This window comes from Bos mutus, chromosome 24 (assembly GCF_027580195.1).
Source record: "Bos mutus isolate GX-2022 chromosome 24, NWIPB_WYAK_1.1, whole genome shotgun sequence".
Classification (NCBI taxonomy): domain Eukaryota; kingdom Metazoa; phylum Chordata; class Mammalia; order Artiodactyla; family Bovidae; genus Bos; species Bos mutus.
In genome coordinates this window covers 49,271,761-49,390,513 of record NC_091640.1, presented here as the reverse complement: position 1 = coordinate 49,390,513, position 118,753 = coordinate 49,271,761, and the positions used below count along the sequence as shown (strand labels likewise).

Below are 118,753 nucleotides of genomic sequence, written 5' to 3'. Positions count from 1 at the left end.
TGATTAAAATGGTGTTTTCCAGGGACTTCCCTGGTGATCCAGTGGTTAAGAATATGCCTTGCAATGTAGGGAATGCTGATTTAATCCCTGATCAGGGAGCTAGGATCCCATATGTTGCAGAACACCTAAGCCCACATACTGCAACTAAGAAAAAATGTGGCTAAATTAATTAAGTAAAAAAAAAAAGATGGCATTTGCTAGATATCCCCACGGTGGGAGGCAACTAGTTCCTCTCTCTATATCTGTCCTCTGGAAGGAAGTCTCTAAGCCTGGCCCACACATGGGGTAGGAGCAGAAGTAGATTAAGTTCCCCGCTCCTGGAGGTGGGAATATTAACCTATATTGTTTAACCTTCTATAAGGAAGATTTGTCTCTTCTGCATTTATTCATTTATTTGATCATTTATTTATATCACTACGGACTCTTGTGTCAATGCCACCTTTAACATTCAGCGTTACTGCTTCTCCATAAAATTCTTGTGCAACTCTGGATATGCTGGCCTGAGTCCCAGCCTCCCTTTCCCACACAGGCCTGTTCATCCTCCTCCGCACTTTGGCTTTTGCAGCATTTGCTAAGTCCAGAGTGTCTCGCACATGCTTTTCCTCCACCCAAGTCCTAACTGTTTTCCAGTGACCAGCTCAAGACTCATCTCTCCCATGAAGCACCACTCAGGTCTATATTCCTCTTTCTCCCCCTCTCTCTTTCTTTTAATGACTTCTATAACAGCAACCTGGCTCCCCAGGGGGCTCAGTTGTAAAGAATCTGCCTGCCAATGCAAAAGCCTCAGGAGACGCATGTTCGAGCCTTGGGTCAGGAAGATCCTGTGGAGGAGGAAATGGCAACCCACCCCAGTATTCTTGCCTGGAGAATCCCATGGACAGAGGAGCCTGGTGGGCTACAGTCCATGGGGTCGCAAATAGTCAGACACGACTGAGTGAGCACGCATAACACGTTGCTGTTGTCCAGTCTCTGAGTCATGTCCGACTCTTTGTGACCGCATGCACTGTAGAATGCCAGGCTTCCCTGTTCTTCACCGTCTCCTGGAGTTTGCAAAACTCATGTATTGAATTGGTGATGCCATCCAACTAACTCATCCTCTGTGGTCCACTACTTCTTATAATTCTATCAGCTCCTTAAAGAAGGAGAGCAGATTGTCTTTTCTTTTTTTTTTCCTTTCCAAATAACAGCTATCCAACAATTCAATTGATGGAATTGAACAGAATCAAAAGCTCAAATTCAAACAGAACAGAACCCATCCAGGTAGATCTGGATCAATTCTTTAAACCATGCTATTTCCTAAGAGCAAATAAGCAATTTTATTTCATGTATATCATTTTCCTGTAATCAAGGCACTAACCTGAAGGCCTGTGTCCTTCTCTGGACCAGATGCTAACTCTGTTCTTTTTCATGACCGAAAATACCTGAACCCCTTCTTTTGTTCAGCAGATCTCAGGAGTCAATTTGTCTGATCAATGCTCATAATCAAGGAATTAGTGGACTAATTGTAAATTGTGTTAATATTTACAAAGCAAGCATGGGGCCTTTGGCCTGGCTGTGTTTAGTGGGCAGACACCTTTCTCGGGCCCTCCACGTGAAAAAGCAGCCTTCAGAGGGTAGCACTCCAAGATGGTGAACGCTGGTTTAAAGAGGATAACAATGGCAGGTGGGCATGAGGGGTATGCAGTACATCTTCTGATTTCCAGAGCATGTTGTAACCACCATCTCCTGGTCCCCGAGTCACCCTGTCATTCTTGAAATATAACCCTGCCCCATGAATGCCTGATCAAATGGGACTGTCCATCAATACAGGGGGCAGGTCTGCCCTCCACACCAGCCTTAAAGGAGGGCTTCCCAGTAGCCAGACCAAGCCTCTTGGGTAGGCTTTGATGGAAGTGTTGGTGGGAGAGAGGTTGATGGGTCTCTCACTGCCCGGTGAATTTCAGGCTGAAAGACCCAGCTTAGAGCCAACTCTGTGGTCACTGAAATGACCATTTGGTGAAACCATCAGCTTGATGCTGTTCTCCTAGCCATATGACTGGCTCTTGACGTGATCGGATGTTAACTACATCAGTATCTCTCACATGCAGCTTTTACCCTTCACAGGAAACTTTTTGATTGGCCAGGAACCTGCCCCCTATGAAACTGTCTATGTTGCTCCCCAGGGCCCTCAGGCAACACTGCAGAGTTATTCCAAGCTTGGTTTCAGGAGTTATAAGGTCATGAGAACCCCCCAGAGCAGTTCCACCCTCAGCCGTGTGAGTAGAATTGCTAAGACTGTTCCACTACGTCTGCCCCAAAGAAGGGCTCATTTTCCCAAGCCTGGGAGCTGAACACTGGGCAGTAAGAGTGCCAGGGCTTCTATTCATGAATCCACAACACTGACCACATTGTTCACAGTTGGAGTGGACATAAGCATAAAATTATTGTTCAGTGGTGGCCGTGTGTTATATTGGCAGAGAAATCAGTTCCAAATACCTCGTTAGCACTGTGCCTTCAAGCTCAAGAAAGAGATGGAAGCTTTATGGACAACTTACTGAGTAAACTCAGGTTTCTGTTACCATCCTAAATCAAGAGGAAAGAACATGAACTGGGACATTTAAAACACACATGAAGGAAATGTGCTCCTATCTCCTACCCAGTGAAAGGCTAAACACAAGGGCACCTGGAGGTCATCAGAGACTACTCTCATGTTCCCAAGCCTTTCACAGCCAAGAGAGTCCTTCCGCAGACCAGTAACCTCAGCCATGCACTTTCAGTTTGCAATGATTAATTTTTTGTGCCAACTTGGCTGGGGCACAATACCCTGATAGTCTGTCAAACTTTACTCTGGATGTCTCTGTGCAGGTGTGTTTTTAAAATGAGATTAACATTTGAATTGGTGGGACTTCCCTGGTAGTCCACTGATTAAGAATCCACCTGCCAAGGCAGGGGACATGGGTTTGATCCCTGGTCCAGAAAGATGCCACATCCCCCAGGGCAACTACTTAGCCTGTGCTCTAGAGCCTATGCTCTGCAACAAGAGAAGCCACCACAATGAGAAGCCCTCTCACTGCAACTAGAGAAAGCACATGTGCAGCAACGAAGACCCAGGATAGCCCATAAAAAGTAATTAAATAAAAGCATTTAAATTGGTGGAGTTTGAGCAAAGTAGATCACTCTCCATTATGTGAGTGGGTCTCACCTAATCAGTTGAAGGCCTTGCTTACTAGAACGAGGACTCATCTACTCGAGCAAGAAATTCTGCCAACAGATGGTCTTTGGGCTGCAGCTCTTCCCTGGTTATCTAGCCTGCTGGCCTGCCCTGCAGATTTTGGATTCACCAGATGCCACAATTTCATGAGCCAATTCCTTAAAATAAATCTTTCAATAAAAGTAAATAAGCTTCCTAGGTGGCACTAGTGGTAAAGAAGCCACAAGACATGAGAGACGCAGGTTTGATCCCTGGGTCTGGAAGATCCCCTGGAGGAGCATATGGCAACCCACTCCAGTATCCTTGCCTGCAGAACTCCATGGACAGGGAGCCTGGAAGACTAGAGTCCGTGGGGTCTCAAAGGGTCGGACAAACTGGAGCAGCTTAGCATGCATGCACCTAGCATCCATGCACTCTACAACAAAGGGAACTATAGTCAATATTCTATAACAGGAAAGAATCTGAAAAATAATATCTATATACACACACATATGTATGTATATGTACACATTATGTATACATAGGGCTTCCCTGGTGGTTCAGATGATAAAGAATTTGCCTGCAGTGCAGGAGACCTGGGTTCGATCCCTGGGTTGGGAAGATCCCCTGGGAAAGGGAATGGCTACACACTCCAGTATTCTTACCTGGAGAATCCCATGGGCAGAGGAGCCTGATGGGCTACAGTCCCTGGGATGGCAAAAAGTCAGCCATGATTGAAGCAACTTAGCATGATAGATAGATAGATATCTAGATAGAAACTGATACAGATACAGACATCCTACTGGTTCTTTTTCTCTGGAGAACCCTGACTAATTTAGTTAACACCTATTTTCATGGAAGGCTCCTGGATATTTTGTGGTGGTGGTTTTCCTAAAATGTTATTTGAGCTCCTAACCCCCCGAAGTCTCTGGTTCACCATTTAACTCAAAAACACTGCTCTGATCTGGTACAAAGCCTCGTTCGCCCTGAATTCTGACATCCAATGTACTTTTTCAGTCAGCCTTCCAGGTTCTGTGGGCTACAGAGGCAGTATCCCTTTTTTTCACACATCTTAGGTCATGTGTAGGCTAATCATGGACAAGAGGAGACACATACTCAACAAATCTCTTGGATCTTCAAGCCCTCAGGCTCCCAGCCACTCCATGTTCCCACCACCCTAGAAGGTAGATGGCTTCCTTCTGATTTTAGATTAGAAAGACATAGCTGATTCACGCCAGGATATGGTGTGAATCTCTTGAGTAGCACAAACATGAGAACATAAGCTCTGGTTTCTGATTACGGACATCACCAGCTTCCCTAAGCCTGACTTCAGAATACATTCATCTCATTACCACCCTCTCTCCTGCTTACCCAATTTCTTTACCTCTAGAATGGACACAACCACGTTAGCTATGTCTGCTCAGTATAGTCGCAAGTGCTACAGTCTTCAGTCCCAATGGAAATAATATAATCTTATCTATTGGGTATTTCCTATGTGGCAAACACTGTTTTAAAGACTTTGCACGCATCACTTCATTTAGTCCTCATAAGAATCCTATTATTAGTCCTGTGAGTCACCCAGTTCACAAACAGTAGGGCTGGCCTAGTCCTGGATGTGAACTTGCAGGGGCGGTGCTACGGCAGAAGAGTAGGGAGCAAGACTTGGTGTCCTGTGTCTGACACACAAAAGCCTGAAGTGTTGGCTAATGGACTGACCTTTCCCTGAGGACGTCATGGTCCAAAGTCCCACAGGGCAAAGTCATCTGGGAGCAGAAGGCAGAGGAGTAGGCAAACCAGAGGATAAACAGTCAGGAAGATCCCCTGGCAAAACTTGGAGGCTCACCTGGTGTGCCTCCGTCACTCTCACGGCAGTACCTTTCCTTCTGCTGGTACCCCTCATCCATCCCAGACTCCCAAGCCCTCCATCTTTCCACATCTTCTGCATTCAAATCAGCTTTCAGGAAACTCTCCTCAGCAAATGTACACAATTGCCCATTTTTTAAAATGAGATGTGTTCACAGTAAGGACCATGAACCATGGTAAGGACCATCCTGTTGAACTTGTGTTTGCATCCTGGTCTCTGACACAGGGCTGCCCATAGGGATGAGGCCATGAACAAGGTGGTGCTCTTCCCCTGGGCTGACTAGCCCAGCTCACTCTGCTTTTTTGGCTACTAGGTCTGCTTTCTTAGACTTGCTGCCACTGCCCCACTGCTGGGCTCTGCACCATCTTCTCTCCTTACCCGCAACTTACCTGCTCAGCATCACCTAACATCTGGTTTGCTGTAGGCTGGAGACTCTACTAACCAACTTCTAAGAGCCATGAAAACAGGTCCCAAGAAAGGTCGGGCTGGGGTGTGGGGGCATCCCTGTAGCTGTATACACTTTATATTTCACCTCTGGAAGACACATTTGCAATCTGGGTTCAAGCCTTCATTTATTCTCCTGTAAATGGTGATAATAACTACTACCTCATGGGTGGAAAATAAGGGAGATAATACATGCAAAAAACATATCATATGTAATTACATATTTATATATAGTACTTTACACATAAAAAGCATTTAGTAAATGGCAAGTTTAATATTCATATTTTTATTTATTTTAATTAATTAATTATTTTTTAAATTGAAGGATAATTGCTTTTGATGTCCCAGAATTATTGTGTTTTTTTTTCCTTTCATCTCTTCTGTAGTATTTTCAGTTCAGTTCAGTCACTCAGTTGTGTCCAACTCTTTGCGACCCCATGGACTGCAGCACGCCAGACTTCCCAGTCCATCACCAACTCCCAAAGCTTGCTCAAGCTCATGTCCATCGAGTCGGTGATGCCAGTATTTAGGTTGTTAAAATAAGTTAACACAATGTGCAATCTGATCCCCATGTTATTCTAGCTACACTTTTGGTACCCACCATGAAAATAATTGTCTTTTACACCTAGGGCCTCTTTTGTCCCTGACACCTTTCTGAGGGTGTTTAGTCCACATGCTGTGATTTCCCAGGGGTGGAGGAGAAGCCTGACAAGCGCCCTGACTCCCTTCCTTCTCTTTTGCATGTATTGCCTGGATCCAGAAAACTGGAACCTTTCCCTTCTCTCCACTCTTGATCCAGTCCAACTGAAGGTTCAGATTTCCTTGGTCAAGAGTCAAGCTCTTAATCGGGGACTCTGAGTAGTCAGCCTGATCACGTGACATGCAGAGGTCCTGAGTTGAGTCCTAGTGTGGCCACAGAACGCAGTAGGCTCTTCTCCCAGCCCAGCAGCAGCAGGGATACTGGCCCTCCACTCCTATACCATTTGTGGGAATGTACGGGTGCAGCCACTATGGAAAACAGTATGGAGGTTCCTCAAAAAACTAAAAATAGGGTTGCCATATGATTCTGCAATCCTCCTGCTGGAAATACACCCAGACAAAACTATAATTTGAAAGGATACATGTGCCCCTATGCTCACAGCAGAACTATTTATAATAGCTAAAACATAGAAGCAACCTATATGTCCATCAGCAGATGAATGGATAGAGGATGTGGTATATACATATACAATGGAATGTTGCTCAGCTGTTAAAGAGAATGAAATAATGCCATTTAAAGCAACACGGATGCAACTAAAGATGATCATACAAGCAAAGTATAAGTCAGAAAGAGAAAGACAAATAGCATATGCTATCTCTTTTTGTGGCATCTAAAATATTACACCAATAAACATATCCACAAAACAAAAACACAGACATAGAGAACAGACAGGAAGGGAAGGATTGGAAGCCTGGGATTAGTGAATGCAAACTATAATATATAGAATGGGTTAGCAGGAAGATCCTACTGTATAGCACAAGGAGCTATGTTCAACATCTTGTGATAAGCTGTAATAGCTTATGATTGAAGGAATATGCATAACTAAGTCACTTTGCTCTACAGCAGAAAATTAAATACCACATTGTAAATCAACTATATTTCAGTAAAATTAAAAATATATATATTTGCTATCTAGCAGAGTGATCTTGGGCAATAAGCTGCTGGCATCTCTGGCAAGGACCAGAACACCAGCAAGGAAGGGTCATGAACAAAGCCAGCTTAGGACTGAAACTACCCAAAAGGCAGAATCCAGACCCCTTCAACCTGTGTCTCCCCAGCCACACTCCTCCAACCTGCTCCCCTGCCCCAGTGCCATCTGCTCATAGCTGACAGTGCACGCAGGGGAAGAAGTCATCGAGCAGCTGGCTGTTTACAAAGTGCACTCAGACTTCCCAGGAAAATCCCTTCAAGTAATGAACATGGGAGAGAAGGGAGGGGCCGGAGGAAGAAGGGGGATTGAAGGCAGCAGAGTTATCAGAAAAGCTCTGAGAGAAAGAGCAGGGAATTCCCAGCAACAGAATTCCCAGCCACAGTGGTAGAGTGGCTTTATCGTCAGAGCTAGAAGGCACCCAGGACCAGTGGTTGAAGTTTTGTGGGTGTCACAAATGGCCTTGGGACCCTAACAATGGAGCTCTCCCCTGAGAAACATGCATCTGAGCTCTCTCACCTGTACACCTCACTTCCCCTAGAGAAGCTAAGTGTCCCACCCAAAGTCGTGTGGCTGATAGGGAGTGAAGCTAGGATTTGAACCCAGATAGTCTGGCTCTAGAGTCTGTCCAGGCTGTTGACCCTTTCAACACTCTGCCTGGATCCTAATAACAACCCATATTCCAACAGGCCAGCAAAAAGCAGCATCTTCCTGGGTAGACAATGCTGGAGGCATGCTAAGTCACTTCAGTCGTGTCCGACTCTTGCGAAGTTATAGACTGTATCCCACCAGGCTTCTCTGTCCATGGGATTCTCCAAGCAAGAATACTGGAGTGGGTTGCCATGCCCTTCTCCAGGTGGACAGTACTGGTCCTCTAAAATCCTTCTCTCTTTTCTCTATTGTTCAGACCCTGGCTTTGGCTTCTATTAGTTGAGACATCATAGATTTTCTTCTTAGGGTCTATTTTCCCCCTCTCTATGTAGATCTTATATTTCTGTAGTTATTTACAGTCTTCAAAATCTATTATCATCTACTATTTCATTTGGTCTTTGAAACAACTCTATAATTCAAGATGAGAAAAATGGAGAAAAAGGTCCCTGGGCAGGCAAGTGGTCAGAACCAGAACCGACAGCCTCAGAGTGCTGTGCATTTCAGTTCTGTCTGCTTCCTCTGACCATCATTTAGCTTTTGCTCAGACCTGGAGTGAGCTAGGAAGCCTATCCTGTGAGCAGAAGGGCCTCTGCAGCTTCTGTGATGACGGAATACTTATTTACAAGCCTATCATATGACATGTTTTATTAACCTTCAACAAAAGGATAAATCTAGGTTCATAATGCCAGACTTTAATCAAAATTTATTTATTTAACTTTCGCTAATAGGGTGAAGCGATCTAAAATTCCTGGGTATCATCTTAGCTCCTGAATTGCACCATCTGTATCTCTCTGGTCCTCGCTGCATTTGCTTCCTGAAGTCATGATATGTTTTTGTTGCTCTGATTTCTCAAAAACTGAGCTGGGCTGGGCTGCCTGCCAGCTCTATCAAGAAATTGCACCTCTTTCAAGAAATTGCACCCCTTTTCATACCCTCTGTGTCCTCAAATTCCATATTCCAGTCAACTGGTCCAATCTACAGTTTATATTTTGTCTTGGCAGAAATCTCAAGAAATGGTTACCAGTATCTGGATAAAACCTAGTCTTTTAAGCAATGTTCAAAACAAGATCCCAAAACAGAAAAAGAAGTTCCAATTTCACTTGCTTCTTGCCCACAGCACTCAGACCTTGCCTCTCAAGCTTGTGTAGTGAATAGAATTGCTTCTACTTAAAGTGAATGAACATGTAGCTTTCCTTAATTTAATTATGAATCTATTCATTGATGCACTCAATTATATATATTTAGCATCTATTATATGTTACTCTTTATGCCCCAAGGCTTTCTGGAAAGGAAGTAAGGTTGATGCAGGCTTTATCTGTAAAGATCACTAGTTCAGTTTAATTCAATAAGCTTGTCTTTATTGTCAGCTTACTACCCCATGTCAAGCCCAAGTCTCCTGCCTGTGAGACCTTTCAGATTTCTTTGGACAAGGAAGATATTCACACACGAAGTAGCCTGAAACTCATGAATATTCACCTCCCATCCACAAGAGGTTAACTTGTGTTGAAAAGGATTTTTTTTTCAGATACAAGAGACATAAAGTTTGCTGTAGCAGAAGGAAAGAAGGGGATGTGTTTTTCAGGAGACAGGAAAGTTATCTGTCTCGGGATGAAGGCCAGGTTCTCCAATGATGGGCTGGGAGCCTCCCTCCTCCTGTTGACTCAGCTTTCCAGCATCAACCCCTAGGTCAGTCTTAGTCTTTTTTTTACTGTGGAAGGCTTTCTCTAAGTGGCAGTAGGAGGCAGGACAAGGGCAGGACAAGACTGACAATAGCTCATGTCACCCCTGCTAAGCAACCACCAGCAGAAGGAAAGGGTTTTTATGCGTGCTTCAGTGTGTCAAAATGTCCAGGAAGAACAGTGATTGGCCAGACTTTAAGGGTTATGGATCCCACGGACCAATCACTGTATGAGTGGAGAGGAGCAACCGCTGTGATTGGCCAAGCCTGAGTCACATGTCCATCCCTGTGTCCTGGCAGTAGAATAAGGCAATGGCAGCCGCAGCAGTGTCACAAGTTGAGAGTTGAGGAGGTGGACTTCCTCAGAGGAAAAGGAGTGGGTGGAATTGTTATCAGAAGAAGGGGAAAAGGCCATGCAGCAGACCCAAAACAACAGATGTCCACTACAATTATGTTCCAAAAATTCATCTGAAAGTGGTTGCTTGGAACTCAAATTCTATTTCCCCATAAAAACCATATTATAACAAGTTCTTGTATTTACATGTTGTTTTATAAGGCATTTTCTTATCCATGATGTCACTTGACCCCTCAATAGCCCCGTGAGGTACAGAGAGGTCTCACATGACCCTCACTCTCAAGCCAGCCGTGAAACATCCTTTACTGGGACAGGCCTCTGTGCCAGCTCTCATGAACCCTCAGGTTCTGGGAAGAATTTCCATGCTGGGGCAGGGAGTCATACTAAGCTGTCTGCTCCTTCCAGGCCTGAGTATTTCCTCATCCTTCTCCCCCGACTTTGTCCTGGGCCCCTCAGAGGCCACCTAATGCGGATGGAGCTCCAAGGCTGTGGGCAGCATTGTGTGAAACTCTGCTTGGAACAGAAGGTAGAGGGATGAGGGAGAATGTTACCTGCTGGCACCAGACTTCCTCTCAGGAAAATAGCCTGAGATCCTATGGTGGAATGAGGAGGGGATGGGAGTGCTGAGCTGAGCAACGCTGCGGGTGGCTGGAACAATGCAGGTGCAGAGAGGGTGGGGGTGGGGGCCATAAAGACATGAATATTCTGTCTTAATTTATACACTGTATGATGCTGCAATAAAACTCCCCTTATATAAATCCCTGAATTGCCGCTTAAATTTTCTAGAGCAAGATAGTAAGCTTCCCTGAGCAGGGGAGAGTAGGTGGGGAGAGGTCAAAGGGAAGGAGCAGAAACAAAGGAAGATTCAGAGAGTTCAGAAGAAGCAGGAAATTGGAGCCAGAGGTGACTCAAGGATGCATAAGCCCTGGAATTAGCAGAAATCATGAGGAGGGCATCAGCCACTGCGAGTGTTGAGTGAACTTTTTTTTTTGATGTATTGTTGCCTTCAATATATTAGTTTCAGGTGTACAAGACAGTGACAATATTTTTATAGATTATACTCTATAAAGTTATTAAATATTATGCTGAAGCAGAAGCTTCAATATTTTGGCCACCTGAACCAAGTTTTTGGCCAACACAACGTGACTTGCAATAATGCCTCTGCCTGCAGTAGGAAGAACGGGTGGGGAGGAAGGGACAGCAAATGCTGAGGCAGTACACCCTGTGTGGTGGTCAGGCAGCCTCCAAAGGAGGTGGTGGCCTAGATCAGGGTAGTGCTTGAGGAAATGGGGAGAGATGCATGTTTTGAAATGTATTTACAGATCTTGGCTTCTAATGTCATTTTCCAGTAAAAGGAACCAGGGGTCTTTACAGAACATAAGGGCTGGAGCAAGAAATATACAAGATGAGCCTGGAGCATCTCGTAGCACCAGAAAATAGGGAAGTGCTCAACAAATATAAAAAACCCCACAGGTATGGATGGAGAAATGTTGAGAGTAAAGATACTTCTCTTCACCTGCCCTCTTCTGCTGATCTAGCTTGCTGTGGGCCAGCTGACAGAGGTCCCAGTGGTCAGAGCTGGGACAATTAGAGCAAGAAAATGAAGTAGGATTGCATTCCAATCCAAAGTATAAAATAAATATCCATTAGTCCATGAAGATGTAAAGGAACGATTAAGTTAATAAACAAGGGAGAAGAGACAAATCTGGGCAGAAGAATTTTAAATTAATTATGCAGATACTCTATCCTCAGCAAGGTGGAGCAGAACTCCCCACATCTCTACTGTGAGCCACACAGAGTGACTTAATTCCAACAAGTACACGATAGAAAAGTGGGAAAAACCCAGAAACTGCAGGGACATCCTGGTGGTCCAGTGGCTAAGACCCCCTGCTCCCAGAGCAGGGGGCCCCGGGTTAAATCCCTCATCAGGGAACTAGATCCCACATGCCACAACTAAAGATCCCTCAGGCTGCAGCTACAGATTTCTCATGAGGCAACTAAGACCCAACATAGTCAAATAAATAAATTAGAATATTTTAAAAAACAAAAAAAACAGCCTAGTAACTGCAGACGAGAAAGCTGATAAGCTCCTCTCAACTAGGTGATCAAGATCAGCAGCAGCAAGGCTAAAGCATTTTGAAGTATGTGCCCTTGATATGATGTGATGACGTGTATTGAAAGAGGCAGGGTTTTCTTTACCTCTCAATGAATTATTCCAATGAATAATTTAATGCATATAGACTATTCATTAATTTGAAAAATATTGACTACCTTCTATGCACCAAGCACTGGTCTAAAGGTTGAGATTTGTTCTACTGGAGAAAAACAATATACAAAGGAATAGAAAATCTTCAGGTATAATAAGCACAATGAAGGAAGGAAAAGCAAGATAAGAATGTTGTGAGGGGAGAGGTGTTCATTGATAAGGGGCAGTCTATGAAGACCTCTCTGCTAAAGAAAATAAGAACCAGGATCTCAAGGAAACATGAAGTTAGCCCTGTGAGAAACATGCTCAGCAGCCCACACTCAAAGAATGGACTTGGAGACAGGAGGTGAAGCGGGAAGAGGAGGCTTTAGTGAGGGTCTTGTGAGACCAGGCGTCTGGTGGGCAGGCACACCCAGAACCATTATAATGGGGTTTTTATTTTCTGCCCATGCAAGTCCTCTCCCCAGCTCCTCATTGGCTCAGTATTACGGGGTTAACAATCTTCCTGAAGTCTTTTTATCAGTGGATGGGGCCATGAGTAAAGCTTGTAGGCTTCTGAGTGGAGGATTTATATTAACTGTTTTCCCCACCTCTTTAGTTTCCTGCACATGTCCAGGGTAAAGCCTGAGAAATTGTTCTTATGAGGAAGGGGAACCAGGAAGGGAAGAGAACAAAGGACTGGCACCGAGCTGCCGTCTTTAGAAACCTTATTCACAAGCTGGGGACATGGGTGTATATATATGTATACATATGTATGTATATATACACATCTTTCTATTTAGTTATTTTTTTTAATGAATATGGATCATTTCTTGATTTCTTATATCTTTCTCTTTGGTAGAAAAGACCATATTTTTCTTAGAGCCCTGAGGTGACTGAAGGAAGAGCACCCAGGTAGAGGCTTCCTCAGAATGGGCTGCGATCCGGGCCTCTTGTCTTCACACCCTTGTGCAGCCCTGTGGATCCAACTGAACCATTTGAAGGGATGGCGGGTGAGTTCTGAGCCTAAGGCATGAAAGGCATTGCGACTCCCACCTTATTCTCTTGGTTTTTCTTCTGAAGGAATCCAGCCTCCATCTTCTCTAGGCATCCTGCTGCATACCCAGGAGAGGTCCACGTGAAGAACTGTGACCTTCTGCCAGCAGCCAGCACCAACTGGCCACCCTCTTGGATGTAGACTCCCCATCCCTGCCAAGCCCCAGATGACTTGGTCCCTACCAACATCTGACTGACTGTAATACTGAGGAGGGCCATGAACCGGCTTCTTAGGAGGTGCTAGTGGTAAAGACCCATCTGCCAATGCAGGAGACTTAAGAGACTCGAGTTCCATCCCTGGGTCAGGAAGATCCCCTGGAGGAGGGCATGGCAACCCACTACAGTATACTTGCCTGGAGAATCCCATGGACAGGGGAGCTGGGCAAGCTACATTCCATGGGGTTGCAAACAGCAAGACACTACTGAAGCGACTGAGTACTCACGCAGGAGCCAGAACCACCCTGCTAAGCTGCTTCTGGTTTCCTATCCTGTGGAAGCCGTAAGAGATAATAAGATGATTAGTATTGCTTTAAGCTACTAAGTTTTGGGGTGAGCTGTTTTGCAGCCTTAGAAAATTGAAATCAGTATCAATTTTGAAGACCCCAAGCTATAATACACTTATTGTATCCAAAGCTCAGCAGGTGGGGTAGGAAGAAGTCTGGCTGGAACGGAATGAATGTGGAGGGGAGTGTGGAGGGGAGTGTGGAGTAGCCTGGGGCCACAAGAGGGACACCATATTTCTTCTGTTGGCAAATTATAGAGAATTTTGAGCAAAAGACCCTGATCTCATTTATATTTTAACAGAATCCCTCTGTGCAGTATTTGGGAGTAGACAGCAGCAGGGGAGTGGTGGAAACATAACAATTAGGGGGCTACTACAGTGGGCAGTAGGGGCGGCGGAGCCTGGTGGGCTGCCGTCTATGGAGTCGCACAGAGTCAGACACGACTGAAGCGACTTAGCAGCAGCAGCAGCACAGTGGGCAGTAGATCCGGCAGCTTCAGGATCTATTTCTGAGGCAGAGCCAAGTTTTGCCCAGGTAAGTATGACAGTGTTAGGAATGACCCCAGAGTTTTGTAAGGATGGACTTGCCATTTACTGAAGGATAAGGTTAATTGGGGAAAAAATCAAAAGTTTGCTTTGTGACTTAGCCAGTTAGATAGGAGGTGGAAATGATGACAGAAAAAGAGACGTCAAGGACAAGATCTAGACTCCTGAAAGGGAAAGGGCTGGGCCGGAGCCTTGGTGGGTGTGGCCGTTCCTTCTGTACATGTTTTTGATCATTTGAAACATAAAACAACGTTTGGGATCCTCAGGCTCCTTATAACCACATGTCTTCTGTTGCTGGAGGTAGTTTCCTGACTTTCTGGTCTCTTCACTGGGGTGCCTCAGGCAACACAGGCTAGGATGGTCTTGGAAATATTAGCACTGGTGAGCCCATGCCTCATCTCAAGTGACGACCAGGGACATCACATCTTCCATTTAGTCAAGAGAAACCAGAAATGCAGGTTTTTATGTGGAATCTCCCTGTCTTTAAATGTCGTCATGCAATTCAATTATTTAGAAAGTTATGCAGACCACAAGACACATTGGTGGCCTGGATGTGGCTCAGGATCACACTAAACTCGTGGGTTTAGATCAGTCGCTTGAGAAATCTTTCTGACTCACTCTCTTTGCCTAGAAATGGGGCAGTACATGTCTCCTCTGCTTATCTCTCATGTCTGCTGGGAGGCAGAGGCGTGAAGTCATGCGAGGGAGAAGGTTTGTAAACTATGGGCCCTACTGCAGCAGAGCGCCGATGCTGCTGCGGGCACCACTGCTGCTGTCATAGGCATCAGGCTCGGGATGCAGCATCCCTTGACTCATCTTTGTTGACATCACTAACAGCACAAGCCACTACCCAGACTGCTATTCACTAATTCTCATGCCTCCGTTATTCATTGACTTAAAACTCACTTATTTACTTCCTACAGCACCTTGCAGTGCCTGCTCACAGGAAGTACTCAATAAGCATTCGCTCTAGGTGATGTTAATCATTCATTCACTCATTAATTCCACTACAATTTTTCCCTTTGGTGCTAATTACGTGTCTGTTGTTGCCGGGGCAGCCAGGCGAGCTTGGAAGGCATCCACGTGTGAAGAACACAGCCAGCACTGAGTGCTCAGTGGAAGAGCACCGTGTGCCAAAGGAGCTCCCCAAGGGGACTGGGTGCGGGGGGTGGGGGGAGGTAGAGGGGTGTCAGGAAGGCCTTCGGAAAAGAGGCAAGACTGGAAGCAAGCTCTCAACTATGATAGGATTTGGATTGGAGGAGAGAAAGGAGAGCAGCTGGGGTGACCAACCGTCTGGGTTTGCCTGGAATTGAGGAGTCTCTCAGGATGTGGGACTTAAAATACTAACTCTAGGACAGTCTGGAGCCAGCCAGTCACACTGAGAGCAAAGAAACTAATGATTCTGAGTATAGACTGTGAAACCAGACAACCTGCGGTCACATTTCTCCCACTGTCCTAGATGTGTGCTCTTAGACAAGTTACTTAACCCGTCTGAGCTCTGGTTTTCTAATTAATAAAACAAGGACCCATCTTGTGAAGTGGTTTTAAGGACTAAATGAGCAAATACAGTAGATACTCAATAAATAGTAGCCAGCAGCAGCATAATTCCAGGTAAAAAGAATAAATTGTGCTTCTCTTAAATTCCCAGGAGTCTGGACTCCAGACTCCAGCCCAAGCAGCTGCTATGATTCTAATAGCCATAGGGCCTACTCCTCTTGGGCTTCTCTGGTGGTCAGACAGTGAAGAACCTGCCAGCAATGCAGGAGACCCAGGTTCAGTCCCTGGGCCAGGAAGATCCCCTGGAGAAGGAAATGGCTACCCACTCCAGTATTCTGGCCTGGAGAATTCCATGGACAGAGGAACCTGGCGGGTTACAGTTCCTGGGGTCGCAAAGAGTCGGACACGACTGAGCAACTAACAAACTATTCCTCTTAGAAAAGACACTTTCGTCTGCCCTTTGAGGCTGGGTCTAACAAGAAGGTCTTAGAACATCATCAACGAAATTAAGAGCTAACCTGAGAAGTCAGACAGAGTGTCAGATAGCTGCAAGGGTTTTAGCAAAATCCACACATATTTGAGATCTTCTCCCTTCATGGGCAGAGAAGGCAATGGCACCCCACTCCAGTACTCTTGCCTGGAAAATCCCATGGACAGAGGAGCCTGGTAGGCTGCAGTCCATGCTAAGGGTCGGACATGACTGAGCAGGCTTTCTGTAAAGGCTGCAGAGTCCTTCCTCCTGCCCTGAAAATTCCAATTAGGCTGTAGGCAGCAACTTCAAGACATCAGGCAACATTTTTGACTCTCCTTAAATTAAAAGCCAAGGAAGCAACAAGCCAGCAAGAACAGCCAGAATCCCACCACAAACTACAGTAGCTGTGTCTCCATCAATTTTCTTCACCCTCTCCTCCTGAGATATTTTGGTTCTCTGCTCTTCACAGCTTCTCTGGCACCACACCTGGTTTTGATCCTGTCCCTGTCATACGCCATCCCACTCTTAACAGCTATAACCTCTTCTAAGTGACTTTTTCTTTTTATAAATATAATATAGCTTTACAGAAAGTAAACTTGGAATATTAAATATGTGAAAATAAGAAAGTAAAAATTACCTTTAAAATTCTACCAACTAGGAATAACCACCAAATGAAGTTGATGTTGATCCTTCCAGATGTAGAAAGGTAGATGGCAGAGGACAGATGGAAAGATAGATAGACAGATAGATGCCTTCGTATGTGCATGCTGAGTCGCTTCAGTCATGTCCAACTATTCATGACCCTGTGGACCAGGCTCCTCCATCTACGGAATTCTTCAAGTAAGAATATTGGAGTGACTTGCCATGCCCTCCTCCAGGGGATCTTCCCAACCCAGGGATCGAACCCGCATCTCTTGAGTTTCCTCCACTGGCAGGTGGGTTCTTTCCCACTAGTACCACCTGGGAAGCCCCCAGATAGGTAGATAGATAGATAAAAATAGACGTTATGATGTCCATCCCTCCCTTCTTTCTTATTAAGAGAACCTTAGTTTTGAACCCAAATAAAATTCTGTTTTCCACTTTCCCTTTCAACTAGGGATGGCCACAAAATGTGGTCTGATCCAGGAGTTCTAAGCAGTTTGTTGGAGATTTCTCAGAAAGTTTCTTTCCTGACATAAATGCTTCCTCTTCCTCCTTAAAAAAAAAAAAATATATATATATATATATATATATAGTTATTTATTTGGTTTCTTGGGTCTTAGTTGTGGTGCATGGGCTTAGTTGCTCCTCGGTATGAGGGATCTTAGTTCCCCACCCAGGGACTGAACTCATGTGCCCTGCATTGCAAGGCAGATTCTTAACCACTGGACTACCAGGGAGTCCCTTATTCCTCATTCTTCCTGTTTTTTTCCCCCCCTTGCCTGGGGTATTTATACAGTTTATAATTTTAGGAAATGGCTATGCTATGACAACCATCCATGGTGATTTCAATAGGACAAATTCCTAGAAATGGACCTACCGGGAAAAGGCTTGCAAAGTGTTTACACTTTTGATAGCTACTTACTGAACTCCTTCAGGAATTGTTCTACCAATTTATATTCCTATCAACTATATTTGAGTCCTTCGCTCACTTTCATGTTTGCCCCTGTTAAATCTTTGCCAGTTTAACAGGGAAGAATTTTATCATCAATGTGAAAACGTACATTTCTGGTAGTGCAACAGATTCAAACGGAGAAGGCAATGGCACCCCACTCCAGTATTCTTGCCTGGAAAATCCCATGGACGGAGGAGCCTGGTGGGCTGCAGTCTATGGTGTTTCTAGGAGTCGGACACGACTGAGCGACTTCACTTTCACTTTTCACTTTCATGCATTGGAGAAGGAAATGGCAACCCACTCCAGTGTTCTTGTCTGGAGGATCCCTGGGACGGGGAAGCCTGGTGGGCTGCTGTCTATGGGGTTGCACAGAGTCGGACATGACTGAAGCGACTTAGCAGCAGCAGCAGTTTCTTCTGAGAATTTTATAATTTTAGCTCATACTTTTAGACCTTTGATCCATTTTGAGTTAATTTTTGTATATGGCGTGAGGTGGGGTCCAATTTCATTCTGTTACATGGGATGGTCAGTTATCCCAGCACCATTTGTTGAAAAGACTACCCTTTTCCCCATTGAATTGTCTTGGCTCTTGATAGTTACATTCAATGTACTTTCCAGAAGGATCCCCCTCCCCCCAAAAAGCCAAGAGAAACATAGAATTCAGTAATAGCATGCCCAGGGTACCAACACCTCTTCTCTGGGACTTGTATATCCATTGGTGCCTTATCATTCGGGTTATCTCTGTCGGTTCTCAAGACTTGGTTCTGAGTTGTACCTGGGTGTAAAAGACAGTTAAGACTTTGTATTCTCCAATGTTGTATAGAAATTTCAGGGTTTTTCAGCACCAGTGGTAGATATTATTTCTCTGAGTCACCAGCTACTTGTTCCCCATTAACAATTAAAATGCTAGGAAATTCCATCAGTTCAACATACAGCTGGCTTTTCCCCAAAAGCAGCTGCTCAGGCTCCAGGAGCCTGAAGTGACCTCAAGAGAACTTGGACCCAGGCCACATTGGAGGGAACACTTGGGGAGCCAAGTCTCCCACTTCTGGAGGACAGCCCACTGGCTCAGGAAAAGCAACGTAGGATGCAGGGTAACTGGATTTACTTGGATGCTCCGGGTTTCTGAGTCTTTTCTTTGGTTAAAGCCACAGAGATGCACACAGACAAGCCTCCCTGGATTGCTTAGATAACACCCTTCACCTGGATTTCCCAGCATTTTGTTTACATCTTTACTATGGTTTGATCAACATAGTCTTGATCTCCAGTGGCCTCAGCCTTCAGCAGCTTAAAGGGCTTCGGTACCGGCCAGAGATTGAGGTTGGAGGCGGGTCACAACAGTGAAGGCACTGAATCCTAAACATTAGACCAATCATCAGTGACAAGGCCCTGACTCTTGGGCTTTGCAGAAAAAGAATCCCCACAAATATGAAAAATACTGAAGTAAGTAGAGTGTTTATTGTTGTTGCTATTGTTGAGTTGCTCAGTCATATCAGACGCTTTGTGATCCCATGGACTGCGTCACGCCAGGCTACCTTGCCCTTCACCATCTCCTGGAGTTTGCTCAAACTCATGTCCATTGAGTTGGTGATGCCATCCAACCATCTCATTCTCTGTCGCCCCTTCTCCTCCTGCCCTCAATCTTTCCCAGAATCTGGGTCTTTTCCAATGAATCAGCTCTTCACATCAGATCGTCAAAGTATTGGAGCTTCAGCTTTAGCATCAGTTCTTCCAATGGATATTCAGGGTTGATTTCCTTTAGGATTGACTGGTTTGATCTCCTTGCTGTCCAAAGGACTCTCAAGAGTCTTCTCCAGCAATACCATTCAAAAGCATCAGTTCTTCATCACTCAGCCTTCTTTATGGTCCAACTCTCACATCCATACATGACTACAGGAAAAATCACAGCTTTGACTAGATGGATCTTTGTTGGCAAAGCAATGTCTCTGCTTTTTAATACACTGCCTAGGTTTGTCATAGCTTTTCTTTCAAGGAGCAAGCATCTTTTAATTTTGTGGCTGAAGTCACCATCCACAGTGATTTTGGAGTCCAGGAAAATAAAATTCGCCCTTGTTTCCACTTTTGTTCCATCTATTTGCCATGAAGTAATGGGACTAGGTGCCATGATCTCAGTTTTTTCAATGCTGAGTTTTTAACTAGCTTTTTCACTCTCCTCTTTCACCCTCATCAAGAGGCTCTTTAGTTCCTCTTTGCTTTCTGCCCTTAGAGTGGTATCATCTGTATATCTAAGGTTGTTGATATTTCTCCCAGCAATCTGGATTCTAGCTTGTGATTCATCCAGCCTTGCATTTCACATGATGTATTCTGCATAGAAGTTAAATAAGCAGGGTGACAATATACAGCCTTGACGGACTTCTTTCTCGATTTGGAACCAGTTTGTTGTTCCATGTCCAGTTCTAACTGTTGCTTCCTGACCTGCATTTCAGATTTCTCAAGAGGCAGGTCAGGTGGTCTAGTATTCCCATCTCTTGAAAAAGTTTCCACAGTTTGTTGTTATCCACACAGTCAAAGGCTTTATCGTAGTCAATGAAGCAAAAGTAGATGGTTTTCTGGAATTTCTTTGCTTTTTCTATGATCCAGTGGATGTTGGCAATTTAATCTCTAGTTCCTCTGCCTTTCTAAATCAATTTGCATATCTGGAAGTTCTTGGTTCACGTACTGTTGAAGCCTCGCTTGAAGGATTCTTCTAGCTTCGTTGGCAATGCTTTTTTTTGTGATTGGAATAAAAACTGACCTTTTCCAGTCCTGTGGCCATTGCCAAGTTTTCCAAATTTGCTGGCATACTGAGTGCAGCACTTTAACAGCATCATCTTTTAGGATTTGAAATAGCTCAGCTGGAATTCCATCACCTCCACTAGCTTTGTTCATAGTAATGCTTCCTAAGACCCACTTGACTTCACACTCCAGGTGTCTGGCTTTAGGTGAGTGATCACGCCATTGTGGTTATTTGGGTAATTAAGACCTTTTTTATATAGTTAGTTCTTCGTTCTTGTCACTTCTTCTTAATTTCTGCTGTTAGGTCTTTGCCATTTTAACATGGGCACAGCAAAGGACAGAAAGGCAAGAACCTAACAGAAGAAGAGTGTGTATTAGGAGAGGGAAAAAGTATAGTATATGTGGATAGACACACAGGCAGACTCAGACAGTCGCACCCTTGCGGCAGTTTAAGTCACTTATATGGGGCATCTCTTCTGGGCTTCCTTTGGCCATTCATTTTGATTTGCCTGGTTCAGCATCTATATTTGGTATATCTCAGAGTCTTTCCATGTGTGCACACACATTTCTTAGCCAAGATGGATTCCACTCAAGAGGCCTACGGGTAATGAGCATCAGTTCGCATCACTCCCCTTTTGACCTCCAAGGAGGCTTTTTGTGCCTGAGAAGTCAGAGGGGTCTCCTGACTTGGAGAATAAGAAATGCTTGGGGAGGGAGGAGCTAAGATGATGGAGGAGTAGGACAGGGAGAACACTTTCTCCCCCACAAATTCATCAAAAGAACATTTAAACGCCGAGTAAATTCCACAAAACAACTTCTGAAAGCCGGCAGAGGACATCAGGCACCCAGAAAAGCAACCCAAGTCTTCGAAAGGGAGAGAGAAGAAATACAGCTCCACTCACCAGAACACCAACCAAGCCTCCCTAACCAAGAAACCTTGACAAGCCACCTGTACAAACCCACACAGAGCGAGGAAATGCCACAATAAAGAGAACTCCACAAACTGCCAGAATACAGAAAGGACACCCCAAGCTCAGCAATTTAAACAAGATGAAGAGACAGAGGAATACCCAGCAGACAAAGGAACAGGATAAAAGCCCACCAAACCAAACAAAAGAGGAAGAGATAGGGAATCTACCTGATAAAGAATTCCGAATAATGATAGTGAAATTGATCCAAAATCTTGAAATAAAAATGGAATCACAGATAAATAGCTTGGAGACAAAGATTGAGAAGATGGAAGAAAGGTTTAACAAGGACCTAGAAGAAATAAAAGAGAGTCAATATAAAATGAATAATGCAATAAATGAAATTAAAAACACTCTGGAGGCAACAAATAGTAGAGTAACAGAGGCAGAAGATAGGATTAGTGAATTAGAAGATAGAATGGTAGAAATAAATGAATCAGAGAGGATAAAAGAAAAACGAATTAAAATAAATGAGGACAATCTCAGAGACCTCCAGGACAATATTAAACGCTACAACATTCAATCATAGGGTCCCAGAAGAAGACAAAAAGAAAGACCATGAGAAAATACTTGAGGAGATAATAGTTGAAAACTTCCTAAAATGGGGAAGGAAATAATCACCCAAGTCCAAGAAACCCAGAGAGTCCCAAACAGGATAAACCCAAGGAAAACACCCCAAGACACATATTAATCAAATTAACAAAGATCAAACACAAAGAACAAATATTAAAAGCAGCAAGGGAAAAACAACAAATAACACATAAGGGAATTCCCATTAGGATAACAGCTGATCTTTCAATAGAAACTCTTCAAGCCAGGAGGGAATGGCAAGACATACTTAAAGTGATGAAAGAAAATAACCGACAGCCCAGATTATTGTACCCAGCAAGGATCTCATTCAAGTATGAAGGAAAAATCAAAAGCTTCTCAGACAAGCAAAAGCTGAGAGAATTCAGCACCACCAAACCAGCTCTCCAACAAATACTAAAGGATATTCTCTAGACAGGAAACACAAAAACAGTGTATAAACTCGAACCTAAAACAATAAAGTAAATGGCAACGGGATCATACTTATCAGTAATTACCTTAAATGTAAATGGGTTGAATGCCCCGACCAAAAGACAAAGACTGGCTGAATGGATACAAAAACAAGACCCCTACATATGTTGTCTACAAGAGACCCACCTCAAAACAGGGGACACATACAGACTGAAAGTGAAGGGCTGGAAAAAGATTTTCCATGCAAATAGGGACCAAAAGAAAGCAGGAGTAGCAATACTTATATCAGATAAAATAGACTTTGAAACAAAGGCTGTGAAAAGAGACAAAGATGGTCACTACCTAATGATCAAAGGATCAATCCAAGAAGAAGATATAACAATTATAAATATATATGCACCCAACACGGGAGCACCGCAATATGTAAGACAAATGCTAACAAGTATGAAAGGAGAAATTAACAATAACACAATAATAGTGGGAGACTTTAATACCCCACTCACACCTATGGATAGATCAACTAAACAGAAAATTAACAAGGAAACACAAACGTTAAATGATACAACAGACCAGTTAGACCTAATTGATATCTATAGGACATTTCATCCCAAAACAATGAATTTCACCTTTTTCTCAAACGCACATGGAACCTTCTCCAGGATAGATCACACATCCTGGGCCATAAAGCTAGCCTTGGTAAATTCAAAAAATATAAAAATCATTCCAAGCATCTTTTCTGACCACAATGCAGTAAGATTAGATCTCAATTACAGGAGAAAACTATTAAAAATTCCAACATATGGAGGCTGAACAACACGCTGCTGAATAACCAACAAATCACAGAAGAAATCAAAAAAGAAATCAAAATTTGCATAGAAACTAATGAAAATGAAAACACAACAACTCAAAACCTGTAGGACACTTTAAAAGCAGTCCTAAGGGGAAAGTTCATAGCAATACAGGCATACCTAAAGAAACAAGAAAAAAGTCAAATAAATAACCTAACCCTACACCTAAAGCAACTAGAAAAGGAAGAAATGAAAAACCCCAGGGTTAGTAGAAGGAAAGAAATCTTAAAAATTAGGGCAGAAATAAATGCAAAAGAAACAAAAGAGACCATAGCAAAAATCAACAAAGCCAAAAGCTGGTTCTTTGAAAGGATAAATAAAATTGACAAACCATTAGCCAGACTCATCAAGAAACAAAGGGAGAAAAATCAAATCAATAAAATTAGAAATGAAAATGGAGAGATCACAACAGACAACACAGAAATACAAAGGATCATAAGAGACTACTATCACCAATTATATGCCAATAAAATGGACAACGTGGAAGAAATGGACAAATTCTTAGAAAAGTACAACTTTCCAAAACTGGAACAGGTAGAAATAGAAAATCTTAACAGACCCATCACAAGCACGGAAATTGAAACTGTAATCAAAAATCTTCCAGCAAACAAAAGCCCAGGTCCAGACGGCTTCACAGCTGAATTCTACCAAAAATTTAGAGAAGAGCTAACACCTATCCTGCTCAAACTCTCCCAGAAAATTGCAGAGGAAGGTAAACTTCCAAACTCATTCTATGAGGCCACCATCACCCTAATACCAAAACCTGACAAAGATCCCACAAAAAAAGAAAAGTACAGGCCAATATCACTGATGAACATAGATGCAAAAATCCTTAACAAAATTCTAGCAATCAGAATCCAACAATACATTAAAAAGATCATACACCATGACCAAGTGGGCTTTATCCCAGGGATGCAAGGATTCTTCAATATCCGCAAATCAATCAATGTTATACACTACATTAACAAATTGAAAAACAAAAACCATATGATTATCTCAATAGATGCAGAGAAAGCCTTTGACAAAATTCAACACCCATTTATGATAAAAACTCTCCAGAAAGCAGGAATAGAAGGAACATACCTCAACATAATAAAAGCTATATATGACAAACCCACAGCAAACATTATCCTCAATGGTGAAAAATTGAAAGCATTTCCTCTAAAGTCAGGAACAAGACAAGGGTGCCCACTCTCACCATTACTATTCAACATAGTTTTGGAAGTTTTGGCCACAGCAATCAGAGCAGAAAAAGAAATAAAAGGAATCCAAATTGGAAAAGAAGAAGTAAAACTCTCACTGTTTGCAGATGACATGATGCTTTACATAGAAAACCCTAAAGACTCCACCAGAAAATTACTAGAACTAATCAATGCCTATAGTAAAGTTGCAGGATATAAAATCAACACACAGAAATCCCTTGCATTCCTATACACTAAAAATGAGAAAACTGAAAGAGAAATTAAGGAAACAATTCCATTCACCATTGCAACGGAAAGAACAAAATACTTAGGAATATATCTACCTAAAGAAACTAAAGACCTATATATAGAAAACTATAAAACACTGGTGAAAGAAATCAAAGAGGACACTAATAGATGGAGAAATATACCATGTTCATGGATTGGAAGAATCAATATAGTGAAAATGACTATACTACCCAAAGCAATTTACAGATTCAATGCAATCCCTATCAAGCTACCAACGGTATTCTTCACAGAGCTAGAACAAATAATTTCACAATTTGTATGGAAATACAAAAAACCTCGAATAGCCAAAGCTATCTTGAGAAAGAAGAATGGAACTGGAGGAATCAACCTACCTGACTTCAGGCTCTATTACAAAGCCACAGTTATCAAGACAGTATGGTACTGGCACAAAGACAGAAATATTGATCAATGGAAAAAAATAGAAAGCCCAGAGATAAATCCACACACATATGGACACCTTATCTTTGAGAAAGGAGGCAAGAATATACAATGGATTAAAGACAAACTCTTTAACAAGTGGTGCTGGGAAAACTGGTCAACCACTTGTAAAAGAATGAAACTAGACCACTTTCTAACACCATACACAAAAATAAACTCAAAATGGATTAAAGATCTCAATGTAAGACCAGAAACTATAAAACTCCTAGAGGAGAACATAGGCAAAACACTCTCCAACATACATCACAGCAGGATCCTCTATGACCCACCTCCCAGAATATTGGAAATAAAAGCAAAAATAAACAAATGGGACCTAATTAAACTTAAAAGCTTCTGCACAACAAAGGAAACTATTAGCAAGGTGAAAAGGCAGACTTCAGAATGGGAGAAAATAATAGCAAATGAAGCAACGGACAAACAACTAATCTCAAAAATATACAAGCAACTCCTACAGCTCAACTCCAGAAAAATAAATGACCCAATCAAAAAATGGGCCAAAGAACTAAATAGACATTTCTCCAAAGAAGACATACAGAGGGCTAACAAACACATGAAAAGATGCTCAACATCACTCATTATCAGAGAAATGCAAATCAAAACCACTATGAGGTACCATTTCACGCCAGTCAGAATGGCTGCAATCCAAAAGTCTACAAGCAATAAATGCTGAAGAGGGTGTGGAGAAAAGGGAACTCTCTTACACTGTTGGTGGGAATGCAAACTAGTACAGCCACTATGGAGAACAGTGTGGAGATTCCTTTAAAAACTGGAAATAGAACTGCCTTATGATCCAGCAATCCCACTGCTGGGCATACACACTGAGGAAACCAGAAGGGAAAGAGACACGTGTGCCCCAATGTTCATCGCAGCACTGTTTATAATAGCCAGGACATGGAAGCAACCTAGATGCCCATCAGCAGATGAATGGATAAGAAAGCTGTGGTACATATACACAATGGAGTTATTACTCAGCCATTAAAAAGAATACATTTGAATCAGTTCTAATGAGATGGATAAAACTGGAACCTATTATACAGAGTGAAGTAAGCCAGAAAGGAAAACACCAATACAGTATACTAACACATATATATGGAATTTAGAAAGATGGTAACAATAACCCTGTGTACGAGACAGCAAAAGAGACACCGATGTATAGATCAGTCTTATGGACTCTGTGGGAGAGGGAGAGGGTGGGGAGATTTGGGAGAATAGCATTGAAACATGCATAATATCATGTATGAAACGAGTCGCCAGTCCAGGTTCGATGCACAGTACTGGATGCTTGGGGCTGGTGCACTGGGACGACCCAGAGGGAGGGGAGGGGAGGGAGGAGGGAGGTGGGTTCAGGATGGGCAATGCGGGTATACCTGTGGCGGATTCATTTTGATATTTGGCAAAACTAAGACAATATTGTAAAGTTTAAAAATAAAATAAAATTTAAAAAAGAAAAGAAAAGAAATGCTTGGTCTCTTATCTTCTATCTGGGCAAGGGCCAGCTTCCTTTCTTGATTGTCCTGCTATTGATATTTTGGAATTTCAGTCCACAGGATACAAATCGCCAGTAGTTTTACCCTGGGGGAGCTAACACATACAGAGAATTTGTTATGTGGCAGGCATTGTTCTAGGAACATTTAGGTCCATTTTATAGGTGAAGAAACTAAGTGTGTAAATAACTTTAGAAAGATCACACAACTTGTAAGGATTCAGATTCCTGGAGTCTGGCCCCAAATCCTTAATGGTTTAAGCACCCAGACTCAGAATCTGGACTTTTGGAGAACACGGTCTGCCTGGGCTGCTTTCTGCAGACCCACAGTACACGCACACCGAGGGCTGTGTAAGAACTGCAGGCATCGTCCAGAACTAGAGAATGTCATAGCTCATTGCAAACATAGAGGTCGTCTAGTCCAGCCCTCTCAGGTTACACAAAACAAAAGCAAAACACAGACAGGGGAAGTGGCAAAGCTGGGACCAGAGTTCCAGGTTCTGGACTCCTGGCAAAGCACTTTCCCCTTCACTCTCAATCCATTTAATGCAAGAGTGTCTACAATGTAAGGAACGTCTAGGTGAGCAGGGCCTGTGTCCTTGGAGGACACAGGACACAGGATGTGCTTCTTGCCCATTTTCAACCCAAGCCACATGGTCCCCCACCTCAGGAGTTCAGCAGGGCCCTGACCAGGCTCACTGCTGAGCTGTACCTCACAGGGAGGTGTACCAAATGCAACTCACGAGGTCCAACCCAAGTGTTCCCCTTCCTTCCTCCACCCCCAGGGGTGAGAAGCAGGCTGAGAAACATAAATATGGGATTCCTGGGATAGTTCAAAGGAGTGTGGGGACTATGGGACAGACAATAGTCAAAACACCTAAAGTAACCAAGCAGGACCCTATGAAGCCTTCCTGGGACAGGCCTTTCCCTATATCCTCTGCTTTAGCTCCTGTCTGAAGTACCTGTTGTTGTTGCTGAGTCACGAAGTGGTGTTTGACTCTTTATGACGCTATGAACTGAAGCCTGCCAGGCTCCTCTGTTCATGGAATTTTCCAGGCAAGTATACTAGAATTCAGATCAGTTCAGTCACTCAGTCGTGTCCGTCTCTTTGTGACGCCATGGACTGCAGCACGCCAGGCTTCCCTGTCCATCACCAACTCCTAGAGCCTACTTAAACTCATGTCCATCGCGTTGGTGATGCCATCCAACCATCTCATCCTTCATCGTCCCCTTCTCCTCCCGCCTTCAATCTTTCCCCGCATCAGGGTCTTTCCTAATGAGTCAATTCTTTGCATCAAGTGGCCAAAGTTTTGGAGTTTCAGCTTCAGCATCAGTCTTTCCAGTGAATAGTCAGGACTGATTTCCTTTAGGATGGACTGGTTGGATCTCCTTGCTGTCCAAAGGACTCTCAAGAGTCTTCCCCAACTCCACAGTTCAAAAGCATCAATTCTTCAGTGCTCAGCTTTCTTTATAGTCCAGCTCTCACATCCATATATGACTACTGGAAAAACCATAGCCTTGACCAGATGGACCTTTGTTGGCAAGTAATGTCTCTGCTTTTTAACACGTTGTCTAGGTTGGTCATAACTTTTCTTCCAAGAAGCAAGCATCTTTTAATTTCATGGCTACAGTCACCATCTGCAGTGGAGCCCAAAAAAATAAAGTCTGTCACTATTTCCACTGTTTCCACCCCTTTACCTGCTCTTTAAAAGTGCTTTGCCAAAACCCTTGTGGGAGCTTGAAGGTTTTCAGGGCATGAGCACTTGGTCTCCTTTTCTGGCCTTGCATTAAACCTTTCTCTGCTCCAAACTCCAACGTTTTAGTTTGTTTGGCCTCACTGTGCTTCAAGCACACTAGTTAACAACTTGGGTTAACAATAACACTGGTCTTACCACCATGCAAATTTCTCCAGAGAACTCCCAGCCCTGGTTGGCACTCTCTGATCCTTATCTTAGTGGCGCACCTGCACAGTTAGAAGAAGACTCCTGTATTTCGCTGTACTGGGGGTTTGCATGTCTAAGTCTGCAGAAGCACCGTGAGCCTGCCCCAGGCTGCAGACCAGCTCACTGTAGGACTGGCCTCCTCATGCCCTGCTCCACACACTGTGTGCTAGTCACTGTTGCTGTCTCCTCATTCTGAAATTGATCTTTAATCAAAATCAGGCCACTTGTTTGAAATCTGAGACGTTGACACATGGCATTAAATGTTTTAAGGAGATAAGGGTTTCTCAGCTGGGATAGTTTTGTTTCTCACGGGATATTTGGCAACACGGACAGACGTTTTTAATTATCACAGCTTGGGAGGCGCTGCTGGCATCCAGTGGGCAGTGGCCAGGGAGGCTCCTCAACACCTTACAAGGCACAGAGAGCGCCCTCAACAAAGAATCATCTGACCCACATCGGTAGTGTCGGGTCTCTAGATTCTAGAGTATGTTGGGGAAACGAGGGTAAGAGGAGATGCAGGGGGCCGTTATTTCAGATTAATCCAAGAAAAAGATAGTCCAAACTGCTGCCTTGGGTCCAGGCCAGGGGGACAATTAGAAGCCCTAGGTTTGACTTGCCTGTGTGTTTGTGTAAAGGGGAGATTGTCTATCTTCTCAAAGAGTCCTGTGTAATCGACTCTTTGCCTGTCATTCTTAGAGAGGCCTGCCAGCCCAGAGCAAGCACGTGAAGTGAACCCTGGCTGTGTGCTGCCCCAGTCTCGCCCCAGCCTCGCCCCAGCCTCACCCGGGCTAATGAGTCATCCGGATGAAAGTGCCTGCACACCTGGACTCCCAGGAAAGAAACCACGTACCCCGGGACCCTCCCTCCCTCCCTCCCTCCCCCTTAGGCAGCTCTCCCAGGACCAAGGGGCCACCTCTCAGGCTCCACTGGAGTCTGGCCCACATCTGTGGACCAGGAGTGGTCTTGGGTAGAAATTCTTGGTAGTGAAGCTCCCCTGTGGGAAATGCATCCTCCTCTCAGCCCCTACTTTTCAGCCAACACCTGATACTTTGTGTCGGACCTGATTCCCCCTAACTTTGACCTACTTCCTCAGGCTGAAAGAGACAGGAAAATAGATGCGAGGTGTCACGTGGTAGGGAAAAAATTTTGTGGCACACCCAGTTTTTCGGGCAAGTTGATAGCAAGAAAAATGAATAGCAAATTCATATATCAGGACCAGATTTTGATCTTAGAGTGACTCTGTTCTTTATCTCATGTGAATAAAGGTTTTATGCTTTTTTTTTAAGGCATTGATTCCCATCAATATATAGGAAAATATTTGGTTGCCCTAGATCTGTTTGATTTTGACATCATTTGTATTTTAGGGCAAGTGCCCAGATCAGATATGAGTTCTTATTGGCTAATCATACTTCACTCCAGAATCTTGGAGGCATTGTTCTTCCTTGTTAAGGTTCTCACTAGAGGACCATTTTCTGCAATCAATCCACTCGACAAACACCGGTGGAGCTCAGGTGAGGGCGAGGCCATGCGGACAAAAGTGAGTAAGCCGCTAGTGCTCCCAAACCAGCACGCCGTGGACTTAAAGGAGTGATGGTAGCTCATTGCAGCACAGTCTCAGCACGCCCCGTCAGCCTGCCCTGTGAGGAAGTATCCCCCAAGTGACATTCTCACCTGATTCTGCCCTCTGTGGAGCCATTATCTGACCTGCCCCTGGAACAGCAAGTGGAGTTACTTCTGCATGTGCCTAATAAATATTTGTTGGATGAGACGAGGACTGTGTGAATGCAACTAAAGCCAACAGAAAGAATTAATGAGACACAAAAAGAAAATCACTGTATAAATTCACTTACGTGAGGTACCTGGAGTTGTCAAATTCATAGAGATAGACCGTCGAGTGGTGATTGCCAGGGGCTGGGGGGAGTAGGGAATGTGGAGTTACTGCTTAACAGGTGTAGAATTTCCCTTTGGGAAGATAAAATTGTTCTGGAGAGGGAACACTCTGATATAAATTGTAGCAATTTTTTTTGGCTCTGTCTCCCGAAGCAAAGGAAATAAAAGTGAAAATGAACACATGAGACCTAATTAAACTTAGCCTTTGCACGGCAGAGGAAACCATGAACAAAATGAAAAAATCTACTGAATGAGAGAAAATATTTGTAAACAATATGACTGATTAGGGGCTAATATCTAAAATGTATAAATAGCTCATACAACTCAACATCAAAAAAACCAAAAAACCAATTTAAAAATGGGCAGAACTGAATAGATGTTTTCCTGAAGAGGAAATGCAGATGGCCAACAGGATGCTAATTATTAGGGAAATATAAATCAAAACCACAATGAGATATCACTTCACACTTGCCAGAGTGGCTAGGATTAAAAAGAAAACAAATAACAAATGCCGGTAAAGACGTAGAGAAGAGGGAACCCTCCTACACTGTTGGTGGGAATTGGTACAGCCACAGTGGAAAACAGTATGGAGTTTCCTCCAAAAACTAAAAATAGAACTACCATATGACCCACCAATTCCACTCTGGGTATATATGAAAACATGTATTTGAAAAGATACATGTAACCCAACATTCATAGCTGCACTATTTATAATAGCCAGGGTATGGAAGCAAACCCACTATTTATCAATAGATGAATGAATGAGTAAAGAAGATATGGTGTATGTATACACACACACACACACACACACACACACACACACACTACTCAGCCATGAAAAAGAACAAAATTTTGCCGTTTGCAGCAACATGGAATGGACTTGGAGGGCACCATGCTAAGTGAAATAAGTCAGAGAAAGACAAATACTGTATGATACCACTTACATGTGGAATCTAAAAAATACTACTAGTGAATATAACAAAAAAGAAGAAAACTGACAGAGAAAACAAACTAGTGGTTACCAGAAGGGAGAGGGAAGTGGGGAGCGGCAATATGGGGGTAGGGGATTAAGAGGTACAGATTAGTATGTCTGAACTAAGCTGCAGGATGCATTGTACAACAAGGGACTATAAGCAATAATGACTATAAAAGAAGTATAACCTTTACAATTGTGAGTCACTATATTGTACAGTTGTAACATATAATATTATACTCAACTCTACATCAATTTTTTTATTTTAATTAATTAATTAATTTAATTTTGGCTGCCCTGGGTCTCCATTGCCACATGGGCTTTCTCTAGTTGCGGCGAGCGGGGGCGACTCTTCTTGCAGTGCTCAGGCTTCTTGCTGCAGTGGTTCCCTTGTTGCGGAGCACGAGCTCTAGGCACGGGCTTCAGTAGTTGTTGCTTGTGAACTCTAGGGCAAGGGCTCAGAAGTTGTGGTGCATGGGCTTAGTTGCTCCACAGCATGTGTAATCTTCCCAGACCAGGGATCAAACCCGGGGCTCCTGTATTGGCAGGCAGATCCTTATCCACGGTACCACCAGGAAAGTCCTATACCTCAATTTTTAAAAATGTTTTTGATCAATATCTTGTAATAACCTATTATTGAAAAGAAATTGATAAAGGATGTGTGTGTGTGTGTGTATATATATATATATATATATCTGAATCACTTTGCTGTACTAACCAGAAACTAGTACAACACTGTAAATCAACCATATTTCACTTTTTAAAAACCTTCTGGAGATGGATAGTAGTGAGGGAGGTGCAGCAATGGAAATATTGTTAATGCCACAAAACTATAAATTTCGTATTTTAAATCCGAATTTTTAAATTTTTACTGTGATTTTATTTTATCACAGTAAAAATCAGTTAAAATTGAAAAAAAAAAAAAGAAGCAAGACAGCACTGGGGAAAGAGATAGCTGAGATAAAGGTGCTTTAAAAACACTCTAGCTGTTTCCCAAGAATTGATGCTTTCAAAATGTGGTGTTGGAGAAGACTCTTGAGAGTCCCTTGGACAGCAAGGAGATCAAACCTGAAGGAAATCAACCCTTAATATTCATTGGAAGGACTGATGCTGAAGCTGAAGCTCCAATACTTTGGCCACCTAATGCCAAGAGCCAACTCATTGGAAAAGACTCTGGTTCTGGGAAAGATTGAGGGCAGGAGAAGTGGGTGACAGAGGATGAGATGGTTGGATGGCATCACTGACTCAATGGACATGAGTTTGAGCAAGCTCCAAGAGACAGTGAAGGATAGGGCAGCCTGGCGGGCATGCTGCAGTTCGTGGGATCACAAACTCAGACACGACTTAGTGACTGAACAACAACAACTTTATCTGTGCAGATAAAATTTATAGTGAAGAATGTGGCCTAGTTCTTAGGCTTTAGACTCACTTCAAACCTCTGGGTTCCCTGGCTTCACACACCTGGGGTTTATCACATCGTGATCTGATCCTTCACGAAGGTCTGGGCTGACACTCCTGTGACCCCCAAGGCTCCAAAGAACCTTTGCCTTCAAGAAGCTTGTCTGCTCAAGATGAGATACTAGGATGAAGGTGAAAGTGCTTTAAGAATCATGAGTGTCATAGAAGTTATTTTAGAATGTAGATAGGCTCCAGGGCAGAGACTTCCATTCCTCCCTCTCTGTCTAAGGTCTGGGGACATGAGGCTCCTTGCAGGCAAACTGCCCCCACCCCCCCAGCCCCCCAACACACACACACCCACCCCCAACTGCTCTTTCGTTATGTTATCTGTAGAACTGGGCTTGGGCCTCAGTGCCACATTCTGACTTGAGTGCCCCATTCCCAACATATTTCAGTGACACTTGTCCTCTCCGGATGACCTCAGGTGAGTCCAGTGAGGACCCTCCCTGAGACCCCCCCAGACTCCTCCTTCCTTCCTTCCAATTGAAAAATCAGCACACACGACTCTACTCACACACCTGCTTCCTCTGTTCCACAGTAGTTGCTGGTGTCGACGCGGTATGGTCACCTGCCCTTGATCAAAGCTCCTACCGGCTGTTTTGAACGCAGGCAGGGAGAGGTCAGAGGCTGTCTCATTCAGTGTGTGTTTCTGCGCAGCCAGACAGACTCCAGGAACTAATTAAATCACCAGATCAGACTGCCCACTTCTCTTTCCTCCTCTTCTCCCGCTTTGGGCTCCCCTCCCCATTCAAAGGGCTTCCCAGGTGGTGCTAGTGGCAAAGAACCCCCCAGCCAATGCAGGAGACCTAAGAGACATGGGTCCTATCCCTGGGTCTAGAAAGATCCTCTGAAGGAGGAGGCATGGCAACCCACTGCAGTACTCCTGTCCGGAGAATCCCTTGGACAGCGGTGCCTGGCGGGCTACAATCCATAACGTTGCAAAGAGTCAGACACAACTGAAGAGACTTAGCATGCACACTCGCCCCATTCAGAAGGCCCCAGGCCTTCAGGCCTCATCAGCTTAGCTTTGGCCCCAGAGGCCTGTCTGAGGGGCTAAGCTGGCCACAGAAGAAGCCCCAGGCACCCAGGCCTCCCCAAGAATGCTGGGCCAGCAGGACGAGGAGAGGGCAGAGAGAGAGGAAGTAGGCTGTCTGACCCTCCAGGGATACCTGAGTTCAACTCCCCAGGAGAAAGGGGGACTCGAGGCCTGGGGTTGAGGGGTCCTCGAGATATTTCTGGATCCCGTCTTCTTCCCCTTCAGCTCCATTCACCCTCCATCCCTGTGAGCTCTCCCTCAAGCCCAGGGTGGGTGTGTTTCCTCTCTTCTTAGCTCCCACTGTTGACAACTTCCAGCAAGCCTGTCTGCCCCCAGAGAAGAGAGAGAGGCTGGTAGCATGAAAAGAGCTCAAAGCCCTGGGCATGTTCCTTGGCATCTGGCTGCTGTCTCCTCACGTCCCAACCCCGCCACGCCTCGCTCCTCTTGCCACTCCCGCCCTGAGACAACGGGACAACGTGCTCTGCTGCAGAACACAGACGGGCCCGATCGCGCTGGCAGTCCTGACGCCGTCATGAAAGAAACCAAGAGGGAACAAGAGGCACAGTGCGTGCCCAGCCCCACCTCGGCTCTGGAACGTGAGCCGGAGGGCTGCGCATGCAATCACACAGGAGAGCGCGCCGGAACACGACACAGCCCTGCCGCTCTGCAACTCTGCAAATGACCAGAGCCGGCGGCCACACACGACAGACCCCTCCCCGCTCCCTGGCAGACGGCAGCGTTGGCCAGGCTCGCCAAGCTTGAGCTCTATCAAAAAGTTCTATCAAAAAGACCCAGGAGGGAGCTTGTTGACCCTCGGACTGTGCTCTGGACCCAAGAAGAGAGCCCAAACTGGCAATCGTTCTCACTCTCTCATATCCGGCCAAGGAGCCCTGGAGCAGAGACATTGGAGGATCTAAGGGGAGCCATGCCTAGGGCAGCCCCGGGTGTGCCTATTAGGAGGAGTGGGCCTTGAGGACTTAATAAGTTGTCTGAATCTCCTTTCCCGTATCTGTAAATTGAGCCTAATGACACACCACGGCTGACTGTATTAAAGGAGAAAATAAGCCAGTACTCCCTGATCTGAGTTACAATTATGGCAATGATTATCCAGTTGCTTGGTTAATCAACATAAATTTATTGATCACCTACTATATGCCAAGGACATTCTCCACATTGCTGCATCTTATCTTCACAACAACCCTAGGAGGAAGGCATTATTATTCCCTTTTTACAGACAAGGAAATGGAGGCTGGGCAGCCAGGTTAATCATTTGCTCCAAGTTACATTGCCAGTAAGTGAAAATTCTTGCAGGTGCGGGGCCTCCAAAGCCCATGCTTTTTGCACCATAGGCCTCTGCCCAGATCTCTAGGGCAGAAAACATGTGCAAGAGACTGGACACACGTGGGTGGAATCAATTAAGATAAGGTTAGTATGAGCAGAAGGTGTGGGCTCAGGCTGGAGGAGTTCAAACTCCGGGGAAATTCAGGTGTGCAGATGACAGAAATCAGGTCCACTGTCCAGTGAGCCTGGAGACACCTGGGGCCAAGGTGAGGGCTGGGTAATAGCCTTTGGTAAAGGGCTCCTGTTGGGAAGGGGAGTGAAGGGGGCTGGGTCAGTGCAACAGTTTACAGAGGCCCAGGGGGCAAGTATCTGTGAATGTTCTCCTGCTAGAAGCTGTGACAGCCCCACTCCCCACCCTGACCCAGGGCACAATTACAACTCAGCCAGGTTCGCCTTCATTTTCTGCGGCTTCCCCATCTTCACCCTCTATCCCCTTGGGGTTCCCTCCTCCTTCCATCGGTTTCCAGGTTCCCCTCCTTCCATCGGTTTCCAGGTTCCCCCCTCCTTCCATCGGTTCTCCACCCCTAGAATCGTCTAGGGCAGCATCCCCAGCTATTTTGGCATCAGGGACCGAATTCGTGGAAGACAATTTTTCCATGGACCCGGGGTGGGTGTGGTGGTTTGGGGATGATCCAAGTGCATTTATCACACACTTCATTTCTCATCTAATGCCTCTGCTTATCTGACAGGAGGCAGCAGTCTAAGGCCCAGAGGTTGGGGACCCATGTCCTAGGGCACCTTTAAAAACACGTATGTGGACCCTAAGCTAGAAATTCCATTTCAGTTGGTCTGGAGGAGATGAAGAAGGCTGATGATCACCTTAGAGATAAAAGGACTTGCCCAGGTCAGCAGGGAGACCTGGACTCCCCTAAGGCTTCCTAACTTGAAGCTCAGTTCCTGCAGGTTGAAATCACAAGCACATGAAGGGGGCCTAGGGGGGTTTAGGGGGGCAGGGGAGGGGTCGGCACCAAGACGAGCACTTGTCCACAAGTATCTTCTAGTGATGGGACTTCCAGGTCAGAGCTCTTCCCTTGGCCTCGCTCTGCCCCTCAGTGATGACCACCATTGCTTTCTACTGGATGTAAAAAGCATGTTCCCAGGTAGCTCGGTGGTAAAGAATCCACCTGCCAGTTCAGGAAACACGGGAGATCTGGGTTCAATCCCTGGGTCGAGAAGATCCCCTGAAGGAGGGCATGGCAACCCACTCCAGTTTTCTTGCCTAGCTCCATGGACAGCAGAGCTTGGAGAAAGTGAAGAACAGGGAAGCCTGGCAGGCTACAGTCAAAGAGCTGGACAAGACTGAGCTTGCACACAGTGAAAAATACTTCTTTGAGAGCCAGGCTGAGTAGCGCCCAAAATAAGTTTTCAAATTCCTATTGACTACAAAGCCTGTAAATAGAACTTGATGCCACTCAGGTCAGCCCTGGGGGCCCTTAGCCTTGGTTTCCAGGTCTTGAATTGAAAAATAAACACTAATAGGGCTTCCCTTGCGGTCCAACGGTCAGGACTCTGCACTTTCACTGCAGGGGATCTGGGTTCTATCCCTGGCCAGGGCACTAAGATCCCACATGACATGTTGTGAGCCTAAAAGATAGAAGAAGAAAAAAATAAATAAATAAATACTAATAATATCTAACTCACAAAGCTTTAGCAAGGATAACTGGAAATGATGCTCACAAAGAGAAATGTCTGACAGAGGAACTAGCGTTCAGTCCTCTCATAAACACTCAGGATCTGCTGCAGGCGGATCTGGTAGGGAGAGGACACGGGTCCGGAAGATGCTCCTGTGTTCACAGGGCTCCCTGCCTAGGGGGAACTCAGGCAATTAGAGAGCCAATTAGTACACAGAGCTGTGTGCCCTGAGGACACAGCAGGGACACACTTAACCCATCTGAGAACACACATCAAGAAGCTTCCACACATCAAGAAGCTTCCATGTGTCGGGTTGAAGGGGAAGGGAGGCCTTGCAGCCCTGAAGTACAAGGAAACCCAAGTAACTGCATGTTACAGCTGAAACAGAAACAGCGCCTTGGTTTCCTAGGGCTGCCGTAACAAATTAGCACAAACACAGTGGATTCAAACCGCAGAAATTGATCCGTTCATAGTGCTGCCAGCGAGAACTCCAAATCAAGGCATCATCAGAGCCAAACTCCCCTCAGGAAACTCTAAGGAAGAATCCTTCCTCACTTCTTCCCAGCTTCTGGGGGTCCTGGCCATCCTTGATGCATGTAGCTACATGACGCTAATTTCTGCCTCTTCTCTCTGGTCTTTTCTTCCCATAAGGACGGTTGTCATTGGCCTTAGGGCCACCTAATCCAGAGTGAGCTCATCTCCATCACTAATTACACTTGCAAAGACCCTATCTCCAAATAAAGTCATGTGCTGAGGTTCCCAGGGGATATGACTTTGAGGGGATCATGATTCAACCCATCACAGAGGGCAGGGGTGGATGTGGAAAGAGATGAGATTCTCAGAGGTAGGTTGGGGACACACACAGACCCTGGACTTCATTCAGGGACATTTGTGACAGGTGGGAGCATTTTAAAATGTAAAGTTTTGAGAGGTGTGCTGCCCGCGGGAGGGAGGGCAGACCCTTCCATCTAAGAACAGCGTCAGATATTCACAGTAATTCGGTGAGAAGTACTGGTATCTCTCAACAGTCAGTGGGTTTGGTGGTGATCTGGAAGTGGGAAGGAGGAAAGACGCCACATCGCGTTCTCCGGTTTCTGACTCGGGGAGCTGAGCGAGGGCACCTGGTGAGAGGAGCAAGGGTGGCAAGGAAGGGGATGGGAGACCCCAGTGAGATGCCAAGGTTTCGCAAGCTCGGGGGAGCTCTCGGGTCTGTGGAATGAGCCCACGGAAGCACCTGGTGCCATGAAAAGAGAACAATGTGTAGTGTGGGGAGAGAAGGAGGCTCAGACCAGGGAAGCACATTTAGGGCTCGGGCTGACGCAGGGCTCACAACAAAGACTGGGGAAGAGGGAAGAGAGGCCAGGGCAGCGGGCAGTGGGCAGTCACACAGGGACAGTGCCAGTCCTTTCCCTGACCCTCGCGTCCTGTCCAGCTCCCTTTCCACTTCGCTGCGGCGAAGTACTTGACCTCTCCTGAGATGATGGGAGACTAACCTCACAGGGCAGACTGTTCAGTTCCCTGTTATTTACTCAAGCACGTTCTGTGCTCCTGTTACCTAACCGCAGCCTGGAGTGGGCAACCCTGGTTTTACCTCTGTCAGCTTCTTTCAGCCTCAGACCCCTGACTTATCCAGAGCCTCCCATTGAGTCATCTTTGGCAAAGAGCCCACACCCTCTGTCTGTTCCCTCCAATAGGGCAGAGGTTAGGCCCACGTGGGCCAATATTGATTGCCTGAGATGGGGCTGGTCTGATTGGAGATGTGCCATAAGTGAAAATTACATGCACATTTCAAAGACTCAGCCTGAAAATCAATGTCAAATATCCCAAGAATAATTTTGCATTGATTACATGCTACATCTACATTTTTAATATACTGAGTTAATTAAAATATTATTAAGATGAATGTCACGTATTTCTTGGTACTTTTTTAAAAACTTTTTTTTTGGACATGTATACACTGCTATATTTATTTATTTTTGGCTGTGCTGGGTTTTCCCTTGCTGCATGCAGCTTTTCTCTAGTTGCAGAGAGTAGGGGCTACTCTAGGTGCCATGCACAGGCTTCTCATTCCAATGGCTTCACTTGTTTGCAGAGCACAGACTCTAGGTGCACAGGCTTCAGCAGTTGCGACTTGCTGGCTCTAGAGCACGCAGGCTTTAGTCATTGTGGTCAATAGGCTTAGTTGCTCCGCAGCATGTGGGGTTTTCCCAGACCAGGGTTCAAACCCATGTCCCCACATCAGCAGAGGGACTCCTATCACTGTAGCACCAGGGAAGCCTGTACTTTTTTAAAACCTGACATTACACATGTGAGTGAAAGTGAAAGTCGCTCAGTCGCGTCTGACTCTTTGCAACCCCATGGACTATACAGTCCATGGAATTCTCCAGGCCAGAATACTGGAGTGGGTAGCCTTTCCCTTCTCCAGGGGATCTTCCCAACCCAGAGATCGAACCAGGTCTCCCGCATTGCAGGCAGATTCTTTACCAGCTGAGCCACAAGGGAAGCCCTTACACATGTGACTTGCATTATATTTCTTTTGGGTAGTACTGCCCTGAGACCTTTTTTGATGTCACAATTTACTTGAAACAGAACGTTTTCCAGAGTCCACCTGGCACAGGACACGAGAAGGGAAGACAGCATGCTCTATGTTGCATCTGGGTTTTCATGTTCTTATTTTATTTCTCAGAACTCACACGATTCCCTCTCACTCCCCTAACTTTTTTCCCCCTAACTTTTTAGATGAGAAAACCAGAGGTCAAATTTAACTTACATCTCAGTTCCTGTATTTTTTCCAGTAACAAGTCTAATGGTGGTAACAGTTTTTAAGGAACCCCCTTCAGTTCAGTTCAGTTGCTCAGTCATGTCCGACTCTTTGCAACCCCATGAACTTCAATACGCCAGGCCTCCCTGTCCATCACAAGCTCCCGGAGTCCACCCAAACCCATGTCCATTGAGTCGGTAATACCATCCAACCATCTCATCCTCCATCGTCCCCTTCTCCTCCTGCCCTCAATCTTCCCCAGCATCAGGGTCTTTTCTAATGAGTCAACTCTTCGCATTAGGTGGCCAGAGTATTGGAGTTTCAGTTTCAATATCAGTCCTTCCAATGAACACCCAGGACTGATCTCTTCTAGGATGGACTGGTTGGATCTCCCTGCAGTCCAAAGGACTCTCAAGAGTCTTCTCCAACACCATAGTTCAAAAGCATCAATTCTTCGGCACTCACCTTTCTTCACAGTCCAACTCTCGCATCCATACATGACCACTGGAAAAACCATAGCCTTGACTAGACGGACCTTTGTTGGCAAAGTAAAGTGTCTGCTTTTGAATATGCTATCTAGGTTGGTCATAACTTTCCTTCCAAGGAGTAAGCATCTTTTAATTTCATGGCTGCAGTCACCATCTGCAGAGATTTTGGAAGCCAGAAAAAAGTCTGACACTGTTTCCACTGTTTCCCCATCTATTTGCCATGAAGTGATAGGACCAGATGGCATGATCTTAGTTTTCTGAATGTTGAGTTTTAAGCCAACTTTTTCACTCTCCTCTTTCACTTTCATCAAGAGGCTCTTTAGTTCTTCTTCACTTTCTGCCATAGGGTGGTGTCATCTGCATATCTGAGGTTATTGATATTTCTCCCAGCAATCTTGATTCCAGCTTGTGCTTCTTCCAGCCCAGTGTTTCTCATGATGTACTTCTGCATATAAGTTAAATAAGCAGGGTGACAATATACAGCCTTGATATACTCCTTTTCCTATTTGGAACCAGTCTGTTGTTCCATGTCCAGTTCTAACTGTTGCTTCCTGACCTGCATACAGATTTCTCAAGAGGCAGGTCAGGTAGTCTGGTATGCCCATTTCAGAATTTTCCACAGTTTATTGTGATCCACACAGTCAAAGGCTTTGGCATAGTCAATAAAGCAGAAATAGATGTTTTTCTGGAACTCTGTTGCTTTTTCGATGATCCAGCGAATGTTGGCAATTTGATCTCTGGTTCCTCTGCCTTTTCTAAAACCAACTTGAACATCTGGAAGTTCACAGTTCACGTATTGCTGAAGCCTGACTTGGAGAATTTTAAGCATTACTTTACTAGCGTGTGAGATGAGTGCAATTGTGCGGTAGTTTGAGCATTCTTTGGCATTGCCTTTCTTTGGGACTGGAATGAAAACTGACCTTTTCCAGTCCTGTGGCCACTGCTGAGTTCTCCAAATTTGCTGGCATATTGAGTGCAGCACTTTCACAGCATCATCTTTTAGGATTTGAAATAGCTTCGTTGGAATTCCATCCATCACCTCCACTAGCTTTGTTTATAGTGATGCTTCCTAAGGCCCACTTGACTTCACATTCCAGGATGTCTGGCTCTAGGTGAGTGATCATACCATCGTGATTATGTGGGTCATGAAGATCTTTTTTGTACAGTTCTTCTGTGTATTCTTGCCACCTCTTCTTAATATCTTCTGCTTCTGTTAGGTCCCTACCGTTTTTGTCCTTTATTGAGCCCATCTTTGCATGAAATGTTCCCTTGGTATTTCTAATTTTCTTGAAGAGATCTCTAGTCTTTTCCATTCTATTGTTTTCCTCTATTTCTTTGCATTGATTGCTGAGGAAGATTTTCTTATCTCTCCTTGCTGTTCTTTGGAACTCTGCATTCAAATGCGTACATCTTTCCTTTTCTCTTTTGCTTTTCACTTCCCTTCTTTTCACAGCTATTTGTAAGGCCTCCTCAGACAACTGTTTTGCCTTTTTGCATTTCTTTTTCTTGGGGATGGTCTTGATCCCTGTCTCCTGTACAATGTCACGAACCTCCATCCATAGTTCATCAGGCACTCTGTCTATCAGATCTAGTCCCTTAAATCTGTTTCTCACTTCCACTAGTCATAAGGGATTTGATTTAGGTCATACCTGAATGGTCTAGTGGTTTTCTCCAGTTTCTTCAATTTCAGTCTGAATTTGACAATAAGGAGTTCATGATCTGAGCCACAGTTAGCTCCCAGTCTTATTTTTGCTGACTGTATAGAGTTTCTCCATCTTTGGCTACAATGAATATAATCAAGCTGATTTTGGTGTTGACCATCTGGTGATATCCATGTATAGAGTCTTTTGTGTTGTTGGAACTCCCTTAGACAGTAATAATCATAGTCTCATTATGAACATAAAATGTCTAATATAATTTACATCATCCCATTGGCTCCAAAAAGAAAATACCTTAAGACTTCCAGCATAAAATATTTTCATTTTAAAATTTTGTTTATACACAATAGAAAGTTTAAAAGTACAAAGAAATAGAAAAGTCAGCCTCCCACCCCTGACTTGCTCCCTCTTGCCACTCTCCGCTTCTCCCTCCTCTCTCCACCCCTGGGAGCAACATGCCCTGTGTATCTTCCTAGTGCTGGTGATGCACAAACACAGTCAAACGTGTGTAGACATATGGCCATTTTTAAATTAGCTATTCAGGACTTTATTATTATTATTCTACTGTTTAAACCATTTTAACTATATGGCTCACTGGCATTAAATACATTCACATTGTTATGCAACTCTCACCACATATATAGGCATTAAAGAAAAAAAAACTTAAATCTCAGCAGACTGTACCCACATTCCACATGTTACCGTTTGTACTTAGCACCTTATCTTGGAGAATACCAGTACACCAAGGCCTGCCTTTAACTGATATGTCATATTTAAATGAAAAGAATTTTATGAATCACAAAATAAATTCAAATCAGGAAACCAAGTTCAAGGAACCCCAGTTTTCCTTGACCATGACAACGACAGAATGAGGGTGGGACCCAGGCTGACTGATTCCAGTCCGAGCCTGCTTGGACTGGAATCTCCTTGACCTTCCCCGTGTCCCCATCTATGAAAGAACAGAAACAATTCCTGACCCACCGACTTGAAGCTGATGTGGAGACTGAAAGAGCTAGTAAAACCTAGAATGTACTATTCAAACAAGAAGCAGCATCGTTACTGTCATTGTAACTTTTTTCTTAACGTTTTTCATTGTGGTAGAAGTCACATAATATAAAACACACTGTTTTAACCACGTGTAACTGCAGAGCTCAGTGGCCCGAAGTACATCCGCATTGTTGTGCCACTCTCACCATCATCCACCTCCCGAATTTTTCACCTTCCTAACCTGAAACTCTGTCCACATTGAAACACTAAGTCCCCATTCTCCCTCCCCACCCCCACCCCCCATCCCCCAGTCCCTGGCATCCACCAATGTACTACTGACTTTATGAATTTGATCATTCTGGGTACCTCGTAAAAGTGAAATCAAACAGTATTTGTCTGCATCTAATAAATATATTTATTTTTAATGTATTTTTAAGGTTAACTTAATGTATGTCCTACATACAGACTGTACCTTCCTTCTGTTCCCCTTGTGCTTTCTAGGTTCTCATTGGTTATCTATTTTATACATAGGAGTATACCTTTGTTAATCCCAACATCCCAATTTATCCCATCCCCACTTCCCCCCAAGTCACACCTTGGAGAAATTTCAGCAACATAGGGGAGGGCAGGTGTACTGGGGCAGGGGGACTCTTCCTGCCTTCGAATCACACCGTTCCTGGGCCCGTACTGTTGGCCCCCACCCAGCACTGCTCTAGATCCTGGCTGCCTCCTTAAGAAGGTTTGGAATGTTCTGAAGGGCTCAGGTGTGATGGCTGAGACTCTTCATCTCCTGGGGAGGAGGTGGCCCCCAAGGACAGGCTTCCTCAGGAAGGAGACTCTATTCACAGAACCGAGACATAAACACAGACACAGGCCCTGGAAGTCTGGAGCAAGGTGAGTGGAAAAGTGTCCTCAGCCCAGGAGTGGCTGGTGGTTTATGTACAGCTGGCTGCAGGCTGACATTTTCCAGGCCCAGGCCCAGTACGGGAAGCTGACTGCGCCCACCAGCACAGCTCCAGCCCAGACACAGGGAGGAAGGTGAGCAATGGGAATTGCAGGGAATCTGGCTGGCCCAGGGGTCTGGCTTGCACCGCCCATGCGAGCAATCAACTGCTTAAAGAGGGGCTGCCTCATTTCACGCTGTGGCCCCGCCCACAGCCTTTGTGTCTGAGGCTTGCTTCTTAATTGTTCCTGGGTCTCCTCTGGCAATCAGGGTCTTGGGAGGGAAAAGGAGGGGGAGACGGAGGAGACAAATCTTCAGGAAAGAAAAAGCAAACCCAGACTTAGCCAGGCTAAATCCAGCCACTGGCTAACCAGCCTGGATGTACCCCACATGTCTTCCCAACTTTTCCAAGATGAGCCCATGGCCCGCAGACATGCAGGAAAGTTATGCTTACACTGTGTGATCACAAAGACTGAGCTTCCCCAGGAAGGTTCTGGAGTCTGTTAGAAGAGCCCACGAGGTGCAAATCTCCAGAAAATACTCCTAACCTTGGCTCCTCACCTTGGCAAAGATTCACACTGCCTCCGCCCAGAGAGGTGGAAGGCCAGTCCACTCATCCTGTTTATAGAAAAGTGGCAGGGAGGGCAAGAAGACAAGTCCCAGCCTCTAACAAGGCTTCCCACCAGCCTGCCCTGTTTGAGCAGTTCCTTGCCACACTCAGTCAACCATTCTTTCTTCCTAAAGTCAGCCCGTCGGTGTCAGCCAGTCAGTGATCTATGCAGCTGGTCCTAAGAAAGAAACAAGTATTCAAGTATTCAGACATAATGCTGAGAGTCATCCACTTAACAAAGAAGTTAATTACGAAATTTCTCTGAAGAGACAACCTTCCTAGAGCATATACGACACAACTTTATTTATGTCGTATCAATGTATTCACAAAATTTTTTTTGGTATAAACCTAGAAAGGTGTGTATGCTTGAATATAAATGTATTGGTTGTGCTGTCTTTTTAAAAATAATTTTATTTATTTATTTAGGCTGTGCTGAGTCTTTGCTGCTTGAGCTTTTCTCTAGTTGCAGAGAGCAGGGGCTGCTCTCTGGTTGGGGTGAGCTGGCGTCTCTGCGGTGTCTTCTCTTGTTGCGGAGCACAGGCCCTAGGGCACTCAGCCTTCAGTAGTTGCGGCAAGTGGGCTCAGTAATTGCAGTTCCTGGGCTGTAGAGCACAGGCTTAATTGTTGTGGCCCACTGGCTTAGTTGCTCTGAGGCATGTGGGATCTTCCCAGACCAGGGATTGAACCCATGTCTCCTACATTGGCAGGCAGATTCTTTACCACTTAGTCCTTCAGGAAGCCCTTGTGTTATTTTTCAGTTCTCAGGATAAAAACTTGACTTAGGCAGGTTTAGGGATGGTATCATTATTTCTACCATTCAGGTCAGGAAAGTGAGACTCAGAGTCTAAGCAAAAGCAGACATCCCTACGGCTCCACAATGACCGGCTGAGGGTTCTGTTTCTCAACCTGCCAAAATCCCACTGTTGTACCTGTGCTGTTTACAGAAAGTGGAGTAGAGGGTACCAGGGGCTGGGATGAGGAGGGAAAGCGGGGATATTACTTACTTTGTGAAGAATCTCTATTTGGGATGATGGAAAAATTCTGGAAATGGGTAGTGGTGACGACCACAAAACATTATAAATGTACTTAGTATACACTGAGAAGTATACACGGAGAAGGCGATGGCACCCCACTCCAGTACTCTTGCCTGGAAAATCCCACAGACAGAGGAGCCTGGTGGGCTGCAGTCCATGGGGTCGCAAAGAGTCGGACATGACTGAGCGACTTCCTTTTCACTTTTCACTTTCATGCATTGGAGAAGGCAATGGCAACCCACTCCAGTGTTCTTGCCTGGAGAATCCCAGGGACCGGAAGCCTAGTGGGCTGCCGTCTATGGGGTCGCACAGAGTCGGACACGACCGAAGTGACTTAGCAACAACAACAGCAACAATACACTGAAGGTACACTCCAGTTCAGTTCAGTTCAGTCGCTCAGTCGCGTCCGACTCTTTGCGACCCCATGAACTGCAGCACGCCAGGCCTCCCTGTCCATCACCAACTCCCAGAGTTCACTTAGAATGATTAAAATGGTAAACTGCATATATTGATATATATATATTGGCTTCCCTTGTGGCTCAGACAGTAAAGAATCCGCCTGCAATGTGGGAGACCTGGGTTCGATCCCTGGGTTGGGAAGACCTCTTGGAGAAGGGAAAGCTACCCACTCCAGTATTCTGGCCTGAAGAATCCCATGGACTATACAGTCCATGGGGTCACTGAACACCTCCACGTACAAGACTCTGGGCTGTGTGCTGTGAGATGGGGAAAGGAAACAGAGTCAGCACGTTCTGTGAGCTCCTAAGTCGGCTTGATAATGTGTGAGATAACTGCTGCAACGCAGCCTCTCTGGGAAATGCATAGAAACCGCCTCCAGCCGAGGGAGGGCTCCCAGAGCTGGACCTAGATGGGCTGGTAGGATGTGATCGGTGTCTGAGGAGGAAGTGGGTGCGCCACGCCTGTGGGGCGACTGATACCTGGGACCGATGGCCTTTGGAACATCCAGGGGAGCAGCGAGAGGTGGGTAGAGAGCAGGTCAGTCTGAGAAGAAGATCTGAGTGAGGGCAGAGAGGCGGATGAGGCTGGACGGACGCTGGAAGTGGACAGTAGGGTGTCCACCCGACTCTGGGAACCTGGAGATTCCAAATGTGCCCACCAGCATCCTGCCACTTCCAAAGTGAGCGGTAGACGGGCTGGGTACAGCTGGGTTTTTTTAATGTGGGGAACCTATCCAGCAAAGATCATCTGCAGCCCACTTAGCTAGTGTGCAGGTCCCTGCCAGCCCCAGACACCCACCAGCACCCAAGGGAGCTCTGAGCCTCCCCAGCCTGACCTGGAGGGCCCATGGGCTCTTGAAGAGCTGGGCTTCAGTCTTCTTTGTTCCTTGCCCTCAGACAGCAGGGACTTCCTGTCCCATCAACCTCTGACCACACACCCTCCCACCATTGCAAGCTAAAGTGGAGGAGAGGGAAGCCCTGAGGCTCACAGCAAAGCCTCAGTGCGCCCCTGAGTCCCAGGAGTGCTCAGATGGAGTCTGGGCCAGCCAGACCTGCTTGGCCATCTACTTGGCTGCAGGATACACAGAATGTACCTTTGGGTGCCTCCAGCAGGTGAGTGTGTGTGTGTGTGTGCACACATGTGCAGATATGGGCTTTCCAGCACAGGTGTTGGGTAACCTAATGTCCAGCCCGCAGCCAAAGAATCGAGACAGGCTTTGCCTTTGAGGGGGCCGACAAGCAAATCTTCTGAGAAGGTTGTTGTCCCTGAGAACCCCAACGTCACAATCCCATTGCACCGAGTCCTCCCTATTCTCATGGACAGCCTGTCCAGCAGAAAGCAAGTGCAGAGCTGCCCATGAATTCAAGCTGTGTGCCTAAGTTTCCACCAACACCTAGGGATGCAATAAGTGCGAGCTGATCTATTGGTAAAGGGGTCACGGGAAGACCAAGCCCAGGGGGTTTGAGCACATGGGAGTGAGGAGGACTTGTTCAGCCCTTGCCCCCTTCCCTTAGGGTGGTGGTGATGGAGGCCAAGATCCTGTGACTGATGGGAAAGGAGAGAAGTTATAGATTTGCTGCAGCAGAATCTCTGGGGCATTAGTAATCATGCATTAAAATTTCCTAACACTTCCCAGATGGAGAAAAAGATTGCAAATCAGCTGCCTCAAGGAGAGAGACATGAAGAGGAGCCTTCTTTCAAGTTGAATCATGTGCCCAGAATAAATCAATCCACACTGCTGTCGAATCCACCTACTGGACCCTCACTGTCACTCAGATTCTTTTTAAAAAATATTTATTTATTTACTTATTTATTTGACCACACTGGGTCTTAGTTGCAGCATGCAGAATCTTCCATCTTCATTGGAGCATGTGGGATCTAGATCCCTGACTAGGGATCGAAACCCGGCCCCCTGTATTGGGAGCATGGAAGCTTAGCCGCTGGACCACCAGGGATTCTAACCCAGATTCTTGCGTCATTCTGTCAGCCACCTTCCACATCTCCCCCCCCAGCCTGATTCCAGTTTAGCCCCTTTACTATCCCTGTCATCCACTGCCTGCCATTCCGTTAGGACTTCATTTCAGACCCTGTTAAGAAAACCATACGATCACCAGCTTCCAGACTCCACTGCCTCCACTCTGCACACTCCAGGATTCCCCTTCAGATTGGAAGAAATAAGAAGAATTTGGAGTCTTTTCCCCCCAAGCAAGTGGGCATCCATATGTGGGTGAAATCCGAGCATACTCAGCGTGCAGCCTTCTGGTGTTGGGATGAACGTGCAGGCCAGGCCTCAGCCTTGCCAGGATGCCGGGCACTTGGCCTCTTTAAATGCAAATGTCCCTTGTGGCAGCCTTGGCCTCTTCTGCAGGGGTGGCAGCCACCCTGGAAGGAAAGACGAGATTTAAATTGGTAATCAAGCACTGTACCAGATTGGACTCTGACCTTGTTCAGAATTCCACTGGCCCGTGTTCCCTGACTGGCCACCCCCCTTTCTGCCCAATTGTTCCCTTGGGTAGCAGCCTGCTATCTAGGCAGTAAGGCAGGCTGTCACCAGCTGCTGCCTCCCTGGCTGCCTTCCACCTGGCTGGATTGGAAGCCCTTAGAAATCAAACAGCTCTGCCTTCCAGTCTCTCTGCTACTTCTGCTGCTGGAGCACGAGAGTGGTCTGCATGAGGCCTGCGTGCAGGGCATGGGAAGAGGTGAGGGCAGGCCCAGGAAGCTTCTTTTATGCATTCTTGGTTACCAAAGCAATTCCCAAACAAGGTCAGGAATGGCCAGTGTGGGCCCACATGCCTGCTACATCCATGGAAGCAGCTGGAGCCAATGTTCATTCTCTCCAGCTCCTTCCCCTGCCCCAGAACACCCTCTGCTTGCTGCAAAACACTACACTTTTGCTCTTTTCTTTTTCCTGGAAAGTCTTCCACATTCTCTTCTGCATATCTAAATTATGCCCTTCCTCCCAGGGCCTGGAGAACCACTAGTCTCTATAGAGTACTTGCGACCCTATCATCCCATCACTTAATGGTAAATAAATGGGGAAACAATAGAAATAGTGAGAGACTTTATTTTCTTGGGCTCCAAAATCACTGCAGATGGTGAGTGCAGCCATGAAATTAAAAGAAGTTTGCTCCTTGGAAGAGAAGCTATGACCAACCTAGACAGCATATTAAAAAGCAGAGACATTACTTTGCAAACAAAGGTCTGTCTAGTCAAAGTTATGGTTTTTCCAGTAGTCATGTATGCATGTGAGAGTTGGACTATAAAGAAAGCTGAGCGCCCAAGAATTGATGCTTTTGAACTACAGTGTTGGGAGTCTTGAGAGTCTTGAGAAGTCTCTTGGACTGCAAGGAGATCCAACCAGTCAATCCTAAAGGAAATGAGTCCTGAAAATTCACTGGAAGGACTGATGCTGAAGCTGAAATTCCAATACTTTGGCCACTTGATGTGAAGAACTGACTCACTGGAAAAGACCCTGATGCTGGGAAAGACTGAAGGCAGGAGAAGAAGGGGACAACAGAGGATAAGATGGTTGGATGGCATCACCGACACGATGGACATGAGTTTGAGCAAGCTCTGGGAGTTGGTGATGGTCAGGGAAGCCTGGCGTGCTGCAGTCTATGGGGTCGCAAAGAGTCGGACACGACTGAGCAACTGAACTGACTGACTGATCCTTCTCTTACCTCCTCAATTCATGATTTAAACCAAGTAAGTATGTATGGCATTTAGTTGCATGGTGATTTGCCATGCTGTCTCACTGTTTTATCTCCCGAACAGGATGGTAAGCTCCCATGGCTTGTGTATTGCCTAGAATTGGCACTTAAAAGGTCTACCGGGAATCAGTGGATGAAAGGACAAATGAAAGAATGTATGGGTTGTGTTGGTCAGAGCAAAGTTTTCTTGAACACCCAGAATTCTTCCCAAGAAGAGAGCTCTTCTTTCTATTGGCTTTTGTCGCATTGATGGAAACTTTGCTTCCAATGCCTCCAAGAGCAGAGGGAAACCAGGAGTGTTTCACCAGGAGGAGTCACTAGCCAGTTGAATTTCCACCAGCATGCAGGGCACCGATGACTGCTGGGACAAGATGTCCTGCCCTTTTTGATCTAATTAGGATCATAGAATGTGCCCACATGAAGCTTTGTTTCCTATAAATGCACACGGTTTGCAAGTGCAGGAGGGACCCAGGCAAGGCTGTCCTAAACAGACAGCATGTGAAGGATGCAGAAAACAGGGCTGTTGAATGGAGGCAGGGAGGAGGCCGGGTGTCCAAGAGACATGAAAGAGCTCACTACTCCCTTTCCCCCAGCCAGGCTCCATCTGTCCATGTCTGCTCTCCCGCCCAGGTGAGCAAGAGCCAAAGATGGGGCCAGGACAAAGGACAAGACTGGGAGTGGAGTGGAGGATGGACGGTTAATTCAGGTGGTTCATCTGAGAGACAGCACCTTGAGTGCAAGGCAGCTACCACGCATGCACTAGCCATCCAAAGCGGAAGCAGAGAGGGAGGCTCGAAAAGCCAACAGAAGAACTTCCCGGGTGGTCCATTGGTTAAGAATCCACCTTGCAATGCAGGGGAAGCAGATTCAATCCCTGATCAGGGAACTAAGATCCCACATTCCACGGAGCAACTGAAGCCCGCAGGCCTCAACTACTGATCCTGCGAGCTCTGGAGCCCATGTGCCACAACTAGAGTCAGATGCCACAGTGAAAGATCACACGTAATGCAGCAAGGGTCTCGTGGGCCCCAGTGAAGACCCAAGGCAGCCAAATAAATTTTAAAAAATTTTAAAAAGGCAGTGGAATAGCAGACCACACAGGCAAGAAAGAAGATCTGGAAAGACAGATGAAGGGAGGGCTGTTACATCTTTGTACACAGAGGGCCCAGGGGTTAGGACAGCGGGTCATTGATGAGCTCTGTCCAGGGGCTTCCGCTTGCCATCTCAGAAGCAAGTCAGGAGCTGACAGCCAAGCACAGAGCAGCCTGTGTGGGACCTCGTGTGCCATCGGGCTCCTCTGTCCTAGGCTGCCATGAGGGCAGGGATCCTCTGATAAACAGAGGCTGTGCGCTCGTCTCCTGGGCAGAGGAGGGGCTCAGAGATGAGAACATGAATGGACGGGGAGGTGGCAGCATCCTACCTACAGGCCAGAGGACCGAGTGTAGTGGGGTGTCGAGGAGTCATTCTGGGGCTCCCCGAGGAGCAGAAATGCCCACATGACATTTCCCAGCAGCACCCCACCCCTGGGCCCTTCCCCTGTCTCGGGGCCACTCACCCGCCTGTGCATGCAACCCCATCACTGATGAGAGTGAGCTGAGTTTGCCAGTTCCACTCCTGTCATTACTCACACATTTCCCAGGGAAAGGAACAGACCCGGAGGAGAAGGCAGATGCCCTGAGCTGACCTAACTCTCAGCTAACTCAGCCCCTTTCTCTCAAGAGGGATATTATGACCCATTTTACGGCACCTACTGACATCAAAACTGTTCGTCCCAGAACAGGCGTCCAGGTCAGAGAACACCCCACTCCCCGCGTGTATTTCCTCCTGCTCCAGAACGTCCCCCAGGACCCCGGGAGGAAGGGCAGGCAATGAAGGAGGAGAGTTCAAAGGCCCAGGTTTATGTACAGGGGAGCTTCCTCTCCCACTATAGCCAGACACACGGAAGTTAATACATTCTCAGAACTGGGGAGGCAGGGGTGTGTGCAGATGCCGTGGGGACGGTGGGTCAAACAGCTGGCGCGTCTGATGACCGCATGCTCCTGACGGCACACACATGGCACCGCCAAGGCCGGGGACAGAAAGCAGGCCAATTCGGAAACCAGTGCTCCATCCCCAATCCCTCGGCACTGGTTAGGACCCTGGTTCCCATACCTGGCCGGGCGGCAGAGTCACCCGGCCAGCTCAGTGAACATGCAGATTCTTGGGGCCCTGCTGCAGTCCTGCCAAGTCAGAACCACATGGGGTGGGGAAACTGGGATACGTGTGTCCAACAAGCTCCCCTGGGTTCTCAGGCCGCATTCCCCTCCCTGAGTTTAGAGTTGCTGGATTTGAGTAGGGTTCCTTGCAAATTGATGATGGTCTTATTCGAGGCCACAGACAGTCCTCCCTAGGCAGACCCTGTGCCCAGAACATGGAATGGATGAGCCAGATCTACTCTGAGAGAAGCACCTTACAGCCTGAGCATCCCGCTGGTGCCCTGGGCCTCCCCTTTGATCACCTGGGATGGGGTGACTCCCATTACCCCATAGGACCGCTTTCCTAGCATTTATTTGTTTCCACAAAATCAACTATTACACATACTTGATGACGGAAACTTGAATGCTATTCTTCCTCCTGTTTAACATGTGTGCCAACCAACCTCACCTCCCAAAGGTAATGTGGACACCTATCACCCACTGGCTTGTTCAAGATGAACCCAAGGTCACTAAACCATTATTTTCTTTTCTTTGGAGCTTCTGTTTGCCTGAACAACAGGCTGCAAAGCGATTTGGAAAGTCAGGCTTAGACCCAGGGTACAATGGGCACATGGGCAAAATGCCCGCCAAAGAGACAGTTTCTTATCCTTTTTTCCTATTTGTTTGTTTTTTTTTTTTACGTAAGGTACATATAAGGTCACAGAAAAAAGAGTACTGCTTCCACGTGGCTGGTGCTGAACCTTTGCAATTTACCAATGACATCTCACCCACTCATGAGTTTTCCTAGATCTGAGTCACCCACAGTGAGGCTTACTTAAGTGGAGAAAAATTCCTGAAATGAATGACTTGCATTGTGGCTTGGGAGGCAATGCCACAGAAACACTCACTCTCACCTGCACCATCAGGCCTGATGGCTGATGAAAGTTGGTGGGAAAGGTTGTGAAATTGGGGATTACAGAAACAAAGTCTCAGGCGGGTAGAGGGAATTCTGCTAGCAGACTGCTTTCAGGGTTGAACAGCAGCTGTTCCCTGCCTCTCCAACTTGCTGGCCTCTGCTCTGCAGATTTTGGACTCACTAGTCTTTGCAGTCACATGAGCCAACTCCTTAAAATAAATCTCTATATACACACATCCTATTGACAAATGCATGGCCCAAGAGACAAGAACACGCTCACACACCTACCACCAGCCCAGCAAGGGAGACCTTTAGTCCCTGCGATGGGCCAGACTGTCACAGTAACAAAATCAGCACTGACCTAGACTGCATTGTCTATGTGGCTTCTGGCAGGGACACCAAAGTGGTATCCAGGGCGGAGTCTGTGTCCTCCAGTGACTTTCCAACTCGCCACCAAGTTAAGGAACTTTAGCACAGAAAGGGCCGCAGTGGAGCTTACCTAGTCCACCTCCCCTGTTTTACTGATGGGGAAACTGAGGTTCTGAGAGGGGAGGGGACCCGCCCCAGGCAGCGCAACCTGATGATGGAAAAGTTGGGGCGAGGTCCTGAGGAGAACATTCCAGACAAGAAGAGCGTGAGTGTGAGTGATTGTGTGTGTGTGTGTGTGTGTGTGTGTGTGTGTGTGAGATGCTCACACTGAAGATGGCGGGAAGGTGAGGGTAAAGACTGAGGAGAAAGAGGAGGGGGAAAATGCGGGCTCAAGGGGAATGTTCATGTGCTCACCAGGCATCCCACAGTTTCCTCACAAACTCAGGTTTCTGAGGAAGAGTTACTAACCGTGCTGTCGGCTGAGGCCCAGCCCAGAGAGGGAGCCAGCTCGCGTGCTCCCCGTGGGAGTCAAGGAACATGGAAGCGGAGCTCAGGCAAGCTGTCTAGGCTGGAATCTGAGGCAGGTGGTGGGTTTCAGTTTGTGTAACCACAGGAAATAGTTGAGGTGAACATGAGACGGAGAGGAAAGAGAGCTCAGGACACAAGAACAGAAGTTGGTGAGAGGAGACGGAGCAGGAAAAAAAATGGAGGCCCAGGAAAACCAGGAACGTGTGTGGTGTCAGAATATTTAAGGGAAGAGCAGGGGTTTTTTTCCTTTCAGTAGTAGGAAAAAAACAGGTCAAAAGAATCAAATTCGCTGAGAAAGGGCACACTGGCTCTCACAGATGGGCCTTTGGTGCTGCAATGAGAGCTGGTCGCGTGGTTGACGGACAAGCCAGAAAGACGTGAGCCCAGGTGAGAACCCAGGGGGGACGTGGTGGAGAGGGCAGGTACAGAAACCGCCTTCCAGAAGGTGGGAGGAACAGTGGCAGGAGGGAGGCAGGAGGGAGGCTTTTCTTTTTCTTAAACGAATGAGACTTGAATGTGTTAAATGCAGATGGAAAACAAACTAGCCCAGGGGAAAGGGCTAAAGACCTGGGAGAGAGGACATGTTTAAGGGGATAAACACACTGTGAAACGGGGTGCCGGTGTGGCAGTGCTAAGAGGAGATCACAGGGACTTCCCTGGAGATCCGGTGGTTGAGGCTCCGAGCTTCCACCGCTTCCACCGTGGGGCACGGTTTCAGGGAACGAAGAACTCATGCAGCGAGATGCACGTGGTATGGCTGTGCAATGTGGTAGTCATGCAGTGTGGCTAAAAAGAAAGAAAGAAAGACAGTTTAGAACAAAAAAAAGAGAGAGAGACAAGCATGGACACAGCTTCCACTGTGACCCAGAGAAACACCAAAGGGTGCAAACAAAGAGAGAAGGTTTGCTGGCCAGGAAGGGGAAAGGTCGCTTCTGGTTTTCTCTGTTTTTCTCTTCTTTTTCTAAATAAGAGTGCCCTCATCTTTGGGACACAGGCTCGTTCAAGTCAGAGGAGGCACTGGAGGGTGACAGGCTTAGAGCCCCTGTCTTCCAGGGCAGGTGGTCATCCCAGGCATGCATCTGATATGGCCTATGAAATGGAGACTGGCTTCAAACCCAGACTGATAAAACAATGCTCTCAGGCTACCAGCTCACGGTGGCCACAATGTGAGGCTCTGTGGAGACACATGACCACAGGTGCCTGTGCAGCCCTGGGCCCGTGTAGCTACTCATCATCCACCAGGCCCCTGGGACTCCCTGGACAATACCTGTCTCAGTCCATCTGGACTGCTATGATGCAGTGCCAGAGACTGGATAGCTTATTAACAGCAGACATTTATTTCTCCCAGTTCTGAAGGCTGAAATTCCAAATCAGGATGCCAGCATGGTTGAGTAAGGGCCCCATTCTGGCTTTCTGGTTGTATCTTCACATGTTGCAAGAGGCTAGGGAGCTCTCTGAAGTCTCTTTTATAAGGGCACTAATCTCCTTCATGAGGGCTCCACCCTAAAGGCATTAGGGGCCACCTCCCAAAGGTCTCATCTACGAATACCATCACATTGAGGATGCGGCTTCAACATAGGAATTCTGGGAACACACATTAAGACTGCAGCAAAGCTCTAAATCCCCCTTCCCCAAGAGTGGTCATCACAGTCCCCCCAGGTCAAAAACACATGTGGCTACATTCAATATCCTTTCCTGTAGCTCCTGGAGAGCCAGAATTCTAAGCTGTTGATCCTTGTTTCCCTGCTCAAAATTGCTCTCAGTGTGAAACTGATGCATTTTTGGCTGAATTCCAGTCCTGATGCAAACAATTTGGCTCAGCCACCACTCAGAGATGGCTCCCAGAAAGACCCTCCTCTGGTGCTGGCCTGCTTCACATAAGAGAGTTTTAACAAGATGTCCAGAGGAGATATGCCACCCCTGCCTCACTCCCAGCAGCCAGATCAGAAAGGAGAATTCCATATCTTCAACCCTTCCTAGCACTGCTGCCTTCCAACCAAAAGAGAATTGCTGGGAGCTTGTAAAGCCCCAAGCCCTCAGCTTTCATTGTCCAGCACGCAGTTCCTTTGCCTTTCCCCTTACTAATTCAACAGCAGCGAGTACTACAAGGACATGGGCCGAATTCCAACCACGTCATCACTGGGGAAACAATAAAATGCCTGACTGACTCTAAAGGCTGTATCTGTCACAGAGATAAAGGCCAGTCTCCGATCCTCTCTGACAACGCGGGGCTCAGAGTTCAGCCCAGGAAAGTTTGGTTTGCTCATGGCAGAAACCGTGAAAACCTTTCCTGCTTGAAAGCCCCCATTGGCCCTTTTATAGGACAAAACCAGCAAGAGAGATGAGTCAGCAGACAATGCTGCCTGTTGGAGGGCCCCGGCACAGCATGCAGGCCCGTGTGGTCTGATTTAGCAGATATCTGGAGGAAGTATCTGGACAAGATATCTGGAGTCCAGCTGATTTGCAATCAAGAGTACCATTCCTGGACTTCCCTGATGGTCCAGTGGTTAGGAGTCTGCCTGCAGGGGACACAGGTTTGATCCCTAGTCTGGGAAGATCCCATATGCCACAGGACAACTAAGCGTGAGTACCACAGCTACTGAGTCCATGCTCTAGAGCCCGTGCTCCTCAACAGGAGAAGCCACTTCAGTGAGAAGCCCACACGCCTCAACTAGAGAGAGCCCCTGCAGCAATGAAGACCCCGCGTGGCCTAAAGTTTAAAAAAAAAATAAACTACTATCCCTTACCGCGAAGACTCACATTTTTGTTTCATTTGATCCTCAAAACTAGCCCATGAGCATCTAAAATACGTATTCCTATTCCCATTTTGGGCTTCCCAGGTGGCACTAGTGGTAAACAACCTGCCTACCAAAGCAGCAGACATAGAGAAGCAGGTTTGATCCCTGAATCGGGGAGACATCCTGGAGGAGGACATGGCAGCCCACTCCAGTATTCTTGCCTGGAGAATCCCATGGACAGAGGAGCCTGGCAGGCTACAGTCCATGGGGTTTGCTAAGAGTCAGACACGACTAAAGTGACTTAACATGAATATTCCCATTTTAGAGATTAGAAAACTGACACCCAGGTTGTGAAGCATGCTTGGATCTTAAGTGGCAGAACCACTCAGGTCTTCTGACTCCTTGTTCCTGGCTTTTTCCTGTGAGAGCACACTGCCTCTATTTTTTAGAGAGTGGTCATTGCATTGAAAGTTAGAAGCAAACTCTGAAGATGCTGTAACTTCTTCATCTTCTCAAGGCCACTTGGCAGCAAAGCATCAGAAACGGTCTCCTCAGAGTTAAGGTGTAAGAACCACTCTTTGGCGTGAGCTCTGACCAAGTCACAACACACACTCTTGCTGCCTGATCAGAGCCAGAAGGTGAGGAAAACTGTCTCAGGATATCTGCTCTATCCACCAACGGAGATTCCATCCAGGCCTTCGTGGGGTCGCGTCTTCATGGCATCAAGGGCAGACAGGGTTCCTTCAGTGCTTTGGCTGTAGACCAGGGAGGTGGCCTTTCCTCCCAAGGGGCTGGGTCTGCTCTTGCTTGGATTACCTTGAGAGGTTGCTTACAGCATAGGCCAGAACTAGGGGCTGTCCAGAGCAGATCCAGTGAGCAGACCCCAGAAGAGCAGTCCCAGGAGTTCTAAGACCACTTCATGGGCCTCTGGTTACTTTCAGGACAGGTCTGAATGGGTCTGGTCCTAACTGCCACTTCCCATTGGAGTGCATGTGTATGGCTTCCCATGAACTTGCATCAACAAGAACATGCTTTGACTGTTAGGCTATGGTCATCGTCTTGACTCCTTAATTGCACGGGAAGTGACATAAGGGCAGAAAGATGGGCAATCGGTTTCCCAGAGCCATAACCTCTCATTTCTCAGTCCTTTACCCTCCACAGAAGCCCTTCTTCCCTCTCAGGTCCATGACATCCCTACAGGCTCTTCCTATCAAAACCTAATCTCAAGAAGGGATTTACAGCTTCAGCAGAATCCAAGTCAACTGGAGCTGGAATGATGCCTTGACTCTCCAGGCAAGGAGAGTGTGGTCACTGCAGCCCTTAAAGGTATACTTCATGCTCAGAGACCAAGACCCTCCCAAGAACATCATCTGTGAGAGGTCAGAGCCTTTCACTTGCAGGTTCTGTTTACAAAATCCTCGCTGATGACTCTGCTTCCTTTGAAGACTTTGCATGACCCTAGTAGGAACAAGGAATTTGGCACCCACCGACACCATTTCCGGGAACACAAGTGAGCCACTCTGGGTCCAGATACCTGATATGAATGTGTTTGAACTTGCACGTCGACATGTATTCCCAAGGCACTGGTCCCAGGTTAACAAGCAGAGAAACCACGCCTCTTCTCTAGGTCACACGAGCGTCACCAGCAACACTGTGGCTCCAATGCCAGGAAAATTAACAGTTCACTCCCCCTGGGGCTCCCCAGGTAGGCAGGGGCTGGAAGCAGCAGGCCTCGTCCTGCATCTCATTCACACAAGTCTGAACCGTCAGGGCAGATTTTTGGAGCACCTACTTTGTGCCAGGCACCTGGACAGGGGCTGAGAAACCCAAGCTACGTGGGCCCAGTTCCTATGCTCCTCGTGGCCAAGAGGAAGACACAGAAGAAACTGACAACTCCGTTTACCACGTGGGTGCCTTGTCACAGCTCTTAACACGACTGGGGTGCTAGGAGAGGAGTGCCCCTAACCCAGACTGGAAGGCACAGGGATGCTGGGGTGGCCAGAGAGGCAGGCGTCCACCCGCAGAGATGATTTCAGTAAAACAGGGAAAGTGAAAGGATAGAGATATTAACCAAATCTGTCTTAAAAAGAAGTCTTCCTAACTCCGGCTCCCCTTTTGTTTCTTTTTATCTTCTCCCACCCTTCAAAGCAAAGATTTTTGAAAGTGTCTTTCACTCATTCCCTGCTCCACTGAAATTGCTCTAAAATCACCAGTAACCTCCTGATTGACAAGCCAACATGCCTACCCTTCATCTCCTAATTCCCTGTGGTCTCTGGTCTCCCGGCCATGCCCTCCTCTAGTGTCAGTCTCCCTGACCCCACTCTCCTGCCTTGCTGTCCGCCGGGCTCCTCGGGAATTCTCTTTTCGACTCTCCTCTTTCTTTCCCGTTGCTCATTCTCCCTGGGGCCACCTGACCCACATCCAGCTTCCAACCGCCTGATGATATAAAACATTTGCCAAGTGCCTAGCGTGTCCCAGATATTGTGCATAGCACCACCCATGTATTGTCTTCCTTGTCCTCCTACAATTGTGCAAGACAGGACTAAGATCCCTTTCTTACAGAAGTGGAAAGCAACACACTTGTAGACTGTCTTGCTCAAGTTCACTCAACTAGTAAGAAGCAAAGCCAGGGTTCAAATTCAGCTGGAGTCTTAAACATCTTCCCAAGTCCCCAGGTTACACCACCTCTGACCGTGTCTCATGGATTCCCTCCCCTTCATCCAGACACCTATGCTCAACTTCCCATGAGCAGGCCCACCCCTGGGCACCTCAAACATGCTATGTCCACAAGACGACTTGGATCCTTGCCCCCTGCTGGCCCTGGCCCTCTCCATCGTCCCTGCCTCCTTCCCGTCACGTATATGGGCTCCCACCCCAGGCCCTGGTCTGCATCATCCCTCACTGCCTGCTTCCTCTCCCACCCTCCTTGCCTGAGTCTCATTCCTTGGCTGTCTCACTTCCACGTCATCTCTCCCGTCTGTCCTCCACACTTCAGATTTCTCTTTCTAAAACATGACTCTGACCACACTATCTTCTTATTCAAATCCTTCAATGGTGGCACAATGCCCTCAAGTCAACCTCCAAACCCTTTGGCTTGGAAGGTAAAAACTTTTTAGGACCCAGTCACCTGCCTCCCCATCTTGTCTCTTCCTCTCTCCCAGGCCGTCTATGGCCCAGTCACCTCGACCTCGAGGTCCCAGGACAGTCCAAAATTATCCCATCCGGTGACTTTGTATGTGCCTTTTCCTCTGTAACACCTATATGGTAAACCCTGCATGCGTGCCTGTGAAGTTGCTCAGTCGTGTCTGACTCTTTGTGACCCCATGGACTGTATCCTGCCAGGTTCCTCAGGATTTTCCAGGCAAGAATATTGGAGTAGGTTGCCATGCCTCCTACCCATAAAATACCCATGTCTCTATGTCTCCTGCATTGGCAGGTGGTTTCTTTACCAGTGGGATTCCCCTGCAGCTCAGCTGGTAAAGAATGTGCCCACAATGCGGGAGACCTGAGTTTGATCCCTGGGTTGGGAAGAATGCCTGGAGAAGGGAAAGGCTACCCACTCCAGTATCTTGGCCTGGAGAATTCCACGGACTGTACAGTCCATGGGGTCACAAACCGTAGCGCCACCTGGGAAGCCCGTGGTTAACCCTACTCATCCCTCAGTTCAGTTCAGTCACTCAGTTGTGTCCGACTCTTTGTGACCCCATGAATCCCAGCACGCCAGGCCTCCCTGTCCATCACCAACTCCCGGAGTTCACTCAGACTCACATCCATCAAGTCAGTGATGCTATCCAGCCATCTCATCCTCTGTCGTCCCCTTCTCCTCCTGCCCCCAATCCCTCCCAGCATCAGAGTCTTTTCCAATGAGTCAACTCTTCGCATGAGGTGGCCAAAGTACTGGAGTTTCAGCTTTAGCATCATTCCTTCCAAAGAACACCCAGGGCTAATCTCCTTTAGAATGGACTGGTTGGATCTCCTTGCAGTCCAAGGAACTCTCAAGAGTCTTCTCCAACACCACAGTTCAAAAGCATCAATTCTTCAGCACTCAGCTTTCTTCACAGTCCAACTCTCACATCCATACATGACCACTGGAAAAACCATACTCATCCTTAAACATGTTCAAATGTCACCTCCTCCAGGAAGCCCTTCATCGCTCCTCCCTTCACTCCTGCCCAGGCACATTTCTGTACCTACTCCTCAATCTTCACAGAGCATCAGATGGTATGTAACTGATCACTCAGTTACATACCCCTGCACCCCTAACTAAGTTGTATGGCCTTCTTTGTAGATGTTGACTTAGTGATCTTTGCACAGTGCTTGACAAAATCTTTCTTTAATCAGCATTGATTGATTGCTTAGTTGATTCATCAATTAAGTATAAAACAAGGTCCTCTGTGAAGAAACTGCAGTCCAAATGTGAAAGAAAGTCAGTCTTGGGCGAGGTGATGAAAGATACTCATGCCAAGATGGAAGATACTCATGTGACCAGGAGTCACAGCCGAGGGCTGCAGAAACTTAGGGGAGGAAGATATTGAGAGTGCTTAGGGGGTTGGAGGAGCAGGAGTTTTCCTGGATGGGAAGCAAGTTAATCCATGCACAATCCATGCAGAACCCCAAGCTCTGGCTTCACATACACCTGGTTTCTTTCCAGCAGCAGCAAGAGTTGAGCAGAGATTGGTGCCAATGAGCACCCAGGGTCCCTTCCACGTAATTAGCATGTCTCTGGGGGAGGCCTGAATCCCACAGTCTGAGATGCAGACAAAGGGGATCTGTTCCAGTTATGCTAATTGCTGCCTCTCTCCCACAGAGGATGGGGCAGTGAGAGATTCCAGGAGGCAGCCGTGCGGGAGGGGCAATTCCTCAGCTCAGGCAGCCTGGCCCGCACAGGGAGGGGCCCTGCCAGCTTCACCATGAAAAGCCGGATGCAGAGCCAATGTGTCAGCACCATGGGCTGTCTCTGAGAGGTGTGCTTTGAAGACCAGGCAGCTTCCTATCCAGGCACCCTAAAGCTTAAAACGGCACTTAAGAAAAATTGCTTTCTCCTGAAAGCTACTTTTTAAATGCAAATAACCCTGGAAGAAGTAAGCCCGAGAAATTCCTAAGACCTTTGTATAAATGGGTAGGTGTGCCGCTTTATCCAAAGGATCTGCGGGCCTGGCAAGGCAAGTGCCTGAGCTGTGGAGGAAACAGTAGAGAAGTCAGGGGGCCCCAGGTCACAAATCCACTGCTGCTGCACGTGTACCCTGCCCCCCGACCCCCTGACTATTGCCCAGAGGCCCGGTTCGGGACTGGCCTTTCCTTCTGCCACCATCCTGGACTGGAGACCTCGCTAGTACCCAGGGGCACCCACCACCCAATTCTAACGCCTCCTTCTCCACAGCTTCCTCCCCTAGGAATATCAGCAGCACCCCTGAGGCCACGGGCCCCTCTGTAAGTTTACAGCTCTCAGCTGCTCCATAGGGTGCTGCTCCAGGATTTTGAGGGGTGGGGTGAGAGCGCTCTCAGGGTCTCTCCAGCTCCAGCCTGAAGCAGATTCACAGCAAGGGCGTGTTGAGACAGATCACCTACAGTTTCTGCAAGTCTGAGGTCGAACCTGAGAACTGGCCTTTCTAACAAGTTCCCTGGTGATCCTGGCGCCTGTGCAGGGAACCCCCTCTGAGAACCACAGCTGTGTAACCTTGTCACTCAAACTGTGTTCTGCAGATCAGTATCCCTGACATCATCCGAGAGCTGATTAGAAATGCTGAGCCAGAGCTGCAGTTTAACAAGGTCCCAGGTTACTTCTCTACACAATAAATTTTGAGATGCCTTCACCAAAGCAGTGTGTCTCCAAGTATGGGGCAGACCACCTGCATCAGCATCACCAGGGAGCTCGTTAATAACAAAGATTCTCCTGTGTTCACGGCAGCACTATCCACAACAGCCAAGACGTGGAAACAGCCTAAATGTCCATCGACAGAGGAATGGATAGAGAAGATGTGGTACACACATACGATGGAATACTACTCAGCCATAAAAAATAACAATAATGCAGCAACGTTGATGGCAAACACAGATGATCATACTGAGTGAAGTAAGTGGGAATGACAAAGACAAATATCATATGATGTCAATTACATGTATGTGGACTCTAACCTATAACACAGACATTCATTATATGTGGAGTCAAAAAAGAAAGGACACAAATGAACTAACAAAACAGAAAGAGACTCAGAGAACAAACTTATGGTTGCCCAGGGGGAAGGATGGGGGGAAGGGATAGTTCGTGAGCTGGGGATGGACATGTGCACACTGCTATATTTAAAATGGATAATCAATAAGGACCTACTGTATAGCACATGGGACTCTGCTCAGTGTTATGTGGAAGCCTGGATGGGAGGGGAGTTTGGGGCAGAATGGATACATGTATGTGTGTGGCTGACTCCTTCACTGTTCACCCACAACTATCACAACATCGTTAATTGGCTCTACCCCAACATCAAATAACAAGTTTTTAAAAATTAGTAATGATGTCTTTAGAAAACTTCCAGAAAGGAAAAAGGATATTGTCAGATTCTTTCTAAGGTAACAGTTCAGTTTTCTATTAACAATGTGTGACAGCATCTTTTTCCTTCAGTTCAGTCGCTCAGTCGTGTCTGACTCTTTGCGACCCCATGAATCGCAGCATGCCAGGCCTCCCTGTCCATCACCAACTCCCAGAGTTCACTCACACTCACATCCATCGAGTCAGTGATGCCATCCAGCCATCTCATCCTCTGTCATCCCCTTCTCCTCCTGCCCCCAATCCCTCCCAGCATCAGAGTCTTTTCCAATGAGTCAACTCTTCGCATGAGGTGGCCAAAGTACTGGAGTTTCAGCTTTAGCATCATTCCTTCCAAAGAAATTCCAGGGCTGATCTCCTTCAGAATGGACTGGTTGGATCTCCTTGCAGTCCAAGGGACTCTCAAGAGTCTTCTCCAACACCACAGTTCAAAAGCATCAGTTCTTCGGCGCTCAGCCTTCTTCACAGTCCAATTCTCACATCCATACATGACCACAGGAAAAACCATAGCCTTGACTAGACAGACCTTTGTGGGCAAAGTAACATCTCTGCTTTTGAATATGCTATCTAGGTTGGACATAACTTTCCTTCCAAGGAGTAAGCGTCTTTTAATTTCATGGCTGCAGTCTTTTTCCTTACATCACAGCAATTAATAAGCACTATTATTCTTTTTCATGGGCTTCCTTGGCGGCTCAGTTGGTAAAGAATCCTCCTGCAATGTGGGAGTCCTGGGTTCGATCCCTGGGTTGGGAGATCCCCTGGAGAAGGGAAAGGCTACCCACTCAGGTATTCTGGCCTGGAGAATTCCATGGCCTGTATAGTCCATGGGGTGGCAAAGCGTCAGACACGACTGAGTAACTTTCACATAACATAACATTCTTTTTCAGTTTTTGCCAGTCATATTGGTAGAAAGTCATTATCTCATTGGTACTTTAATTTCCAGCTCCATATTAATAAATTGAGCAATTTTTCCTAACAAAAAGAAAAGAAGCATCCTGAAAGCCCACCCACCTAAAATAAAACAAAATTTTAAAAATTCTATTGCATTACGTTGTTCCTTAAGGTAACTGACTTCCTTTCTTAAACTGCAACACATGAATTAACTCTTGGTCACACATATCTTAGCGTGAATTTGTTTATCATAAGGTTTCAGCCTAAGTTATGCTCTTCCTGAAGCTTCTCTCCAGTCAGTTTACTGAGAGATGGGGGAGGCACTAAACTGAGGTGACATGGGCACTTGAGCCTCAAGTCCAGTTTGATAACAAAAGCTGAGGATGGTTTCACCATATCTTTCATAACCAGTCCTTGCTCACAATTTTATACCCAATTTGCAGAGGTGAGTGTCTTGTGCAGACATAAGACAGTAAGTGAACATAAGTGTTGGTTTAAAACTTGAGTGAAATGACCCATTTGACTGTGTTCATCCCACTAGATCACACTTGAACTTAATCCCTCAACGGGTTAAATTACAGCCTCCATTGACTGTGCACTTTCCAGAGGCCAAAAAATGTACATCCCAGTCTCATAATGGGTCGCATCTAATTTCCACATGTCCTCATACATAAAGTTTTCCACATCTTCCCAAAGATGGTTCATTTTGGTGTTTTGTGAGCTTTGCTGCTGGAGAAATCTTCACCTTTAACTTATAATGCCCACAGTACAGTGGGAGATGACATTTCTCAGGGAAACTGGTTTCCTGTTCCAAGTTTCTATGTTGGGTACCAAATGAGAGCCTCCCCCTCCAACTCCTCAGCACCAAGACCTCAGACAAATCCCCAGATTCGATAAGAGGAATAAGAGATGTGTGAATACACAATGGTGTTGGTTCTATTAAAGCCTCATGGCAAATTGCTTTGGGCCACCCTCAAAAGCCCTTCCCAGCTCCAAGTCCTAAGACTGAAGCCAAACATTTTTCTCTTCCTTCTCACCGACTGGGCTTTAACAGAGAGTCAGGCATTTCAGTATTTGTTCCTTCAGTTATTGAATGCCTACTGGCTTCAGCCCCTGATGTGTCCAGTCCAGGCTCCTTTATCACCCCTTGCCTGGCACTCAGCTCTGGTCCCAGGACTATGCCAAGAGAGATGGACAAAACTGAGGCTTCCCATCAACACCTCTGATCTTACTAGTGGTCTCTCCTTATCTGTTTGTAACCATTTTATTGAGAGATAGTTAACATATTGTTGGGAAGCCCAGTACAAAATAGCTGGTTGGAGGAAGTCCTTGGGAAAATGGTGAAGGGCCAGAAGTACCCCGGCTTGGTGCTGCAGGCAGAAAAACATCTCCTGCCTTGGGTTATGCCTGGCACCAAGATTTAATAATAAATATTAAGGATGTTGCTTGAGAAAACAGGTTATGGGATAAGCACATGGGTCACTTAGAGCGCGCTGTCCTTGAAATATTTTTACTGATTAGGTGTTAACCCCGTACGCGCTCTGCTGGCTGTATACTCTAAGCTCTTTGTTCCTGCTTCTATAAAAAGGCTTGACTGCAGAAATAAACTTGTCAGTCCTTGCAATAGACTGTCCGAGTGTCATTCTTTCAGGTTCGTTGCTTCCAAGTCCCGGGGAGAAAATCCCCAACACATATCATGCAAGTCACCCACTGAAAGTATACAATTTGATGATTTTTAGTATATTCACAGAGCTGTAAAACCAACAGCAGAGTCATTTTTAGAACACTTTCATCACCTCAAAAAGAAACTCTGTACAATCCCCTCACCCCCAAGTTCCTCAGCCAAAGATAACCAACAATCAACTTTCTGTTTCTACAGATTTGCCAATTCTAGACATTTTCATATAGATTCCATTCTATTCCACTTAGATGGAGTCATACAAATGTGACCTTTAGGACTGACTGATTTATCTTGGCATAATGTTTTCAGAATTCACCTTAACTGTAGGAGGTTCAGTTCAGTTCAGTTGCTCAGTCATGTCTGACTCTTTACGACCCCATGAATCGCAGCACGCCAGGCCTCCCTGTCCATCACCAACTCCCGGAGTTCACTCACACTCACATCCATTGAGTCAGTGATGCCATCCAGCCATCTCATCCTCTGTCGTCCCCTTCTCCTCCTGCCCCCAATCCCTCCCAGCATCAGAGTCTTTTTCAATGAGTCGATTCTTTGCATGAGGTGGCCAAAGTACTGGAGTTTCAGCTTTAACATCATTCCTTCCAAAGAAATCCCAGGCTGATCTCCTTCAGAATGGACTGGTTGGATCTCCTTGCAGTCCAAGGGACTCTCAGGAGTCTTCTCCAACACCACAGTTCAAAAGCATCAATTCTTCGGCGCTCAGCCTTCTTCACAGTCCAACTCTCACATCCATACATGACCACTGGAAAAACCATAGCCTTGACTAGACGGACCTTTGTTGGCAAAGTAATGTCTCTGCTTTTCAATATGCTATCTAGGTTGGTCATAACTTTCCTTCCAAGGAGTAAGCGTCTTTTAATTTCATGGCTGCAGTCACCATCTGCAGAGATTTTGGAGCCCAAAAAAGTAGTCTGACACTGTTTCCACTGTTTCCCCATCTATTTCCCATGAAGTGATGGGACCGGATGCCATGATCTTCGTTTTCTGAATGTTGAGTTTTAAGCCAACTTTTTCACTCTCCACTTTCACTTTCATCAAGAGGCTTTTGAGTTCCTCTTCACTTTCTGCCATAAGGGTGGTGTCATCTGCATATCTGAGGTTATTGATATTTCTCCTGGCAATCTTGATTCCAGCTTGTGTTTCTTCCAGTCCAGCGTTTCTCATGATGTACTCTGCATATAAGTTAAACAAGCAGGGTGATAATATACAGCCTTGACGTACTCCTTTTCCTATTTGGAACCAGTCTGTTGTTCCATGTCCAGTTCTAACTGTTGCTTCCTGACCTGCATACAGATTTCTCAAGAGGCAGGTCAGGTGGTCTGGTATTCCCATCTCTTTCAGAATTTTCCACAGTTTATTGTGATCCACACAGTCAAAGGCTTTGGCTTAGTCAATAAAGCAGAAATAGATGTTTTTCTGGAATTCTCTTGCTTTTTCCATGATCCAGCAGATATTGGCAATTTGATCTCTGGTTCCTCTGCCTTTTCTAAAACCAGCTTGAACACATTGCTGAAGCCTGGCTTGGAGAATTTTGAGCATTACTTTACTAGCGTGTGAGATGAGTGCAATTGTGCGGCAGTTTGAGCATTCTTTGGCATTGCCTTTCTTTGGGATTGGAATGAAAACTGACTTTTTCCAGTCCTGTGGCCACTGCTGAGTTTTCCAAATTTGCTCTCATACTGAATGCAGCACTTTCACAGCATCATCTTTCAGGATTTGAAACAGCTCAACTGGAATTCCATCACCTCCACTAGCTTTGTTTATAGTGATGCTTTCTAAGGCCCACTTGACTTCACATTCCAGGATGTCTGGCTCTAGATGAGTGACCACACCATCGTGATTGTCTGGGTCGTGAAGATCTTTTTTGTACAGTTCTTCTGTGTATTCTTGCCACCTCTTCTTAATATCTTCTGCTTCTGTTAGGTCCATACCATTTCTGTCCTTTATTGAGCCCATCTTTGCATGAAATGTTCCCTTGGTATCTCTAATTTTCTTGAAGAGATCTCTAGTCTTACCCATTCTGTTGTTTTCCTCTATTTCTTTGCATTGATCGCTGAGGAAGGCCTTCTTATCTCTTCTTGCTATTCTTTGGAACTCTGCATTCAGATGCTTATATCTTTCCTTTTCTCCTTTGCTTTTCGCTTCTCTTCTTTTCACAGCTATTTGTAAGGCTTCCCCAGGCAGCCATTTTGCTTTTTTGCATTTCTTTTCCATGGGGATGGTCTTATTCCTGTCTCCTGTACAATATCATGAACCTCATTCCATAGTTCATCAGGTACTCTATCTATCAGATCTAGGCCCTTAAATCTATTTCTCACTTCTACTGTATAATCATAAGGGATTTGATTTAGGTCATACCTGAATGGTCTAATGGTTTTCCCTACTTTCTTCAATTTAAGTCTGAATTTGGTAATAAGGAGTTCATGATCTGAGCCACAGTCAGCTCCTGGTCTTGTTTTTGTTGACTGCAGGAGGTATCGGACCTTAATTCCTATTTATGGCTGAATGATATTCCATTGTATGGGTATTCCCTTTTTTGCTCAACCATCCTTCAGTTGACTGACATCTGGATTGTTTCCACTTGGGGCTATAATGAACAATGCTACTATGAGCACTTATGTACCAAAAAACTATTGCCCTTTACTTTTTGAAAGAACTAGAATGAAAAACAATCCTGGTGGTCACCCCAACATTTTGGGTGGAAAGCAGCTGAGAGAAGGCAGAATGGTACATTCTTTTGGACCATTTGCTAGAAGCAAAAACCTTAGGTGCCACTGAGCTGTGAGGTCTTGGCTAATCCACTTGCTTTCTCTTTCCTTCATTTTCCCACTTTAATTAATTAATTTAACTTCCTTTTTTATTAATTTTTATTGGAGTCTGCTGCTGCTGCTAAGTCGCTTCAGTCATGTCCAACTCTGTGCGACACCATAGATGGCAGCCCACCAGGCTGCCCCGTCCCTGAGATTCTGCAGGCCAGAATTCTGGAGTGGGTTGCCATTTCCTCCTCCAATGCGTGAAAGTGAAAAGCAAAAGTGAAGTCGCTCAGTCGTAAAAGTTGTGTTAGTTTCTGCTGTACAGCAAAGTGAATCAGCTTTACATATATCCCCTTTGGGGGATTTTCTCTTTTGTAAGGGAATCAGAAGACCATAAATTAGGTCATTATTAGAGTATCGACTTGTTATGCATGACTTAGATCCTTATTAGAGTATCAACTTGTTATGCACGACTTAGTCCAGAAAAAAATAAGGGAAAATTGACATCATGATGGAATTCAGATGTTCCACTCACAGCCAGATGTTCCAAACGTTCCTTCCTGCCTCCATGGTGACCAGACCCTTTGCCCCAGAGTCTTCCCCAGGCCTTCATGACACCCCTTGATAGTGTTGGCTCTTTATGACTTCATGGAGTTTGTTTAAATCCACCAGTAGGCCTTGGGAAGTTATATATGCATCTATAGACAAGGACAGTCCAGCTCCCACTGGGAACTTTAAACTCTTGCTAGCACCAGCTAAGCATTCTTGCCGAGTCTCTTGTTCATGGAATCATCTGCACATCTTTAGAGCTCAGGTGAATCTTGTGAACACTAGGTGACTGCCCTTCCTATGTTGCATGGATTAGGACATGCTCCTCAGCCCCTCTAGTCTGGCTTAAGTCCTAGACTTAAAATATTCATCTTTTGCGTTTCCTTTCTTCTGATGATTACCAGCCTCTGATGAGCACATCACAGCAGGTACAGGCATTCCCTGAGTCTCCCTTCCTCTCCATGCACCACTGGTTATCTTTCCCCATTCTCTCTTTGAGTCCTACATGCCCAGACTCACTTGTGCACAACCTTTGAGCTTGCATGCTGTGTGCTAAGTAAGTGTCTTCAGTCGGGTCTGACTCTTGGCAGCTTCTTAGTGACTGAACAACAACAAGAGAAAGATTTGTACCATTGTGGACTAAATTCTTGGTAGAGTAATAATAACTTCATGAAAAAGTATCTGAATGACTGTATAAAATTAGAGTTTTAAAAAGTATTCAGGGACTTCCCTGATGGCCCAGTAGCTAAGACTCTGCATTCCCAATGCAGGGTACAGGGGGCCCAGGTTCCATCCCTGATCAAGGAACTAGATCCCACATGCCACAACCTAAGTTGAAGATCCCACATGCTGCAACTAAGACCCAACCAAGAACTGGTGCAGCCAAATAAATAAATAAATACATTTTTTTTTTTAAGTATTCAGTTCAGGAAATTTCCTGGAAGTCCAGTGGTTAAGACTCAGCGCTTTCACTACTGAGGGCCTGGGTTCAGTCCCTGGTCAGGGAACTAAGATCCAGCAAGCTACACAGTGAGGCCACAAATAAATAAGTAATAATAATAATAAATTGGGAACATTCAATTCAAGCCCTATTTAACCAAATTCTCTGGACTTCAGGGCTTCCCTGATGGCTCAGATGGTAAAGCGTCTGCCTGCAATGCGGGAGACCCAGGTTCAATCCCTGGGTCAGGAAGATCCCCTGGGGAAGGAAATGGCAACCCACTCCAACCCACTCCAATACTCTTGCCTGGAAAATCCCACGAATGGAGGAACCTGGTAGGCTACAGTCCATGGGGTTGCAAAGAGTTGGACACAACTGAGCAACTTCCCTTCACTTGTCAACGAACTTCAGCCTCAATAAAATCTGAAAGACAATTATAAACAGTAAATAAAATGGAGGGAATAGGCCGTCAGCTATTTACCATATTATGCAAATCCTAGGGCACCGTTCCTTGCAGGTGGTCTTCCTATAATCCAAACTTCCTTCAGATCACAGTGGACAGATGCGGATGTCCTCTGATTTCCTGGGGCTGTTGGCATTCTGAAAGGAGACAAGACGTCTCCTGGGTGGAAACCACCCAGGAAGGTAGCAGCCACCGGGTCCTCTCAGCTCCTGTTCTCCAGGCAGGTGGGGGGTCGGGGAGGAGGGTGCCTTCATCCTGCAGGGAACAGGAGCCACACGGAGGAGGACCAGATGGAGCCAGCATTCCCAGGCAGGCTGCCAGCCCTGAGCGGAGCCTGCAAGCAGGCGGTAATGAATAAAGCCAGGAGACAGAACGTGAGACTTCCCCAGAGTGTCCACAGATGTGGTCTGTGGTCCAACCACGTGGAAAACAGTGGCAGCGCCTGGGATTCAGCCGTCAGTGCTGCCCCCTCCCTGGCAACGTTGTTTGTGAGGCCGCCCCTCAGGGACTGAACTGACTGTTCTTGTACAGGATACTCTGATGGACTGCTTAGTGTGGGGAAGACATCCCTCCCAACTCAGGTGAGCTCAGGTGAGCGTAGAGCTGCCCCCCGCCCATGCCTCGCGAGGAGGGAAGAGGTGCTGACATGGGACTTGGTCACACCAGATGCTGCCCCCTGGTCAACCTGTCCCTCTCAACCCGAACGTTCCCACTGAGTCAATGTTGGCGAAATGTTTTTAATATGCAATGCAATTCATTATCCTTCCTACCTCCATATTCAGTAGAGTAGAGTGATTAAAACAACAGATTTGGAAAGAGACCTGGGCTCAAATCCCAGCCAACCACTTACTGTTCTGACCTGTGACAATTCAGCCTCTCTAAGCTTCGAGTTCCGTATTTGAAATCACTTCAGTTCAGTCACTCAGTTGTGTCCAACTCTTTGCGACCCCATGGACTGCAGCACGCCAGTCCTCCCTGTCCATCACCAACTCCTGGAGTTCACCCAAACCCATGTCCACTGAGTCTATGATGCCATCCAACCATCTCATCCTCTGTTGTCCCCTTCTCCTCCTGCCTTCAATCTTTCCCAGCATCAGGATCTTTACAAATGAGTCAGTTCTTTGCACCAGGTGGCCAAAGTATTGGAGTTTTAGCTTCAATGTCAGTCCTTACAGGACTGATTTCCTTTAGGATGGACTGGTTGGATCCCCTTGAAGTCCAAGGAACTCTCAAGAGTCTTCACCAACACCACAGTTCAAAAGCATCATGAGAAAAACTCTGGAACTTCCCTGGAAATCCAGTGGTTAAGACTCCACACTTCCACTGCGGTGGGGGCAGGGGCTGGTTCAACCCCTGGTCAGGGAACCAAGATCCCACATGCTGCATGGTGCAGCCAAAAAAGAAAATAACTCATCGCATAGCAGCGGAGTGAGGATTAAATGAAATGAGACTGGGAAGGGTTTGGTTTCACACTGGGTTGTCTATTCTTCCAAAACCTTTTGGACCTGCCTTGCTGAGTGAGAGCTGGAGTGTCCAGGGCTCCCTTGCAGCCTGTCCTTTATAGCAGCTCCTGTCCACCGCCCCTCCTCTCCTCAGGGAGCATCCCGTCCCACCTCATAAGGTGGTTCTGCTGGTAAAACATCTCCAGGACATTCTTTAGGTATGTGCGTATTTCTGGTATCCCACAGCAAGTCAGCTGGGCAAGTTTGGAAATTTTGGTGACTGCCAGTCTCCTCCTCACCTGCACACCATAGAGCTTGTTTCTTCATTGTTTGTTCTTTTATGAGAAAGTCTTGAAATGAATGTTCCTTCGAAGAAAGCAGGTGGTTCCCACCTCATAATAGGTTAACATCCAGATTTACACAGAGAACAAACAGACTCATAGGTGTCTTGTGGAAGGTAAGTTCTTCTAGTGCTGTTTTAAGGAAAGGAAAAAGCACAGTGTCTGTAGCCGTAAGTTTAAGTTCAAGTTCATCCACTTGCTGAGAGGCCCAGGACCAGCCACTGACTTTGAACTTCAGAGTCTGCTTGCCGTCTCTCTCACACATGTTATCCATGTACCTGCCACAGTGAGGAGGCAGAAGCCTTCTAGGTGCTTTCTCCTCCTCCCAAAGCCAGGGTGACCTGTGAAGGGGAAACCCCTCTGATTGAGGGACATGACTTTGACCCTAAGCCAAGCATCATGCAGGACCAGTGATCACTGGCTTCCTGTTTTCGCCACATCTCCCCTCTGGGCTCCATGAGCTGACCCTGCGTCTGTGTTTCCACTCCTTTAAGCTCTTGCATTAGTTACAAAGTGATTAGGAAATTCTCATTTGTTTTCACTTGGATTCCCTGGGAGACAGACTGTCTGAGACGGAGGTTTAAGGGCAAGACTTCTACTGGGCAGGGGAGGAGTTGAACTATGACGTCACAACAGCCCAGCTGACCCCACCAGGGGCTGTGTAGCTCCTCCATCCCTCCAGAGTGGTCCTGTCCTTAGGCAAATAGGCCAGTTTGTGGACTGCCTCTAGGGAAGGGCTGCGACTGTAAGTATCTTGCTTGACTGAGGGTAATTCCTGGAGAGAGGCACCAACGAGAGCCCTCAACTGCCAAGGCTCCCAGCAACCAGTGGGATGAGTGCCTCAGTTCCAGAGAGGGCTTCTGGGTGGCCTCCACACTCCACCAGACCATCTGGGTGGTATTTTTTAATGTTCACATTTTTAAGTTTAAAAATAAAAATGCCATTGTAAGTAAGTAATTGTGTTTGCTTAAAATGGTTCTATCCAAAAATAAGTTTTATATATTTGGAAAGAGCAAGCCATAGCTCCCTGAAGAAGTAATTTTGTCAGCAGAAAACTAAGCTGTAAAATACCTAATTTAACATAAAAATGTTACAATTTAAATGAAGAACTAATGAAGATGGGTTGAAAAATCCAATGTTAAGAAATCAGTTATCCTCAAACAAATCTATTAATATAAATACAATGCAATTCCTATCTCAGCAGATTTTTGTAGAAATTGACATTCAGATGAAAATGCAAATTACCTAGGATGACTAAAACAGTTTCAGAAAGAATCAAAATTGGAACGCTATCAATGCCCAGTTTCAAGACTTGTCATAAAGCAACAGTAATCAAGGAATAGTGTTACTGAAATCAAAATAGACCAATAGATCCGTGAAACACAGTCCAGAAAAAAAAGCCACACATTTGTTATAAAAAATGGATTTTTGACAAAGGAGCTAAGGAAATTCTGTGGAAAAAGGATAGTCTTTTCAATGAATGTTAAAGGAAAACTTAAATATCTGTCGGGGGGAAAAGAACTTTGATCAATAAATCACACTATGTACAAAAAAAATTTTTTTTAATATCTCTAAACCTACATATAAAGCCTAAAATTATAAAGCTTCCAGAGATGACATAAGAGAAAATCTTTGTAACCTTGGGTTAGTTAATATTTCTTACAGAGGATACTAAAACTAACATCCATTTTAAAAAATGATAAATTATATTTCATCAAAGTTTTAAGCATCTGCTCTTCAAAAGACACTGTTAGGAGAATGAAAAGACAAACCATAGCCTGGGAGAAAAGATTTGTAGATCATATTCTTGTATTTTATATCCAAAGTACATAAAGAATACCCAACTCAGTAATAAGAAAACAAATAACCTCTCCCAAAATGGAGAAAAGATTTTAACACACAATTTGAATAGCAAATGACCATATGAAAAAATGCTCAACATTATTAGTCATTAAGCCAATGCAAATTAAAACACAAGATTCCACCACACACTTGTTAGTGACTGAAAATCAAAATACTGATCATAATAAGTATTGATGAGGACACAGAATTCTCATACATTGCTGCTGGGAATGCAAAATGCTACAACTCCTTTGGAAAACAGTTTGGCGGTTGCTTAAAAGGCTGAACATGCATCTGTCATATTATTGGCCATTTCACTTCTAGATATAAGCCCAAGAAAAATGGAAGCAGATATCCTTCCAAAGATCAGTACACAAATGTTCATGGCAGCTTTATCTGCGAGACAGCTCCAAGCCCATGAAAAGGTGCATGGATACACAGATGGTAGTTCATCCACACAGTGAGGTACTACTCAGCAATAGAAAGGAGGGACTATTCCATGGTGGGTTAAGTCCATGGGTTCAGAGGAAGTGAGGACAGGGATGGCTGACTATGAGTTATACTTGGATTAACCTCCACCTTGTTCAAGGGTCAACTGTAACCATACAGAAACTTCTTTGTGAATGTTCACAGCACCATTATTTGTAATAGCCCCAAATGTTAAAATAACCTATTGTCTGTCAACTGATGAATGGGTAAAAAGTGATGGAATTTATTTAGCCATTCGAAGGAAGTAGTGATACATGCTACAACCTGTCAACCTCAAGACATTATGTGAAAGAGTCAAGCACAAAGACCACATACTACATCCACATTATGACATTTACAGTGGCAGCCTACAGAGACAGAAAGTAGACTACTGGTTGCCCAGGGTTGTGTAAAGAGGGCGGAAAAAGGGAGTGACTAGTCATGGGTACCAGGTTTCTCTGAGGGTTGAAGAAAATGTTCTAAAATGAGGTTATGGTGATGGTGGCAGGCCGCCCTTGTTGTTGCTGTCGTTCAGTTACTCAGTCACGTCTGACTCTTTACAACCCCAGGGACTGCACGCACCAGACTTCCCTGTCTTCCACCATCTCCCAGAGCTTGTTCAAACTCATGTCAGTTGAATCAGAGATGCCATCCAACCATCGAGTCCTCTGTTATCTGCTTCTTCTCCTGCCTCCTTCAATCTTTCCCAGCGTCAGGGTCTTTTCCAATGAGTAGGCTCTTCACCGGAGAAGGCAATGGCACCCCACTCCAGTACTCTTGCCTGGAAAATCCCATGGATGGAGGAGCCTGGTGGGCTGCAGTCCGTGGGGTCTCTAAGAGTCAGACTCGACTGAGCGACTTCACTTTCACTTTTCACTGTCATGCATTGGAGAAGGAAATGGCAACCCACTCCAGTGTTCTTGCCTGGAGAATCCCAGGGACGGGGGAGCCTGGTGGGCTGCCGTCTATGGGGTCGCACAGAGTCGGACACGAATGAAGTGACTTAGCAGTAGCAGCAGCAGGCTCTTTGTATCAGGTGGCCAAAGTATTGGAGCTTCAGCTTCAGCATCAGTCCTTCCAATGAATATTTGGATTGACTTCCCTTAGGATTGACTGATTTGATCTCCGTGCTGTCCAAGGGACTCTCAAGAGTCTTCTCAAACACCACAGTTCAAAAGCATCAATTCTTTGGCATTCAGCCTTCTTTATGGTCCAACCCTCACATCCATACAAGACTACTGGAAAAATCATAGCTTTGACTAGATGGACCTTTGTCAGCAAAGTAATGTCTACTTTTAATATGCTGTCTAGGTTTGTCATAACTTTTCTTCCAAGGAGCAAGCATCTTTTAATTTCATGGCTGCAGTTACCGTCTGCAGTGATTTTGGAGCCCAGGAAAATAAAGTCTGTCACTATTTCCATTGTTTCCCCATCTATTTGCTATGAAGTGATGGGACCAGATGCCATGATCTTAATTTTTTGAATGTTGAGTTATAAACCAGCTTTTTAACTCCCTTAGTACAATTAATAGCCATCTAATTGTATATCTTCAAAGGGTACACTTTATTATATGTAAATTGTAGCTCTATTAAAGCTATTTTTAAAAATAAAGCTGTTTTTTAAAAAATAAGGAAGAGACTACTAATGCATACAGAAACATGGATGTATCTCAAAATAATTATGCTGCATGAGAGAAGGTGAACAGGAGAACATACTCTACCAACATTCTACTTACAAGATAGTCTAAAGAAAGCAGGTCAGTGATTGACTGAAGAGAGGGCATGGGAAAGGATTGCCAAGGGGCATGAGGAAGATTCTGGAAGGCATTGCCGTGTTCATTACCTTGATTGTGGTGATGAGGTCACAGTTTCATGATGGCTTCACATAGAAAAGTGTCAAATTACGTGATTTACACAAGTTCCATGTCTGGTGTGTCCATTAAAACTTAATGTGTACAAGTGTTTAATGAAGTGGTGGAGGATGAGGGGTGGGAGGAGGAGGCTGGGAAGGAGATGTACTAATAGTTGACTTTAAAAAATGCAGAACCTAAAAGTTGAGAAATATGTTTTATTTGGCAGACAAAACTGAGGACTTCGGCCGTAGACAGCTTAGATTTTTCAGAGGGACTGCTCCAAAGAGCCAAGAGAGGAGCCAGGATATACAAGAGTTCTGCAACAAGCATCAAAAGATTACTGTTAATTTAAAGAAAGCTAGGACCCCCTGGTGGTCCAGTGGTTGAGAATCTCCCTGCCAATGCAGGGGACACAAGCTCGATCCTTGGTCCAGAAAGACTCCATATGTCACCGGGCAACTAAGCCAGTGCGCCACGACGACTGAAGCCTGAACGCTCTGGGGCCCGTGCTGTCTGACAAGAGAAGTCACCACGATGAGAAGCCTGAGCACCGCAACTGGAGAAAGCCCACGCACAGCACCAAAGACCCAGCATACCCGAAAGCGAAACAAATACATTACTTTTTAAAGTTAAAACAAAAGTCAAACCAGACATCTCAAGTTAATGCGTTTAGCTCTTTTCTGGGTATGAGAAGATCCAAGAACCTGGGCTCATTGAAATCATTCCTTCAATATGAACCTTACTTATCTAGGGCCAGTATCCTGTATTTCCCACTGTGAGGCCCCTCAGGGTGCACCACTGGCTGGATGGCTGAAACATCCTTCGTGGATCTGGCAGGCAACTTTTTTCCCTTGTATTCTTCTAACTAATCTTTAATTCTTCAGTTTAAAAATCAATGTGATTTTTAAAAATTGTATTGACATTTAGTTGATTTACAATGTTGGGTTTAATTTCTGTTGAACAGCAAAGGGACTCAGTTATACATACTCATTTTCCATTATAGCATATAACTCAGATACTGAATATCGTTCTCTGCCCTATACGGTAGGAACTTGTCATTTATCCAGCCTATGTATGCTAGTTCAGGCACTATTTTTCCTGCACATAATAAAGAAGCTTGCCTTGAGGGAGGGAAAGATAGCAGTAGTGCTGCTGGGTCACCAAGAAAATGAACTGCAGGGTTTGTGAAGCCACATCGCCGAGGGTTTCTTTTTCTTAACTAATTTTTATTAGAGTATAGTTGATTTACAATGTTATGTTATTTTCCACTGTACAGCAAAGTGGACCAGTTGTGCGTATATGTATATATATATATATATATATATCCACCTTTTAAATTCTTTTCCTATCGAGGCCATTACAAAGCATTGAGTAGAGTTCCCTGTGCTACACAGGAGGTCCTTGTTACTTATCTATTTTATTTATAGTAGTGTGTAAGTGGGGTTGTCTTTTGATCAGCCAAAAAGAATCCGATGTAAAGAGTTTGGGGCAACCTAGTCAGAAAGAACAGACGTGCTTGTCTAGAAAGGACACAGGACCCCTAGCAGGGCTGATAGATCTGACCGAACAAAGAAAATGGGTTGAGGTCGCGATGGAACGCGCGCCTTCGCAGTGACTGGTTGAGGCACAGGCCTCGCAACTAATCCCACTGAAGTTGTCCCGGGAGAATGACCAGGGCAGAAGCAAAGACATGCTTGCTTTTAAGTGCACTCTTAGCTTCTCCATTCCAGGGAGATTATCCCACCCTCTGCTCCCGGCCTCAACGCTTTTAAGTTCCTATGTGGCATCTGACTAGGATCACACATCTCCCGGGAAAGTATAAACAAAGTTAAATGTGAATTCCTTTAGGCTGAGATAATTAATGCTGGTCCAGATAACTCTGCTCCTTGTCGGACCGAAGCCCTGCCTGCTTAGACCTGTCCTCGATTCCAGACTCTTCCAGCGGCCCTTTCCCACCACAGCACAAAGATGCACTGATATGATGTAGGGAAAGTCAAGTTTGCACGGTATCACTAACCACAGATATTAGGAAAACAAATGACTTGAACCCTCGTTTATATTTGTTTTACTATCATTCCTTTTATTTTCTTAGTAAGCTTCTTTTTAAGGAGAGGCTATTCCCAATTTCTAGATAAACCCACAGTTAGAAAAGACAACTTTGACACATTTCTTCTCTCCAGGCACCTCCTGCCACCGTGGAAACCACTGGGAAGGATGGGGACAGAAAAGAAATACTGGTGCTCAGAGCATCTACAGGATCAGGAGCGGAGGAACGAAATCAGCTGTGGAAACCCAGCAGTGTTTTAGAGGGGTGGTTAGAGAAAAGATTCCCAAGGGCTAGCCTATCTGTAAGGTGAGCACCTTGACTCAATGTTTTCCTACGCTAACAGGAAACTTTCCTTTTGATGCGCTCAGCTGCTTCAATGTAAAGATTAATTTGAACTAACAAGCATCTTTTTTTTTTTTTTAACAATGGCAATAGTTCTGTACTGGTTAGAGGTCTATTAGCCATTGATACACATGAGCAGGACTGAGTTCAGTTCAAAGCTTCCCATGAAGCCCTTGAGGATGTCAGCTATTCTGAATAAACCAGATCCTAGAGAAGTAGAAAGTCAAGGCAGTTTGGAAAATGGAATGTCTGAGGGATATGGGAGGGGAAGCACTTGGAGCAACCAGAGAACTTGTAACAGGAGACAGCGGAGGGAGAAAGAGAGCAGAAAAGGAATGTGAATCTCAGCCGCAATAAAATGCTGAATAAAAGAAGATGGTCCACCCATTACATGGAAATTTCAGTCATTTAAAATGCGATCATTATCCAGTGTTCTGTGACAACCTAGAGCAGAGGGTTGGGGTAGGAGGGTGGTGAAGATACGGGGTAGGTTCCAAGGGAGGGACATATGTATACCTACAGCTGATTTACATTGATGCGTGGCAGAAATCAGCACAATATTGTAAAGCAGTTATCCTCCAATTAAAAATAAAGTTTTAAAAAATAAATAAAATGAAAGAAAAAATAGAAAGTGATCATTAAACTTTATTGCAACAAGAAAAATACTGTCACAATTTACAGTGAAGAAAGTAAGAGACATAAAAAAGAAACGTCAGAGTCTGACAAACTTTGGTGGTGATTGGTTTAGTCGCTAAGTCATGTCCGACTCTTGCAATCCCATGGACTGTAGCCTGCCAGGCTCCTCTTTCCACGGGATTCTCCAGGCAAGAATACTGGAGTGGGTTGCCATTTCCTCCTCCAGGGGATCTTCCTGACCCAGGAATCAAAGCCAGATCTCCTGCACTGCAGGAGATTCTTTACCGACTGAGCTACAGTCAGCTCCCATTTGAACTTCCTAACAAACTTTATGTAGTTCAATACTTGAACTAGGGTCGACCTTGAAAGAGCTGGTCTTCTTTTCCCCCTCCTTCCGGCACCCTGACTCAGAACCCAAGTGCGTCCCATTACCATCTTGTTTCAGCTCGACGGGGCCTGTGGTCTAGCAACACTGGGAATACAGCTATAGTTTCTAGCACTGTTTCTATGGAGGAAAGCTTGAACATTCTCAACATTCGATTTAAAAATGAATGTTTATTCATAAATTACAGACTGCCTAGAAGTATAAACTTTATGCTCATATTCATGCTCATTCACATTTGACTCTTTGCAACCCCATGGAGTGTATAGCCAACCAGACTGCTCTGTCCATGGGATTTTCCAGACAAGAAAACTGGAGTGGGTTGCCATGTCCTCCTCCAGGGGATCTTCCCGACCCAAGAATCAAACCCAAGTGGGATGCATCTCCCGCAGTGGCAGGCGGAGTCTTCACCACTGAGTCACCAAGGAAGCGCTCATTCCCTTGTTGTTGTTGTTTAGTCCCTAAGTTCTGTCCGACTCTTGCAACCCTGTGGGCTGTAGCCCACCAGGCTCCTCGGCCCATGGGATTCTCCAGGCAAGAATATTGAAGTGGGTTGCCATTTCCTTCTCCATTATAACCCTTATAGCATTGTGCAATATAGCACAATTTATATTGCTCTTTTAATAACGACTCTCTTCTTTTAGACAAGGCAGATTTGACCAGACTGTGTGCTTTGTCTCACCCCCTGCCACCTACTGCTGGAGGTGGGGAGGGGGGCCTCACTCCCAACCCCTTCCAGGACCCCCTCATTTCTCTCCAGCAACTATGACACTTGCATTCAGCCTCTGCATGACCTGACTTGCCCTGCAAATCTGACAACATTTCTAAGAAACTTGCCTTGAGGGGAAAAAAAAAAAACAAACATTGAAACAGTTTGCACAGCAAGTTGGAAACGGCTCTGCTCATGCCTAAAATCATTCTAGGCCATTGACATTGACATTGAGATTCTAGGTGGTTGCTTAAACAATTTATTTTCTCACAATTCTGGAGCCTGAAAGTCTAAGACCAAGGTGTTGGCAGGTTTGGCGATGCCTCTCCTACTCTCGGTCTCTTTCCTTACATGGTCTTTTCTCTGTGTGCAAGCATCCTTGATGTCTTATAAGGACACTAGTCATTTGAATCAGGGTCCACCCGAATGACCTCAGAGCTTCCCAGGAAAACCTCTATGACTAGGGAGTTTTTTGAGTATGTGAGGTAATCTTTTATTAGCTTTTCAATTTCTTTAATATTTGTTGATCTACTCAAAATATTTATTTCTTATAGTCCCAATTGTGACATTTTAAAAAATTTTCCTCAGGTTTTACCCCAATTTCAAATTGATTTTTCTTAGCATCTATTAGCATACCTTTCTTTTGTGTTTTTGTAAAATATTTATTTATGTATTTGGCTGTGCTGGGTCTTAGGTGCACATGGTGGCTCTTCAGCTGTGCCATGTGGGGATCTAGTTCGCTGACCAGGGATCGAACCTGGGCCCCCTGCACTGGGAGTGCTGAGTCTTAGCCACTGGACCACCAGTCCCTTCTTCTATTTATAGATTTCATCCAAATGGAATTAATCTTTGCAAATGATGTGAGATAGGGATCTACTCTTATGTTTCTCCTTTAGTTGAGTCTACTTTCCCAGGCATCATGTATCCTGGGAACCATCCATTCCCTGACCAATGATTAATGGAGCCCCTTTATCATATATAAATTTCCACATTTACATAAAAAAGAATTTTCTTTCTGTCTTTGTCCTTTCCCAATTCAAATGTTTGCAAAACACAGAAAACTTTTTACTGTATATATTTAATAATCACAACAACCCTAAAGGTATTATCTCTTTGTCTCTGAAGAGTAAATGGAAGTTCAGAAAGATTGTGTTTAGCCTAGCGCTCACATAATCCTGAGTGGCATGCCCGTATTTCTGACTCCAGATTGATTGGTCTTTCCCCAGTTCCCCTACTGCCTGTTTAAACAGCTGATTTCTCGTACCTAATTTTATTCATTATATAGATACCTACTGAACACCTTAAATGTTCTAGACACTATTCTAGGATCTAGGACGGCAACAGTAAACTAGCCAGATAAAAATCTCAGCCCTCCTAGAACTAACATGGCCAAGGGCCCAGGGTACCTCTGAAAACAGAGGCGGAAGCTAAGAAAACCACATTTGGTAACAAGGGCTATTCTAGTACCTGCTTGACATCCATCTTTCCCAGGAGTTCGGGGCTTCCATATGTAGAGTCAAAGAAAGCCCCGTGAGAGTCCCCTGACTCCAATTTGTAGAGGGGCAGCACTGAACCCCCAAGTCAGACAAGGCGCAAGGGAGATACCCAGGCTACACCTCTACCTTTGGGCAATTTCAAAAAGTTCCTTTTGTTGGTCAGAAAGAAGGTTTCAGCCCTTTCTTCTGTTCCCTGAACGAGGCTAAGAACATACTTCTTACTCTCTGAGCCAATCCCTCCCCTGCATTCATGATTAGGGACTAGTATTTCAGAATGTCTTGGGGGGGAATGAAGAACAGACACCTCCCACCACCACAAAGACTCCTTGCAGGGAGGAGTCTTCTCATTTTAAATGTTTTAACATTTAAGACTAGAAATAAAGTCAAATGTATGTACTCCATCAACTTCATAGTGATAAATCAGGTCTAGTTGACTAAAAATTGACAATAAGATGGAATAATTTGAAGGATGACTTAAAGGGAATAAAAATGAATTCCCAGCGCACAGTTGGCAATATCCATTTCCATTTTTTAAATAGTAATTGCATTTTCAGCTAGGCCCCCAGGCACCCTGAATAAAAACATTATTCTCCTGGGACTTCTCTGGTGGTCCGGTGACTAAGATCCCGTGCTCCTAACGCAGGGGAGTCAGGTTCGACCCTTGGTCAGGGAACTAGATCCGACATGCTGCAACTTAGAGTTCTCCTGCCACAACTGAAAAAGCTTCACACCACAATGAGGACTGAAAATCCCATGTGCAGCAACTAGTACCTGGCACAGCCAAGTAAATAAATCTTTAGAAAAGAAGAGGACAGTATTTCCTAGCTTCTGGTGTGATCTGACTGTTTTCTGGCCAAAGAATGTGGGCAACTCCTCAATGATGCTACTAAAAGGGAATATGTCTTCCCTTTCTGACTTCCCAGGGATTAGAAGTGGACCTAACGGGGGACACTTTGGACTGTGTGGTGGGGAGAACATCCTATGAATGTCACAGCAAAAACTAAGAGCCTGGCTTTAGGGAACACAACCTCAGTACCACCTGGGGACTTTAACATAATACAGGATTCATCTTCTATCTGGTTTAAGTCACTGTTAGCTAGATCTCCTGAGATCAAACCTGCGTCCTCACCAACACTCCCCAAGCTCTGCCCCGTTCTTCCCAACATGCACCTGCAGGACTTTCTGTCTGTGCGTCTGTGCGTGCATGCTCAGTCATTTCTGACTCTTCGTGACCCCACGGACTGCAGCCCTCCAGGCTCCTCTGTCCATGGAATTTTCCAGGCAAGAATACTGGAGTGGGTTGCCATTTCTTCCTCCAGGGGACCTTCCCAACCCAGGGAACAAACCTACCTCTCTTGTGTCTCCTGCATTGCCAGGTGGACTCTTTACCACTGAACCACCTGGACTTCCTACTGTGATTCAAGTAACTTCTCTTCTTGTTCCTCAGTGAAAGGAGCTGCTGTCCACTTCTTACCAACAATTAGATTCAAACAGAGAACATATCTTACATTAAAGTAACTTTTTTGTTAAACCCTAGGCTTAAGCAGCCATAATTCTTTCAGATTTTAAGACCCGAGATGCTAGACCACGAAGAATTTTGTAGATTTTTATTATTTTACTAGTAAAATTTTTAATCTTGAAAATGGTTAATCATAAAGTAAAAACTAACCATACATTTGTTTTTATACATTATATACACTTGAGAAATAAATAGCATTCTAAGCATTTAAAAAAGCATCATTATATACAAATAAGGCTTCTAGCCAAATGTATAAATACAAGACCCACTGAGGATTCCATTCCCAAGGCTTCCATTACAAATGCAGGAGCAGAAAGTGATCAGGATGCACAGTCATAACACTAACTTTACTTTGTCTAGAAATCAGTCACAGAAGCAACAGGAAAAGCACACGACTGGATTGAGAAAATACTTTGAACTGAGGTCTTTGACTGGTTATGTCTTCAGAAGTTCGGCATTGAACATTGATACAACTTTGGCACAAGACAGATGAAAACAATGTCCTTTAAAAACCTAGTGTTCATCCCTCAGTCATGTCCAGCTCTTTGTGATTCCATGGACTGTAGCCCTACAGACTCTTCTGTCCATGGAATTCTCCAGGCAAGAATACTGGAATGGGTAGCTATTCCCTTCTCCAGGGATCTTCCTGACCCTGGTGGCTAAGACAGCAATGAGTCCACCTGCAATGCAGAAGATCCAGGTTCAGTCCCTGGGTTGGGAAGATCCCCTGGAGAAGGGCATGGCAACTCACTCCAGTATTCTTGCCTGGAGAATCCCGTGGACAGAGGAGCCTGGCAGGCTACAGTCCGTGGGGTCACAAAGAGTCGGACATGACTGAACAGCTAACACTAACGCTTAAAAACCTAAGTACAGAGAAAATAGCTCTTCCCCCAACCCCACCTGCCATCACAACTCCTTCCAAATAATATTCATCCATAAGAATCCTAACCCCTTAGCACAGTTGTCCTCCCAGTTCTATATTAATAAAAGGGTTTAGGGTTTCATGGATGGCTCTGAAAAACCTTCCTTGTTTGTCACGTCTAGGGCATGTTGGTGGGAAATGGCTGTAGGAGAACTGGTGAAGTTGTAGAGATGTGCATACCATGGGCTTTGGCTCCAGGAAGTCTGGGTCCTCACCTGGCTCCACTACCAACCTGATATATAATTCTAGGCCCATGGCTGAACCTCACTAAGCCTTGGTTTTGTAACATAGAGATAATAGTGGCTACCCTGCTCACCTTCTGTTATGAGTCTCTAAATAAGTGATGCATGTTCAAATCTTTTGAAAATTACAAAAGGATTCCTCAGATATCATGTATATTCATTCAAACCAAGATCTAGAAGTAGGGGCTTTTCGAAGAAGTTCAGCACAGAAAGGGCACTGGTATTTGAACAAGATAATTCAAGAAGGAACAAGGATGGCATTAATTACATCTTGGCATCTGCTGTGTGCTGGTTTCCATATGAACAGACATGTGTAATCCCCTCCCATCTTCCTACACAGAAGAGATTTTGCCAATCATATCCAGCAATTGGTCACCATTCTGTCCCCAGGACGTATGACACTGCTGGTGATCAAAGATGTCACTCTGAAGGAGGATGCATGTCAACTACGAAGAAATAGGTAGAAACCACTTGAAGCCTCAGGGTCTTACATCCAACTCTTACATCCTATAGCCCCTCAGTGCCCCTCGTGCATAGTCCTGGATCATCTAAACTGGGAGCAAGTCTAGACATCCCAAACCCGTCAGGCTTCAAATGAGGAGAGGGTCTGCAGAAATTTACTAAGGTGCCTACTGCCACTTGCTAACTGTCAGTGCTTAGCAAGTATTTGTCCAATCAAAAATGAGCAATGGAAAAAATAAGAAAGCCAATGATACGTGCTTTAGAGAGGAAGTTGGGGAGCAGGACGGAATAAAATATAACTGGGACATATTACCAGTTACCCACTGAACCACAAGAGTGAGAGTTTCTGCACCTCCCAGACCTACTCTCCCCTCCCTGGGTGAACAAGGTCCCAGGTCCTGACATCAGCCAGCTCCCAGCAGAAAGACTTCTCACTCAAGTCAGGTGAGGCCAGGCAGCGGACAGCCTTCCACACAGAGGCGCTCAGAGCCCGTGACCCTTGTCAGGTGAAGCACAGGCTCATGCAGTCACTGAGAAACCAGCCTGGTGGGCGCAGAGGTCGGGCGGCAGCCCTTTGCTCGCGGACCTGGAGGGAGAGCAGTGCTAGAGCAGCAGCAAGGCCGGCAGGCACGGCGGTGCGCGCTCCCCTCCGGCGAGAAGTCCCAGCCTTCGCGGGAGGCACAGAGCCGCCCCGCGAGCAGGCTCCTCCCAGTGCTCCAGGGACAGGGTCAAGCCAGGTCCTCCCATCAGGTGGCTCCTCCACTGTAACGTCCCTCCACGGGCTTGGAAGTCGGGTGGGTGGGGGGCCCTGCAGGCACCCTCAGAGATGCTCCACGGTTGGACTGAAAGGAACCATGTGGGGGCGGAGTTGTTAGTTGGCTTCGCAGCTATGCACCTCTGCTTACCACAAGACCAAGCTTTATTCCACTCCTCTCTGCCTGTTTTACCTTCTTCCCTTTCAGAACAAATGGAGAGAGTTCTGAGTGCTCTTTCCTCCCCCTCCCCCAAAAAGCCACAGAATCAACTTGAGAAACACCACATCAGGGCCCACTCTGGGTTCCTGACTCCCTACACCTCAGTGCTGACACCTGCATATTTAGCAGAATAATCACCTTCAGCATGCACGTATATGCACGCGCGTGCACACACACACACACACAACACGCACGCAACCGCAGGGAAAACCATCAAGTCCTCTTTGCTTTGCTCTAAAAACACAGGAGAGCCTGCAATATGACAGGAAGTGGACAGAGTCAAGAGATCTTGGTTCTAAATCTCAGCTACACTAACGCACGATGGAGCCTCTCGGAGCCTCAGTCTCCTTTTCTGTGAACAGATGAACAGCTTTCGTAGCTGGAGAGAGACTACTGAAGGTGTAACACAAGTTCAGAGATGTCACCACTTCCTGGCGCTAATTTATTACTGGGGATCCTGTTGTTTTCTATTCCTTTGAGGGCAAAGGAAAGGACAACTTGTTTTCTCAAAGAGATATTTTAAGAGAATTATGGCATTCTCAACTGTTAGGAAGTTCTGGAGTGGGAAAAAAAGTATGTCAGAATAGCAGTCCTTCCCGGGTGTGCAATTTACATGGCTGTTCCAAGAATCAGTGAAATCAAAATGTGTGGAAGCACTTGGAAAGGTATAAATTTAAATACAGACATGAAGAATTAAAATTATTATCATAGCAGAAAATCTTGTAAGCCTACTCTAAACTGAGTCTCTTAATTAAATGAGCAGTTTTCAGGATGCCACAAGTCCTGTGATCTCCAAGTGTATGGTCACGTTGATGCTTCTGAACAGAAGACAGAACAGCCAGGCTGTAGCTCAACCCTCAGGGCTGGCAGACAGCTAATCACAGAGGGAACCCAGCATGGGTGCAGCTGCTTGATAATTGATACCCAGATCGAGGCGAGGTGACTCATCTGAGCAAGTGGAACCTCCACGCTCAAGAAAGAACACAGGCTTTCGAGTAAATCAACTGCTTCAAATCCTCACTCTGTTGTCACCAACTGAGGGACCTGAAAAGAGTGACCTAACCTCCCTGAGTCTCAGGTCCCCCAGCTGTCCACAAGGTTAACAGCACCAGCATCGTGGACTTGATCAAAGTAAATGAGATGCTGTATGGAAGCACAAACGCAGGGTGGGCGCATCTACATGCTGGGTAGCCTTGTTATTTGGTACCTCTGACTGGACCAGAGGTTGGGACCTGGGGGGTGGGTCTCCCTCCTGCTCAGCAGGCATTTAGGCTCAGAGGGTATGTGACTGAGGCCCCTTCTGATGGACCCACTGCTTCATACCACAGGATCAGCCTTCCTCAATTCTGAAATGATGAGACTCCAGCACGGGGCAAGAGGGACACCGAAGCAAGATGACCCCTTTGTCTGATTCAGCGATGTGCACATTGAACATTCCTGCTTCTCAGAAAGGGAGAAAGTTGGACTTTCCTGGTGGTCCAGTGGTTAGAACTCCATGCTTCCAATGCAGGGGTCACAGGCTTGATCCCTGGTTGGGAAACTAAGATCCCATATGCCTCACGGCCAGAAAAGAGAAAGGGGGAGAGTTGCCTACTTAAATCCACTCACACCAACTTGGGTCCCAGAAAATCTTAAAAGGGGAGCAAGCCTTGTGCTTCTCCCTTACTCCGCCTAACTCCCCACTCCACCCTGGTGCCTAGAAGGCAACCAGGAGCCCTGGAACTTCCCACAGCCCCGGTCACTACACAGAAATTCAATCTAAGATGGGATCATGGGTACCAAGCTTGGGGACTTAGTCACTGAAAGACCTCATTCCAGCAGGACCACGGCTGTGACACCCACAGGGTGAAGCAGAACAAGAGGCAAAGGGACATTCACAGCATCCAACATCCTGTCACACTGATTCATATATGTCCTTCCAGCAGAAGGTCGGCCTCATAAAGGAAGGGACATCATCTGCTTTTGTTGGCTTCTATGTCCCAACTGCCCAGATGTACATCCAGCCTGGGGGGCCCATCAACAGGCACTGCATGAACCGCTGAGCACATCCTGCTTACCTGGTTTGATTTTTCATTCTCCAGCCATCCAGACACTTGTGAAACCAGAGCTCTTGGCCAGGCGATATAAGGGTGTTCTCAAGATCTTCTGCACAAAAAGTCAATCTAGAAGGAAAAAGAAACCACTGATGTAGCCAAAACTCCAAGGGTAGGGACACAGCTGTGCGTCAGCCATACGGTGCTTTCTGGATCCAAGGCAGATGGAGTAAGAAGAAAAGAGAAGTTTTCATCTCGCGCATCCTGACTCAAGACCCTTCAGAACTCCCCACCACTGCTATAAGCACACCAAAAGGGTCTCACTTTGATGTCTCCCATGATTCGGCTCATGCAGCCTTTAATCACACCCCTTCCACCTTCTTCCCTCTGTCTGTCCAAATGGCCACCTGACTTCCAAGGCATAGCCTCTCTGAAGCCTCCCTGACTGCTTGAGACCTTACTAAGCTAACCCTCTGTTGACTTCCCAGTTTAATGAATTGGCATATCCTTGTACAAATGTCATTTTTGTTACTGTCATTACTTCCTATGGCACAGAGTTAATAGCAAAGGTGTTATCTCATTTAACACATTATATCATGCCTTGAATAGCTGTGGATTCCTGTATCTGTAGGGGACTATAAACTCCTTGAGTGAAGGAACTCAAGGTCCCTCCAGCATGGTGTCCAGAAATACCCACTGACAAGCATAACTGGAACTCAGCTGTGAGTCAATAGAAAAGATTCAGGAAGTATACAACAAAGATCACAGGAAGAATCAGTAGTCTTAAAACTATTTCAGCTGTAACGTACAGCCCAACTTCCAGCCCATCAGCCTTGGTGATGTGTGGTCAGTGTGACCCCATGGCCTGTAAATCTGACCATGATGCTTACCAGTAGGACAAAAGTCACATTCTGAACACTCTTCCAAACTTTTACCAGGAAACCCAAACAGCCCATAAATACCCATTACACTCAATCAGAAAATACAAATGAAAACAGCAGTAAGTAACCAAGTCACACCCAAAGGAATGGCAAGAATATCCACCAAAGGAGGGGGAAAAAGAGAACTTTTACTCATTGACTGAGATGAAAAATTAGTCCAAGGACTTTGGAAAGGGATTAATATCCAGTCCAGTTGGTAAATACATATACTATAACCCAGTGATTTAACATGCCCCCAAGAAGCCCATGGGCTTCCCAGGTAGCTCAGCTTGTAAAGAATCTGCCTACAATGCAGGAGACCCAGGTTTGATTCCTGAGCCAGGAAGATCCCCTGGAGGAAGGATAGGCTACCCTCTCCAGTATTCTTGGGCTTCCCTGGTGGCTTAGACAGTTAAGAATCTCCCTGCAATGCGGGAGACCTGGGTTTGATCCCTGGGTTGGGATGATCCCCTGGAGAAGAGAAAGGCTACCCACGCCAAGGCAGGAGCTGCAGGAGACATGGGTTTGATCCCTGGGTTGGGAAGATCCCCTGGAGAAGGAAAGGGTAACCCATTCCGGTATTCTTGCCTGAAGAATCCCCATGGACAGAGGAGCCTGGAGGGCTAGAGTCCCTGGGGCCGCAGAGTCAGACATGACTAACTAAGCACAGGAAGCCCTGACACATGTGCACAAGGAAAATATCCCAGGATGGTCTTCTCAGCACTACTTATGACTGCAAGAAAGTAACAACAAGTAAATATTCAGCAGAACAATGGTGAAACCACTGTTTGTTCAGTGATGGCTTGCATACAGGAGTTAAACATGAATGACGCTCAGTCCCTCAGTCATGTTTGACTCTTGGCGACCCCATGGACTGTAGCCTGCCAGGCTCCTCTGTCCATGAGATTTGTTAGGCAAGAATACCGGAATGGGTTACCCTTTCCTTCTCCAGGGGATCTTCCCAACCCAGGGATCAAACCCGTGTCTCCTGCAGCTCCTGCCTCGGCAGGCAGATTCTTTACCACCGAGCCTCCTGGGAAGCCTAAACATGAATAGATGGGATCGATATGTGTTGTATAAATTTCATAAACTATGTTGAATGGAGAAAAGCAACTTTGAAAGGAATATCCACTCATGTAAACTTCAGAGGCAACCAAAACAGTTCTACAGGTTGCGCATGGATAGAAGTAGTGAAAGTATAAACATCATGAAGAGGGAAACGCTAACACGTGTTAATGTTGGAAGATTAGTACAGTTGGTTTGAAAGGGCAGGAGTCAGGCAGCAGAGGGGCTTCTGATTCACCTGTAATGTTTTACTTTTTAAAATCTCATATCTGAAACCAATATGGAAAATGGTTCACATTTGTTAAGGCTCGGTGGTTTATTAGATTTGCTTCCATCTTTCAGGACTTCCCTGATGGTCCAGGGGTTAAGACTCCATGTTTCTACTACATGGGGCACAGGTTCGATCCTTGGTTGGGGAACTAACATCCCGCATGCTGTGCAATGTGGCCAAAAAAGAAAGTACCAAAAATAAAAAATGATCACCTTTCAGCTGCCACACGTCGGCACAGGCTGCACTTTCAAGCATCAAGAGACAGAGAAAGACACACGATTATCTAGACCACAGCCTTTGTGCTAATAGTTCCCCTCAGTGGGCACCCACCCCTATCACACCCCAGTGCCCAGGTCTCTAGACCAGAATCACTCAGGTGAGTGACCCAAGCCTCCACCCCTGCATGGCCAAGAGGCAATGTAGGTGACAGATGAAAACGAGACACTTGAAGAACTGTAATGGAGAGGTACAGAGAGTGGAGCCTGCTTCCCATCGACCCAAGGCTGGCAGTGACCTCCCAGGGGCTGGCTGAAGCATCTGGCCAAGGAAACTCTCCTCTCTTGACAAATGTCCTCCAGGTTTCCTGGCTCCCACTTAGCCAGAAGCTGCTCAGAGAGTCAAGGCACATTTCAGAGGCTGATTTAGGCATTGATTTCTCATGTTAGGCTTGGTTAACAGACATGTGGAAACTGCCAGTTGCCATAGCACAGAGGAATCTCTGTTCCTTGATGTTAGGGCCCCACCCACGTCCTGGAGCCAGAGCTTCCCAAGGAGGGGTATAATGCTCTGAAGATAGGATGTCAGGGAAGCTAGGACCCCCACAGATCTCATGCAACTTCTGTTTGTATAGACCCCGGAGCAAACAGATTAACAAACAGCACTCCTAGGCCAGTGATTAAGAATCTGTGCTTCCACTGCAAGGGGCACGGGTTTGACCCCTGGTTGGCGAACTAAGATCCCACATGCTACCTCGTGCAGCCAGAAAAAAGTAATTGAACTCGTACTAGGGCATATTAACCAATATTAAAACAAAACAAGGCAGCTCTCCTAAAGCGCCCTGTCCAGGAGAAGCCCCCTTCCCCCAGGCCAGCACAGGAATTGGCAAATGGAACAAGGGCTGGGTTCCAGCCTCCACTTGCCCACCCCTCTCAGCCCAGGGCCTGTGACCAGGGCACAAGCTGCACAAATTGATCTGGGATTCAGTCTTCCTTGCAAAGCATTTGTGGTTTTGCCCACGTGCTTTGGATAGGAAAAGATGGAAGGTGCATGCTTGCAGGAGGAGATGACAACCCCCTCCAGTATTCTTGCCCAGAGAATGCCATGAACAGAGGAACCTGGTAGGCTACAGCCCATAGGGTCACAAAGAGTCAGACACGACTGAAGCGGCTTAGCACACCCTTCACACACTCACTGAGCCAAGGAAAGGATTTGCAGAGGCACACGCCCTCTGCTGACCACGGACACGGGACAGGAAGAGGGTCATGAGGAACTTACCTCCGCTGGGTTTCCCCAGACTTGACCCGGATGCGTCTGATATGCAGCTCCTGCTTGGAGCCGCGGGACTGAGTCAGGTAGCTGCGAAGCTCCTTCCACAGGTTGTACCAGGACTGAGACTTGCCCTCCCACGTGAGTTTGATCTTTAGGAGGTCTCCCAAGTCCTCCTCGGTGTAGACCAGGAAGGTGTTGGTGGCATTCAGCCCGATCTGCTCCACCCTGTGAAGGGAGAGGAAAGCTGGTCTCCATCCCCTGCTGCCTGGAGACTGCGGCACCGTGCGAGGTGACACATGACAGCCCTTGCCCCTCACGGATGGGAGAGAAATGCGCAAGAGGCCCCTCTTGCCACACCCTCCATGTCCCAGCAGCAGGACCAGCATGGAAGCTCAGCTGTGCCGCACGTGAGCAGAGAGCTAACACCACGCACAGCACCCCAGCTTCCTATCCAGTGCTTGGGAACCTGAGCATCTCACCATGTAGGCGACTTCCTTGTGAGGGGACAGGATCAGGAAAGAACAGAAAAGAAGTCACATCCCCATTCAGTGACATCTCATCCCCTCAGCCCATGGGCATCCATCTCCCCGCCTCTGGAACTCCCAGCCCCTCCTGTCTGTCCCTCTCGCTCAGCACCTAGGGGAGCCTGCCTCTCCCCATCTGTGTGCATGAGTGTGTGCACACAAGTCTGGACCCCCCGCTCAGCCCCCGGCCTTGAGAGCAAGCACCCTGATTGCATTCCTTGGCAATCCCAGCATTACTCAGCAGGGCACTTTGCACCTTACAAGTGCTCAACCGGTCCACACTGATTTCCATGTGCCCCTCCCACAGATAATGGGAAACGGGCCACGGATGACATGTTTCAGGTTCCAAATTTCCTAAAGCCTCGGGAATCAGGTGTTGTCTGAATGAAACAGCAGTTTCTGCCCAGCTGATCCAGCAGATTCTCACGCTGCTGATTCATCCCAGGAGCTTCCCTCCCAGAAATGTTGTGAGCTCAGGGCTCCGGGGAGAGTGTGAAACAGGAGGGACAAACCACCCAGCACCTCCCCGGCACGCAGACTCGCTCCCCTGCAAGTGCTCACATGCCCCTGCGCACTCTCTCCGGCTTATTCTTTGTCTTGCACCCAGCAAAGAAAACCCATGACTTACATTTCCAAAGACAGAACCTGGGAGTCTGCGTTGGTGCCATAAAGGGTGACATAAAAGGTGGGCTCCATTTCTCCCATGTTTTTGTAGCTGAAGACATGGATTTTCATCTGATAATGGTAAACTGCAGAGATAGCAGAACAAAGACATTTGTGAGCCTCACTTGTCATCTTAGGACACCCTGACCCAAAGTGAGTCACCCACCACAGTGAGTTTTTAGGGACTGACATCCTTTTGGTCCAGCCCAACCTCTAACCTCCCTCTGACTTCATTCTCTCCAGTGGCCTAAGAGGTCACTGCAGTATAGAAGAAGGAGCCTTCTGTGATGACCTGGAGGGGTGGGATGGAGGGGGGTAGGGAGGCTCAAGAGGGAGATATATAAGTATATCCTGCCTTGAATAGGATACTCAAGTATATAAGTATATATATATATATATATATATATATATATATACTTATAGCTGATTCACTGACGCATATGGTAAAACAATTATCTCTCCAATTAAAAATTTTAATAAGAGGAAGAAGGAGACCTGAACTTGGAGTTTGGGAGAACTTTAGGGGACTCTGACCTCGATACCTTTGAGCTATGTGACCTTGAATAAAGGAACAAGGTATTAACTCTTGAACTTCAATTTCCTTATATGTAATATAATACCCACAAAACTTCTGGTTTTATAACATGTTATAAAAATGTAAGATATCATTTCAATTCCCTGTTGGGCCTGTCTCTGATCATTTTGATAATCAAATGAGAAAACAAATATGAAAAGCTAAATGCAAGATAGAATTTTTAAGTTATTGATATTGCGATCATAGAGTGATAATTCACAACACCAAAGAAGCCCCCATCATTTACTTTCAAATATTTAACTTTCCTAGGGCATGCACAATATAATCTGGTTTGCAATGATGTGATCAAACTGCAGGGATGTGCCTGTTATACAGCATGGTATTTGGAAGTAGGAAAAGGTCCTTTTTCAGGGCAAGGTGGGCAGGGATGAAGGTTACCTCTGAAAGGCATGCCCGCCCGGGTTTTTAGGTACATTTTGCTGTTCCTCTTGTTCCTTGTTTTCTTGGCATTGTAGCCGATGCTATTACAACGGTTCTTCCTGCAACTGAGACAGATTCCCTTTTTGAAGCGGTTGGAGTCTGTGCACTGGAACGCAAAGCTCGGCTTGTCCTGATTCACCAGGGAGTCGACAAAAAGATGTACTGCCCGCTCATGCTCACATTTCAGCACCTCTGCAATGGCTGGGAGAGAAGGAGACGGAGACCGTCAGGACAGAGCTGCTCCTCGGTGATTTGCCTGCTCCATCAGTAAGGGCTCACGCATCAGTTATCACTATTTTTCATGTCACGATTCATATGCTTGTTTGTGTCATTCTTAACACGTGCTGTGCTCTGTTTAGAACTGAAGGCTAGTCCTGCCACTGAACTGCTTGCCCTCCAGGTAAGAAGACCGCACCAATACACACAAAGCAATAAAGAGCAAGGGAGTACGCAGGACAAGCACTAAACAGGGTGATAGAGATCAGTTGTGCAGGAGGAGTCACTAAGTCCTGACGGAGTTGTGTGGTCACAAAATACTGGAAATGGATCTGATGCTAAACGTCATCTAGTCCAGGGATCAGCAAACTATACCTTGCAGGCTGGTCCATTTTTAGTAAAGTCTTATTGGAACACAGCCACACTCATTCATTTGCCTGTTGTCTCTGGCTACTTCCACGCTATGGCAGCAGAGTAGAGTTTTGAAACAAAGAGACTGATGGCTTGCAAAGCTGAAGATACTTACTAACTGACTCTCTAATAAAATGTTTGCCAACCTCATTCTAGTTCTTTCAATTAGAGATGATGACCCACAGGCCCTTAAAGCTGAAGTCATTTGCTCAGGGTCACAGAGACAATTGGTTGCAAAGTTAGGAGCATAATTTGAATTTTTCTGACCCAGAGTAATTATTATTTCTTGCAACCAGAGTCTAAAGCCAATAGTTCTAGTAAATCCTGGGACCTTCAGAAACATTCAGCAACGCTTCCCCTTTCCTTCCTCATTAACATCACCAGACTTAAAAAATGCCATCATCTGATCACTTGAGGCAGGGCTGCACTCCCCTTGCATAAACTCCCAAGCCCCGCAGGACCCCTTGGATGTTACATAACACCTTGGGAGAGGGCAACCTAAGACTGAGTGACAGAGTAGGGCATACAAAGAGCAGAGCATCAGAGTAGAGAGAGCCAACTGGGGTCAAGACTTAGAAATCCTAAAAGACTGAGGATGCAAGGCAGTGAGCAAATGAGAAACCCAGCCCATCAGTTTCAGCAGCAAATTCAGTTTTGCCCAAGACTGCTGGGAATACGCTTAGGCATTCAGGAAGACAGACTTGTTAGTGAGTGAGGAAGTGTCTTGATTTTACTTTTTTTTTTTTTTTTATTTTATTTTTAAACTTTACATAATTGTATTAGTTTTGCCAAATATCAAAATGAATCCATCACAGGTATACATGTGCTCCCCATCCTGAACCCTCCTCCCTCCTCCCTCCCTATACCATCCCTCTGGGTCGTCCCAGTGCACTAGCCCCAAGCATCCAGTATCGTGCATTGAACCTGGACTGGCATCTCATTTCATACATGATATTTTACATGTTTCAATGCCATTCTCCCAAATCTTCCCACCCTCTCTCTCTCCCACAGAGTCCATAACACTGTTCCATACATCAGTGTCTCTTTTGCTGTCTCGTACACAGGGTTATTGTTATCATCTTTCTAAATTCCATATATATGCATTAGTATACTGTCTTGGTGCTTTTCCTTCTGGCTTACTTCACTCTGTATAATAGGCTCCAGTTTCATCCACCTCATTAGAACTGATTCAAATGTATTCTTTTTAATGGCTGAGTAATACTCCATTGTGTATATGTACCACAGCTTTCTTATCCATTCATCTGCTGATGGACATCTAGGTTGCTTCCATGTCCTGGCTATTATAAACAGTGCTGTGATGAACATTGGGGCACACGTGTCTCTTTCCCTTCTGGTTTCCTCAGTGTGTATGCCCAGCAGTGGGATTGCTGGATCATAAGGCAGTTCTATTTCCAGTTTTTAAGGAATCTCACACTGTTCTCCATAGTGGCTGTACTAGTTTGCATTCCCACCAACAGTGTAAGAGGGTCCCCTTTTCTCACACCCTCTCCAACATTTATTATTTGTAGACTTTTGGATCGCAGCCATTCTGACTGGTGTGAAATGGTACCTCATAGTGGTTTTGATTTGCATTTCTCTGATAATGAGTGATGTTGAGCATCTTTTCATGTGTTTGTTAGCCCTCTGTATGTCTTCTTTGGAGAAATGTCTATTTAGTTCTTTGGCCCATTTTTTGATTGGGTCATTTATTTTTCTGGAGTTGAGCTGTAGGAGTTGCTTGTATATTTTTGAGATTAGTTGTTTGTCAGTTGCTTCATTTGCTATTATTTTCTCCCATTCTGAAGGCTGTCTTTTCACCTTGCTGATAGTTTCCTTTGATGTGCAGAAGCTTTTAAGGTTAATTAGGTCCCATTTGTTTATTTTTGCTTTTATTTCCAATATTCTGGGAGGTGGGTCATAGAGGATCCTGCTGTGATGTATGTCAGAGAGTGTTTTGCCTATGTTCTCCTCTAGGAGTTTTATAGTTTCTGGTCTTACATTGAGATCTTTAATCCATTTTGAGTTTATTTTTGTGTATGGTGTTAGAAAGTGTTCTAGTTTCATTCTTTTACAAGTGGTTGACCAGTTTTCCCAGCACCACTTGTTAAAGAGATTGTCTTTAATCCATTGTATATTCTAGCCTCCTTTCTCAAAGATAAGGTGTCCATATGTGCGTGGATTTATCTCTGGGCTTTCTATTTTGTTCCATTGATTATATTTCTGTCTTTGTGCCAGTACCATACTGTCTTGATAACTGTGGCTTTGTAGTAGAGCCTGAAGTCAGGTAGGTTGATTCCTCCAGTTCCATTCTTCTTTCTCAAGATCGCTTTGGCTATTTGAGGTTTTTTGTATTTCCATACAAATTGTGAAATTATTTGTTCTAGCTCTGTGAAGAATACCGTTGGTAGCTTGATAGGGATTGCATTGAATCTGTAAATTGCTTTGGGTAGTATAGTCATTTTCACTATATTGATTCTTCCAATCCATGAACATGGTATATTTCTCCATCTATTAGTGTCCTCTTTGATTTCTTTCACCAGTGTTTTATAGTTTTCTATATATAGGTCTTTAGTTTCTTTAGGTAGATATATTCCTAAGTATTTTATTCTTTCCGTTGCAATGGTGAATGGAATTGTTTCCTTAATTTCTCTTTCTGTTTTCTCATTATTAATGTATAGGAATGCAAGGGATTTCTGTGTGTTGATTTTATATCCTGCAACTTTACTATAGTCATTGATTAGTTCTAGTAATTTTCTGGTGGAGTCTTTAGGGTTTTCTATGTAGAGGATCATGTCATCTGCAAATAGTGAGAGTTTTACTTCTTCTTTTCCAATTTGGATTCCTTTTATTTCTTTTTCTGCTCTGATTGCTGTGGCCAAAAAACTTCCAAAACTATGTTGAATAGTAATGGTGAGAGGGGCACCTTGTCTTGTTCCTGACTTTAGAGGAAATGCTTTCAATTTTTCACCATTGAGGATAATGTTTGCTGTGGGTTTGTCATATATAGCTTTTATTATGTTGAGGTATGTTCCTTCTATTCCTGCTTTCTGGAGAGTTTTTATCATAAATGGGTGTTGAATTTTGTCAAAGGCTTTCTCTGCATCTATTGAGATAATCATATGGTTTTTATTTTTCAATTTGTTAATGTGGTGTATTATATTGATTGATTTGTGGATATTGAAGAATCCTTGCATCCCTGGGATAAAGCCCACTTGGTCATGGTGTATGATCTTTTTAATGTATTGTTGGATTCTGATTGCTAGAATTTTGTTAAGGATTTTTGCATCTATGTTCATCAGTGATATTGGCCTGTAGTTTTCTTTTTTTGTGGGATCTTTGTCAGGTTTTGGTATTAGGGTGATGGTGGCCTCATAGAATGAGTTTGGAAGTTTACCTTCCTCTGCAATTTTCTGGAAGAGTTTGAGCAGGATAGGTGTTAGCTCTTCTCTAAATTTTTGGTAGAATTCAGCTGTGAAGCCGTCTGGACCTGGGCTTTTGTTTGCTGGAAGATTTTTGATTACAGTTTCAATTTCCGTGCTTGTGATGGGTCTGTTAAGATTTTCTATTTCTACCTGTTCCAGTTTTGGAAAGTTGTACTTTTCTAAGAATTTGTCCATTTCTTCCACGTTGTCCATTTTATTGGCATATAATTGGTGATAGTAGTCTCTTATGATCCTTTGTATTTCTGTGTTGTCTGTTGTGATCTCTTCATTTTCATTTCTAATTTTATTGATTTGATTTTTCTCCCTTTGTTTCTTGATGAGTCTGGCTAATGGTCTGTCAATTTTATTTATCCTTTCAAAGAACCAGCTTTTGGCTTTGTTGATTTTTGCTATGGTCTCTTTTGTTTCTTTTGCATTTATTTCTGCCCTAATTTTTAAGATTTCTTTCCTTCTACTAACCCTGGGGTTCTTCATTTCTTCATTTTCTAGTTGCTTTAGGTGTAGAGTTAGGTTATTTATTTGACTTTTTTCTTGTTTCTTGAGGTGTGCCTGTATTGCTATGAACTTTCCCCTTAGGACTGCTTTTACCGTGTCCCACAGGTTTTGGGTTGTTGTGTTTTCATTTTCATTTGTTTCTATGCAAATTTTGATTTCTTTTTTGATTTCTTCTGTGATTTGTTGGTTATTCAGCAGCGTGTTGTTCAGCCTCCATATGTTGGAATTTTTAATCGTTTTTCTCCTGTAATTGAGATCTAATCTTACTGCATTATGGTCAGAAAAGATGCTTGGAATGATTTCTATTTTTTTGAATTTACCAAGGCTAGCTTTATGGCCCAGGATGTGATCTATCCTGGAGAAGGTTCCATGTGCGCTTGAGAAAAAGGTGAAATTCACTGTTTTGGGATGAAATGTCCTATAGATATCAATTAGGTCTAACTGGTCTATTGTATCATTTAAAGTTTGTGTTTCCTTGTTAATTTTCTGTTTAGTTTATCTATCCATAGGTGTGAGTGGGGTATTAAAGTCTCCCACTATTATTGTGTTATTGTTAATTTCTCCTTTCATACTTGTTAGCATTTGTCTTACATACTATGGTGCTCCGTGTTGGGTGCATATATATTTATAATTGTTATATCTTCTTCTTGGATTGATCCTTTGATCATTATGTAGTGACCTTCTTTGTCTCTTTTCACAGCCTTTGTTTTAAAGTCTATTTTATCTGATATGAGTATTGCTACTCCTGCTTTCTTTTGGTCCCTATTTGCATGGAAAATCTTTTTCCAGCCCTTCACTTTCAGTCTGTATGTGTCCCCTGTTTTGAGGTGGGTCTCTTGTAGACAACATATGTAGGGGTCTTGTTTTTGTATCCATTCAGCCAGTCTTTGTCTTTTGGTTGGGGCATTCAACCCATTTACGTTTAAGGTAATTACTGATAAGTATGATCCCGTTGCCATTTACTTTATTGTTTTGGGTTAGAACTTATACACCATTTTTGTGTTTCCTGTCTAGAGAATATCCTTTAGTATTTGTTGGAGAGCTGTTTTGGTGGTGCAGAATTCTCTCAGCTTTTGCTTGTCTGAAAAGCTTTTGATTTCTCCTTCATACTTGAATGAAATCCTTGCTGGGTATAATAATCTGGGCTGTCGGTTATTTTCTTTCATCATTTTAAGTATGTCTTGCCATTCCCTCCTTGCTTGGAGAGTTTCTATTGAAAGATCAGCTGTTATCCTTATGGGAATTCCCTTGTGTGTTATTTGTTGTTTTTCCCTTGCTGCTTTTAATATTTGTTCTTTGTGTTTGATCTTTGTTAATTTGATTAATATGTGTCTTGGGGTGTTTCGCCTTGGGTTTATCCTGTTTGGGACTCTCTGGGTTTCTTGGACTTGGGTGATTATTTCCTTCCCCATTTTAGGGAAGTTTTCAACTATTATCTCCTCAAGTATTTTCTCATGGTCTTTCTTTTTGTCTTCTTCTTCTGGAACCCCTATGATTCGAATGTTGTAGCATTTAATATTGTCCTGGAGGTCTCTGAGATTGTCCTCATTTATTTTAATTCGTTTTTCTTTTATCCTCTCTGATTCATTTATTTCTACCATTCTATCTTCTAATTCACTAATCCTATCTTCTGCCTCTGTTATTCTACTATTTGTTGCCTCCAGAGTGTTTTTAATTTCATTTATTGCATTATTCATTATATATTGACTCTTTTTTATTTCTTCTAGGTCCTTGTTAAACCTTTCTTGCATCTTCTCAATCCTTGTCTCCAGGCTGTGATTCCATTTTAATTTCAAGATTTTGGATCAATTTCACTATCATTATTTGGAATTCTTTATCAGGTAGATTCCCTATCTCTTCCTCTTTTGTTTGGCTTGGTGGGCATTTATCCTGTTCCTTTATCTGCTGGGTATTCCTCTGTCTCTTCATCTTGTTTAAATTGCTGATTTTGGGGTGTCCTTTCTATATTCTGGCAGTTTGTGGAGTTCTCTTTATTGTGGCTTTTCCTCGCTGTGTGTGGGTTTGTACAGGTGGCTTGTCAAGGTTTCCTGGTTAGGGAAGCTTGTGTTGGTGTTCTGGTGGGTGGAGCTGTATTTCTTCTCTCTGGAGTGCAATGAAATGTCCAGTAATGAGTTATGAGATGTCTATGGTTTGGGGATGACTTTGGGCAGCTTGTATCTTGAAGCTCAGGGCTGTGCTCCTTTGTTGCTGGAGAATTTGCTTGGTATGTCTTGCCCTGGAACTTGTTGGCCCTTGTGTGGTGCTTGGTTTCAGTGTTGGTATGGAGGCGTTTGATGAGCTCCTGTCAATTAATGTTCCTTGGAGTCAGGAGTTCCCTGGAGTCAGGGTTTGGACTTAAGCCTCCTGCTTCCAGTTATCGGTCTTATTTTTACAGTAGTTTCAAAACTTCTCCTTCTATACAGCACCATTGATAAAACATCTATGTTAAAGATGAAAAATTTCTCTACTGTGAGGGTCACTCAGAGAGGTTCACAGCGTTTATATGGAGAAGAGAAGAGGGAGGAGGGAGTTAGAGGTGACCCAAATGAGATGAGGTGGAATCAATAGTGGAGAGAGTGGGGTAGCCAGTAGTCACTTCCTTATGTGCACTCCACAACTGGACCACTCAGAGATGTTCACGGAGTTATACAGAGAAGAGAAGAGGGAGGAAGAAGACAGAGGTGGCCAGAGGGATAAAAGGGGGGAATGAAAAGGAGGGAGACAGATCCAGCCAGTAGTCAGTTCCAATTTTACTTCTTTAAAATGTTACAAAAAATTAAATTATGGTGCATCCATGCTAAAGAATATTACACGACCTTTAAAAAGGAAAAAGGTAAATAGATCTATGTACTCTGATGTCTAAGAACATCCACAATGTATATTAGGACTGAAAAGGCAAAGCTGCAGGACAATGTGATCTTGAAAAGTACCACACGCGCGCGCGCACACACACACACACACACACACACAAATAAATCTTCAAAGCAAAAGGCCTGGAAGGATACACACAAAATATCTATATTGGCTACCTCTGGAGAATAAAAATAAGAGTGGGTGTGGGAAATGAGGGGGTATTTTTACTTCTTGCTTTAGGCAATTCTATAATGCTTGATTTTTTTCCCCAACAAAAATGTATTCCTTCTGTTATCAAAAGAATAACAATAATAACTATGACCTCAAAGCATAAGACAGCAGACCAGAGACCACGGGAAGACTGTTGCAGGATGATGAACTATAGGATAAACAGTGTTGAGGGGCCACTGTGGGGAGAAGTGGGAATAACGAAATGAATATTGTTGGGAACAATAATAGCTCAGGCTGATTCAGGAGGAGATGCAATAATTGAGTCAAAAGAAAAACTAAGGAACTCACTTCCATATGCAATCGACCCCAAGACATCGTTGAGTCCACAGCCCGGCTGGAAGTCACCCCCGTTGGGGTAGATGTCGATGTGACCCACGGGCATCTGAATGCCGATGCTCAAGCCAAAGGAGCGCGTGTAGGTGTGCAGGACATCCACGAAGTCTGCGTCGTCAGGAGACAGCCTCCTGTGGACGTCCGCCCCTTCAAACAAGGGCCCCGCAGGATCCAAGCCTACAGCAGAAGGGGGGGCCAAGACGGGCGTGTCAGGGGCACTGAGACCCAGCGGACAGCTGAGTCTGCAAGCGCAGAATGAAGACATCCGCACCGTGGGAAGCCTGCACGGCGTGGTGCCTGCTGTATAGGAATGCTGGCTTTCTTCTCAAGACTCCACCTGACTCAATAAACTGGTCATGAGGTTCAACCGACATGTGGATCCAAGGAACCACAGACTGTCGGAACCGAAGCAGTTCTAGAAAGAACTTGGGCTGGCTGAAACTAAGCCATTCCTCCCATTTACTCTGCCACTGGGAGCCTTCCACAGCCTTGATCTTAGCCAAAGTTTGACAGAATAACCGAGCGACCTGTATCTTCGAGAGGGAAGACTCAGTCTCCCCAGACTGAGCCATCTGCATCTGGGCTTCCTCTTCCTCTTCTGTTAGTTATGAGTCAGGCCCAGGAGTGGAACGGCAAGAGTCGGTACACCAGAAATACTGAGCATCTGCAGGCTTCCAGAATTCCTCTCTTCTGCAGGCGCAAGCAGAAAACCCTTTGCCTGCAACCCTTCTGTATCAAACAGGCAACACTGCAGAGAGTCCTGGTTCTCACATTTAAAACAGCACAAATATCCGTGGGGAGCTTCTTACAAGTTCAGGTTCCACTGTGTAACTATGAAAAACTCTGGAAGGACACACAAGTCCCAGATTTCCTGTGTGTATGTGTGTTGGGAGAGAGAGTAGGGCAGGTAACCATGAAGATAGTGGCAACAACAGAGACAATTTCACCATCTTTTATAATATCTGGGAACTACATGACTATAAAGGGTTTCCCAGGTGGTGCTATGCCAATGCAGGAGATGTAAGAGACATGGGTTCAATCCCTGGGTTGGGAAGATCTCCTGGAGGAGGGCACAGCAACCCACTCCAGTATTCTTGCCTGGAGAGTGCCGACGACAGAGGAGCCTGGCGGGCCACAGTCTGTAGGGTTGCAAAGAGTCAGACATGATTGAGGTGACTTAGCACATATGCACATGAGTATAAAACCCATTCTAAAATAGAATTTGCAAAGCATAAAATGCAGATTCCCTGACCTCCAAGAGATTCTGATTGGTAGGTCTGGTGTGGAACCAGAAAGAAAGGCTTATTCCCCAGGTGATCCTAAAACTAAGTGGTCTGTGGACCAGATTTTGGGAAAAAACTTCTCCCATGCTTCAGTACTATCTAGAAAATGAAATCTGAATGTCTTAATTCACATAGTTCATGTGCGATATTAAGAGAGTAAGTGCTTGTCAGTGTAAACACTAGCTACTATTACCAAGTAATTATGGGAGCTGAATTCATCCCAGCCTAGAAGGTTCTTTGTTTGCCCCATACACAGAGAGAGAGAGAGAGGACCTAGAGAAAGCGAAGAAAAGATTGTGTGCCATTGGGAAAGGTTTGTTTAGTCTAGAACAATGGTGCTCAACTGGGAGGGGTTTTGCTCCCAAGGGGACCCCTGGCAACATTTGGCCATGTCTGGAGGCATCTTTGGTTGTCACAGTTGAGAAAAGGGCAAGAAGAAGCTGCTGGCATCTAGTGAGTAGAGGCCAAGGATGCCGATAAACATCCTACAATACACAGGTCAGCTCCCACACAAGCGCTTTCTGGCCCCAAACGTGAACAGTGCTGAGGCTCAGACGCCTGGATCTAGAAAGAGCAAGGTAGGGAGGAAAACGACCGAGAATAGAGCTGTGAAAGTAGGAGATGGGTAATAGAACCCTGTTCCCCAGACCCCAGCGCACTGGAACCGGGAAGACGTAGTGAGGTTTGTGGAGGGTGATTTTAGGAGAAACGAAAGGCAGAGCTGTTGTTCAGAGTGGATAGCAAACCTGTGGAACTCACTACTCATGAGAACTGGTAATAACTGAAACTCTACATAGTTTCCAAGAGAAGTTTAGAAAAATGAATGAATGACAGAGGCAGAAAGAGAGCCCAGGCTGCCTGGGGGCTCCCCTCTAGCGCAGGACCTAAAAGAAAGACAGCACAAAAGCAGTGGCCTCCCTGAGAAGCCCTCGATGACTCTTTTTAGCAACTGAGCGGACCCAGTACTGACACAGGTGGCCTCTCCCTGCCTCTCACCATGTGCCCTGAAGAAAAAAAGAAAGAAGAGAAGCATTTTGCTTTGCAGCCAATAAGAGGGGAGCTCTTGCATCAGTGAACAAAAGTCTCCACCAGACAGTCAGCGCCATGGAAACCAAGCTGGGCCGGAGGAATGCCGCTGGCTGACAGGGCTTCTCGAAAGGCCGGCTGGCTGGCAGGCTGAGCCTTCGCCTCCCCAGGCTGACCCTGCCTGACACGTAGCCAAGGCCCACAAACCCCACGGGAAATTTGCACAATTTACTTAACTAGGAAGGACAGGGTGAATGCATCCAGTCCAGAAAGAGAGGATGGAGAAGCACCCCTCCTTCCATTCAGTCAGACTCCCCCAAAGGTGTCCTGTCCAGCAAATGGAATACACACCTGCATGCGTATGCACACACACTCTTGTGCACGCACACAACACCCAGGAAAGCCTCTGCCTCCTGGCCTGGCAGGAAACTGTCACAGCTCCTACTTCCCTCCCAGCAGGAGGCCAGCAGCATGGCCCAGTGGTGAGGTGCAGGTCCAACGGCCTGGGTCTGGACCCAGCTCTGCTATCAGGGTGTTAAATACCGGGCCTGTGATTTAAGCCCTGAGTCCTAGTTTCCATCTGTAAAATGAAGCCCAGAGAATTCTTTGGCCTGGATGCTGTGTGCTTACAGATGGCACAAAGTACCGGTCACACACTGAGTACTTGACATTAGGTCTATCTAGCCCGCAGCCTGCAGGGTGGACACTTAGTTCTTGAATGAACAAATCTGCTTGCTTCTTTCTTTATAAGTAACAAAATGTAAGTACAATTAGAAACATATGACCCCTTCCCTAGTGGATCAGGGAATTCCCTCAGAAGCCTAAGAGGGTAAAACTCCAGCAGACCCCAAGTCCACAGATCTCTGATCCAAGCAAGACTGGGGTTCAGGTACCCCCTGCAGGCCCAGGCTAAGGACCCCTACTGGCCTCTGCGCAGTGGCCTCCCTGGCCTCTGGACGCCATACAAGCTGCCGTCTCTGGTCCTCTTGCCAGTCAGGACCGCCCAGTTCCCAGGCCCATGGGAAGTCTGAGGGGTGAGGAGAGGGCACAGGCCTCCCCCATCAGACATGCACAGCAACATGCGTCAGGTCAGCCAAACGCCCCTGAGGTGCTGCCTGGCAACTGGACAGAGGCTACTCCTTCTTGTCATGTTCGCCCCGGGGCCCCGCTCCGCGGAGAGTCTGCAGAGAAGGGGCCGCGCTCTGGACAAGCTGGCCCCCACGCTCCCCGCAGACGGCCCAGAGCACTGATCAGCATTCTGCCCAAGCCCGCATCTCAGCAGCTCCCACCCAGACAGGCAGCGGGAAGGAACCGGAAGGCTCCAACGAGCCCCATCCCACTTCAGATTCAGAGACAGGGAGAGGGAGGATCTGCCGTCCGTCTCCGTTGCCAAGGACACTGGCCCTGGCGCCCTGGAAGGGACTGTGTATGCTGCCTTTGCGCACAGCCGGCCCAGCTCCACAACACCCGGCCTCTCCTGGGGGCGAGGAGGAGGAGCGCAGACAATAGAACCCAGAGACACTCGAGGCCCATGGGCTTTGCTCCAGCCAGGGGTTACTGAGTAGTCACGTGTAGCCACACTGCCCGTTGGACAGTGCAGGCCCCGCTGACTTGATAAACAAAAGTGAAGCTCCCAAGTTATGCTGGATCAAACAGTTGGATCGAAAGGAGTGTGTGTGTGTGTGTGTGTGCGGGCACGCACACGCACGCACTCATTAGACTTAAGCCCAGGGACAATGATTTGAGGAGGGCAACTAAACCTCACAAATGTGACTGCACCGGGTCTTCGTTGCAGCATGCAGGATCTGGTTCCCTGACCAGGGATCGGACCCATGCCCCCTGCATGGGGTACAGTCTTAGCCGCTGGACCACCAGGGAAGTCCCTCTATATAGTTTCAAATCTACCCCGCTGGCCTGTTGAAACTCTACCTTTACTCAGCTTTCTTTAGCTAAGGACTCCCTTCTACCTGAGTCCTGTTTCAAAATGAATACACATTACCAGGAAGGAAACGATTAACTCTTTCCTTCTAGGTGACCAGTTGGGCCCTTAACATGTTGGAGGTGTGCGCAAAGCAGGGAGGGAAAATTAGCAAAAGAATGCTGGCAGGAGGACAAAAATTCAGGGCAACAAATTTGCCTCTGACTTTCTCCTAGAGGAAGCTCTGTGTTTGTTTCAGGGGCCCCTGAATGGGAAAGAGTCCTTCCCACTTTTCCCAATCACTACTGCTACTGCTAAGTCACTTCAGTCGTGTCCGACTCTGTGCGACCCCATAGACGGCAGCCCACCAGGCTCGCGCATCCCTGGGATTCTCCAGGCAAGAACACTGGAGTGGGTTGCCATTTCCTTCTCCAATGCATGAAAGTGAAAAGTGAAAGTGAAGTCGCTCAGTCGTGTCCGACCCTCATCGACCCCATGGACTGCAGCCTTCCAGGCTCTTCCGTCCATGGGATCTTCCAGGCAAAAGTACTGGAGCGGGGTGCCATTGCCTTCTCCAATCACTAGATGATGTAAATATTTCAATCAAACTTCTCACATCAGAAGATTACCAATTCTGCCTATGGAGTGTGTATCTCTCTCTAAATAAACTCACTTTCACTTTAAAAAAAAATCAATAAGATGGAAAATTCAACTTTCTATTGCCAACCTGGGTACCACTATCAGAAAGGTCTCTTTAAGGACAAAGTTTAACCACACATTTTAAACAGGTCCTTATCACTAATAAGTAACACCAATCAAATACTGGAAAGAGGCTGTTGGTGAATGAAATAGAAGTCGGAGAAGAATTCAAACCACAACCCACACTACTCATTCCTTCCCTTGAGCTCCTGGAGCATGACAGCAGAGACTGAAAGTGAGCGCCAGAAGCTTGCAGGCAGGCTTTACCCCAGGGCTGCCCTTGAGTCTCTTTAGCTGTCTGGGTGCTTCCTCATCTTTTGCACTAAACCAGTGGTTTTCCAAGCATGCTCCCTGGTGCTCGGGGACCCAGAGATTCCTCCCGAGAAGGAGGAGGCTCAAATAACAAACTTAACACTAACCACAGATACCCAGCTTTAACCAGAACATCCTTCCATCTGCTTCATATATTGAAGTCCTGCACAAGTTCTGTTTTCCAAGGGCTCTGAGAGGGAGCCCCGGGAGCAGCCCTGAGAGAAGGAGCCACGCTTACCCGTGATTCTGCCCACCGTGCCTTTCACGAAGTTGCCCGCATACCCAGCCACGTGAGCTCCGAGGCTGTAGCCAATCAAGTGAACATTCCCGAGAGAAAAGTCCTCCTTACCCTGCAGGAAGTCACAGAAGGGAAGGAGTGAGGAGCGTGGTCCTGAGCCCACAGGTGGACAGCAATTCAACCAGTCAGTCATGTCAGGGAGGGGACAGGGAGCCCAGAGGTGGCTGGTAGTGCTGGCAGGGCAGCATGGATGGGACACAGCCAGGAAAGGGGAGGTGGAAAGGGCTTGGTGGCACTTCAGTCACCCCGCAACGGGGACAGGGTGCAGATTGTGACTAGAAGCTGCATACCTGAAAGTGAAAGTGATAGTCGCTCAGTTGTGTCAGACTCTTTGTGACCCCATGGCCTATACAGTCCATGGAATTCTCCAGGCCAGAATACTGGAGTCGGTAGCCTTTCCCTTCTCCAGGGGATCTTAACAACCCAGGGATCAAACCCAGGTCTCCCACATTGCAGGCGGATTAACAGCTGAGCCACAAGGGAAGCCCAAGAATACGGGATTGAGTAGCCTATCACTTCTCCATCAGATCTTCCCAACCCAGGAATCAAACTGGGGTCTCCTGCACTGCAGGCAGATTCTTTACCAACTGAGCCATGAGAGCCCTTCCCCTACACGTTTCTAGCAGTGTCTGAGGTGGGGAGGGGTAGCAGTGCAGAGGTCAAAGCCACCGGACGCACTGGAGACCAAGTGCCAGACACGGTCTGCAGCAGGGTGCTCCCTGCCCATTCTCTTAGGCCCAGGAGCTGCCCATCTCCTCGTCGCCAGCCTGTCTGGGATCCCAGAGTCGAAGCATCAGACCTTGATAGGGAAGGTACTCGGTGATGAGGGTGAGGGCGGATTTGACCCCATGGCTCAGGAACCAAGCTCAACTAAGCAACCTAGGCAGAGGACTGAGGACTATGTGAGAATCCTGACCAGAATTTTACCACAATTCATCAGATTTATGGGCTTCTAAAGGAAGGCCAGGTTAGAATTGCCCAGATAATTGAGTCACTTTGCCAGTGTACCCCTGCCTCCCATTAAGTCCACTGAGCCTGGGCAAATCATTAACCTATAAAAGTAAATGTAAGACCTCAAGATCTGTTTTCCACATATGTTTTATGCAAGGCATTAGGCTGCATTTGTTTGAACCAACCCTCCCCACCCTCAGCCCAGCCACCCTTCAGAATAAGAGCAGACATCAGTAGGTATTTAAGATTACATGCTTTTGGGCTTCCCTGGTGGCTCAATGGTAAAGATTCCACCTGCCAATGCAGGAGACCCAGGTTCCATCCCTGATTTGGGAAGATCCCGCATGCCTCGGAGTCACTAAACCCATGTGCCACAACTATTGAGCCTGTGCTCTAGAGTCTGGGAACTGCAGCTACTGAGCCCATGTGCTGCAACTGCTGAAACCTGACACTCTGTCCATGGGATTTCCCAGGCGATAAAACTGGAGTGGGTAGTCATTTCTTCCTCAGAGGGATCTTCCCCACCCAGGGATCGAACCCACGTCTGCTGCCTCGCAGGCAGATTCTTTACCACTGAGCCATCAGGGAAGCCCTCACAGGAGAAGCCACCACAATAAGAAGCCTGTGCACCGCAACTGGAGACTGGCCCCCGCTCTCTGCAACTAGAGAAAGCACGTGCAGCGATGAAGACCCAGCACAGCCGAAATTAATTAATTTTTAAAAATGTTTTAAAGATTACAAGCTTCTGAAGGCATCAGCAAGTAATGACCCAGATGGCAAATTTTCTTCCTACAAGTAAAGTAACAGGAAAAATCCAGAAATGAATCAATAATTAGAAAGCTTTCTAAAAGTTCCAGCTTCCAAAATATTTTAAGCGATACTTAATTCAGTAAAAATTTGATTCTTAAAGATATTCTTGGTTCACTGTAATAATCTGATCTTTGTTTCCTAAAAGGGTTCGGATTCAAGATCCTTCTCAGAAAAGGAGATGATTCCCTTCAGTCCCATTGTTACCTGAAGCCAGTCGAGCATCTGTGCGATGCTGTGACCCACACCCCTTGTGTTATTGACCGCATCTACGTAAAGCTGGTGAGCCAGTGGGAGCCAGTCCACCACCACGACGTTGGCTCCTTTCTCTCTTGTCTGCAGGGCTGACACCAGTTTGTACAGCCAGTTTTCAAACATGCCACTCATCTGCAGAGAAAACAGGACTTTAAAAAAAAAATCTTTTTCTGGGTTTGAAAAATACCAGTGAATATGGAATTCAGTTCCGTGACCCTCTCCCACAGCCATGGAACATTCACATTGGTCCCCCAGGCCAACACTTGCCCATGAGCGGGGCCAGCCACAGTCAGGATTGCTATGTGGGTGAGTGTCTTCCATTGCCCTTGATGACGTCTCCAGTTTTTCCCATCGAAAATGTCCGAGCTGGTGTCCTGTGTTGCTGCCCCACTGACCAATAGGGCTGCTAGGAGATACATGCTGGTGGCCATGCCGACCTGAGGTTAGCCCTGTCACAGTCAGGCAAGTAAGTGACCTGGTCCAGCATTCAAAAGCAGCTGAGAAGGGCTGTCCTGGAGAATTGGTTTCTTTCTCAGAGATGCAAAGAGATTCTGTCTCTTAGGCAAATGCCGAGTTAACAAATGACCCCTTCCCACAACCCATCTCTGCCATCCCTCTTGACCTTAGAGGAGGGAAGATCTGTTGCTGGAATCCCAAATTAGAACTCAGAGCACATTTTCCCACAGAAACAAAGTGTAAATGGTGACTAGGTCCAGTTGTAAACCTATCCATGAGTGCATTATTAGATAAATAGATTTCCTGTGCCTGGCCTGGGAACCCAAAGGCCATTTACAATCTTGCTTCTAAGGGAAACTGCTGTTCCAAGTTCCAAACAGATTACAAAAGAACTTTCTGGAATGCATTCGTCAGTTGCAGGCAGTACGGGGGGGGGGCCTTTAAAAGATCCAAACGCATGATTCTAATCATAGGCTGTGAGGTGAGGATGGGCAGACAGGCCCTTAATGATCCCTTCCGTTGCATTCGGTACATAGGTGCCTGTATAACACCCCCTAGCCAGGCCTGACCCCAACAGTTGGTAATAGACCTAAAGACCCAGCAAGCATGTAACGGGTATGAATTTCTCATCATTAAGGGGAGGAACGTCCCCTCCCAATTAGCCCAGGCAGAAACCTGCTCACTTAACAGTGCCATTTTCCTACAGACTGCCATTAGATGAATGGATAAATCCCTCGCTGGTCCAAAGCTTCTGAGGCCGAGCATTAAAGCCCTTTTTTTGTTCAAGTTTGTTATGGGCTTTTCGATGTGAATGGCTCAGCGAGGGCATAGAAAGACTCCAGTGCCTTTAAATGGAACCATCTCTATGCAAACAGGAGGGCACCGTGCCAACCAGGGCTGGCCAGCCGGGCCAGCTGGCTCATCACAGACTCTCTGAGCCAGTCGACTTGCTTCAGTTCAGCTGAGCTCTCGCAAAGGGATGGCCCCCGTGAGGCAGTGGTTGACCAATGTAATTAAGTGTAATTAGAGGGTCCCTTAAGAGCCAGTGGAGCTGGGCTACTGCCCTCAGGAGAGCCACTTTCTGAAAGCCCACTGCGTGCCAGCATTAAATGCCACCCTGCTGGAGTCCAGATTGCCCCCTCAGCGAAGTGCCCGTTACATTCTTCACAGCTGTCTGAAATACAAGCAGCCCACAAGAAAAGAGGGGGAGAAAGAGCGGAATCTGGAAGCACCAGTATGCTTTTTAATTGACCAAAACAAAGGAGACCAAATCCCATGTAGAGCTGGAAAGCTACCTCCCCCCGGGCTCACCGTCCATCCGTGAATGATGAAAAAGGTTTTGGCTGTCACGTTGAAGCCACAGTCCTCTAAGGGCTGGCTGTGGCCAAGGGAGAGATCGCATCCTTCATCCTCTGGGTCCTCTGAGGTGCGGAGGTTAAATCTCACAGGGGGTTTGGCAGCAGTCGGTACCACCCTGGATTTGTCGAACTCACCTGGGGAGAAAGGACAGAGCGTACGGATAACTAGCAGGCCTGGGTGGTGAGAGATCTGGGGTCCAGTTCTAGTTCACTCTTGAGCAAATTACTTAACCCCTCTGGGTTTCAGCTTTTACATCTGCTGAATGTTTCCATCTCATCTCACAGAAGAGTTGCAAAGGCACACCTCACCAATATTTAAGTGTTAATTAGTCACTTGTATCAACTACTGTAGGGCTTCCTACTGTGGCCCAGAGGGTCTCCACAATGCAGGAGACCAGGGTTCCATCCCTGGGTTGAGAAAAGCCTCTGGAGGAGGGCATGGCAACCCACTCCAGCATTCTTGCCTGGAGAATCCCATGGAGGAGGAGCCTGGCAGGTTATGGTCAACGGGTCGCAAAGAGTCGGACAGGACTGAGTGACTAACACACACAAACACACACATCAATGACTGTGAATCTGAAGTAAATAAGTCTCCCTTACCTTTCTTCCTTCTTTCTAATCCAAATGAGCTCTCTTTCCTTCCCTCAAGTTACTAATTTCAGAGAACGGGTCCTCAAGTCTTCTCTTGAAATGCTTGGGACCACTTGCATTCCTGGAGAAGGAAATGGCAACCCTTTCCAGTACTCTTGCTTGGAAAATCTCATGGACAGAGGAGCCTGGTGGGCTACAGTCCATGGGGTCTCAAAGAGGCAGACATGACTGGGCAACTACACTTTCACACAGACTTGTATTTCAGAATTCAGAAATTTTCAGATTTTAAACAGGTATTATGATGTGTATATATATATATATATATACATATATATATATATATATACACACACGGTTTGGGGCATTCCTCATTCATCAAACACACCAATAACATTTCTGTAAGGAAATACATGACTACTCATACTCAAGGGTGAAGAAAAAGAAAAAGATTTTAAAGACCATCTTGTTGGTTCAGGTCACTTTTGGATGCCAATTGTGTAAGAATTCAGGTTAGATAAGGCCAGGTCTTGCTACCAAACAAGTTACCAGTCAAATTTTTCAGTTTTGAAAGATTTTGGAATTGGAGGTAAGGAACTTTGACCTTTTAAACACTGGGCTTCCCTACTGCTCCCATGTCAATTCTGGCACTTACCCCAAACACCTCATGCACCCTCAGTGCTTCCTGCAGTACCAGACAGGTGCCAGACACTTTTTTACCTTATTAAATAAATTATCGAAGCCATAGAGATGCTTGTAAGAGCAGCAAATCCTCTCCTTTCAGCTCCACGTGTACACACACACACAGCACTATCTAGGAGATGGCCCTACTTCAAAATACAGCCCATGTTACTGATGGTCCCAAGACCTTTTAACACTAGGTATTGCAAATTTGGAAAACTCAGCAGTGGCCACAGGACTGGAAAAGGTCAGTTTTCATTCCAATCCCTAAGAAAGGCAATTCCAAAGAATGCTCAAACTACCACACAATTGCACTCATCTCACACGCTAGTAAAGTAATGTTCAAAATTCTCCAAGCCAGGCTTCAGCAATATGTGAACCGTGAACTTCGTGATGTTCAAGCTGATTTTAGAAAAGGCAGAGGAACCAGAGATCAAATTGCAAACATCCGCAGGATCACTGAAAAAGCAAGAGAGTTCCAGAAAAACATATATTTCTGCTTTCTTGACTATGCCAAAGCCTTTGACTGTGTGGATCACAATAAACTGTGGAAAATTCTGAAAGAGATGGGAATATCAGACCACCTGACCTGCCTCTTGAGAAATCTGTATGCAGGTCAGGAAGCAACAGTTAGAACTGGACATGAAACAACAGACTGGTTCCAAATAGGAAAAGGAGTTCGTCAAGGCTGTATATTGTCACCCTGCTTATTTAACTTATATGCAGAGTACATCATGAGAAAAGCTGGATTGGAAGAAACACAAACTGGAATCAAGATTGCCAGGAGAAATATCAATAACCTCAGATATGCAGATGACACCACCCTTATGGCAGAAAGTGAAGAGGAACTCAAAAGCCTCTTGATGAAAGTGAAAGAGGAGAGTGAAAAAGTTGGCTTAAAGCTCAACATTCAGAAGACGAAGATCATGGCATCTGGTCCCATCACTTCATGGGAAATAGATGGGGAAACAGTGGAAACAGTGTCAGACTTTATTTTTGGGGGCTCCAAAATCACTGCAGATGGTGACTGCAGCCATGAAATTAAAAGATGCTTACTCCTTGAAAGGAAAGTTATGACCAACCTAGATAGCATATTCAAAAGCAGAGACATTACTTTGCCAACAAAGATTCGTCTAGTCAAGGCTATGGTTTTTCCTGTGGTCATGTATGGATGTGAGTGTTGGACTGTGAAGAAGGCTGAGCACCGAAGAATTGATGCTTTTGAACTGTGGTGTTGGAGAAGACTCCTGAGAGTCCCTTGGACTGCAAGGAGATCCAACCAGTCCATTCTGAAGGAGATCAGCCCTGGGATTTCTTTGGAAGGAATGATGCTAAAGCTGAAACTCCAGTACTTTGGCCACCTCATGTGAAGAGTTGACTCATTGGAAAATACTCTGATGCTGGGAGGGATTGGGGGCAGGAGGAGAAGGGGATGACAGAAGATGAGATGGCTGGATGGCATCACTGACTCGATGGACGTGAGTCTGAGTGAACTCCGGGAGTTGGTGATGGACAGGGAGGCCTGGCGTGCTGCGATTCATGGGGTCGCAAAGAGTCAGACACAACTGAGTGACTGATCTGATCTGATCTGATCTGATTGTCATCATTAGGGCTTCCCAGGTGGCACTAATTGTAAAGAGCTCACCAGCCAATGTAGAAGATAAGGGTTCGATCCCAGGGTCAAGAAGATCCCTTGGAGGAGCAACCCACTCCAGTGTTCTTGCCTGGAGAATCCCAGGGACAGAGAAGCCTGGTGGGCTGCCATCTACGGGGTCGCACAGAGTCGGATACGACTGAAGCAACTTAGCAGCAGCAGCAGCCCTGTTCTAATCATCTAGGATACCGCCCCTGATAACAGGCTAGGAAATTAGACAAACTGTCCAGTCACCCAGAAATCAAGGGAAAATGGACCAAATGACCATACCAGGAGCTTAATTATCCCAGAGTTAAAAAGAAAGAAAAAAAACACAAACAAATGGAGTCATGGAAAGAGAGACTAGAGTGGTAGAGGGGTTGGTGGTGAAGAGGCCAAGGGGGAGGACAATGTACCAGATGTAAAAAGGATAAAGTTCCAGAAAATGCAACTAAATACACATGAGCAGAACTCTGTCATTAATGAACAAAAGCCCCAACTGGCAGAAATTTGAACCATGGACATAATTCATTCAAAATCTCCCAGTTTCCACCCAGATAGCCACTCATAGAGACCAGATGGGAAGTCTAGGGAAAAGGCAAAGAGGGTCTGCTGGCTTCCCAGCACTGACTTGTGGATAAACCCACATAAAGTGAACACAAAAGGTTCACTTTAGCACCTGGCTCTCTCTGACCCCACAGTTCTCTAGCTCATTTCTACTACTTCCAGCCCACATCACTTCTGCCTCTGGGACTTCATAATTGTTCTTCATCCGATGTCCCCAAGCTCATCCTCTCCTCTCCTCCACTCCTCACTGAGGAGTGAGGGAAGTCTGGTCACAGACTAACGCTACACCACCTTCTCCCTCCAGCCCTCTGTACCTTCTGCCTCTCCTTTATTTTGCTCCATGACACTGAGCACTATTTCTATGTTTTAAGTAGTTGACTGGCTGTCTTCTCATCACTGAAATGCAAGATCCCTGGGGGTATGGACTTACACTTGTTTTGTTCACTGCTATATCCTCCTAAAAGCCTGTGTGCTCAGGTGCTCAGTTATGTCCGACTCTTTGGGATCCCATGGACTGTAGCCCACCAGGCTCCTCTGTCCATGGGGTTTTCCAGGCAAGAATATTGGAGTGGATTGTCATTTCCTCCTCCAGGGGATCTTCCTGATCCGGGATGGTACCCATGTCTCCTGTGGCTCCTGCATTGGCAGGGAGATTCTTTACCACTGTGCCACCTGGGAAGCCCCACTCCTAGAAGGGTTCCTGGCAAATAAAGACTTCTTTGAATGAAGGAAATAACCCCCAAATACTTAGAATCACAGAACATAGAAGTTGAAAGGAATGTTAGCATTTTACAGGAGAGGAACTAGAGATGAAACCTACTCTGGTTCAATTATACTAGAGTTGGGAACGTGTTAAGTAATTTTTCCATTCATTCAGATTAACCCTGCTGCTCATACATAAGCAACTTGGACCAACATCATTTGACCCAATCTTCAGTTCATTGAGTCGCAAAGAGTCAGACACAACTGAGCAACTGAACTGAACTGAATTGAACAACAGGATAGTAGAAGATGAGCTAATAGGATATGGTTCAGGGGTTCCCCACTCTCCTCTGCTTAACCAATTGACCTGGTACTCCTGTGGGGTGACCCTACCCTTGCTCCTCCAGGGCATGCTTCCTCCAATAGAAGAGACTGAAAAAGAAAAGCTGGCAGATGGAAGCAAGACAGGTAGCAAGAGGAGGAGCAAAGGCTGGAAAGACTGTTGGGGAGGAGGAAGAGTAGGCTGGCAGCCTGGGGTTCTCTGCACAAATTGCCCACCAAATCCTCCCCGAAAGCGCTCCTCAAACCAGAGCCAGCTACCCTGGCACCTTAAATTTCAAAGCATCTAGCCGAGATTAAAAAGAAGAGCGCCAGATGACAGAGCTCTTTCTAACAACCTTCTTGCCTCGAAAACCCGCAGGTTCAAAGAGGGCAAGGTTAAAGAGCTGCTGGCAGCCAACTCTGCTGACTGGACAGCATCGATAAGAGTGCATATTAACGGCAAAGGGGTGGAGCCGGACCGAGCGCGGGCGAGCGCACCCGGCAGCCGGCCGGCTCTGGGATGCCCTGGTCAGAAGCGCCGAGGAACAAGTGAACTGCAAGACTAATTAGGAGGAGAGAGTGGACAGCGCAGGCGGAAAGCAAGGAGGATGCTGCAGGGTCGAGGAAGAAGGGTGGGCAAGAGAGAGGGCACCTGGCCCAGAAAAGAAGTTCCGGGGGTGGTAATAAAATAAGTCCACGTTACCTTGCAGCCGTCCCTCTGGGCCAAGGGGTGTGGGGTCTCCCGTGGCAAAGCAACAATAGGCGCTCCACAGGCAGAGCTGAAGAACGGTGTTTCTCATCCTTACCACCTCCCCGCACCCCCTTCTCCAAAATGGGACTTTCAAAAAGACAAAAAACACCTCTCGAAGTTTCCAGCGGTCCAAGCCTGTAAGACCCCCAGTGGGAAGCCCTCTCTCCACCAGAGAGAACGGTGGCCTTAGCTGAAGGTGGAGAAGGTGGAAGATGAAAACTCAGCTAAACTCAGCCGCGGGGTGGTGGGGGGAATGTGAAGGGGCTTGAACCAGAACCAGATCTGCCCTCTCTCGTGCCGCCTGCCCAGGAAGCCAGGGCTCGCCACTGTCACCCAGTGAGCTCCCGGCGAGGTACTTTTTAAAAGTATTGGGAGTCATCTGATCCATCGCCAGATGGTGATTTGCATAATTTATTCTAGTTCCCGGACTCTGATTGGTCACATCTTCGCTGACGCCAGAACCAAAGACTCCCCAAAGTTTGAATGAAAGCGCCGCACATCCACCGCGTGGACACTCCGCAAGCGCAGGCTTGTTTCCTCCCCAGGCGGCTCCGGGGGCAGCCGCGCTGTCACCACCCTACTTTTTCCCAGTGTCCATTCCCGGACCCTAGATTCTCTGCCACCCCCTGCAGCTCCAGGGGAGTCGTTGCCCCATAGCCCTGCTCCCTCCGCGATCGCGATCCCTGGAGAAGGAAGGTTGTCCTCTTCAAGGCGCAAAGCCATCCGCGCGCGCGCGCGCAGTGCTCTCTCCTCGCCCCGGGCCAACGGTCCGAATGGAGAAAAGACACCTGGTCACCCTGTGGTCCTTCTTTACTCCCTTTCCTGCTGCGAGCGAGGCCCGTGACAGGTGTAGACCGCGTAATCCGACAATAACCCGGCAGAGTTAAAAGGCTGCGGGCCCCTCTTGGAGTGCTCGCTTCGCCACTAGCTACAGAACTCAGGGCAAGCCACGCAACTACCCCAAAGCCGTTCCTTCCTCCCCCGTACACCGGTGGTAACAGCTCCTGTCGGTTAGGATGTTGCAGAAATTAAAAGATCCAGGATAATACCATTTGAGCTTCCCTGGTGGCTCAGCTGGTAAAGAATCTGCCCTCAATGTGGGAGACCAGGGTTCGATCCCTGGGTCTGGAAAGATCCCCTGGAAAAGGGCATGGCAACCCTCTCCAGTATTCTTGCCTGGAGAATCCCATGGACGGAGGAGCCTGGTGGGCTACAGTCCATGGGGTCGCAAAGAGTTGGACACGACTGAGCGACTAACACACACACACAGGATAATACAAACAGCGCTGGGTGCGGTGCCGCGTGGTAGGCGCTCTCATACCTGGGGCTGGAGGGCTAGAGGGACGCCAGGCGACACTCTCCTAAGGAAACAATGAGCCAGGCTTGAGGATCTCAGACTCGCAACCAGTGCCAAGTGTCGGGGCGGAGGCGCGCCACCCCCTATCGAGGGGAATGAAGCAGCTTCTTCCTCTCCGTCATCATTTTGCCCTCCTCTTCTTCCCTTCATTGCGCGCGTCCCTGCTCCTCCCGCGGGTGCCGGCTCCAGCTCCGCGCCCGGAACCCCGGGACCGAGGGCGGCGACCGCGCCCCTGAGCCTGCATCTGGGGCAGGGGTCGGGGGCTGAGCCCGGGGCCTTCGGCCGCGGGCGGCCAGGACGACTCCGGAGCGGCTGCGCCTCCACAGCCCTCGGGAACGCGGAGGAGGCAGGAGAGAGAAAGCGCTACGGCCGTCTGCGCACCGCCGTCCGCCTGCGCACCACCATCCGCCTGCTTCCAGCCAGACTGCACCTTTGACCGCAAGTAACCCCGCGGAGCAGAGAAGGCAATGGCACCCCACTCCAGTACTCTTGACTGGAGAATCCCAGGGACGGCGGAGCCTGGTGGGCTGCCGTCTATGGGGTCGCACAGAGTCGGACACGACTGAAGCGACTTAGCAGCAGCAGCAGCAAGCCCGCGGAGGCCTGGAACCAGTCCAGCTCCCGCCCGCAGAGAGGAAAACCGCCCGAGCAGCCCGGCGCCCCTTCCTCGCCGGTGTCTGCGCCCCCGCCTGGGAGATCTGTGTGGGGAAACCAGTCTGGAGCAGCCGGTCCTGTTCCGACTTATCCTCGTTCCGTCTGTCACTCCAGTTGCCAGCGCCGAAGCGGGCTTCGTCCGTCCTGTGCTAGAATTCATTAACAAGAGGCAGGCCGGCTCTATTTTTCAGTGTAAACCTCACTGGTCATGAGTAAATGGAGCTCCCAGATATCTTTTCCCCCTCTTCTTAACACTCCCCTTCTTCACTGGCAAACTATACAGACGTAAGTCAGGTATCATCTCCATTCTACAGATGGGAAAATTGAGTCAGAGGAACAGGCTGTAGAAGCA

General features: G+C 46.1%; 1 protein-coding gene, 1 long non-coding RNA gene and 1 other non-coding gene across 6 annotated transcripts; 2 read left to right on the top strand and 1 right to left on the bottom strand.

The window, feature by feature from the left end:
• Nucleotides 1–11,200: 11,200 nt before the first annotated feature.
• LOC138985438 (uncharacterized) lies at nt 11,201–29,452 on the top strand. The gene is made up of 3 exons (XR_011462497.1): nt 11,201–11,322; nt 12,897–13,047; nt 29,303–29,452. It is a non-coding gene; the product is annotated as an uncharacterized lncRNA (long non-coding RNA).
• An 18,250-nt stretch (nt 29,453–47,702) lies between these two features.
• LIPG (lipase G, endothelial type) lies at nt 47,703–118,314 on the bottom strand. Of its 4 annotated transcripts, none has more exons than XM_070361472.1 (10): nt 117,712–118,314; nt 111,101–111,282; nt 109,286–109,465; nt 107,261–107,372; nt 101,740–101,961; nt 93,761–94,003; nt 92,753–92,873; nt 91,607–91,825; nt 87,881–87,985; nt 47,703–48,258 (listed from the first exon to the last, which is right to left on the bottom strand). In XM_070361472.1, exons 3-10 carry the CDS (start codon nt 109,463–109,465, stop codon nt 48,201–48,203), a joined length of 1,260 nt encoding a protein of 419 aa, XP_070217573.1. In that variant the 5' UTR covers nt 111,101–111,282; nt 117,712–118,314; the 3' UTR covers nt 47,703–48,200. The 4 variants fall into 4 exon arrangements, with proteins under 4 accessions (XP_070217573.1, XP_070217571.1, XP_070217572.1 ...); XM_070361470.1 differs by lacking the exon at nt 117,712–118,314 and adding an exon at nt 116,343–116,733 and having other exon boundaries at nt 47,705–48,258; XM_070361471.1 differs by lacking the exons at nt 47,703–48,258; nt 117,712–118,314 and adding exons at nt 48,313–54,359; nt 116,343–116,733.
• On the top strand, nt 69,865–69,937 carry TRNAC-GCA (transfer RNA cysteine (anticodon GCA)). Its single transcript has one exon. It is a non-coding gene; the product is annotated as a tRNA-Cys (tRNA).
• Nucleotides 118,315–118,753: the final 439 nt, after the last annotated feature.

What these genes read in the sequence shown, in the direction of transcription:
- LIPG (XM_070361470.1), bottom strand. Translation starts at nt 116,439, where the DNA reads ATGAGAAACACCGTTCTTCAGCTCTGCCTGTGGAGCGCCTATTGTTGC. An exon ending in GGGGTCGATTGCATATGGAA is followed by an intron (nt 94,004 to 101,739) that starts GTGAGTTCCTTA and finishes CTTCTCTCCCAG; the next exon opens with CCATTGCAGAGGTGCTGAAA. An exon ending in CAGGTTCTGTCTTTGGAAAT is followed by an intron (nt 91,826 to 92,752) that starts GTAAGTCATGGG and finishes CTCCCTTCACAG; the next exon opens with GGTGGAGCAGATCGGGCTGA.